Source organism: Xiphophorus maculatus, chromosome 3, assembly GCF_002775205.1.
Source record: "Xiphophorus maculatus strain JP 163 A chromosome 3, X_maculatus-5.0-male, whole genome shotgun sequence".
NCBI classification, from domain to species: domain Eukaryota; kingdom Metazoa; phylum Chordata; class Actinopteri; order Cyprinodontiformes; family Poeciliidae; genus Xiphophorus; species Xiphophorus maculatus.
Window position 1 is genome coordinate 25,384,406 of NC_036445.1, and position 121,896 is coordinate 25,506,301.

General features: G+C 41.3%; 1 protein-coding gene and 1 long non-coding RNA gene across 8 annotated transcripts in view; one reads left to right on the forward strand and one right to left on the reverse strand.

Moving 5' to 3' along the window:
* Positions 1-7,549, forward strand: part of LOC111608080 — a 16,203-nt gene extending 8,654 nt beyond the window's left edge. The window contains exon 3 of the long non-coding RNA XR_002752525.1: positions 7,422-7,549. This is a non-coding gene — a long non-coding RNA (uncharacterized LOC111608080). The remainder of the gene's footprint in view (positions 1-7,421) is intronic.
* Positions 7,550-42,803: 35,254 nt separating this feature from the next.
* On the reverse strand, positions 42,804-100,855 carry znf516 (zinc finger protein 516). Of its 7 annotated transcripts, XM_023330672.1 has the most exons (7): positions 98,065-98,370; positions 71,453-71,564; positions 62,820-64,908; positions 59,586-60,896; positions 53,771-53,875; positions 49,882-49,952; positions 46,568-46,720 (listed from the first exon to the last, which is right to left on the reverse strand). In XM_023330672.1, the coding sequence occupies exons 3-7, from the start codon at positions 64,564-64,566 to the stop codon at positions 46,661-46,663; spliced, it is 3,294 nt and encodes a 1,097-aa protein (XP_023186440.1). In that variant the 5' UTR covers positions 64,567-64,908; positions 71,453-71,564; positions 98,065-98,370; the 3' UTR covers positions 46,568-46,660. The 7 variants fall into 7 exon arrangements, with proteins under 7 accessions (XP_023186436.1, XP_023186434.1, XP_023186437.1 ...); XM_023330668.1 differs by lacking the exons at positions 49,882-49,952; positions 98,065-98,370 and adding an exon at positions 100,526-100,855 and having other exon boundaries at positions 42,804-46,720; XM_023330666.1 differs by lacking the exon at positions 49,882-49,952 and having other exon boundaries at positions 42,804-46,720.
* Positions 100,856-121,896: the final 21,041 nt, after the last annotated feature.

The following is a 121,896-nucleotide window of genomic DNA, read 5'->3' on the forward strand; positions in this document are numbered from 1 at the left end:
GAAGTAAGGGCATTTATGGCTTCGCTGTCACATCTCAAGTCCAGTCTGTTGTTCAGGTGCACACCAAGATATTTATCCTCCACTACATCCACTTCTTCTCCCATGATGTTAATATTGTTTGACCAAACCCTGTTTCTCTTGAAATGTACACCCATCTCCTTTGTCTTGTTCGCTTTCAAGGTACGATTGTCGCCTCAACACGCCACAAAGCGGTTCACCAGTTCTCTGTGCTCAGCCCCTTGACCACAGAGTCATCTTTGTATTTCTGGACATGACTGCAGACTGACCTGTGCTGGAAGCCTGAGATGTACAGAGTGAAAAGAAATGGTGAGAGCACAGTTCCCTGTGGTGCTCCTGTGCTGCTGACCATTTGGTTACATACACAACCCTTCAGTCTTACAAGCTGTAGTCTGGTTGTCAGGTAGTTATTGATCCAGGCGACACAGTAGGAGAATATGACAGACATAATGTTATGTCTATTAGAATAGCATAGACGTGTTCCAGAGCATTTTGATGAAATCGAGTTTTAGTCGGGATTAAGCTGAAAATATATTTGCCCAAGCTGTATGTAAAACGATTAAGGGTCAACCTACGGGCTTTAATTTCAATTCAGTCCAAATTAAAAATGACCTTATTTAAATTGAAAATTAAATGTTGTAATTCATATTAATTCAAAATTCTTAAGAGTTATTCCCTTGAATCTAATTTAGCTACAAAAAAATCCCTGTTAACTCCTCTTGAAAGTTTCTACCTTTGAAATTTCCCAGAATTCTGCTTTCCTCATATTGACCAAGACATCACAAGCTACTACCACCGGCTTTCTAACAGCCATTTCTAATGCTAATGCTACACACAAAATGCAGTCTTTGCAATAAGTGCCTGTTTAATCATTTCCAACAGGCAAAAATAAATATGCAAAATATATAATAGAACACAAAAGATTTACCGTACATTTCTGCTTTTCTAGCGTCCTGTTCCAAGCTAGCTGTGTTGCAGTGCTAATACTGGTGTGTTCAAAAAGTGCCTAGACTTACTATGAGGATAAACTGTATGATCTAGGGTGGTGTTTTTTTTTGGTTTTTTTTGCATTATTTATCTGGTTTTGAACCGCTCTCAGAACAATTAAGGCTAATTCCTTTTCAAAACTGTTCCTGTCTTTTATGGTCCGTCGGTGTTGCTAACCTGTACATGTTGGCCTTTAGGTTAGTGGTTGTATAAGGCTCATACCAGGGTGGGATGTCAGCATGACGTGCTAGAACAACATGACAGCCAAAGTGATGCAATCATGTCTTATGGGTCCTTTCGGATGCAGCGTGACAACGGCGCCTGCCACTTTAAAACCCACCGTATGACAGGTTGTCAATGTGCTGGAGAAAGTGCAGCTGATATCATTGAATGCTTTGACTCTCTAAATTACATGACATGTTCCTATTTCTCTTTTTGGGAGAGGTTTACCTAGAGATAAGCATGTCAAGAACAATTCAACAATCAGTGTTTTTTTGGTAAGACGTTTCCTTTACTTTGTTCTTCATGATGTAATTTGATAAAACTTTAAACATCCACACTGTTATTCATTTGTATTGCAGGACGTATAAAGTAAATATTAAAGTCCGGAGTTTATTTTCCAATAGTCCTCATGTTTTCAATCAGAGCCCAGATTTACTGCTATGTTAGTCAAATTAAGGCAAAAAACCCCCCTCTTGTTTTCACTTGCTTAACTCTCATATCCAAACCTTCTAATCATGTTACAATATACAACGTTGAGTTTTGTTGTTTTTTTTACCGCTGAGACTTCTGAGGTATTTGTACCAGAATTTCAACTTTCAGTCAATAGTGTGTAGATCTATCTTTAACTTCAGTTATTTCTTCGGTCTATGTTCATGTCCGATCCTAAATTGTGTTGGGTGGTTTAGATTTCGGTTGCTGACTTCTTGCTGTTGGTTTAGTGTCATCTTACTGGAAGGTGAACCTAATTCGTGGTTGCAGGTCTTTTGAAATGGGTGTCGTACTCAATCACAGAAGGACCCAAAACATGAAAATCAGAACAGATGCATTTAGGTCTGAACTTCAATGGAATGGTTTGATTTAAACCATTCCGATGACTTTCCGGCTGTAGATTTACACCGGAAGGGGAACCTGGACCACAGCCTCAAACCTTTTGCTGCCTCCAACAGGTTGTCTTTCAGAAATGGTTTGAATTTAGCTCAAGTCATCTTCCCATTGACTGTGACCAGCTTCTGTCGTTGTTGGGAAAAAGTATCTCCACCAAATGTTTCTGCCACTATCAAGTTTCCGTGTTGGAGCGGTTTGCTTACAGGGAAGTTTAGTTTTCATTTGCATGTAAGCTAAGAAGTTATATTTTGGTCTTCTTCCACACCTTTGCTGTGTCCTCCACATGGTTTGTGGCCAACTTCAAACTTTTTTCAACAACGGCATCCTTTTTTTCCAGATTTGTTGCGTGAATAACTTTGTTGTCCTGTCAGAAAACCTGCGTACGTGAGCTACAAATCTTGGCAGCTCCCTCAGAGTTACCAATTGTCTCTTGACTGCTTCCGTTGAATTAGTTTAGGTGAACTGGCATGGCTTTGTAATTTTGCAGCTGTGTTCTAAAACATTACATTATATTCACAATGAATTTCCCCAGGTAAAGTTCTCAGAGAATCTTAGAGAAAAACATCAACAACAGGTTCCTAAAGAGTACACACCAGACAGGCTATAAATAGCCAGGCACATCACACACACACAAATTGCAATGTACAGTATATTATTGTAATTGTATGTGGTATAGCAATACAATCCAGTGCATTATTGAAGAGCGAACCTTTTAGAGACTTAGTTTCAGCACAAAGAGCTACAATAAAATAAATTGGATCAAAGCATAATTATGTGTTAGAATGATCCATTTTCTAACATGCTCATCTCTTGTACGGTGGCAAAAGGGGCTGGTGCATTTCTCCAGCGTTCAGCGGGCGAGAGGTGGGATTACCCTGGACAGGTCGCCAGTCCATCGCAGACTTTTCAGATTTTAATTTGCAAAAAATATTGAAAACCAAATATTTCCTCTCCGCGTCCCAGTTATACCGCACTTTGTGTTGGCCTGTCTCATAAAATCTCAGCAAAACACATTGAAATTTGTGCTTGTAATGTGACAAAGTGTGCCAATGCAATTCTCTATCGGAGCACTGCAGGAGTGGAGTTTCTAAACAGTTTAAATGTTGTTTTCTTGGCGACACTGGTTCTCTTTAAAGGGAATGGCAGCCCATATAGATGGCCTTCTCTGCAATCTTTGCCTGTGTTTCAGAACTGGAAGTGGATCATAACATTGTTATTAATATTTACACAGTATTTGTGTAAAAGCTATCTTCCTCCAACCCACATGCCCTTCTTTACGCACTCTTGCTCCCTGGTGCTAAAATGTCAATAAAAATCTATCGTAGGTTAATCTCCCACCAATGGAAACATGGAAACACTTTATCCTAAGCTGCATATGTTCCACACTTGCAGTCGATTTACTGTATGTCAGGGGCGGTATTAGCATTCATATTAGCCGCCTCTCCCATGTATGATATCCGTCATTGCCAGGGCCTGTAGCGCACCGGCACAGTTCAGGGATCCTTATCTCATGAGCCATAAATTAGGGGACGAATTCCCTCCGAAACATCGCAGGCGAAAGATGGAGGATGGAGTCATTGTGCTTGCTTGGTGTTTTGACACTGTAATGACACATGTTTTACAATCACCTCCCCTTCCTCTCTCTCTCTGTTTTTTTTTTTTTTATTCAGAAGGAGTGGACCTGTCCACTCCTAGCCGGAGAGAAATGGGCCTCTCGGACATTACCACCTCTTCCCAGGGGAGACATAAATGAGATGGAAGCGATAGGGGGAGACTGCAAGAAGAAGAAAGCAGGCCAGGACAGTCTAAACACAGAGGGAGGGAGGAAAGGAGCCATTGAGTGGACCGTTGGGTAGTGGCAGTTTTTGATTTGGGCTATATTGGCTCAACGCCCAGGGCAACACATTTGAAGAGGAATGGATGCCCCCATGGTTCTGCCACTGTAGGTTCTGTAAAAAATATGGCAGGCCTCCTCGAGTACCTTTTGGCTCTGAAGCTTAAAGGTTTTGGTTTTTTTACAACTTTTTAGACAATATCTGATCATCTCCAATTCAAAATTGAAATGATTTTAACATCTCAGAGCTGAACTGTTATGTATATTGACATGAGATTACTTAAAGGGACAGTATTATGTAAAATGTAAATTTTTTGAGCTGTACAACATGTTATAATGGTATTCCCTCATAGAAAACCTACTTGGAGTGTTGCCTTGATTCTTTCAAGCGTCTTTGAGAAATCCTTTCAGTGGCAACCACTGAGCTATGCAAAATGTCTGGATGAAAGTAGCTCCACCTTCAAGACAAAGCTCCTACTTGAAGCTGCAGTTTCCAAGCCTCACAGAGCAGCTCTGCCCTGTGACTCACCCACTCAGCTCCTTCAAACTAGCCAGCAGCAATTAGCAAAAACTTGGTGGAACTCTGCGTCATTATGAGCTACTTCTCAGTGCAGCGCCGGTAAAAGCATTGTTAAAGGGTTAGTAGAAGATTTGTGTTGTGATGACTTGCTGAAGGCAGACTTTCAAAGAGCAGGAGATTTTAAAGACACAGAGGACCAATTTCAAGTCATTAAATTACTAAGTTATATTTGGTATATACAGTATTTTTACAGCTGAAGGAGAGTCACTTGGTTATGCTATAAAATGGCACTATGTGCCCAAAAAACACATTGTACTGAGCCTTCAAAGTACAGTTTGAAAAGTATGAATTTAAAATCAGAATCAGTTTTACTGGCCAGGTTTTTATTCACCAAGGATTTTGCCATTGGTTTCACACATTGTACAGACAAAACGTAACTACTGGTATGTTCACAAGAAAAAAAAAAAGCTCTACTTGGTTTTTAAAACAGCAGATTTTAATAGTGCAGTATTACTATTACTCTGGCTGTAACGTGTTCATTATATTCATCAGAGACAGCCTGGGGGGAGAAACCATCTCTGTGGTGAATGTTTTTTTTGTTTTTGCAAATGCAGCTCTGATGGTAGAAGTCTGAACAGTTTGTGTCCAGGATGTGTGGGCTCTGCAGATGTGCTAGCTGCCGACGCCAGGCCTGTAAAAGTTCTGGATGGATCCTCTGTGCAGACCTAGTTGTGTTCTGTTCTTGTCCCGTTTGGTGGTTGAGTCAAACCACATAGTGATGGACGAACACCAGACAGATAGTCTGGTAGTGCCTCTTGAGTTTCTGCTGGGCATTCTTCTTCCAATTAGTGTCTATGTGTGAGGAACATCTCCGGTCCTGAGGTGGTTTTTTAAGAACTGGAAATGACTCGTAGTCTGTGAGTCAACCACTCTGGGTCTGTTCTCCAGATGTTCACAGTCATCTCCATGGTTTTTAGAGCTCCAGGTTGTTTTTCCTTAAATTGGCCCTAGAAGATAGAAGCCATTGTCCCCTTGAACTTAATAACTGGTTGCTACCCCCATGGTTGCAGTAACTGCCTTCAAGAGTTTACAATAACTGGCAATGAGTCTTTTACATCGGAGGGGAGGAATTTTGACCCAGCCTTCTTTGCAGAACTGTGTTAGTTTAGATGTTTTCGGGCTTCTGCCTCTTGTTTTATGTCACGTCTGAGCATCTGAAATGCCTTCAAGTTTGGACTTTGACTAGACCATTACAAAACCTTGAGATCACAAACCGATGGTCAGACATTCTCCCACAGGACTTTCAGCTAGGAAGCTAAATTCATGATTACTTAAATTATTTAATGTTTTCCAAGAACTAAAGAAGCAAATCCGCCTCAGACCATCGCATTTACCACCACCATGATTTTTATTCTGAAATGCTGTGTTAGTTTTACACCAAATGCAACAGAAAACACACTTTCCAAAAGTGTCTTTTTTTTTTTGCTTTGGCACTTTACAGAGTATTCTCCTAAAAGCATATTCCAAAGTTTTCTTGATTTGTGATTAATGGCTCTCATTGTGGTTGTTCTAAGGCCTTTGAGATATCTAAACATTTTTCAGACTAATAGGTGTTACTAGCTACTTTTCCACTGACCATATATTTGCACAATTTGACATTTGGTAAATAAATTTGTTCAATGGAAACACAGCAATTTCGAAAAAAAAAAAAAAAAAAATATATATATAGTGAACCCTCGTTTTTCACGGGGATTAGGTTCCGAAAAGGACCCATGATAGGCGAAATCCGTGAAGTAGTTACCTTAATATTTTACAATTATTATACAGCATAATTAAATACTCTACATTGAAACCAAAGAACAAAAACTGTTGTCAGGCCCAAGCATTTTTAAACATATAGAACGCTTTCTTACAAATAACTACAGTAAAATAATCATTTTAATCATCAATACGAAGTACAGTAGGACAAATTGTGACTCGCGTATTTTTCTAATGAAGCCTGTGGTGCAGGTGTGTTTTTTCAAGAGAATAACATAGTTATTATCGGTAGTGGTTGTCGCTCTTTTTTTCTTCTGGGCAAAAACATTTACCAAAATTTGCTATATTACGTATATTTAAATACCGTAACGTTATTGGCACACAGGTAGAGAAGAAGCGCGGAGACTGTTTAGCCAATCAGGACGCAGAACACAATGCACTGTGGAAGAAAACTGCACAAAAAAAATCCACTATGCAGCGAGGCCGTGAAAGGTGAACCGTGTTATAGCGAGGGTTCACTGTATATATATTTTTAATAAAAAGTTTTGCAGCTAAGATGAGGCCTTTTTTTTTTTTTTTACCTTTTCAGAATTTAGTTATTTCTCAAAAACTGCAATGGAAACACTTTTTCCGCGTCACACGATGAACAACCAGACATTGCATTGCCATCGATGCAAACCACGAAGAAGACAATGACAGGAAGTGGAAGCAGGATGGTGGAGCGGTATGCTTCTTTAATGACTTTACGCGTAAACAAACTTATTCACGTATGATTTATTTATTTGTCTTATTTAACTGAAACACCGCAATTTGTGGAATTGTTTTTTTCCCCAGACATTAGCGGAAAATTGACATAGTTTTGTCACTCTTTTTTAGTGGAAACATAGCTACAAACTTTGTTTCATATCAACTCTTCAATTTTCTTCATCTGTGCACATAATGCTGCTTTTAAAGGTTTTTTCCGTCGACCCCGAAAGATCGTCAGAAGTAGAAAAGCAGCAGTAAAACTCCTTTGGAGTCGTTGGCGAATAAATTCAGCTTCTCAAAAAATGTGGTCGAAGTTAATTCCCAAATTAACAAAGTTATTTTTCCTTTGTCTCATATATTAACTTTTTTCTGATGAACCACAAGAACAGTATTGAACGGATTCCGGTTTTATTTTATTTTTTTTAGTAAGTTTCTGTTGTTGTTTTACAGGAATGGACTTTGTTGGGCGAACTGAAGGAAGTGTTTGCCCGGCTTACCATTGATGCCAGGACCGCCACTGCTGATTGGCTGACGATACAACGGGAAACGGAAGAGAAAGGGGTGTTTGTTTTTAATTGCGCCCAGGGATGCTGCACAAGCACAAAGGTGCATCATTACTTACCTGACAGAGCTCCACAATCACAGGCCCTTCCTAATAAATACTCGTTGCTTAAGACTGGAATATAAATAAAATGAAGGTCACATCTGAGAGAGAGAGGCGGGATCTAGGCTTTTTAACCATCAACCCAACCTACCTCTCTCTTTTTAGTTCTTTGGTTCTCTTTCTCTCTCACGCTCATTATAGGGGAAGCCATGCAGGGCTGGTTAGGAGAACGTGTGAGGAGTCTTGGGAGATATATCCACTGGGAGGGAGTGAGGTAGGGATAGACTGAAGGGGAATAGATAAAAAAAAATGCTGACTTGTCTTCAAAGGAGGCAAAAAATAATTGAAATGGGCTCCGCGCGCGTATGTGTGCGTCGGCACGCGCGCGCGGGCGCGGGCGCGAGCGAGCGGAGAGAGGGTGGGAGAGATTGAGAGGCTCCATGTTCGAGTTGGTCATTAATTGAGGAGGAACGCGAAACACTGTGTGGTCCTCCGCCGACACCGTCGCTGACACGCGAGGCGGAGATTGATAGAGGAAACGGTGTGATAAAGATATGAAAGGAGGGGGGGTAGCGGAAGCGAACGACGAAAAACATAATAAAGTGTAGAGAGATGGGGGGGCTTTGTCAGAGTTGGCTGAAAACGAGGAGGAGGCAGAGGAAGACGGAGAGAGATAGAGTTCAAAGTGTGCCCAGACTGAGTCCTGTCCTCGCCGTGTCCTTCCTCGAGCCCCGAGTCACGCATCGCTCATCTTGTCACATTGAACTCCAGATGCTCCTACCCCGGAGAGCGCTCCGGCCGCGGCCATTTTTCTTCATTCTCGCTAACAATTTGGTAATGAAATATTGATTTTTAGTTAGATTCATATTGATGCCATTAGCTTTGCATTGATAAATCACGTTTGGCCGCTTGTCTGGCGTGGCAGAGCGAGAGAGCCAGGGCCCAGAGATTACAATCAAAGCCACTGATGTGTTAATTTGATGGATATTTGCCCTCCACCACCCCCACCCCCACAAACAGCCCTGCCACCCCCACTACATACCCCTGCCTCTTCCCCTCTTTATGTTTCACTGCATTTCATAACATTGTGTTTCCTTTTCCTTTTTTTTTATTACAAAGCGCCCCGCGAGGATATTTATGTCCATGTCCATTTCTCCTGAAATAGCCTTTCAGCCGACCTGCCTGTGGCAACGCTGCGCAGTCTTAAAGTCATTTCATTTCTTATAGACAAGACAGGGATATGAGGGACTGTTTCACACCCGTTGAGTCAAATGAGCAAAACAGGAGAGGGCACGGCTATTTCTATACTTTGACACCCAACAAAGAAGCAGCAGTAGCAGAGGCTCGCAATTTCACGAGAGGCCCTCTTTTGCATGAAATCCCCATAATCTACCAGCGAAGGAGTAAAGGATATGAATTTTATCCAGTCTCCCCCCCAACCCCCAGTATTTATTGTCAGAAAAATTGGCAATATATGTGAAAACAGAAAAAAGCAGCACTCAGGGTGCATCTTTTATTTATTTATTTATTTTCAAAAGGAGCGATCCGCTTAAACGCCTGGAAATCGTACAGCCCTCTTAAAGCGTCTCGCGCGCCAAAAAGGTTGGGGAGGATATAACATTTGAGAAACATTAGGATCATTTTCCAGATTAGGGCGGTTTTTAAATGAGTCTCCTGCCGCAGCTTCGCCTTTCCAACTGCAATATGTGTCTGCACACAGTCATCTTAATGAAAGGAAATGATGGCGTTCACTTTAATGACGCGGAGTTCAAGGACTGCTTATTGTTCCAGAGAAAAGCCATCGTTTTTCACGGTAATATGAGTATTTCTTTTTCTTTTTTCCCTTCACGGTGCAATTTCATTTGAGAAACAGACACTGAAGGTTAAACGAGCTATATAGGTTGTCAAAATAAGACCAAGAAAAAAGAAGAAGAAAAAAAAAAAGAGTAAAAATCCAGGTTTTGAAGCAGATATATTGATAACGTCCTCCTGTGGCGTTATCACTGTTTTGGTAATGCTTCATCTGAATTCCTTTTTAATCTTTCTAGGCGATTATGCAAAACAGAATACGGCCCTAATTATGGCAGACAAAAGAGCCACTCTGTTTCACTCTAGTTAGAAAGCAATTTTACAGCGAGCCGACTTCTGCCTTCGACAACCAGCAGACGTTTCTCTGCTGCTTTTTAAAGAAATGTACCGATGGCAATCTCCTTTACGGTATGTTTACGGTGCGTGTCATAAAGCGGCTCCCCCGTTTACATTTGTTCCCTAATTTAGTGCTCGGCATGGCGGGAATCCAAATATTTTGGTGCAGATGTGATTTTGTTTGATAGAATGACAATAACCCCGTATTAAACGGAGGACAGATGATCCCCAGACGTCTGGGTGGGTCAAGGGGGTGCTTTGGCATTTACTCGAAACACAATTAAACACCAGAGTTATGGCTTCTTTAGGGTTTCAAGCCTTGCCTTTGATCCCATACTGCCTCCATCTCCTGTCATGGATTATGGAGCCAAACGGTTGTTTGGGGAAAGGCCAGCCAGGTCCGAACGACGGTGGGCGGTGGCTTCAGTGTGACTACAACAAAGCTGAGCAGCTGAACTGACTGAACCTCCAGTTTGGCTCCAACGTGGCTCCTGCTCATCAAATCGTTCTTTGAGTCAACTGTGATGACTTATTCATTAGTCAAACAATGGTTTAAACCCAGTCAAACTCATGCTACATACAGCAGCAGAGTTTTGCTGGACAGTGAAAAATTGGAAGTCATTAAGTTAATTGTAAGTAAGATCTGCCATTTTCACACTGCCAACATACCAACCAGTCACATTTACTTTTAGGGACTTCTTTAGAGTTGAATAAAAGTCTGATCAAGGATAGAGGCATAAACGAGGCTGATATTGTACATTCTTAATTTTTTTAAAATTTGATTATAAATGACCATCAAAGCAGCTCAGTTGTCTTACTTCTGATTGTCCCCTGAGCCATAAATGGAAATACTGCATTTGTTTACTGATCATTTAAAATAAACTTCATCAACTGTACATCTTACCAGGATCTCAAAAACAACTTTATCTTTTGTCCCAACTGGGTAGAACGGTTGCCCGGCAGACAGATTTACGATGGGTCCAGTCAAACCAGTAAAAGTTGCATTCCTCAAAAAAAGAGGGGGGAAAAAATGCTCCAAGTTGGAATCTTTGAAAAGTCGTTCACCATGCGCAGTGTTTATCAAAGCCAGTCATCTTGAATCTCGCTTCTGTGTGTTTACCCCGGTTGTTTATTACTCTTTTATTGTCTACTCTCTATTGTCACTCAAGATCCCGTGGCATCAGTGACCTTGATTTTCAATATGCAGTAATAACAACTTATTTTTTCTATGCACTTTTTAAAAGCTCAAAGTATTGCAGTTTTTTTTTTAATCAGACTTTTTTTATTTAAAACTTTTTCTTTTTTTTTTTTTTGCATTTCTAAAATTTCTTTTGGAATAAAGATAAACTTTCGAGGGCATTTTTTTCTACCTCCATCATTTCCACCGTTGGTCAATTGAGATTATAATCTTAGATGGTTATGGTAAAGTAGGCAGTGTGTTTTTGCCTTTATCCTAAACCAAGAGAAGCTCTTTGACAGGAGAATGCTAAACATTTCTTAACTAACTATATTTTCTGGTAACAATAAAATAACCAACATAAGTAACTGATATTTAAGTTTGCAAACATTGACTTTGAGTTGTTTTGATTTTGGACGATAGTTCGCCTCTCCTTTTTATGATGGTCGCTGTAACTCATCTCACAATGGATTCCCATCAGTCCAAACTTCCATCAAGTCCAAGATGCTCGGCGTGGTTTTCATTGATTAGACTCGAGTCCCCACATCAGGAGAAATACCTCCAGCTCAGGAGGATTTACTATTGATCCCCACCTTCCTATGTGGTAATATACCTCTATCCCCCCCTCACACACACACACACACACACACACACACACACACACACACATACACCCATACACAGCATGTCTCCATTTTACCGACAAGGTGTGCCGCGCAGATATACTCAAAACATTACGACAGAACTGATAGACTCGGGAGGGAGAAGTTTTTCCAGGGGAGACGGCGCTCCGGGAGAGATGACCTCTCGTTCAACTAAGAGTGAGACGCCTCTATTTGAATTCTGTGTATGCTCTGATTGATGAGGCTTTATGTTGCCCTGCCCTTTACTGTATTGTACTAGCAAGCCCTTTATTACTTTAATGCCTTTCCAGTGATGTCATCCTGAGGTCATGCTCAAGCAGGGGCCATCAGTGGGGCTTTGATTGGCAGAGGCACTGCCGAGGCCCGGCCAATGGCTGCGCGGTGAGGCAGGTGGTTGTCATGAGATGGGGCAGGCAGGGGAGGGGCTTCGTTAGCGGCCTCAGTCATGCAGCGTGAATCGATGTCTAACCCCCTCCAAACTCCTCCAAAGCATCGCAGCGTTCCCCCGGCCATCCGGCGGAGAAGGGCCCGCGCTTCTCGCTCTCTCTCTAAAGCTCCGATCCTGCAGCTCGCAGCGGCTAAATGGGCAGGAAGACGGGGGAGGTGGAGGGAAGACAGCAGTGGAGCGGGTTTCTGAAGAGAGAAGACAGAGCAGTCAAACATTTCAGGGCCCGCCATTCCAGAGTAATGAAGCATAGCAAGAGAATATACCTCTGCAACATTTGATAAAGATGGGCTGACACGCCAGTCCAAATAGGTTCCTCTGTACGCCGGCACGTGTCTATCCATCACTGCTAGGCATTACAGACAGGAAGAGGAGAGCGGGAGAGGGAGGAAGGGGGTGCAAATAGGAAGAAAAGTGTAAAAATTGAGTGACAGTGAGGGAACAGGTGGGGAGGTAAGGGTAGATAGAGAGAGAGGAAAGATAAAAGGGGGGGAGTGAGTGAATCCTTGGCAGCTGGTGGATCCTATCAAGGCCGATTGGGTGGTGAATGAGGCTCGGGAGGCCCGTGTCCTTGTACCCACCGGTTTGTTTTCCGCTCGCTCCGGTACTCCGGCTCCTGCAGCGGAAGACAATAAAGAAGCGAATGAGTAAACGTTGCACATTTTACGTCCTCATCATCCCCGCACTCTGTCTCTCCATCTGTTACCGCCTCACCCGCACCGTAAAAAGAAAAAAAAAAGAAGAAGGAGGTGAGGAGCGCAGCAAAGAAAGACAAACAAGGAAACAGTTGTATCTCCTGTGTATGGACTCAGACGTTTTGGTCAGGTTAAAGTACATGGTTTTCATTTGAAAACCATGCCGTGAAGCCATCACTTTCCTCTTAAGTTATGCACTGCCTTATGTCGGCCTTCTTTCCATATAGCATCCCTGCAAATTCATTTAAAGTTTATGGTTGTAATGTGATCAAATGTGGCAAACATCAAAGGGTACCACTAGATTTGCCAGGCAATGTAAAAGTTTTCCTTTTGAGACATCATGGCAAAGCACAACTCTATGTTTTATCTCACGTTTCCAAAAAGTTTACGCTGATGACTATGTTGTTTTAAACTATAATCGCTGTTCGCTAATCTTTGAACCCATGCAAAACTTTCATGCGTAATTGCGTTCCATCTAATCTCACTGGCTTTGCAGCAGTGCTGCTGTATGTGCCGCGCAGTTGTGTCTGCAGGCATCGGGGGCGCCACAGATTTCCGCACCTGGCCGAATAATCGTCGAGTCAGTTGATATTGATCAACAACTTTACCGTAAAAGGCGGCTGCTGACATGTCGTAGTTATTTTTCGCTCTCGGACAGTAATGGCTTAACTTTTTGCTTCTTTCAGCAAATCCGTCCTTTTGGGAGGAACAAGCGCTGCTTGGAACCACGCAAACACCAAGACAGGAAGAGAGAGGAGAAACCAATACAACAAATAAGCCCTGCCACAACACAACGCAACATGGCTGCTCGTCGTCCCCAGGAGGTAGCATGGGGGGGAGGGCCCCTCAGCCTGCCAGCACGGCCAGGTACACAGCTTTGCTCTCAAGTCTTGCGGTGATTAATGAAATCTTAACGGCAGGCGAGACACAAATATTCATCACCTGGTTGCCCCTATTGTAATGCATGTGGAGAAGCAGGAGTGTGACAGAGGAGAGTGGAGACAAGAGCCAGTCCAGAGACAAAACACAACATGGGGCACGGGGATTATTACCAGGCCCACAGAAACAACGCTTTTTGTTCTACCCAACAAAATGGAGGCCTGTGATTTATGGACAGCCGGCATCTGTTTGGAGCAAGGGGAGACACAGATTCATGTCTGCTATTATGGGCTGTCCATGTAAGCAGTGTGAGGAGCTGAAAAGGAGGGAAGAAGAGGGGGTCGCCGCCAGTCGCGCCGGTGGAGGGGTTTGTAGTCGTTAAGAGCGCAACCTTCTGGGGAAAGTGCAGAGTGTCAGCTCCACGTCGCACCGTGAATCTGTTACTTCAGAGTGTGGGTGAGGCGCTGCGTTGCATTGTATATCACAAGCAGATGTAGGCCCTCACAAGCCACACCAAGGGAAGCGGGCCTCGACGAGGTTTCTGCTGTGAAGAGGCGCGAGAGTGAAACGAAGTTTGATACACCGGATGATAACGGATGTTGCCAAGCTGAGCTAGAGAGAGGCCGAATCTTCCGTACCATTGCGCCGCGCAACGAATCCAACTTTGTGTGCAAGAGTGATACGATCATTTTTTTGATTGATGACACACTCGAGACCAGGCCACGAGGCTGTAGCGGCCTTGGCGTCTTATTTTTTTAGAGGGGGCCGGAGGAGAGACCAGCAGAAAATGCAGGGGGGCGACGGGGTTGAGGAAGCAGAGATGGAGTGCGACAGACAGCGAGGGGAGATTGCGCGCTGTCTGTGTGTGCAGCGTAGCATCGACTTGTGCTCCCCAGTGATAGATAGTATCAGGTTCGGGCTGTTCAATGGCAAGGGAAGAGCAAAAGCCCCCCCCCTCAAAATGTTTTAACACCCGTCGCTGATCCCTGTCAACATCCACACCAGCTTGCCTGACAACAGGTGGCCTGATACCTGCCGTTTACGTTCGCACCTGACGCATCCATGAGCAGCACTCATATAGACGTACCGTACTTCCTTTTTGGTGCATGACATCGCCCTTCTTAAAAAGCAGTTAATATATCCAAATCTCAACCTCAGAAAACAATTACACAGCCCTGTTTTGTTTTGTTTTTTGTGAGAATCTCTTTTTTTTTGTATATTCCTCCAGGCAGCAAGAGAGAGGGAAAAAAGGCCCTCATTGTTCTATTGTTCACATTGTGTCCTTCTTTGCCTTGGAACAGCGATTGTTTGCTGCACAGTTAGGGAACACAATGGTGTTCACATAAAAATGAGCCACTTAGCTCTCACACTAAATTAGCACTGCAGAGGGGAGTCGGGCTTTCCAAAATCGCTTATTCACATTTTCCGCTCCTTACCAGCCCTATAAAACCAGCCGCTTCTTGCTGAGGTGGACAGAAACGGTGACAGCCGGCGCGTACGCTCCATCCGTATCGCTGTGTTTTGATGGAGTAAGAGCAGAGGTATTCAATTATACGGGTAAGATTGTACCATCATCTGCCATAATCGTGTGAAATCAAAACCAATGGCCTGTTGAAATGAATGTAAGGAAAAAAAAAAGAGAGAGTGGGGATTGACAATTAAAGATGCAGTGGTGTATTTCTTTTATTTTTTTTTTCTACCACTAACAAACGCAGGCTGACAATAAAACACAGCTTGGTGATGGTGTAAGAGATCCAAAAAGTGTAAAAGTTTTAAAAGTGCACTGAAGGATAAGAGTATCTGAGGAGTCCTTGGCCAAAGACGTCACAAGAAGCGTTTCAGTTACATTTACACCAACTTGGACCCTTATTTTTTTCCGCAAGTGTTGCCATTTTTCCTTTTTATGTGCTTTATGCTATTGAGAATCGCTTGTTTAAATCAGGATGGCAGGAAATATTTATAAAAAAAAAAAGTTCAGTTTCCATCTGACTGTGGTTCTCGTTGTTGTTGGGACTTGACGATTACTGCTTACAGATTACCATTGAAGAAAATTACTCGGAGGGTTCCTCTGATCATAAATAGCATTAAATGGAGTCATAAAAAAAGACTTTGCAATAGCAAACTTTGAGCAGATTATAGAAATTAGGGAAGAAACATCCCCATATCTGGTACAAATTGATGCAAAGTTAGTATGAAACATCTGTGACATTTTGTATTCAAATAAGTTGGTTATAAAACTCCAATGAAAGGTGAACATGTGTACAAACTAGCACCAAATCGAGTTAAGAGGCCGTTTTTGACAGATTTTGGGTCTGAAGCATTTCGTTTGCCTTTTATTTGCAAATGATGACGTGTTGGAAACAGCGTTTGAGTCCCAAACTACTAAGGATGGTAAACCTTTAGGAAACCGTGTTGATGACAAAAATTGCCTTCAAAACTTTATCTCTAGAGTCCCGTTTTAACTTTTTCTCCGTTACTAAAATGAACTTCTGCTTGTATAATGTTAAATAGCTGCATGATTTCCCAAAAGACTAGTGTTGTGGTTGTGATGGTTTAGAGACCGTGGATCCAGATTTCTCTTAATATTTTTTGAAATCATATAGAAATAAGGAGTGTTTTTAGAAAAACAATTTTTTTCATGCAAAACATGCATAGAATTTTTTTTATTACCACAGATCGACATGAGTATCGTAAGAAATATATATCTTTTCAATCCTTTTTTGTGTTTTTATGAAAATTATTTTGTTGCTCTTCCATGGATATCTTGATTAAAAGCATACATTTACTTTTCCTTTATTAAAGTTTGATAGTTTTCGTTAATTTTACACTCAATCTAAACTTTATCTTATTAAACAAAACAGAATAAAGTGATTTAAAGTCGTTTAGGTTTCCAGACAAATTTTATTTAGTAGGCGCAGTGGCAAAAGGATGCCCTAAAGGTCACTGACCCCTAGAATGAGCTGCATGCACCCAGAACGAGCTGGGTGCATGCAGCACGTTGGGGAAAACCGCTGGAACCGTTAAAAGTTCGTCGTCTTGGAATCATTTTCTGCTGAAGCCGTGGGCGAAGCAGCTGTTCTGCTGGGACTTGAATGTCCCAGGCAACAGTTTTAATCTGGCTCAAATGATCCCTGAAGACTTTCGATGATCAAATATGGCCGTCCCATGTGTTTCAACGTTGCCAAATGTTCCTAAATTCTGTCCAGCGTATAGAGCTCAAACATGTTACTGCGTTCATACAGAAGACGAGTAAACACCTTTGAAGGAGGAATCGATTAAAAAGAAGCAAGTCGACGTAACTGCTTTGTGTCTTTTGCGACGTCATCAGAGGAATGGGAGCTTGTTTTTGAGAATTGAGGGCTACGTTCTTTACCACAAAGTAGCAAAAATAAAAAGTCACATGTTATAATGCGACGAGCTATATTCAAAGTGAGTTTGATTTCCCAGAAACATCCGGCTTCTAGATGTAACGTGGGAACGGTGAGTCGTTGAAAGGAAGAACGTTCATTTATGCACCTTTTGGGGAAGCTGGTGCTGCTCCTTTAAGACTCAAGCGCTCCCTTCCACTGTAAATCAACCAATCAGAGCAACCGGCCCGCATGTTGCGCCTCTGCAGGTCCAAATGTAAAACAAGAGAGAGAGAGAGGAAACTGTAATGTTTCCAAAGAATGTTAAAGAATTGTTTTGCGTGGGTTCCTTTGCTCTGCTGTTAGCACAACACGTCTCCCAGAATCCTCCGCGACCGAAGGAATGAAGTACTCTCTTGGGTCAGACAAAAATCAATTCCTCACTCGGGCGAATTTCTCCAGTACCTTCTCCCACCTCTCCATTTTTGCTTCGCTTTTTTTTTTTTTTTTTTTTTTTTAAAGCTGGCGTAGACGTATGACCCGGGGAAGGCATTTCTGCCAGCCGGCATACCGTCCTGCTCCTGACAAACACCCGCAGCCTCTGTCGAGCTTTCATCCATTTTCTGTGTGACGTCAGCCTCAACTTCCCGAGCCTTTCGTAGCGAGAAGAGGCCGAGTTGTGAATGCCGCCGTTTCTCAAACTCAGCGGACGCCGTTCTTTCTTTTTTTTTTTCTCCTCAAGAATGCACACGTGTCTGTATCTTCCCAGAGCTGTCGTTTATCACCGAGAACTGTTTAGTTGAATGATTCCCTCCCAACCCCTACCCTGGATGATTTACCTAAGCCGTTACACGCGCGGCATTTGCAACAGATAAAAGACTTTTTTTTTTTGCTTTTTTTTTCCCTGTGGGAAATCAGACTCGACGATTCACTACCAAACATCCCATTAAATCAAGTATAATCCCGCGTGTACCACCGAAACCTCCTCCCCGAGCGTGACACTCCTGCCATTAACCCGCGTTTCTCACTGTGCCGCGATCGGCGTCCTCCGGGAGGGTTTCTCCGCATTTCGGATTTTGAGGCCGCGTTTAAAAACTCGCGGATAATCTTTGTACTTTTTACGACTTTCTTACGTAATTTTAACAAGCCGTATGCAGAGCCATTATATCCTAACGACCTCGGCTGGCCAATCTTTAAGCTATAGATTTGAAATATGGAGTTGAGCCCTGGCACGGGAGGGAGGGCCACTGTACTCAGCGCTGATACCATAAAAATCCCCCCCGCCCCCGTGAGCAATCATCTCTGTGCATTTGGCCAGAGTTTGTTTCACACGCCTCTCCGGCTCCTCCTCTCCTCGTTCTGCGCCGGCCCGGGGTGATTTCCATGAGAATTAACTTGCCGATTAATCACAGTGTTCCTGCACTCCCAGATGTCATTCAGGGCCTTTTAAAGACATCAGCGCGCTGCTGTGTTTGTGAGAGAGGAGAGAGACGTGAACGTTTGGCGGTCCGGCCCGCAGACCCTCGTTCCGGCTCCCTCTGGGACTCTCACACAGTCAGTCAGCCACTACCGTCCTGGATCATCCCGGGTCCGAGTCTCGACTTTCAGGGGAAGAATCAATCAAGGAGCAACGGGGTCCTGATCGGAGTAGTTTGCGACGTGACTAATCCCCCCTCTGGACGGCTTCGTTCTGTTTTTCCAGGAAGTGATTAGCTCGTTGTAAACAGTCGGAAGGTTCAAAAATAGCTGCGTAAAAGAACTGAATCATTATTGCACTGGAGAGTTGGGTTTTTTTTTCATTCGATATCACTGTGCTGTATTTTGAAATTCATGAAAGAAGAGGATCTATTGCTGGTGCGCCTCCTTGTGGCTGTCTTTGTCAATTCGTCACGTTGGAACAAAAGATGTCAATGTATTTTATTCCAGTTTTAAGTTTAAAGTAGGGAACAATTGTGATACATAACTTTAAATAAGTTAGACAAAGACATAGAGAGAATTTCATTGGAAATGTATCCGGACCTCCCGGGTCGGTACTTTGTAGAACCGTCTTTTACTCCAACTCTTTGCGGTATGTACTTCCATCTTAAAAATAGAAACATTGCCTATTCGTTTTTGCAAAATAACTTTAGATCAGCCAGACTGAATGGAGAGCTTCTGTGGTTAGCAGTTTTCAAGCATGCCTCAGATTTGTAACAGAATTTAGGTCTGGACTTTGAATAAGACGATTCAGAACCTAAATATTTTGTAACTTTGGCTGCAAGTTTAGGATATTGGGGGTAAGCCTTCACCCTAGTTTCCCTGTCCTCTCTGAAGAACAGCAATCCCACAACACAATGCTGCCACCACCGTGTTTCATCATGCTGATGGCGCCTTGAACATGTCTCATCACCTGTTTTTACAGTGAAGATAACGTTTCAATAACAAACCTGCAGATTTATATTTGCCTCATTGTATTTGTTTGTAGGTGTTAGAATGGAGGACCTGAGTGTATACCTCATTAAATGTTAACCAATTATTTAATTATTTTGACACCATATCGTCTAAAGATCTCTGTACATTTGCAAGAGGCCGTATTCAAATAATACATACATTTTGAAATATCTGAGTCCATAGAAATGTACAGATTTATGATCTGGTGGGATGCGGGCAGGTTTTACTCAGAATTTGGAGATAAAAGACATGGCAGGAATGTGACCTTGTCTTCTCCACATCTGCTCAGGGTTTGGGATGGGAGGGAAAGCGTTTTGGGATGTTTTATGAACAGGTGCATTTCACATTTGGGCCACATTGGGTGGTTAAGAGCTCCGCCGTTTAATCTGCATTAGACCTGAGATAATCAATCAATCCAGCCATCACTGTTTTACTAGGGCAGCTCTGCTAATAAGAAATAAGAATGTAGAGCATGTAGGACAAAGAATATCTAACAGTCCAGTACATTAGACCTCAGCTGTTCACGTCTCTGCATTTTGTTGTCAGAAACCGTTTTGTTTTCCAATGAGAACAACATGGTAACGCTAAAATGTTTACCAGACACTTGGTATTCAAATAGTATCACATACTATAGTGCGCGCACTTTCATAGCAGTTTGCTTTTGCCCCTCATTGGTGCTGAAACTTGCCCTCTGTCAGGTTTCAGCATGTTTCCTTTAGCCTTGTAATGATGGAACATGAGCCTTCAAGGCTGAATCATCTGATTAAGAAAGCTTTGGTTTAAAGGAGTTCTGTGAGGAAAAGAAAGTACAACATTTCTTTGATGTTCAGTAAAGACAGGATGTTTTCAATATCAAAGAGTAATGCGATTAAAATGGGGATTTTTGTGTATGAATATAGCAATCTATTCAATGTCTATATGGGGTTTTTTTGTCCTTGGAGGGTTATGGCAAGAACATAACCCTTGCTAGGTCAATGGTCATTGACCTCATGCCCAATGGTCATTGTCCACTGATTTTAATTTTTAAATTAGGGTTACAAAACTTTAACCAAACTTTACACGTTTCTCCTTTTTTTTCCATTTGGTTTTGAAGGCCCCCAAAAAAGTAAGTCAACGCCTGTCGCTTGCTCATCTCGCCAGTTTCTGAAATCACAGCCATCAGGTCAGTTCCTCCACCACAAATAAAAGTTTTCCATAGGTTTTCCCTGGCTAGCAAGAATTAATTTTGCAACATATTTTTGGAGCAGAACATGTTTCTGTGTTCGCTCTATCTACTCAAACCACCAGTTGGTTAACAGGGAGTTTTCCTTTTCATCGTCGCCACATACATGCTTCGCATGAGGAATTGCTGCAAAGTTAGCAACTTCGTACAATCGACTGTCTGCTGTTGCAACATAGAGAAACAATATTTTTGTGCGTAAAGTGAATAAATTCAGGCAGACATTTGAGTTAAAAAATACAAATTTAAACTTCTTTTTTTTACTGAGATCACAGAGCTTTTCAATAAATTAGAATATCACTGAAAAGTCCATTTATTTCAGGAACTTTATCACTAAGTGACACCTTATATAGATTAACTACACACAGATGGGTATTTGAAAGCCTGTATCTTTGTTACTTATGATTTTTGGTGTACAGTTAATGAAAACATATTTAAATTTAGAGTATTACATCAGACCAATATTAATAAAGCAAATTAATACAGAAAGATAGTAGCTGGAGCAAGTAGCTTTTCTATAAAAAAAAAAACTATCACTATGTCATTACAGTATAATATGAGTCAGATAATCTGCTGTCATCTACTGCTCCATCAGAAACCACCGATCAGAGCTAGGAGGAGGGTCTTAGTGCTGTCAATCACCCTCGTTCACAACAACAGAGTCTGCCATGAATGCTCCGGCTAGTTAGCATGGCCACCAGTGACGGCGGATAAACAGTTTTCCTGTAATGGTAAGTTGTTTGTCTGCCATTAGGACATTTAGCAGCGTGTACACGAGGATGACTGACAGCACTAAGGATTTAAAGGAACTCAGTGTTTCATCTGTTTAGCAGTTTGCTAGAAGTTTGTTCCAGATTTGTGGTGCGTAGAAGCTGAATGCTGCTTCTCCACGTTTGGTTCTGGTTCTGAGGATGCAGAGCAGAACCAGAAGACATTGGGTATTAAAAGTATCTTTAATGTTGTCCAATTTCAAGAGGCACTCTTAATCTCACTCTTCAAAGAACCTCATCAGAACGCACATTCTAATTCATTTTTCGGTGCAAAAATGGAACATCTTAAAGAAGCGACATGAATTTAAAATTTAAGTTTTTACGGTCACAATCAGAATTCACTCTATAAATGCAGTTTCAGACAGATTAAGAAGAACAGGCAGAAAAAGTGATCAGGACGAAGTCGTGAATTCCCCTGCTCCAACAGGTCGCTGATGATGAAAACGAAAGTGGGGGACGGGTGGGAAGGCGGACTATGTGACGTCTCAGTGAGGGGGACCTCGCTTTAAAGAGTCTTGTGAAGTGAAAGACGTTAATAAACACTAGAAGGAAGAAGGGTGAGGGGGGATTTGGGTGAGCTCATCCAAAGGGGGTGGAGGGACGCTGGCTGGGCTTGGGGGTGGGGGGTCAGGATCATGGTAGTCAAATCGCTGTTTCCTCTCAGGGAGAAGAAAAGAGTTAATGACACCCTAGAGCTTCCCACCCCCTCCCGCCGCTCCACCCTCTCCTTTATGGAGGGTGATCGGCACACACACACACACACACACACACCAAGTCATTTCAGAGGTGAGGAGGCCGGGGAGACAGCAATCCCGTCCCTCCGCCCCGTTGGGAAGAGGCTTTCACAAAAAAGGAGAAGGAGGAGGAGGCGCGAAAGCTGTGATTATTATTACTAAATATAATATAAAACAGTCAGGGTGGGAGCCCGGGAAAAGGGATCCACCCATCCGCCCACACGCTCACTGTTTAAAACTCTGCCGAGGACACCCGGACAGGTTTAAAGACGGCGCCTTTTCAATGCCAGGGGAAGAGGGAGGGATTAATAAGGGGCTTGGTGAAGGAGCTTATGGCAGGGTGAGGGAAGCGGAGAAGAGGTGAGCGGGGTGGCAGGGAGGGAAGCCTGGCTGCCACGGTGTCAGCGGAGGAGACGGCGGAAGCCAAGACCTGGAGACAAAGCTGAGACGGGCCCCACTGTGAGCGCGTCTTCCTCACACACAAACGAGGGACAATCAGTAACAAATATGTCACGCCGCTTTTGAGCTGTAATTGTAGCTTCCTCTTTCGGAGCAGGAAGTGTGATTTTTTTATTTTATTTTTTATTTTTTTGAAAAGGTGAAGCTCATCATTTCGGATTCTGTCAAAAACGTGAAGGCAGAAGTGGAAAAAAAAATGAAAGAAATAAAATGATGGGAGAATCCAAAAGCTCCCCAAGTGTCATTTGAATAATTCCAGAGTGGAGACGATGTCGCATGTGTGATGTTTTCAACTGTTTACTCCTCTGCGACTTGATGCCAAATTCCCCCCCTGGAGTTTTGTGAAAGTGGAACGCTGGTGACAAACCAGTGAACAAAAAGATAAACTGACACAGAGGTCTTCTTTGAGTCACAGATGAAAGAAACTGTTCAACTGCTTATCTCGTCTGCTTTCAATAAAGCCAAAATGGCAGCCGTCTGACACGGACTGAGGACGTGTTGACCAGTAGGAAGTGAACTTCAGGCCATATTGTGTGTGTTGTAGATGTGTTGGGGCCCCAAACATTGTGGATAATAAATACTTTACTGCACTCAGATCATTTTGCAAAGACCCTGAATATTTTTATTTCTCTTTCAAATATTTCCTTAATGATATGTTGTCACAAGCGAATGCCTAATCTAGCATTTTTGGCATAAAACATGGCATGAAAAAAAAGTTTCCCACATGGTTAGAGAAGAAAAGGGGCGAGGCCATCAAACTAGCCCATCAAACGTGCTTGTATCCATTCCAAACGTACCTCGCTCTATATCGTCTTCAGGGTCTTCCCCAGCGTACTGCGTTCCCCTCATCCAGCTCAGTTTTTCAGTGCTTTCCGGTTGGATTTTTGACCCCACCAAGGCACTGAGACTGAATTCATGTCAGTTTTAAACTAAATACATCTTGACTCCCTAAAAGCCCACTTGATGCCAAATACATTTCAATTTTGCTTTACTGACCAAAACTACTTGGATTCCCTGGACAGTTTTAAATGTGCTTGAAGAACGATCATCTGTGAGGTTCCACAAGGCTCCTTTCTTGGGCCACTTCCATTCATTTTTTATCAGCTAACTCAGATTACAAGTATTACAGCATCTTTCTTCATGTGTATGCTGAAGACACAGAGGTGTATGTTTTTGAGTACGCACTTGACCGTCGTTCAGCACAGTCACTGAGTACATGTCAGTTAGTAGATGCGTCAGATTTAGTTTCATATTGATGCAAAAAAAATAAGTCATTGGGGTTTATTTTCTCCAAAAACTGAACGTTCAAGATCTGCACTCAATTAGACTCAGTCAGACCCCAGTTTTGCTTTCACATGTGGTGAGCATTCCTGAAGAACAGCAAACAAAAAAAGAAAAAAAAGACTAAAAAGAAACAAAACAGACACTACATATGTGATCCTCCAGTTTGTGATGTTATGGCTACAAATTATTTTCTATCTGCCTAGAAGTTATTACCAGCCACACTAAGTGGCCAGCTTAAACAGACGGAGTGAGGGGGGGAAAAAATATGAAAAGGGCAATAGTTGTGTGTACCGGTAGAATGTGGAATAGGTGGGTGGTGGGGGGTTAATGCCTATTTTCGGATAAAAGTCCAGGGATATGGGATAACTGGTTCTACTCCATTGCAGTGTGAAATTATAAAGCGTTACCTGCTTTAATTTTCCAAATACAAATTAAATCCTCAGTAAGCTGACTTTAAATCAATAGTTTCATTTAAGAGGCCACGCGATTTAACAAAAATGAAAACTAGCTGGTCCGGTCAATGGAACCCGGTCATAAATCAAAGGGCTTTGGGAGGCAAAAAGCCAATTTGACTTGTATATGGAGCAGCCGGTGGCCAGGGGGGAGCGCAGCAGGGAAATGAACTCACGCTTTATTAGGACTCATATTGACCTGCGTCTCCTCTACCAGCACCGCCGCCCCTCTCTGGCATTATAGCGTCATGCCGTATACACCCCCCTATTAAAAACCAAGAGGTGTTCAAGTGGAAAACAGTTTTTCATATGCAACCCAGAGTAAAATTTCTGTTTTCTATTAGCTTTCTTGCACAGGAAGAGGAAGGAAGGAAGGAGTGGGGAAATGGGGTGTGGGGGGATTGGGCAAAAAAAGCAGAGATAAAACAATACAAACTTTTACAGAGATGGGGAAAGGTAAAACTTGAATCGAATCTGGTAAAAAAAAAAAAAAACAACAACAAATGTATTGTCAAAATGCTGGAAAGAAAGAAGGTGTGGGGTGGGGGATAAAAAATAGTGTCTCACCGGTGAGGATTTTATTTGTACATCAGTTGAGCACGCCAACATCAAACATTTAATGTCAGCCGTTCTTCAGAGACGCAGACGAAAGGCAGCGAGATGCAAGGCTCACATTGTCATCAAACAATCAAACAGTCATCCGCTTCTCCAAACAGCTTGCAGCTCCGCTCAGCTGGCACCAGACACTCACATTACAATAAACATTTCTCCTAATGTGATGCTCACACCACGCCATGCTTTCACACACACACACACAAAAATAACACTCTGTTTAACAGGGTCGCCTGACAGCTGGAAAATGGAAGTCGGAGGAAGACTTTGCGGCAAATCCCAACGCGAGCAAACACGTAGCGATCAGGCGCTTGGATGGGGTCGCAACATTGCGCTTGATTGTGAACGAATGGTTCCGAGCGCCGCAGTAAATCCATTATCAAGTTGTTATGTCATACTTAAATTCTCCTCCAAAGTGTTCCCATATATCTTGTCAGCGGTTCATTAGCTGTTTGGACAGGTAGCACTTTCTGTTCGGCCCACAGCTGACCCCACATTCTGCCTCTGTGTTCCACTTAAAATAATGGACATCCCCTGTCTCGCATCCATCAATCACGCCTCGTGAATATCTCCCCCCCAACCCCCCCACACACACACCCCAACCCCACCCAGAAGATACTTCGGAGAGGTTAGGAATCCCACTTACAGCAGCATTCTGACTCGGGATAGATTAGCCAGGCATTAGCGGTGTTTCATTAACCTTGCGTTAAGTGACATCCTTGCATGATTAATGGACATTATTAACAAAAGGGAGATTGTATTTCCGAAAATGAACCTTTTGTGAGACGTCCGCCGCAGCGTTAATAGGTTTGTTTATTAATCATTCGTAGCAGAGGGCCTTCATTTTTGAGCTAGTGATACACGGAATGGCTACGAGGGAGACTGACAGCAGCCCTCACTGAGCGCCGCGGAGAATGCGAGCATTTATCCTCACGTGCACGCTGCAGTCCAAGTGTCTCACCGCTTCCTTCCGGCAAAGGCTCATTTGGACGTGCACGAGTGCGGTGACTTAAAGGGACAGTCCGTCATTTTCATTTTGTTTTTTTAGAAGGTGGTCAAAATCTTACAGTAGATAGCTCTCTTAGCTATTCCAGGAAACTGAAGTTAATATCTCGCCTTAGAGGGGCTAAAATTAAAGCATACTTCTACTGTCTTAAAACTTTAATATAACAATTTAAATGCTATTATTGACGTTTTAGCAATATTAATGTTTATATTTACTGGTTATTTACTATTTACTATTTACTAAAAAAATATTCCTTACCAAAACCACAACAATATTTTTGTTGCTTACATATCATCACTCAGATCTGATGCTATACATGTTCCATTCAGTATCTGTTTCACTCAGGAATATTACTGGAGGTGCACCACCTCCAAACTCAATTTCCTGTGTTAATAAGAACCTGATTTTTCATAAATAACCACCAAATACAAACATGACAACTGTGCGGTGTTTAATAAAATAGGATTTGCTTTAAATGTTCTGATTTTTTTTAAATCATAACATTTAAATAAAGTGGAGAAAAGTCCAATTTGGTCAAAAATAACTGTTAGCTTGAGACTCTACAATCAACTTAAATGGATTTATCCCAAACCGAGATCCCAACGCAACATTACAAAGTTATTCTCTTCTTATGACCTTTGAATAGAACAGAAACTCTTAAACAAGAAGTCATACTTGGGTATTTTCAATTTATACAAATAGTTTTCACTGTAAATATGCCCTCTTATTTTGATGTAAAGGACCTTTACTTGGTTTTACTTTGGGTTAGGTCTTTGTCCGACTGCGAAGACCGCGTCCAGCCACCCAATAGAGGAAACAAATGCAAAAATAACTGTTAACATAACAATTAACAATATTGAAGGGTAAACACTTTCTTTGTTATGGAACTAAGATTTTACTCTATTCAAACTACAGGATCAACATAATTAGAGTGTCATTAAAACTTTAATTCAAAGCTTAACTCAGTCAAGATCTGTGAATATGATAGTTTCTCTTACATGGGTTATTTCCAGCACATCCTTTTTTGATGTTATTGCTTTAAAGAAATAAAATATTTTCCTACTTTTACAGGGGAGCCAGAGGGATTTAAAGCAGCTATTGGCTCCCTCAAATTTACCACAAAGAAAGGAAGTAGCAACAGACTATATGTTGCTACTTCTACAGCCTTCACTATGTATGTACTGTATGTATATATATATATATAAAACTTTGCTATCTTTGCATGTCTCTCCATGGCGTCAGTCGGATGGGTTCACACCAGAGATGGCCTGTCCATCAGCTCTCATCCTGCCCAGACTCTTCTGAAGCCTGGGTGAGGCTGAAAGTGAGGAAAAAGGTGAGGCTCGAGCGGAATGGAGAGGTTGAGGCGCACGGCGCGAGACGAGGTGGGGCTCCAAGGTGCTGCTGTCCGCGCCCGCTGTCCTGCTGTCTTGAAACCCGGCGGCCACAGGGGAGCTCAAGATGCTGTCAGATGACCTGACAAACCGGGCTGCCGTCAACATCTTCTGTGGACATAGGAGGCATGAGGTGCAGCTCGGTTTGACTGTGCACCTGTGTTTCCCCCTCTTCCTGTGTGTGTGTGTGTGTGTGTGTGTGTGTGTGTGTCCTTAACTGTCATATATGATTGTTAGTAGGCAGCTTTTATCTGCCTTCCTTCTGGTTTGACATTCTGCTCTCTCCCTGCTTCTTAAAGCAGCAAGAAATAAGATAAAAATTCAAGTCTGAGCGACAGGTCTGACAAAATGCGGAGCTCAATCATCAAGGTGCCAGCTGTCGAACGTGCAGACCAGACAGGAAGACACACCTGAAGGGGTTTAGAAAGCCATTCGAAGGTCCCCTTAATGTCTTCAGATTTGCAGTATTTTTTTTTTTGAAAATAGAAATATGAAGCTTTTTCTTCTTTTCCTTAGTCTAAATCTTTCAAATATAACTTTTTCCTCATCCGATTTTTAAACTACGTTGTGTAATGTATTAATACTTTTAACAAAAAAAACACACTAATGTGTATTACACCTTTTTTGCTGTTCTGCCTTGCTGTAAAGCAACATTGTATCTAGCAAGCTAGCTAACTAGCGGGGTTATTTTCTCTGCTGGCCAGCTATAGCGGTCAGATAATTTATAGACACTCAGGTTTATGTTGCTGAATGGAGTTATGAAACTATATATTTAATCCAAAAAACACGCACTAAAGTTTGATTCAGAGAATATTACACGCGCTTGCTGTTCTACCCTGTTATAACGCAGCATTGGATCCAAGCTAGCAAACTAGCGGGGCTACCAGCTCTGATAGCTAGCTGATTTACAGACGTGCGGGTTGTATGTTGCTAGCTGTCATTGCTAGCTATTTTTGTAAAACAGTGCCATAGGTATGAGTGCTGGGTGGAGACCCTTTCGTTTCCCTGCCATAACTGTAATATTTCCAAACAGTTAAATTTGTTTCACGTAAGCAAAGATAAAGCAGCATTGTTTTCAGCCAGCTGGCCGTGTCACTGGTTTCTTGTTCGAAGGATTTTCAACCATAAAATGATATGATGGTAAATTGTAGCAGTTTTGAAATTAAGGGTGTGACAAGCTCTTGTACAAGATATTATAAAGTCACAATATTTCTTATTGAGGTGACTGCTATCTTGTGAGCGCTACAAATTTGCAGTCAGTATGGCTTCACCTGAATAAGCCTAAATCACTTGTCTGGCAGCATTTTCAGTTTCCTGTATGAACTATAAATGGCAGTAGTGACATACAAGACACAAATAATGTATGAAAGTTGTTCAGAGGCTGAAAGAGGTCGAAGTATCGCTATAACAAAAAAAAGGAATGGATGTCTATTGGTATGTTGAGCTACTTAACAATCACAACCCACTATAGCCACTGGGAAATGTACTGCAGACCACAATTCATGTAAACTCTATAAAAATGCAGAATTACGGCCTTTATGAAAAATAGATTTGATCTTCGAAGTTTTCTTAAGAACAATATAAAAATTTAGTGATCTACTTATCGTGTCTTGTCTTGTGAGTTTTAGGTATCGTTACGCCTTTAATGAACCTGACGGTGTGTTGTGAAAACCACTAGAGGTTCTGATTGAATGAAATCTGTATTCTTTTGTTTTGAAAGTACGAATGTGAAACTTTTCTTCTTTTTTCTTTTTTTTTTGCCTTTTCTCCACAAATGTTGAAGACATATCATCCAACACAGCACATCTTGTGGGTTTGCACAGATTCCTGTCACTCTTCCCTTGTAAGAGCAAGACTCTGGTGATCAAGGTCCGCCCGCCCGGCTCCCCTCGCTGCTCCTCTTACTCCTCCTCCTCCTCCACCTCATCGTCGTCCCACCACCCGCTGCCGGGCCTGGGAATGACTGACGCTGTCAGAACGCACTCAAACACGCCGGCTTCTGACGGGTGGCGGCAAACGCGATGTGACACAGCCAGCAGTATCTGGTTTCTCCTGCGCTGACTCCATTTCTTATAGCTCAGAGGGGCTTAGAGCGGCCATGGGGAGTTGGTGTGTGTGCGTGGGGGCGTGGGTGTGTGTGTGTGTGTGTGTGTGTGTGTGTGTGTGTGTGTGTGTGTTTGGCTGTGGGAGGTAATCGAGCAGATGTCAGGAGAGACTCCGAGAGGGGATGTGTACACTGAGGGACGACTGAAACCTGTCACATTGATTTTCAGTGCTCTCGTAGCATCCGGGGTGTGCTTGCGTGTGTTTGCCTTTGAGGAGTGTGTGTGATGTTCAGAGTGTGTGTGTGTGTGTGTGTGTCTGTGGCTGACATTCGCTTCCACAGTGCATGTAGACAGCATGAAAACAGAGAGCTGATAATACGTAGAAATAATAATAATAAAAAAACCCATTTTTTAAAATATTCATATCAGCTTGTGCTCATTACATGTGTGAATATAAACTGCAATATTGGCACATCACGAATCATAATCTATTCAAAGCGAGCCTATTTCACATTTTTACACTTGTTTTTTTTATGATGATGATGATAATGTAATAACTCCCAATTAACTCAACCCCGCCCCCTCCACCCCACCCCAAAAAAAGACATTCCAGTTCTTTTAGTGTGCTATAGAAAACGTGTTTTATACAGACATAAAACTGCTTCACAGGTGTAAAGGAAAAAAAAGAAGAAAGATTAAACAAAACCAGAAAAGAGACAATTCAGCTCGGATTAATGAGGATCACTCCTGGCAGTTTTTCCTTTAAAGATGATGTATGAAATGATCTTCTTCCTCTCCTCCTCCTCTTCCTCCTCCTCTTCTTCTCCATCTATTTTAACCACCGAAATATTAACACACACTATAAGGCGCGTCCCATCTGGTTAGTCGGTGCATTTGTTTCCTCCGCGAGACGCTGAACATCAGAAGAACCATTACTTCTAGCCGTGTGTTCACAGATTGCTCTGCAGCTCCACATGTTCTGCCAACACAATGAACCCGGGGCTGCGAGATAAAATGTCACAGCTATATATCCTCAGGCTTGTTTATGTGTAAAAAAAAGAAAGAAAAAAAAAGAAAGAAATCGAACAGAAGAAGAAGGTAGTCACACCAAAGGTTGTTGAGCAACATGAACAGAAGCGTGACATCCGTTCACCTACCTGACTGCTTTTTCTTCTTCTTCCTTTTCTTCTTCTTCTTCTCCATCCTTGACTCCTAGAAGTAGTAGAAGATTCCCAGCAGAGGAGACACAGAATGCTCTCCAGGTTCTAGGTTAAATACAGACAACCACAATGCTCGTCACAACCCTCCACGTTGCCATACAGAGTGTGCCATCTATTGGCTGTTTTTAGAACTGCCTCTTTCTTTCCTTTTTTTTCCCTTCTTCCCCGTCCCCTCTTTTTTTATTTATCTATCAATCTGTGCAAGGGAAAGATCATAAAATCAGTGAAATAAAGTGAAATGGCTGTCTGGGGGGGATGGATATGTCCCTTGCAACGTGAAGTGGAACTTGAGGAAATCGCCGGATCTCCTGCAGCTTTGCGAAGGACGATTGCTGTGGGGGCTACTTTCTTTTTCTTTTCTTGTCTTTTTTTTTTTTTTTTTTTTTTTTTTACCCCAAAACCGGTGCAATTTATGCAAGCTCTCCAGCCACAAAGAAAAAAAAAAAACGAGAAACCCGAAACACACACATTTCTGCCTTCTGATGAGAGAACTGGATGAATGAACGAGCCCAGAGCTCAAAACTAATTATGCCAGTTAGAAACAATTAGAGATAAATAATCACAAGTTTTCCTGTAAATGCACGAGGACATGTGTGTGCGCGCATTCATTGCCATGCAGCGGAAAAAAAATAAATAAATAAAAATAAAATAAGTAAAACAACTCAGAGAAATGGAGATATTCACCTTCGAAGGGTCACTCTCCTCTTCCTGGCTCATTAAAAACAGCCCCATTAGCGCTGCTCCTTCAGAGGCCGACAGTTATGTGAGCTCGCGCGCTCGTACGCGCGTGTGCGCGCGAGCGAGCGAGCGAGCTAGCGCGTGTGTGTACAAGCGCAGCGGTGAAGACGCGCCGCGTTTCGGATGTTTCGGAGGCCTCTGGGCTCCAGAAGAATACATTAAAAAGCAAAGAGCCCCTCTCCTCTTCCTGACTGACTCCTGCTGGGACTACTTAGCATTTCTGGGGTGAAAACTTCTCCAGCAAGGTTGTCAGACACTATCTACAAATTACGGCAGAGCTAAATTGCTCCTGTATGTAGTTATTTAACATTTGCGTGTGTGTGTGTGTGTGTGTTTTTTTTTGTTTTGTTTTTTGCGTGCATGTGTTTGCCTTGGCCTGACGAACGCCCTATTCCCTCGACACACGACGGGCAACGCTGTCGCTGCGAGGGAGGGAGAGAGAGAGAGAGATCACTGAAATGATTTAAAGAAGTAGAGGGAGAAAAAGAGAGAGATTGGAAGCTATAAATCCCTCAAGAATCCAAAACAGCTTCACACTCGTTAGCTCGTGAAAATTCTAGCGGTTTTAATGTGTTTTTTGGGGGGTCACAGATGGCAAGAGGAAGTAAAAACATCTCTCTCTTCTGCTCTTATTGTGTCGTCATCCATTGAGAAATAGGCAGAGAACCTTTGAAATTAGATTAAATGCTAACTGTAGTCAAGACCGCATGCGGGTGGGACCCCGAAAAGTTAACGAAAGGCCTCAGACCAGGGCGAAAATATCGCCAAGAAAACGTGTCTGTTTTTAATTTCGTTGCCTCTCCACTTGACCTGTTCCTTTGAAGCAGCTGAAATACGTTTTGGGATAGTTTTCTTGCGTGTTTTATAGATTAGAGCTTTTAAATAGTATAGAATGTAGTATAGTTTTAACCTAAACTCTGACTTTCAGACGTTACATTACAACAAATGTACTGTGGTGAGAATATGGACAGTTTTTAAGTAGGACAATATATTTTTAAAAAGTAGTTGTATGTGATAACAGTCATGACTGATGTAAAGTATACTCAGTTGTAGCTGGAGCAGCGTTTTATTTCACTACTACATAGTTTGACTTCTAGTTTAAAAAAAATCTGTGGACTTTTAAACTATTAAAACTGTTTAAATGTTTTGAAATTCTCTCGTTAATCCAGATATCAATTGAAATTCAAACAAACAAAAAAATTGGTATAATAATAATAAAAAAAAACATTTCTACACTATTTTCTAATCCCTATAATGACAGTTGTGATTTCCAAAATGAAATCACAGCTGTCCATAAATAAAATGAAGGCTACATGTAGAGTCATTTCACACCGATTGGTTGTGTTGATGAACAGATAACCTGCATTTATGATGTGTATCTATGAATTACTATATCTTGATTTTATCCAGTTTAAAGCTACAGTGTGTAAGTTTTACAAAAATGGGTTGTTTTTTTTTGTATTTGTTAAAACTGTCACCAAGTCGTGACAATGTGAGACAGATAATCGGTGAAAAGACCGATTTCCTCTGCTTCCTGTCAGTGGTATTATTGTTGTCGAAAAAAGTCACTGCTTCTTAACAAAACAACTAATCAAAAGCAGGAGGAGGGTCTTGCTGTCAGTGAATGCTGCTAATGGTGGAAAAATAACTTGGGAAAACCGTTTATACGTCGTCACCGGTTGCTATGCTAACTGAGCATGGCTTTAGCATTTGTGCCAGGCTCTGTTGTGTTGAACCAGCTGTAGCTTAGCAAAGAGCAAGCGAGCAAGGGTAAGCACAAGGGTAAGCACCCTCCTCTTGGCTCGGATGGGTTGTTTCTGCCTGAGTGGCAATTTTTTCACAGATTACTTTTTATAAAAAACTGTAACGACAAAGCAAATATGCAAAAAAACAAATTTCTTAATGAGTGACATACTTACAGCTTTAAATGTTAAAAAAGCAACAAAAAAAACATTTGGTAATTTATGGAAAAAACAAGGTTTTGTACAGTTAGAATTCAGATTTTGACATTTTCCATTAACATTATCAGTTATTTCCATGACTTGGCTTCTTAGCTTTTCCTGGGCTGAGCATCGGCGGATAGGCTCGTGAACGTGCGTGCGTGGACCTGACTGTCTCGTAGGAGTGATAACAAGTCGCCCGGCTGCTCACCGCCACCAGCCATCCATTTAAAGTGAATTAGGACTCAAATACTCGACCCATCAGAGGTGCCAATAACGAGGAGCGCCGTTGAAAATTACAGGGGGGAATTTAAGTCTGCTGGCTAATGGCATTGGCACCGACACTTTGCCAATACACATTTAGGCGCGTGTGGGTGCTCCTGGCCCAGGGTGCCAGCAGAGACTGACACATCTCTCTTGAGCCTGTCCAGACGGAAGATTGGCCTGTCTGTCAGCGGCCAGGCGACCACCATTACCCCCAGCTCTTCTTCCCTTCTTAACCCACACCACATCCACACCTCCACCACTGTCAAATACCCCACTGCTCTTTCTTTTGCGTGTGTATTTTCCTCTTATATGGCCAACTCTTCCTCGATCTCGCACTGCACCCATGTTTTAGCGGTAAACAACAACAACAAAAAAATAAAACTTAAGAAAAGTTCCTCAACTCTGCCCTCAAGTCGATGACCTTAATAAGACAAAACAACTGACTAAAAGATCAGCTAAACCTGCAGAAACGGCTTTAATTAACGGGGCTTTTGCGTGTGTGATCATGGGCTATTACTTTTAAAATTTAAATTGCCCTCAGATTACAACTAGCACCGCTGGTTTACATTTAATATTAAAACAAGCCTCAACAAAAGTGTTAGAACTTTTCTCCACGTACTGGAAAACATGAAGGTCCAAATTGAATCAATAGTAGATTAGCTGAAACTAATAGTTGTTGAGGAAACGAAAATAAATGCAACGTTGAGGTTGTGCATGATTGATTTTAACGTGTCAAACATAAAGTCTTTAGTTCCTGTCAGTTATTATAAAGGAACATATATCTGATTGTGTAAACAAATTACTCTTCCGTCTTCATTTTTATGCTTTTGGCAAGTTAGATTCATAACTTTTTAGGATCCATATGATTTCTAAGTTTACTTACCTACTTGACAACTTGAGCAATATGTTTCCTGCAACTTCAATGCCTTCTAAACAGCTTGTTGAGTAACAGTGACTTACAAATAACCTGAAATTTACAATGAGCAAGTTTCATCATTCTATCGGTTTGACTGTATTACTAAAATATCTTGATGTATGTGAGGCTTTTTAATGCATTAATACCTGTACATGCTCCGAAAGAATGAAGAAATGTGTTTACTTGACATAAACAAGAACAAAGTTTGTTCTGCTCAGGACAATGAGAAATTAAAGTGCCAGACTCTCGGTAAATCCATGGTGACAGAAAAGCAGGAACAATTGTTCCCAATGTAGAGATTTTGTGGTTAAATATCCCATTAGCAACTCTTAAAAAATAAATCCTAATGTTTTTCGGAATTTACATGAAATCAGTTTCCCTAAACACTCACAGGGCGCCCGGTCCATGTAGAAAAGTCAATTCCAGAGTCCCTCTCCTCACCTGTAGAGCGTTTGTGATGTATTAAACTTTGAAAATTATGTATTTTTATGTTATTAAAGCTAAAGTATAATCAGTAATACTTTTATAACAAATTTATGTCAGATCATGATTTCTTCGTTAATGTCAAGTTCTCATAACAACGACATTTTGAATAATGTCAACTTTGTATTAAAAGTGTCATGATTTACCGAATGACACTTTATGACAACAGTCATAAATATTCATGAAGACTCACTCATGTTCATGACAGGCGTTATGTCATGTTTATGACGGTGTCATGACAGTCTTGTTCACAACCCGTCAAATAAAGTGTTACCGACTATATTTACCTTTAAACTGAGACAATTACATTTAAGACTTTTCATGAAGTTGCGGAAAGTTTACAGAAAGTTAACAACTTCTTCAGTTTTAATTCACGTTTTTAAGTGTTTGAGGCTTCAAACCTGCAGAAACGGCTTTAATTAACGGGGCTTTTGCGTGCGCGTGATCATGGGCTATTGCTTTTCAAATTTAAACTGCTCTCAGATTGCCGCAGAAAAACAGGCACAATATCGCTGAGGATATATGAGCTGGTTACCGTGTGGCTGTGATGTAATTACAATCCATGCAGTAAAATAATTCAGCACTGCTACTTCAACGTCCTGCAACCCTCTCTTTGTTTACCTCCCTCTTCAACGACATGTCCTGCCGTTAAATTGAAGTCACGCGGTAAACACCTTGGGGTGCTCCTTTTGAATCCCTGTAGCTGCCAAAGGAATTCAGTGACCTCCCCTAAGAAACACAGGAGAAAATCCCACCGCCCTTGAGCAAGGTTGCAGGCCGTCACTAATTGCCGGAGAGAGGAGAGCCTCCCCGGCCGGCTGAGCTTGTTGTTTTGATAGAAACAAAATGTTAATCTTTCACACGATAATCTCCTCGTCTTCCTAACGCACGGATCAGAAGGAAGTATATAAATACCTCCCATTCTTTCCTTGGACAGTGCTTGTTTCGACAAGAGGGGCTCGGGTTGACGGAACGGGCGTCGAGCAACAAACGGCTTAATCTCCCGCAACGCGTCGTGTCAATTGGTGCAAAGGGTGTGACCGATAGAATCAACTTAAAACGCTTTATTACACCGCCCTCCCTCCCTTCCTCTACTTTGATTCTTTAATTCTTGTGTTCTTTGCAAAGAGGCTGTGAAAAGTGAAAATTCGGAGGAAAAAAAAAAAAACAGGGCGACTGAAAGATTTCTGGCAAAAAGTGTAACGTGATATTTAAGCTGCAGAAGGCGGAAGGCGCCCCGGCATTAGCTGCTTAACTAGCAGCAGAAGAGAAGGAGTAATGTATGTAGAAAGGGGGGAGACGTATGAAATGTCATTAACGTTAATTCTAATAACTTTTTGGCTATTAAGCACAAATTAGTGAAGGCGATGTTAAATGTCATGCTCTGTCCTGGGATTCACATGAGAGACGGTGGGGGCCACCGAATAGGTTCTCATTTACATCCTTAAGATCCAACTTAATTCTCAAAAGGGGGCGGTCGGAAATGAGGCCGAGCCGTGAACCGACGGCGATGACACGCGGGCATCCGGGAGTAAAAAAAAAAAACAAAACACACAAACGTTTTCTGGCGGTTGATTCCTTATAGTTCCCGCTCAAGGTTATTTTCTTGAGTCGAACGTCATTCCCTTGAATAATTCTGCTCAGGCTTTTTTTTCTTTTATTCCTCCTTTCTGTTCCCTCTGGCTTTTTAAGGTTTGTGCTATTTAAGAGCAATCATGTCAGTGTGGAGAAGAATTAATCCTGCTTAAAAATATGTTACACGACTAGAATGCATGTTAACAGCCTGCCACCCCCCTAGATACTGTGGCTGGATATAGACTTTTAGCCTGGTGGTGGCAGAGATAGTTGGAATAATGACTGTGTGGGTTAGATATCAAGACCTCACTGTTGAGTTTGGTTCTGAAAACACTGCTCTGGTTTTCATCTGTATAATAATAAAATTGTGCGATACAGGAGAGGTTTGCGATGATGTATATTTTAATATCGATACCAAGTAAATAATTAGTTAGTATTCCTGATACTGATACCGATACCAATACTTTTTATTTAAGTTTGACATATCAAACTTCTGACATGTAGGTCTTATCTTGGTTTTTTCTTTGAATGATTTTGTTCGAATCTAGGACAGAATTTGGAAAAAATTTCTAGGTGTCTACAAAATACCTTTATAACATTATTGTGACCAACAATAAGAATAAAAAATACGAACAAGGAAAAAGACTGCAGTGCAAATCGAAACAAAATGTCTTTTGAGGTATTCTTGAGAAACTACAATTCAAACATAAAACAAAACTTCAAGAGGGAACCTGAAACTAAAGCATCAGTCTTACCTCACTCATGTCGATTCCATACTGATACCGATATCGATATTTTTGATTGATCCACTCACGTAGGTCTATCACAATAAGCAATAAATCAATCACATGGTAAATTAAAATGAGATTGATCATTTAAAGTAGGACAGCAATTGTTAGAGATGCTTCACTTTAATATTTTTGAAAAGCCGGCATTTTGAAAAACACTGCAAATATTTGTGCGAAGTAGTTAGTTTGCACTAAGTTCCTAATTCCCACTTTTTCCTGTTTACCCTATCTAAGATTAATTAATATTTTTTAGATGCAATTTTAGTTACATTCTAGTTAATCCATTTTAATTATTGTTGTTTTGTCATTTTATTTGGGAGTTTTAAAATGTTTTCCAGTTCCAGTGTTAGACATTCTTTAGAAATTATTAATTTTTTATATCTTTGAGTGGGTATTCTTGCGTTTATACCACTACTATTATTCCTTTAGTTGAAAACGGTCTGAAAATGACATCATCATCGTTTCTCGCGATAATTTCTGGGACGTTTTATCGTCCAGCAAAACTCGGACATTGTGACAGGCCTTCGCCCACCTCTAGCGAACAATGCAGCAAGTCGATGTAAAGCCCCACAAAAACCCATGTCATGTAACCCACTGCGATGGATAGATTAACCTCAGTGTGCCACAGGGGCCTTTGCATTCCTGTCCACATTGTTCCAAAGGCAGCCGGTGGTCTTTGGGAATATCCTGGTTTTATTTTTATTCTTTTCTTCTTCTTTTTTTTGCTGCTCTCTTTCTGTCCTCTGTGGCTACAGTTGACTGTGCGAGAGTAAATAACATTTGATATGCATAAACAGCCCCTTCCTATTCATTACTGTCAGAGCGTTGGAGTGCAGGAGGCGGAGGTCAGCATGTGAAGGTCCTCCTCAGGCAGGAGGAACGCCTGTGGTAGCTGTCACTCCTCCTCCCTCCCACCTCCACCACCACGGCTCAGCCCCGCTCCCCCCCGAGCCCTCTCGCCTCCTCCCCTTCCCCTCTTCCTCCCTCCCTCCCCTATTAGCACAGGCTCCAGGTCATAACCTTTCCGTGGCATTTTGCGATTCCACAACCCTTTGATTAGTGAAATATTTACATATCTCACAGTGGAGAGGGCGTTCTTGTGTCGCAGACACTTGAAGTGTTGTAAATGTGTTTGGCCTTTTGCCTGAGAAATGCGGAGGAGTCAGACTCTCTGGTGGTAGCTGTAGTCGGGGCTGATATGTGCCCTAGTGTGTTTTAAGTATACTTACTCCAAACTGCCATCCTGCACGTACAAGTGCCATTTGGTCCTCTCAACGCGGATCTGGACCTTTCTTTAAAAAAAAAAAAAGAAAAACGAAAAAGAGAGAGCATTCAGGAAGCCATTCGAGAGGAATAGCGCTCCCTGGTGGCAGATTGAGATCAGGCCCTCTGACTTGGACAGTGCAGTGAACTACAGAGCTAAGAGAAGGGTTGTGAAGATTTAAACAGGACTTGATCTGACTAGAGAAAGTAGAGAAATACATAAGGAGCATAGCTCAAGATTTTTTAAACCAGGCTCTTTCAAAAGATTATGAGTAGTAAAATTCACCTTCACTAGAAATTTTTAGTTTGGTTTAGTTTTAGTATCAGCTGTTAAGTGCCAAGGTCAAAATAAAAAAATTAAAAATGTGATTTTTAATTTTAAAAAGTCAGGGCACCACCTGTTTATAAGAAATTCATAGCAGCTCTGTAAGATGCAGCATTATTTTATGAATGCCATCCTGGTCATGAGGTATTATGATGATATATGGATGATACTTCAACGTCCAGTTAAAATACATCATTCATCATCGTTGAATGCTAGTAACATTCTCCTGAACCTCCAAGAAAAACATGGAACAAATAAACTTAGAATAATTGTAAAGAGGGGCAAAGACAAACATGAGGAACTGATAAAGCAACACATTAGCATCAGTTTACCATGTGTCAGAACCAAAGTGTGCTATGAGGAGTTGGGAAGGAACAACTGTCGCCAAGTGTGCAAAAACCATTTTCCCAATACAAAGAAGGTAGCCTGGTGAAAACCAACCCCTCGCTCTATATGCTTTGCTTCGAAGATTGCGGTGAAAGGTGAGTATGGATATTCAAGATGGCGGAACAAAACTTGTACGGTAACCAGCTTCACAGTCAGCTGAACATAGTTAGTGTGTAAGAGATTTCTGGTCGGAATGCCTCTCGCATGAACAGCAAAAATACTTGTTATTTTGGGGTTCAATTTCCTGACTCGCATACTGAATCACTAAGGTCAAGAGTTAAAGGTTTATTTAGTAGAATATTCACAGGGAATGAGAAATGGAATTAAGTTGAGTTTCTTTCCAGGAGCCAGGAATGATCACGTCTGGAGAAGGAGAGGCATGTTTTTGGAGCTCTAGTGGGCAAGGTGAGTCTGATGATATTGTCAGAGATGGGTTGCTTACGAAGAGGGAAGGTAGTTAATAGCTCAGGTTGCTAATCGAACCTGAGCTAGTCAAAGGCTATCCTGTATAAACTGTCTAAACTGTTTTCCAAATAGCTTAGATAAAATGTTGGTGTCTGAAATATTTCATCATCACAAGAGTGGCAGCTACTACCCACTACAAATATAAATTGGAAAATAATTCCCCAAGTAGTACCAATTAGTACTAGTTAAAAAAACAGAAACTCTAAACCTGTTCTTAAAAAGTCTTCAAAATTCCCTCTGTTTCGGGAAAACCGATGCCCCCTGTGGTTATACCTGCAAAACAAGACTTCCTCTAAGAGCAGCAGCTTTCTTTTATGACACATAAAAAAGTCACACTATAGTGTTTTCTAATGTACCTATCCATCAGCTAAGAGTCAGCCTGGAGTTTGGCGTATTTTTCCGCCTCAGTCAGTCATCCAGTCAGTCAGCGTCTCTCTGCTGGGTGACAGAAAGAAGAGATGTCAGCGAACAGGTTTTTTCCAGGGAGCTCAGGGCCTTCACGTCTGCCTTCGCAGTGACTGATGAGGTCTGGGAAGAGTGACGGGCAGCTGCAGTCTGTTCTCAGCCCACGGGGCCCTGCCTGGCATTAACGCGGTGTGCCATGTTCTCAGAGGGAACCTGTCATTCAGGCGTCACTCAAACCGACAGGCACGCCGCGCGCACACAGAGGCAAGAACATGAAAGGGACTGGCAAAGTAGCAGCCGATCCCCAGGTGGTCGCTCAGAGCTGAAGGTTGTGAGTTTCTTATCATCGTTGCTGGGCAGCCCGACTTCGGCTGGAGGGTCACACACGGACATGAAGGTGGCGGCGAGGCCTGGACGGACATCAAAGTCGGGGTCCGTCGGTCGTGTCACCGCGGTATGAAAGGGAGCGGCTGCTTGCGGTGTGGTTCAGGTTTGATCTGTTTTCAACTCGCCGTGGATCAGCAACACTCGCACTGCGAGTAATTATCAAAGTTGCTCCGTGTTTTTAAAGACATCAAAACACATGCAGGAATGGGTCGGGGTAGAAGGGTTTGATGATCAACACATGCTTCACCAAAGTAGTCATGTACCTTGAACATTCTGCGATATGACAACCTCAAAGTTCAATGCAGTTTATTGACAATCTTGACTAGACCAAAAATTAAATTTATACAAATTTAAAAAATTAAAAACGTCTTCTTTTAATAAATACTTTTTCCTTGTAAGTCCATTTAGATTTGTCTATCTAGAGACGGAAATATCCGTCCATCCATTTGTCCGTTATCCGCTGTTTAATCCAGGATCATGTCTTGGGGCAGCAGCCTAGGTAGAGAGGCCGAGACTTCCCTCTTTCCAGACACTTGGGTCAGCTCCTCTGGGGGAATACCAGAGCGTCCCAAGGTCACCCATGAAATACAGTCACTCTTGCACGTGCTAAGTCTTACTCCGAATCTCCTCCCAATGGGATGTGTCTGGAGTGCCTCACCTGGATCATCCCAAGCATATGATCAAGTTGCCTGAACTGGCTCCTCTTGAAGTGGAGCATCAGGCATCCTGTGAAAGAAACTCGTATCGGCTGCTTGTATTCAAGATCTCTGTATTTTAGTCACAACCCAGAGCTGATAACAAGAGATAAGGGTAGAGACATACATCGACTGGTAAATGGAGTTGCTGCTTTACCTTTCTGCCCAGCTCTCTCTTCTCTACGACAGACCGGTACAGCTCTTGTGTCATTACACCAATCCACCTATCGAGCTCTCACTTCATTTTTCTCTCATTTGTGAACAAGATCCAGAGATACTTAAACTCCTCCACTTTGGGCAGGATCTCATCCCCAACCGAGAGGAGGCACTCTACCCTTTTCTGACTCAAGACCAAGGTCTTAGATTTGGAGGCGCTCATTTTCATCCTGCCTGCTTCACATTCAACTTGAACTGCTCCAGTGAAAGTTAGAGATCACAGTGTAATGAAGCCAACGGAACCACATCATCTGCAAAAATCAGACACCTGTTCCTCTGGCTCAAAACGACTCCCCTCAACACGTTTGCTGTCCACAAGGGTTACGAACAGAATCGTTGACAAAGGGCTGGAGATGTTTGCCTGTTATTCTTTGCAAAACAGCTGAAGCTCAATCAGGCTGAATGGATAAGCATCTACTGTATGTACATCAATTGTTAAGTCTTGCCATTACAACACACCAGTATTCTTTGATCTAAATGATGTCTTTGTTTCAGGTTGTCCTGTAGACTTTCCCAGTCTAAAGTTCTTTACAGTCTAACAGATTTTCTACGTACCGGACATGTACATAGTAAAAGTCATATTCCCATCAGCTCCAACTAGCTACCTATGCCTGCTGAACTAAACCAGAGCCACACTATGATGCTGCCACCACCATGTTTCACTGTGGAGATTATGTGTTCAGGGTGATAAGTGTTTTAGGTGTGGCAATTTTAGTCACTGGCCAAATATATATATATATATATATACTGCTCAAAAAAAATAAAGGGAACACTCAAATAACACATCCTAGATCTGAATGAAAGAAATATTCTCATTGAATACTTTGTTCTGTACAAAGTTCCATTTGCACAACAGCAGGTGAAATTGATTGTCAATCAGTGTTGCTTCCTAAGTGGACAGTTTGATTTCACAGAAGTTTGATTTACTTGGAGTTATATTGTGTTGTTTAAGTGTTCCCTTTATTTTTTTGAGCAGTGTATATTGGTCTCAAGTTCCCAATGGAAACATTCAATCCCAGGCATAGAAATGTATACTTTTGTGTTACTTATGTTATTTTTCTGCTTAGTTAAATTGTAAGGAGGCACAAATAAAACACACGATTTTTTTTTATCTCGTCTCGCTACTGTCCTCTCATACTAGTTTTGATAAATATATAAACTCATCACTGGTCCTTTAAATTATTTTATGAGAACATAAGTATTCACTCATCCTGATTTTGAATTGAAAATAAACAGATACAATTTGACGGGTTACTAAAATTAAATGCAGACTTGACATGGCCCAGCTGTTTGACGGAACCAAGAACAATAATCATGAAGGCTACTAAATATCAAACAGACAACGTGACTCGCTACAATTTGAGGAACTCCCTGAAATGACCGATTTAAAAAAAACAAAAAAACAAGGCAACCAGGCGCCATATTTGCGTATTGATCTTTATTGTGGACATGATGTTACATCTTTCTGAAACGATGTACAAAAGTGTAACAGAACTGAGAACGGCTCAGACGAGGTAGAGCTTTCACGACGGCTTGCTGGCTTCAAAAACAAAGCGAAAAAATCAAAACGAAACTACACAGTAGAAAAAAACCAACCTGGAAAAATCAAATGAAATCAAACGGCCCCCGTCTCGCTCCTGTCCTCTCATCGCTTTTGAAGTGATAATAAATACAGGTCTCAACCAAGTACATTTGGAATAATAATGTTTCCTAGGGTAAATTAATCATAGACCAAAACAAGTTATAAAAAAAAACAGCAATACAGACAAAAGAAACCACAATAAAATAGGCATGAAAATATATATATTTTTTTAAACAACCAAAAAGAAACACCTGCCAGTCCCTCTGGGGTGACTGCTTTGACTAGCTAATGAGTAAATTCTACAGTTTAGGGGAAATAAGCTCTAAAATGAAAAACGAAATGACAAAATTATTTTAAAAAAGCACAGTTGTAGCTAGCAATATCCATCTTTTCAAAGAGAACACACTAAAAAGCTGTGCTGTACAGCCTTCATGTGATAAATCTTTATTTCATTATTATTTTCTTCTAATCATTGGAATATCTGGAATCATTCTAATAAAAAAAAAAAAGCATCTATATCAAGAATGACAAGGAAGTTTGTTAGCCGGCACCAATTTTTAAAAAAAGAAGAAGAAAAAAAGAGGGAGACATTCTCAAAGAAATCTTAACTGTACGTGGAGACAAATGAAACTAGTTAAAGCGCTAACCTAGCCTAAGTGCACTAGTAATGCCATTTGGTTTCTACTGCTGCTTATAAAGGGTTTGGTAAAAGTGGGTTACAGATACACTTTGTTTTGTTTTTACACACACTCACTCCTGCTTTACAGTTTTCTAAGTCACACTTTGGAGTACAAACTCTGAGGAGTTAATCTTAAAGGGAATTCTGTACAACATTGGTATTAGTACTATACTACCCCCAAAGGCTAGAGGATCCATTTCAAGTATTTTAACTACCCACGCCTTCTGTACACGCACACAAACACACGCACGCATACACACACACACCCACGTGTGTATAAATTAGGCAAATTCAAGCACATGGCATTGTATGCATTACAAAAAAAGACAACCTACAAGCATGTAAAAAGTACTGCCGTCTTGAAACAAGAGTACAAAACGCCTTTTCGTTAGCTTTGCCGTTCAGATTTCTCAGTCCAGGAAGTCGGCTCTTAAAAAGTCTGGAGCTGCTTTCGCTTTTGTCGTTTCCTCGTTTCATCCAGGCATGCCTGATTTCAAGTGAGGGATTTTCTTTTGTTGTTGTTCTAAGGGTGAAAAGTGAGCAGAGCTAATGAGTTCAGCTTCATTGCGATAAACTTTTAACAGGCTTTCATTGCGAAGGAGGTAGGAGAGTGTAAAGAACATCGAGATGAAGATGCAGAAAATAGAAGGTTTGGAAAGGTGACAATCTAAACCCACACTAACCCCCGTTAAGGTTGTGACAGCTCTATGTCTCCGAGGGCTTCAAAATAAGCCTCCCCCCTCACCAACTCCGGATGTATATATCCCCAAAATCCCAAGAAATCTCATCTCCTGACCTCTGACCTCCTATCAGCAGAATACAGATCTAGACATCATCATTCACAGAACCGGACCCACAGCATTGGAGAGTGGCTCTGTTGTCTCTTCAAATCTTCCAACATGTTGTTACGGATTGGCCTGCTTATGTAAGTCCTCATTTCTCATGTTGACATATATATATATATATTTCCAATATTTTGCAAATGAGGCACGGTTGAAAGTAAAATTAAACAAAACACAGCTTATGTAGGGGTTGAATGGTACTGAGTTGTATCTACCGTAGAGATGCACTGAATGACCGGGACTGGCCTCCATCGTTCATCAGCAACAACAACACTCTTTGGTGTGGAAGTTGCTACCTAAGGAAGACGTTTCAAAGTAGGCTAGTTTCAGTATCAGTGAGGGCTTAAAGGTTTTGAAAGAGCATTCGGCCTTCGAACAGATGTGGGATACATATGGTGGAATCATTTGATCTTTGTTTTAGAATAAGAGTAACCTTGCACACAGTGTGACGTCCCCTCCGTTCCTTATTTGAGTAATCGATAACTAATCCCGCCAGGAAGGGTTAAAACATTTTTAATGCATGTACAAAATTGTGTAAATTGAAAATTTCACATGCATCTTTTCACCAATTGGTGCATCTCTAGTTTAACCGCTACAACAGAAATACCACGTTTCCTGAAATAACCAACGTTAAATGATTGAACTTTAATAGTTTTACCATAGAAAAACTATGGTGTTTCTTACAGCTTTCACTGATGGTTTGTTTTTAGATTGTTCTTCTCCCGTATTAGATATTTTCTGTCCAGTTTCTTTACTTTTGACATAAGCTTCACCTATTGTCACTACTTGTCACCTTCCCAGTATAACCAGGTTATGTCAGGTCTTATTCATAACCAGCAGATTAATCAACGCTACGTTTCTCCAAACTGACGGCGCAAATCACAAGATGAAAATGCGATTTGTTTTAAAACCCAGCATAACGTGATTATGACCATGATGTCATCACGTAGGTCGTTTTGCAGATCAATATGCAGAAAAGTCCAAGTGTATCTTGTAGGAGAGGTTATTTTTCAATAGTACCAATTTCTTCTTTCTTTTTTTTCCAAGTGCACATAAATAAATAAAATAAAATTTGGAGCCAACTCCTCCCTGCTATTCTTGACGTTGAAGCCTCGGCCTAATTTAGAGCCAGAAATTTTTTATGAACAGGTTATAAAGGAAAACTCAATGGACAATAAATGAATGGCCTTAAGAATGGGATGCTCATTTATATTGGTTATTAAAAACACATCTTTCCTTCTTTTTTTCTTAATGAGCACTTAAGCACACATCGCCTTTAGCGTTCTCGCTTTCTTCCTTTCTCATCCCGCCCCTCCCTGCAGCTTCTAAGTGGCGACTTGTGCTCCTCAGTTTCCCACAGTGAAGAAGTTGTGGTGAGCAGATTGTAATTTGTCCTCCTCTAAACTCGAATCCAGAGGGCTTCCTCTTCTGCTGTCCATTTGTCCATACTCATGTACAACGAAGCCAAAAAGCGAGCGCCTGAGGGACAATGGTGGCCATCAAGTACTTCCACTGTTTTTGATTAAACCAGCTCCATATGAGTTGACTTTTTGTGTCTTTATAGACACTTGACTTGTTTCTTTAAGGCTGCACCTCAAACACGAAAGCAAGAGATGGATCTTAATTCTGACAGCAACAACAACAACAAAAAAAGATTCAGGAATGTTTGAAATGACACAAGCATTCATGTCCAAAAGATGACCGAAACGTTGCAAAGGATTTCAAATTTGTTGAGTCCAGCTGAGAAGACACTTAAGATTTTTCAATCTTCATTTGCTCACAATAAGCTTGTACGTCTTTTCATGTCGTCGTCAGAATTTTTTTTTTCCGATTCATGTTTTTTTTTTTTTTTTAATGTAATTTTACATATCTTGGCAGGCCTTTTCGCAAAAGCAAAAAAAAACATTAAGAAATCCTAAAAGAACCTTCATTCCTCCAGAATTACGAGTCAATCGAGAGTGTAGGTTCGGATTTTGGGTTTCAGTTTCAGGAGTCGTCTGTGCCGAGGCTGCGGTCCAGTTAATCACAGTAAGGTCTGTCGTCGGCGTCATTGCAGATTTGGTACGTGTTTGGCCGCCGCTGGTTTCCGCTCCTCCTGGCTCAGGGACGAGCTCCTCGCGTCGGGGTACTGGCTGTTGTCGAAAGGCATGTGGTGGACGCTCTGCACGTGCGTCTTTAGGTTCCCTTTCTGAGATGCTCGGTATGGGCAGAGCTGGCAGCAGAATGGCCTTTCCCCTGGAGAACAAACACAGGCAGACAACAGGTCAGGTGCAAGCCACGTGCGACGGCGTACAGCAGGAGCGGGAAAAGCTATGATACAGAGAGCAGCGAACGAAGCACAGCGACATGTTTGACGAATGAGGCGGCGGAATGTGACAACAAGCGACAGCAAACACAAGCGAATGTGAACGGATCCACGAGACGGCTCTGAAGTTGGAAAAGCGGAATGAAGCTTTCAAACACTTTTTCTGTACGTGTTTTTTTTTTTTTTTATTTGTAAATAATTGGCAATTAAACGCCGGTCCTCGTCTGCAAGCGCGAGAAAAATGTAGCAGCATTCTTTCAGCCTTCTTACCCACTGTGGGTAGCAACAGGTAGGGGCAACTTCGCGATCAGCTGAATATATAAAGTCACTCCAGCATCGATATGAAAGAACTTTAAATCGTGGAAAGTCTGTGATGAAAAATGTTAGAGCTTTTGAAGCCAAGGCGTCACAAAAAGAACAAATTCATCGAGAACTTACAGCACACAAAAAAAAATCTGAAATGTAAACACAACGATGTGTGAGCAATGGATATAAAAGTTAGCATACATTTCTTCAATACCTGTTGCTAATTTTAAATACTTGCACTGAATCTTTCTATGGTGGCACTTTAATGTGAGCATAATTTGTTTGCTCAAATAAAAACTTCTTCTATTTCTCGTTAGATTGTGACAATTATTCTGTTCCTGTTTTCATTATTTATATTGTTTTTCATTCACGTTGATGAAATATATACATTTTTTTACTTCTGATGTCAAAAGTGAACAAAATAATCCAACTTTTAGATGATTTAATTTTTTTGGTTGTGGTTTCTAAAACCACTCTTCAGTGGGCAAGTTGTTACTGTGAGAAGAAGAATCAAAGTTAGCAGAAACAGTTTAAACACTTCTGCCTGAACAGTTGTTCTTTTGTCTTCTTTCTACTTCACTCAATCACTGGGGCCGATGCATGCACCTTCCTCCCACACACACACATACACACACACACCCACAACCCTGTGCACTTTCTTCTAATTAGACTGACCTACAATGGCAAGGAAGCAAAAAAAAAAAAAAAAAAAGAAAAGGCAACACATGTGAGCAAAACAAATGAGAGTGCCATTTAATTGCACCTAATTATCATTTTGATAAATGGAAGAATATCAAGGTGGGAAAACAAATGGCCTCCCGCCGCCCCTCCCGCACCTTTCTCCCTGAAGAAGAAACAAGAAAATATGGCTGTTATCATACATCATCAGAAACGCAGCAGAAAGAAAAGAAATAGGGGGAAGGTGGGTGAGAGGGATAAAAACCAAAAAAAAATGGTGTAATTAATCACAAAAAAAACCATGGAAGAAAATAAAAATCGTCGCGGCAGAAGAGACGTGAGGGGAAAAGCGAGAACCTAAACGACATCGTCCTGGGAGGAAACATGGCTGACGGGACCGGTGCACTACATTATGCTAAAGGTTATCGTCGTCGTAAAGCAGCGTCAACAGTACATCTAATTGGACCCCTCTGCTGCGCCTGCTCCCATCACTCAGAGTGCGAGGTAAATCCGAGTCTGCGTGCGAGCTGTGTGATAAATGATGAGTCTTAGAACCCGGCTCTGTTTGAACGAGAAAAACAGAACCGATGTAGATCTTTTACCAACATGACTAACTCCAATAACATTCAGAACACCTAAGCGTTCAAGGAAATGTTCTATTGGATTTCTCACACTTATTTTGACATTCTTAGGAGTTTGCAAAAACAATGTAACTTATCTTTCGATGAATTTCAGATGAAAAGGTTTTATTTTTCTTTAATCGTGTTGAGTTTTTTTTTATACAAAAAACCAAAACAGTGGGACTGTAGAAAGTTTCAAAGGTTTGATTTTTTTTAGTAGATTCATAAAATTCTTCATTCTTAGCTCACGTGAAACCAAACGGATGGACAGAAACTCAGCTTTTCTAGATGGCAGGTGAGGCTTTCATGCCATGCACTGATACACATGCACACTAACTTGAGTGATCACTTTTGTGTCGTACATGTTTTTAAATTACGTTGTTTTTTACGGGCTCGCTAAGTTAGCAAATATCGGAATCGCGGTTTCTGTAAGACAAAGAAACTGCTGGTTGTTCTGTGGTCTCACTGTGGCTTGGTCATAACCAGGAAGTGGAACTGGCTAACACCAGCTTTTTGGACTGGAAAAATAATGTACGTTTATTGCAGCTATGATATTTTCAAAGACTTTTTGTAGATTATTGTCGCAAATTCTCCTCAAACTCCTTGTGGTCTTACTGGAGCTGAGGTGCCTGCTAAAGCTGCAGTATGTAACTTTTACAAAAGTATGTTTTGTTTTTGTTTGTTTTTCACAAAAAAAAAAAACAGTCACCATGACTATTGTGGTCTGTAAAAATGCACCTCTCCTGGTCAAAAACAACCAATCAGAGGAAGGTTGTAGCACTGTCAATCACTCCCGTGTACGCACTGCTCAACATGCTAATGGCGGAGAAACAAGTTATCGTTCCACAGAAACATATTGGGACTCCATACTCCTAAAACCTACAGAGTCAAGGGTAACAAAAACTCCATAGCAACCGTTTTTGAGGCTTTTCCAAATATATGTGAAGAGACTGAAATTTTTCTTCTGGTACAAGATGAGGTTATATGGTTACTGTTGTTGCAGTATTGCGATTTTCATTAACTGAAATGACTAAAACTGAAGCTAGTTATAGAATAAATGTTGAGAAGTCTCGTCATCTCAACGTACAGCGGAGAGAATCAAGCGCAGTACGAGCTTTTTCTACCAAAGCGAATAAGAACATTCTACAAATAAAATAAAACCAAAATTGTTATAATAAGCTGTTAGGCTGTTTCCCTGTGTGCAGAACACACACACACACGCCAGGTGTGATCCTGCTGTGTGTAGGGTGAGGATGCCAGGTGTGAATGCCAGGCAGCGAGGTCGCCACATGTGATGGTCACACACAAGCAAAGACAAATAAAAACAAAAAACAAAAAGGGGGCCAAACATGCACAGGACGTGAAACACACACATAAGCGCACACACACATGCAGGCAGGCAGGCATGCATGAGGTGAGACAGCGATAATGAGAGACATGCAGAAGCCGGATGACGGAGCCCAGTGATTAGCCATTGTGCCACATACTTGTTTGGGAGCTTCAGAAGCGGTGGTGTGAGCGTCAGTACCTCGGTGGAGTCCGTTATAATCAAACCCAACTGTGAGGGGGAGAAGGACAGAGGAAGAGGAGAAGAAGGAAGAGGAGGAGTGGGGTAGGGGCAAAGGAAGGAGGAGGAGGAGGGCATTTGGTTAAACGCTCTACCACACATGTGCCAAACTCAAGGCCCGGAGGCCAAATCCGGGCCACCGTAGCCTTCTATGTGGTCCTCTAGACTCCACAGGGACACGTAAACAGAAATCTTCACAATAACAGTCGTGTGCCTAAATATTGTTTTATCAATCAAGTCAGAGCAGTTTTTACCTGAATCCTGCCAAATGACATCAGTCAGTCCCTCCGCTTTTTTGCGACTCCACGATGTATCGCGGAAATTCCCGCAAAATCAACAGGTGGTGTGCTCTTTTATGCTGAGGTATAATTGTGCAGGTGGCAGAACTTTTTGCTTCTGCTACATTCACTTGATGTCAACTTACACTTCTCGATCAATGCGGCAAGTAACAAAAAATTACCGTCATCCATAAGCTTAAATATAGCAAATTTTCTTGCAAATACTTCAAAATCAGCAAGATAAAATCACAAAACCCTGGAGGGACTGATCAATGTGAAAAGATGATTAATATGATGAAGTACTTATGGTAAGTAGATGCAGCCATATTTGAAAGTTTGTTCAGTATCAATACATCCTGGCACAGTTTTTTGATAACATTTGGATCAGTGTTGCCAGATTGGACAGATTTTCACCATTCCAGTAGAATCCTGTTCTGGTTTAAATATAAGAAATAACAACCAAAAACGTTCTGAATTGTCACAAGTCTAAAAATGTAGCAAACCAATAGGACATGTAAGATTATATTTATGACTTTCTGAGTTTCAGTAGAGGTTGCCGTTGAGGTGATTTTTCTGATTGTTTGTTTGTTTGTTTTTGAGTCTAGTGGGTTTTACTTTGTGTTTAGACTGGAAAACATCAGTCAGATCTGGCAACCCCGACCCAAAATGAAAACGAGTTCGACACCCCGAGTTTCACCAGGTCCATACAAGCATTTACTTGTTCTTCTTCCCTTCCTCTCTCTGTTTCTCTCTGTCCCGTGTAAACACCACGGCCTTTTCACCGCCAGCGGCCCTCGTTAGCAGAGGGGATCTGGCGGCGACGGGCGACGATGGCGCTCGAAGACGGTGACGGAACCTGGCGGAGGCGAGTCGGTGATTTAATGTGACGCATGTTAATCGAGGGCCTTGGGGTGGCTGGCCTTTTCCCGCGCGTGCACGTCTGCGCCGAAGACGACTCTGGGTGACAACATTAATTACTGCCGCGGCGGAGTGTTCACAGACCCCTCCGCGTGGTCCGTGTGTGAGCAAGAGTCGGCGTGTGCGTGTGTGTGTTTACAGCGGGGCTTGAGGGGAAGCTCGGCGCTGCATCACTTACCATTTGGCCTCTGTCACTTAGAATCACTGGCTGTGCCACATATCATTCACACTCTCTGTAAAGAAGCTACTTATCTCCGTGTCGACCGCGATCACGGCCGGCCCGGCTGACGGACATGACAGGACAGGAGAGCGAGAGAGAGGAGGAGGCAGGAGACAGGCAGCAGCCGAGTGGCAGAAAGGAGGACAAAGAGAGAGAACGTGAGGAAAAGAAGGGGAGAAGGAGATAAACTGCAGAGGAGATGAATAAGAAAAGGTAGAAGGAGGAATGCACAGCTATGAAAGCGTATTCATACACTTTGACCTGCTTCTTGTCTTCTGTTGCTGTGCAGATGGTGCGCTCAAGGTGGCACTTTGCCAAAGTTCAGTTTGTTTGGTCCGATTTTTCTGGAACATTTTCTTTCCCCATAATGAAAGAAAATGGGGAAAAGAAAAAAAAATAATTACTTGATTTGGGGCGTTGACTGCTTCCTGTTTGGGGAAGAGGCGTGGCCAAGATCAGTGGTCTTAGACAGAACAACAACAGGACCAACCTTGTGCTGGGCAGCAAGGGGTGTTTAAGGCTCAGCTGTTCATTGATAATGTTTTGCTTTTCCCCAAATCACTACAAAGTTAGACTCCTGCTTCTTTGGGCAGGCGGTTCACTAGCATTCTCCAACAAAATGCAGAGTCCTTCATAGAACAACTGGATTTACACTGGGATCAAATTACACACAGCTTAACTATTTATTTAATTAGGTGAACAAATGTTTACTCTGGATTTAATTAATAAGAGTTAAGGAACAGCAGATTTGTCAGATATACTTCTTTTTTTTGTTTCAAAACTATTTTCCTTCAATTTTATACACCTGCACGACTTTGTATTATCCTATCGCATTAAATCGAAATGCGATAGGGTAATTTGTGAACAAATTTCTGAATAATTTTGCAGAGCAAGAGAGAGAGAAAAAGAAACCAGAAGAGAAAAATAATAAATGAAAGGACGTAAGTAGGGAGAAGAGAAAAAAACGGTGTGTCCAGATCAAGCTGTTTGTGGTGAGTGGCACTCAGTCATGCAAATCCGTTTTCCCCAAAGTTGGCGCGGACGAATGCTGTTCCGCTTCATTAGAATGCACAATTTCATCTCTCTAATTGACAAGCGATTAATAATGTATACCATTTGTCACAGGTCAGGTGTCTGCGGCGAATCACGTCTCCGTTTAAAAAATATATAAAATAGAGACAGCTGCCCGGCTCAGGGCGGGAGGGATTCACTGCTCCGGCTGTCAAGGCCGGCATGAACAGGGGGAAGGGGGGGGGGAAGAAAAAAAAGAGGAAGACGACTCTTGATTTATTTCCGCTCAACACCGGCGACGGAACACGGCGTCCGACAATGAGGAATCGCTGGAATGTGAGTTCCCGTGCATTTATTCACCATCTCTCATGCCGCCCGGTGGCTGGATGGAGCTGTGGGGGTTGGCCATGTGAGTGACTGATGAAGAAGTGGCGAAAGAAGTTTGAAAAGCGCATTAATAACAGGAGAATGGTACTTTTTTTTTTTTAAAAGCAGGACGCCGGAGTTCTTGCATGTACGGATCATCATGCTGGTCATTATTAACGTTCCTCCTACTGTTACTGCGATTAGTTTTGGAACTTGATTAGCAACTAAAACTCTCATCAAGTTGCTGAATATGACTTCATAAACTCACACAGCAGAGCTTAAGAGCAGACATTTTTAATATCAGTGTTGTGTTTAGGCTCCTGGAGGTGCAACACTTTCTTAGGTTCAACATCTCAAGAGCCTAATAAAGATATAAGCTTCTAATAAATACCGAACGGGCGCGGATTCTCATAAGTTTAAAGAATGTTTATTGGAGCTTTGATCAAATCCATTAAGGAAACTTTAATGCATTTTAAAGGCCATCTACTCAGGAAGTGACACCTTAATTATATTGCAATAAGAAAAGTGAGTTTTCTTTTTTTTTTTTTAACTATGCAAGATATTAACAAATTACTGTAGATCTGCAAAGAACTCTCTTGCCAATAGTCGGGGAAAGGAATGTTTTGCTGATTTGTCAGATAAATGCAAGTATTTTTGTGTTCCTATTTGCACTGCAAAAACAAAATATTACCAAGTATTTTCTCTCTAACTTCTAGCGAAAGCATTTTAGTCCACATCCCTAATATTGACAATAAAGTACTAGTTCCACTGCCTGCTTATTTCACTTATAACAAGACGTTTTCCCCATGTTATAAATGATACAATCTAGTACATTATCATCAGTATTGAGAACCTGCTGGCATAAAACAAGCTCCTTAAATCTTGCTTAAAAGATACTTCGAAGTTAGTTTAGTCTTAATTCAAGATACTTCCACTAGAATCTAGATCAAAAAAACACACTTGGTAAGGTTTTGTGTTTCCGCAGAGCGGTGGGTCCACGTCGTGGCCGCGTTTACCTGTGTGGGACCTCATGTGCGTGCGCAGGTGGCTCGGCTGGCTGAAGCTTTTCCCGCACTCGCGGCAGAAGCACTGGCCCTGCCGCATGAGAGACCTCAGCATCCCTGGTCACGGACACAAACAGGAAGGAAAGGGGAAGAATGCACCATTAGTCACGACGCAGTTTACGCATATTTTTACAAGACCGATCAACACAAAGTAACTAATAAAGTCAGAGGAAAAGAGAATTTTGTATTCAGACCCCAAAAAAGAGAAATGTATCTGAAAAGTGTGGCGTGCTTTTGCGTGGGCGATAAGTCAGATCCCTAGATCTGATGTTGTTGTAGCTGCAGCAAAAAGTGTTGACTGAGCGGAGATGTCTTACAAAGCATGTCACATTTTTTAGATACTTTGTAAAAAGCAAAAAAATAAATAAAAAATTTAATCCATGTATCCATTTGATCTATCGCATCAAATCAAAATAAAATACACTGAAGCGTGTAGTTGTGAGACGTTACAGGTGTGTGTAGGCCAGTCACAATAACAAATTTTGCTGGACGATAAATTGTTCCAGCATTTTATGTGATAAATAATGTTATTTTGACACCATTTTCAAGTCATGTAATGGTAATGGCATAAGAATGCAACAACAGATCAATTGTTACATTCTTACAGATCAATAGACTGTAAATTCAAATGAATATTTAAAACTGAAACTGGAAGATATTTTAAATAACATGAATTATGAAGTCTCTGCGACTTCATAATTCAGTTGTAGTTCAATAAAAGGGCCAGTTGAGCCCAAAGTACCAGACTGAAGACTTTTGTTTTTGGTAAAAATAGAGTGAAGAGAAAAATAAATAAATCATGCAAATGTAAATGATTGAGCTTGTTTTAATTTATCATGCGATTAATTGATTTATTGCTTACTGCGACAGGCCTACGCATATGAATACTTCTGGAAGGCATTGTGAGAATATGAGGATCGTTTTTTGTGAATCAACGGATCTGACTTTAAGATACTTTTTTTTCCAACATGAAAAAACTATATATAGCGTTTTGCTCATTTCCGTTGTAAAATGCCACTTTTTGGAGCATGAACAGAAAAAACAAAATCAGGAGCTACCCTTAACTTACAACCGATCCGAACACTGCTACAAGTGGGAAGGCACTTTCCACCATCTTTGAAGGAACCAAATGAAGACATAAAGGTCAGTAATGGACTGAATGCGTGCACGGGTGTGTGTGTGTGTGTGTGTGCGTGTGTGTGTGTGTGTGTGTAAAAGCCTGGCTGATGCGGCGGAGCTAGGTAGCATCAGCAATGGACTCAGGGAGGCATCATTAGTATGTCTAATGTGTCATTATGAGCGGCTCGCTCGGGGGGCTGGACTGCAGCTGTCACACAGCATCATCTCAGAGGCTGACAGCAACACACACACATACACACACACGCTGCATAAATTACAGGCAATTAAAACGCCCCGGCTGTGATGTGCCCGCTCCGCTGCCCGCGTGTCACATGTCAGGTGTATGTGTGTGTGTGTGCGTGCGTGCGTGCGTGCGTGTGTGTCGGTATGCGTACGTGTTTCAAGAACTGAGTGTGCATGTTTGGCAGAGGGTGAGGCACATGGTAGGTTAGCACTTGCGCTCACACACACACACACACACCCACACACACACACACGGCCAGTAACACTGACATTGCGTAGACACGTTAATGGACTTAAGCAGCAAGGAAGAAGGAACTTGAGAGAGAAACCTTATGCAAAATGCAAAGTAAGAGAGGTTATGTAAAGTTTGTAAGGCTCAACATGTTTGCTTGAAACTTGAGTTAATCTAGATGAAGAGTCCAAACCAGAAGTTTAGCTTATAGTATCCAGTTAAGTCCAGTTGATTCTCCCACCTGAGTTGCGGGAAAGCTCAGGTTGGCGCTTTCGGTAGGTTTGCAGTTGCGTTTCTATTTTGGCATGTACAAAGCTCAGAAGTTTTTTTTAGAACATGCCATAAACTTCTCCACATGTTCTTCTGGCTGCTGTCTTCCTTGGTTTTCTTGATGCTGTTTGCTCTCCTACGCTCTTTAAAGATGTTTTCACACTTGATAGTCTGGTAGACTTGGCTGGATTGGGAACCAAAATTCCCAATCGAGCCAATCGTGAAAGCGAACATTGTGGTTCGCTTTCACACTGCACTGTCAAACACTTTCAGCAACCAGTTGCCCTCCTTGCCTGTGGTGGCGCTGCACCAAAAACCACTAAAGGAAACGACATAAAATCCTGTGAAGAAGACATAAGTGTGACTTTCTTCTTCTCGAAATGCAAGCAAAAATGGAGTGTTGTGACGTTTTAGCGGTCCTTGGCAAAAGACTCAAATTTTTCTCGCTAAGCATTTTGTTTGTTTTGGTTGTAAAATACCCACAGTACCCTGTGCTTTTAGTCAGCTTCCTGTTTTTGGAGCAGACTCCATGTCTGCTTGACATTCGCATATGAATTCAAACCGCAATAGTGTTCACCTTCACTGAACTGGGAGCTAGGTTTTTAGGTGGACCAGAGTTCGCTCTTTGGTTTGATTGCGCATACACACTTCCCCAAATGAACTGGACTTTCTAGACAAACAAACCAGAGTTCTATTAAAGCGCACTAAACAGGGCTGGTGTGAATGCGCCCTACAAAACCTCTGAGGCCTTCACAGAACTATTAAATTAAACAGAGGTGGATTTTATTTTCTCATTTCACAGCAGTTGAAGGTAAATGGGTGCAGCTGATTTTATTTAGAGCTATGGGAGTAAAGGGAGCTGAACACACATGCACTATAAGCTATCATTTTCCTTCTAGTTTGCAGCTATGCACCAATTTGTGCTGACCTGTGGCATTGACCTGGCAGGCTCCAGGAGTCAACATGAAGTAGGACTTTTTTTTTTTTTTTTGCATTTTATAAACCCATTTTGGTGCCTTTTGTGCAACCAGCTCCATTTCTGCAACCAACGCTAGATTCTTCTTTCCAGTTCGCTTTCAATATTGGAAGCAGAGGCAACATTTGCATGGGGCATTTTAAACTTCTCGCATCCATTTAATGACATTCTGGACGTAACAGACACACACAAGCACACACACGTACACCCCTATGACCTCTCTTGCTGACGGATAACAAGCCCGAGGCTTCGTGGCGTTTAATGCCTCCAAAGCCTCCAGCGGACAAGGATCGCCCCTGTGCGTATACCTGGACGAGTACCTAGTAGCTGTTTATGATGAATGTTTCTGTGTTGGTAGGGGGCGGCGAGTGAATGGGCAGGGGGCACAGCAGGAACAAGGAGGACAGAGAGGTGGAAGAGGTGAAAGAGAGTGTCTCTGGCAGCCCGACTGCTGGCCTCTGGATACTCCACTTCCACTCTGGGCCGCCAGCCCTTCTCACTGACGCACTAATGAAAGACAAGACAGAGCTGGACAGAAAACACAAGCGCACCAACACACACACACACACACACACGCGCGCACGTACACGTCGGCACATACTACAGAGGGAAACAGGAGAAAGACTCAGTTGCTCAAAAAAGGTCACTTTATAGCATGTGACTCAAAGGGCTAAGGCAGATGGTGACGATATGCGCCTGGACGGGTGACAGCGATGTCACACGTCTGCTCTGGGGCTGTTGTCTCTGACCCCTGGCTCCGTACAGCCCCGCTTGACCTCAGAGACACAACCCAAACTGGGCAAATATTACGGATGTTGGGTAATGACCATTTCCAAAGCAGCTGGTGGGGTAATTATTATGTCTCATCTCTCTCTTGTTTTTTTTTGCCTCCCTTTTCTGTTTGTTCGCTTTCCTCTGCGTGAGTCTCTTCGTCAGGCGGAGCGCCGTGACCCAAACAGTTTGTGACAGCTTTCTGGAACAGTGGAGCGGGGGTCCGTGAATGCCTCGCAGACCTGAGAGCAGAAAAGGTTTTCTCGCGTCTTTCACGGTTAGAAAAAAAGACAAATGTTATCTACGCACTACTCCTGCTTTTACATCTTAAACCCAAGAACATGCAAGTCCAACCAGGAACTTTAGCGCGCTTAATGGGGGTTTTATGTGACGGAACAACACAAAGGCACACATTTCTGTGGAGTGGAAAATGAAATGATGACTGCTTTGCAAAAGACAACCTGAGATTTTCATAGTAGATTTCAGTTACTACAGCTAGAAACCCTTTAGTCACATAAAGACAGTTACATAGTCAGCCTGCTGTCACCTGAACAACCTTTCTAGGGTTAAATGATCAAGATGTAGAGAAACTCGTCCATGTGTTTGTCTTTAGTTGCGTTGATTACTGCAACAGACAGCTGCAGCTGATCCAGAACCTCACTGCTCATGCGCTCACTAAAACTAGCAAGATAGAACACATTCCCCCAGTTCTAAAGTCCTTCCACTGGCATCCTGTAGCTCAAAGAATAAACTTTAAAATACTTTTATCAGTTTAAAACATCCTCCCGACCTCACTAGGGGACAAGGGTGTACAGAAAATGGATCGGTGGAGTTTAAAAAATCCGGCTTAACACCACAATACATTAAAGATCTGCTGTTGCTGTATCAACCTTCCAGACCTCTCGCGTCTTCTGGTTTTCATCTGCTCCGCCTCCCCAGAACCAGAGCCAAGCATGGAGAAGCAGCGTTCAGCTTCTATGCACCATAAATCTGGAACAAACGTCCAGGAAAACTGCAAAGACTGAACCACTGAGTTTCCCGTTGATTCCTAGTAACTGGAACATCCATCAATATATTTGATGTGTATTTGCTTGATGATTTTGATGATGGTGTTTGACAAAGTGTAATATTTATTGCTTGTTTCATAATTGGTGACTGAAGGTATTTTGCACTGCCTTGTCACTGAAATGTGCTTTATAAATAAACTTGACTTGATAGAACTGTGATGGAGATTCACAGCTCAGCTGGCAGAATCAAAGAAAGCCATTTTGGAAGGAAAGTCGTGGGAATTTCTGCTTAAAGTTTGCCACATACCATGTGGGGGGACAAGTGGGTCAAAGTGATGCGTTCAAAAAGTGATCTGGGCTTACATATGGATCGCTACGTCACCTCGTAATACCAACCCACCATGAGACACGCTGGTGGTGGTATTATCATGAGGTTATGTTTTACTGCATCTACCAGGCAGGTCAAGGGTTAGAGCACAGGTGTCAAACTCCAGTCCTCAAGGGTCGCTGTCCTGCAACTTTTAGATGTGCCTCTGCTGCACGACACCTGAACAGAATAATTAGGTCATTAGCAAGGCCCTGGAGAACTGATCTACACAAGGAGGAGGTAATTAAGCCATTTCATTCCAGTGCTTTGTACCTGTGGCACATCTAAAAACTGCAGGACAGCAGCCCTTGAGGACTGGAGTTTGACACCCCTGGGTTAGAGTTTAGCTCTTTCCTGGTTACACCCACCATTTCCATCAAGTTGACAGGAGTTTCAAGGCAGAAGTGCATACACCGGTATGTTCTGCAGGAGACGGTGTCGTTTCATCATTCGTGCGCATCTACATTTCTGTAAAAGTCTGAGCATGGTGTGAGTGGCTCCTCGCCAGAAGGGGAGAGCGGCAAGGTAGCGCACACTCTTTATAGATTTTTCTTCTGCCAGGTATTTTTGTTCAAAAGGGCTCAGAAGCAAGCCATCCAATTTCAGTAAACATTTCTTTATTCCTTCTGACACTTGACATTTTCTCTAAGATCAGCTGCTTGAAGCAACTTTTATGTGAGCTGATGATGGGGAATTTCATGTAAGAAAGCACTTTTCATTGTAGAAGCATAACAATTTGGTGTAAATGTATGAACAGAGTGTGGTTAATGAGTAATTTCTACCTGTGGGGTCCATCAGAGAGTTGGCCGCACCCCAGTGGTGGTAGAAAGGAGCCAGATTGTGCGGGCTGTATTTCTTAAGGTAGCCCAGGACATCGGTTGAGGTGTCTGGTGTCTCTCCAATCGGCTCTTGCTTCATATCCCTACGGCTCTCTGAGGGTATCAAAGACGATGAGGGGGAGGAAGAGGCCTGCGCCACGGCTCCCTGTGTCTGGGAGATGCCGTAGTTGTGTGTTGTGGGCAAACAGTGGTTGATGGCGTTGGGTCTTGAAGGGGTTGGCCGACTGTGGATTTGGGATTGATGAGGTTGATGAGGGGAGCCCCGAGCTCGGCTGTATTCTGAGAGGCTGTGTTGGTTGGACAGCATGAAGCCCAGGCCCTCCTGAGGCATCATGTAGCGGTCTGCCATCCTGGATGGTCCAGAGGAGCTAAGGCCTGATGCAGGCGGTCGAGAGCGGCTCCCGGTGTTCTTCTCCAAAGAGCCAGAAGGTGCCTGAGTGCTGACACGAGGATAGATTTCCGCCTTGGGTCTGAAGCGCTGACTTTGGTCGTCCATACGTTTACTGGTGCTGCTGCTGCTGCTGCTAACTGGCCGAACGGGGACTCTCCCAACCTGCTTGCCAGATGCGGATGAAGAGATTCTTGAGGATGGCGTACAAGGCGTAGAAGATGATGACGGGGTGACTGCGTGACTGACCGGCCTGCTCTTTTTAACAACCTCACTGGTGCAGGTAGGAGGCCGCGTCCGCTGGCTCCGCACCGTCGGAGGGAGCGGCTGACATTCCTTCCCTTCCAGTACAGGTGGAGGTCCGGTGCGTCTCTTTGAGGACGAAGAGCTGTTCCTGGAGGTCTTAGAGTTGTTCTTAATAGCCCATTTCGGAGCCAGATTGGAGCTGCTGCTATTGATGCGATGAGCCACGGTCTGATGCATCCAGAGCACCTCTGGGTAGCGGGTGGAGTGAGAGCAGAAGGAGCACTTATGGCTTGGGAGGTTCTTTTTATCTAAAGTTATGGAGGCTACGCCCCTGATCCCATTGGCTCTCACACATAAATCCATCGGGATCATGGCGGGATCAGATGAAGAAGGACGAGCAGAGAGATAAGCATTCGGAGAGGTTTTTAGCCCTGGAGTAAAAGCTTTCTTAAATTTGGGATATTTGCTGAGGGACCCTCTGTCTGAGCTGGAGCTGGGACTGGGGACAGGGCTGGGTCTGTCTTTGGAGGCAGCCTGGTGTTGTACACGAACATGGGTGAAGTAAGCCTGTGAGTCCGCGGTGACAAAGTCACAAAGGCTGCAGATGTACGGTTTTTCATCTGTGAGGGAAAAAAACATAGTTACTAAAATCAGGCACGACAAACTAAACAATGTTTAATGTACCAATCTAACGCCGGCAACAATCCTCCAGATTTATCTGTATTTTATCTGGATGCAGACAAAATACATTTATATTTACTATATGGTGGATATAGTAAATATCCACCAGGGTTCAGTGTAGCCCAATATAAAATCTGACTTAAAGGTCACCTTAAGATTAGTTTCCAGTTCAACACCACGCATAAATCAAATAATAAACACATTTGTTAGGTTTGTTGTAGCAAGATGATAAATATTGATGGATATGACTTTGGATTTTTATTATATTATTATCATTATGACCATAATGATAATGGTCATAATAATGACATTATAATAATAATTATATTATAAATATAATAATATAATTATAATGGATATTATCATAATAACCATTATAATAACAATAATAATGTCTTATTATCATCATCATTATATCATTATTATTATTATTATTATTATTATTATTAATATTATTATTATTATTATCATTATTATCATTATTATGTTTTTTAAGATCCTCTGCAGAAATTTCAATTGTGCATTTTTTAGTTTGTTGCTTACATCTGTTTCATTGAACTGATACATTTCTCTGATGTGCAGCTCCCTCAATTGTCCACAAGGTGGCGTTCACAGCCTTGTAATTGAAAAAATGGTTTTCCACATTAATCAAAGTTTTGTCTAGTCAGGAAACAAGTTCTTGTCGGAACTACAAAATACCAAGAGTAAGTAATTTAAAAAATGTCACTCATCAATACAAAACCAAATAGGAATATCAGGACATTGTGCATGTCTGTAGACATACAGAGATAAACCAAGAAAAAAAATTATCTACACTTCAACCTACTACTAGAAAGGAGATGCCTCTGCCTGGGAACGCCCAAGAGCAACAATCCCTTTTATTTGTTCCCCCCCTCATGTTGATAACTCTCTCTCACAGCAATTTGTTTTAACATTAACATAAAAGGATGCTTAAGTAGCTGAAAGATATAACAGTAAGTGAAAAGCATATTCACACACAGATCTAAAGGGGGAGAGAAGGGGGGTTAGTTTCCTGAGACAGGAAGACCTGAAATAGCACACAGCTCAATTGGGCCTGAAGAAATGTTGCAGCTATTTTAGAATGTCAGCACCAGCTGGGAAGAGCGGAGACGATCGCCTTGTTTCTTTGCTAATATAAACAAATGCATCAGGTTATGCAGAAATATTAGAAAAAACACATATTACAATCCATCATTGAGCATTTTTCTGTAATGGTTATGTTTGCTTTTGTCTTTCCTTCTTCATTTTTCCATTTACGCTGTAGTGTCACTGGGCTACAAAGGCGGTAAAAATGATTGGCATTCCAAAAATGCCTTTTGTACTGCTGAAGTGCCATCAGGAAGAAGAGCTTCAGTTAAACTGTGACGTTTACAGCTGGTTCATATTACATAATAATGTCAACAAACTCTCCAGCAGAACTGGAAGCTGTGCGATCTGTTTGATAGTATTTTTAAACAGCACATTTTTTTAAAAGTGCAACTCACACTGATGGAGTTTGGGTATTTCACCACATGGTGGCTCCAGTGCCCACTCCAAAGAGACTGATAAGCCGAGCATTCTTCATCATTAGTTGTTTACATCAGAGTGACAGAGGTATCGAGTGGGAGACTTAATGAGGTCTACAGTCTTTTCTGCAATTAAAACTGCTGACAGAGTTTGTTCCAGTTTCAGCGGCTAATGCAGAGCACGAGAAGCCATAAGGTAAGGCTTACTAGCAAATCCTTTTTATTTATCTGTAATGACAGTGTTATTTTTCTCGTTACTGTTTTCTACCTCTGTTATGTAAAGGATTTTTGTTGTGTATAAAAGAGAACCTAAAAAGTCAAAAGTTACTGACTAACCTTCAATTTCTCCAGAGTTCGAGGTTCCCATCTCGGAAGCCTGATCTCCAAGCGTCGACGCAGGTGGGGAATCTCCATACCCTGGGGTGCTGGGTCTGCTGGGGGAACCGGACTCCGGGTCACTGGTGGGTCCCCACTGATCATCCCTTCCAGTTCTTTCCTTATCTCCCGCTGGCGCCCGGCCGCCATCCTTCCTATGAACCCGCTGGTGGACGATCATCTGATGGCGGCTGCGGAACATCTTGCCACACTCGAAGCACTCCTTGCACTTGGAAGAAGACGCTTGTGACTGGGATGATCGCCGTTTGTCCTGTCGACTTGAAGGGCGGTACTCTGAGTCGCTGAGGCTCTCCGGTGTCCTGTCGCCTGAAGATGTGTGGCTTCCCAACCCTGAGCTGCTGCGTCTCCCTGAGCTGCGTTTTTCTTGGCCTTGCAAGACATAACGACTGTTCTCCTTCTCATAAACCACTGCGGCATCGGTAAGGGCTTCGTCCTCCATGCCATATGAAGCTTTGTAACTTGGCTCCACTGGCTCCACAACTCTTCCTTTAGTGGCTAATTGCCAAGCCTGGTAGCTGCAAACTGGATCTAGTTCTGGAATTCTTTGACCAAGAGTCCTTTTCTCGCTGTCCTCCTCTTCACCCGGCGTCTTTCCCTCAACGCATTGTAGGTTAAAGTATTCCAGGAGACGTCTCTTCGCAGCTGGTGAATCCACATCATCAGTAGACCTGCAGTGAACTGGGGATTTTCTGCCAACATTAGGACTGTGAACTTTATCGTGGGCTCTCAGGCTTTCTTTGCTGTGGAAAAGGTTCCCACATTTCGAGCACATCTGATAGACGGATGTAACAGAAGTTGTCGTTATGTCGGGATCCTGTGCTACGTCATTTATAGTGGTGGGAGGCTCTGCCGAATCTGCTTTGGAGCGAGACCTGGACCTGGTATTGTGGGTTTTCATATGAGACTTGAGAAACCAAGCTTCGCGGAACCTTCTTCCACATATTCGGCAGCAGTGGTCAAGGATTCCGGCGTGTTTCTTCATGTGTGACTTCAGAAACCAGGCCTGGCTGAACACCTGGCCACAGGTCTCGCAGGGGAATGTCCCATCGCATTGCGGCTGGACGGTATCAGGCTCGGTAATGACCTCTTCCTTAACTGTAACTGTGTCCTCTTCTGCATCTGCTGTTATGTGAACTTTCTCAATATGGCTCAGGAGCTGGTCTTCCCGCAGGGCCTCGTACCCACACAGGCGGCAACAATACGGCCGCTGGTTGCTGACAGACTTTTCTCTTTTCATGCTCCGCGCAGGCATTTTCCTTCGACTCTCCTCTCCGACATCCCCGTTGATCATCTTGTTGCAGGCAGAGCTGCTCTTAGTTGGACTGGTGCCTCCATCCAGACCCTCGGAAACCTTCATCTCCTCTTCCTCTGCTCCGCCCTCTTCGTCCTCATTAGAGTGGTGGCTGGACAGCGTGCCCAGTTTGTGGCTGCGGATATGGACTTTGAGGTTGCCCTTCTGAGATGCCCTGTGGTCGCAGTAGGGACATTTATAAGGGCGTGCGCCCGTGTGGCGTCTCATGTGCTGCGAGAACGAGCTGAGGAAAGGGAAGCTCCGTCCACAGATGTTGCAGTTGTATGCCTCTGGGATTTTGTCATCCTCGCCTTGAAACTCCTTTTCAGTGTTGGCTTTTTTGCCAGTCAGCTTCTCTTGGGTCTCCATGAGCTCTACGCTGTCTCTAGGATTCATGGTATGGATGAAACCCCACTTTGTACCTGGTTGTTCACAGGTTCAGAAACATTGGAAATCACTGCTATCTGGAGAAGTACATCTAGGGATGTATTTCTGTATCAGTCCTGTCAGTTAAAACGCCACACTCAGATCTCAGGATACTAATAAAGTAAATGAACTCAAGTAAAAACTCAACATATCAGTTTCTTTTTCAGGTCCTAATAGTCATTGTCGATTAAGGGTATTTTTCTCAGTTTCTGCTGATCCACAATACTTTTTGTACTCCTTGATCTGGCTTTGTTAGCCTTAGTTTTAGTGTATTTCCACACATGTGTCACAGTGAAATTTTCATCACAGGACCTGCAGAGTTGAAAGGAGACAAAAGGGGAAAGAAACAGAGAAATTGTTATTTAATCTGTGTCACTTTAGCTTCAAAATCAATAAAGCTAATCCGATATTTTGATATGTAGACAGGTTGACCAAAAATGTATTGTTGGCAGAATCTGCGAGCTGTTTGCTTAATCCTAGGTAGATTAAAGATCAAAAGTTGACCATCACTCTAGGTCAAAACACACATTTGCAGTGGTAGCGTAAAAGACGGCCAATAAACACCAAGCAAACATACAAAGCCAATAAAATGGAGCTAGTGTTGTGCACCGCTGCTATTCAGGCCTACATGATGGCTCTGTGATTGTGCCTTAGTGGTGCACGGCCTGGGGGGGGTTGGAGGGTCTTGATGCCACAGCGGCTGAGTCAACACTTTACACAATTAGGGTGATGGCTGAGGTGAGGGGGAATGGTAGTTGTGTGCACATCAGCAAGATCAGCAGCAGTGCCACCCTGTTCCCTCCGCGCTCCCCTCCCCTCCTCCCACGCCTCCATCAACTGACGCTATCACATGACAGGGATCTTAAGTACACAACAGGAAGTGGCTCTTCAGACAGTTTGCTTTGCTCCGTTTCTCAAACGGGAGTCTGAATGAGGTCGGGGCGCGAGTCAAACAGAAAGAGAAATACAGATAGGCATTGAGACTTCAACAGCGTTGACTAATATCACGCCACCAGAGCACTTTTCCCTCAGTACACGGTCGGACTTTTCAACACCGTGTTGTGATTCGTGCACATTTTTTTGTTTTTTTAGTCTGGAAGTTGCCAGATTAAATGTAAATCTCATCATTTTTGCTTCATCTAAAAGGTCATTATGACCATTTAATCGATCAAAGCGGCACGTTTTACTCGTGTAGCCATCTATTTTTATCACTAAACAATGGAAATGTTAAAAGAAATTTCCACGAGAAGCCTGCCTGTGCGCGTGGACTATATGAAATGTGACTGACAACATTATTACAGGCTATTACACAGAGTGTCAGAGCCCATAAGCTCAGTTACTGCCAGGCTCTAATTACAAGTGGATAATTGATCATAATCACAAGAGGATAAGGTGGGGGAGGAGAACAATCATATGTCTTAAATTCTTGCAATGAAAATGACTACCCTTGCACCAGAGCCTCTTATCTATCTGGTCTGGTACAGGCTGCTGGAAAGCGCCTCAATGGCATACTGGGATTGTTCCCGGGAAGCTTACTTCCAACAGGCGAGAAGCGCCACCGCCAGTGCAGATGTGGCTGACATTCTTTAGAAGCAAAGTATGTTATCAAAACCAGACCTCTTAAGGTACTGAAAAAGAGCTCTAAAGAGAAAAGAGGACCATTTAAATCTCCCTTTAAACTGTCAGTGAGTCCTAAAAGAGTGCATGAATCAAAGTGGCTCTCAGATTTTCACCTTCGTCCAAAAGGATTTCTCAACTACTGTCAGGTTGGTTTGCTTTTCACTCTTTCTACCCAAGTTATTTTCCCCAAAATGATAAACTGTCCCTCAGGTGTCCCACAAAAATAAAGTGATACAAAGAGACAGCTCGTTAGTTTTCAAGTGTGGTTCTGTTTAAAGGGTTTACGCAGGTGATGCATGCAGTGGATAATTTTCTTTTGTCTTCATTGAGGTTAAATCTATTAAATCTATTAAATCTAGCTAGTCCCAGAGTCCAAAGCCAACACCTACTATCAAGAGGAACCAAGACGAATGCACACTTCTTGCTTCCTAAAGCGATTCAGATTTAACAATGTTATAACAGTCTATGTGGTCAGGGAACATTTTAAAGGTGCGGCCATGTTTGCATTGGGTGGGTCTTTACAAAGAAGCCATCAATTCTTTAAATGGGAAATCGAGGTAGGAGGCAGTGCACCCCAAATGATCTTCCTATCTGAAACACATAAACAGGACCAAACAAGCGAAGCGTTTTCAGTTACATATAGCAATAAAAACAATGTAAACCGCAAAATAAAAAAAAATATGACAGTGGTTTAAGTTATTGCTGCTTTTATCTTTTGTATCAGGGAGCTAGTGTGATCAGAAACAGTCTATCTGTTCTGTTCATGTTCCACACAGGAAAATCATAGATGATGCATCACCTCCAGCCTCAGTTTTCCATGTGAATAACTGCTGGATTCGGTGTAAGTAAACACGCATGAAGAACCATTAGCTGGCAGAATATTTACACTAATGGGAGACGCCAGGGAAAAGTCAGGAAAGGTGTTTTTCTTCTGCATTGCATTAAGATCCATATTTGTTATCTGACCTGTTAACAATTTCCAACATAAGTGAAATGAAGTTATTAAAATGGCCTTTTTAAAGAATAAGTGGATGTGTCCATCTGTTTCATACGCCGAATTACTAATTCTGAGAAAGTAAATGGTTGGTGGCATTTTTACTTCTGCATATAAGAGAACTAAATCTATTTTTTACATATTTTTATGTATAACCCTTATTAGGAACACATAATACGCTGCCATACGTAATAATATGCACTTTATGGCATATTCTTACACTGTAAATTTAAGAAAAAAATTTACTTTCACTGGTAAAAAAAATACTTAATAAATTCAGAAATAAAATACCTTTTGCCAACATGGCTACATTTTGTCAAATATAAAATCTCACAGATTAGGCGTTAGCTCTGGAAACTTTTCATAGAATGTTGATTATTTTATGACTGCGCTCATTTGGCAATTTTGAATTCTTATACTTTTAAAATGGAAAGTCCATCAGAACTACATTGAGCATGTGCTGATCAAAGAGGCCGAAGTTTCAAGTAAGAAGAACCACTGACTAGTCCACAGCATCACATATGTTCCCCAGCATACGTAATAGTGGGTATTAGGTGCTTTTCTGCATCGTCATCCCAGATCCACTTTGAGTTTTTGTTCCTGAAAAATTCAACCTTCTCCTCAACTGTCCAAACCACAACCTTACAGTGAAATTCCTGGCAGCGTTTGGTTAACTTCACAAGTTTACATTCATGATGGCGGGGCAGAGGGGTTGTTTAAAGTTTTCCAAAACACACAACTGTTTTCTAAAAGTGAACTTGAGGGATTTATTTTACTTCCCTTTCGGTCCAGCTCTCTGTGGGTGGCGATAAGATAAAAATGGATCCTTATCCGTCCTTGTGTTTCAATTTGCTTTCAACTTTTTAATCTTTTCAATGAGTAGCTTTTTTCTCTTATAATCATTTCCTGAACTTTGAAGATCAATCACACGCCTCGCTTTTGAATGCCATGTTTTCTTGTGCTTCCCATTTTCAAGAGTGCCTAAGACAAACAGGGTTCAAACAGTCATTTATTAGTGACTTTAAAACGTTATGCCTAAATTTCCATATTAAAAATAATGTGAATCTCCATATTTGTTTTATTAGAAGTGTTTCAATAACTGCGTGTAAAGAATTTTATTTAAAAAAATAAATAAATAATAATAATCCTTGGGATTTTCTCTCCAACTAAATGTTCCTAAATTTCTGATTTGTCTTATAATTTCAGTGAGATTATGCCACTGCAATAAATAACATACAACAGTATAATAATAATTAAAAAAAACAATCCAAACACTCCCCATTCCATCTGCTCTCTGTCTCCACATCCTAATGTTACTCGTTTCTTCTGCTTCTGGTGCTAAAAAAGATCAGGGGATAATGATCTTATTTCCCATTAAATAGCCTCACTGACCAGTGTTCAGACGATGCAGCAGTAAGTCTGTCCTCCACCAGACAGTCACGTGCAAATTGAAATGTAATCAGATTATCCACCAGAGGGGAAACAATGTGGGCCCCTGAAAACTGTGGCTAAAGAGAAAAAAAAATAATAAATGGCTTACAGAGGGAGGGGAAACTGTCCAGGAGAGATGAACAAGATTACTAATCGCTGGAGTCATCAAAAATGAGAAGATGTTTCAAAAGATTAACCAAAAACAAAAACTGCTGGGAAACCTGTTTTTCTTTCATAAAAAAAAAATGCTTCTTCACAAGTCTTCCGTGCAGAGACAGCCTAAACAAAAAGGTAAAAAAAAAAAAAAAAAATCGAGAAAAACTGGCCGTGTTTAACCCCAACTGGTACGGCAATTGGTCTTTTATTTTGGAGTGCAAATGTTCCACCCGTCCCAACATTTAACACCTGTTTCTCTTGAGCCTGCAGGAAGATAATCACCCTTAAACACCGTGACCTGTCCAACCTCAGTTGAGCACCTTGCCACTAATGAACACTTGAGCAGGCCTATCACGAGTCACCGGGACTGAATGGAGCCCTTCGCTCAGTTGATGATGACTGCTGTGTCAAACAAAAACAAACCACAACCCCCGACCCCCGCCACCACCTCCATCCGAGCGAGCTCAGGCTCTCCTCTGCCCCGCTAGCCGAGCGCCGGGGCGCAGTGGGCGGAGGGACGGGCGAGAGCAGGAAATCTGCTCGGGATTTTTCCCATCCACAAGTGGGCCGACACGAAGCAGGCCCGGCCACTTCTGTTTGGGGCGGACTTGTGAGGTCCACATCTGGAGAGAATCTTGAAACGAGCACCGTTAAATTGTCCGTGAAGCCCAGAAGAGGAGCCGTTTACAGCGTTAGGTTTGTGTTTGTTTTTACCTACTCTTAACGCTCCAGGCCAGTTTGCCCCTTTACCAGTTCATACAGCTACCCGCCATCTCATTCCCTCCTACGTCCATAAACAAAACTTTTTATACCCATGTAATTAAGGCATTGCTTCTGTCTGCTTCAATAAACCAATAAAAAAAAAAAAACACATTATATTACACACTATTAGGCCGGTAAAGTTTGTTAATCTTGATAACAAACTTTGCCGAACGAAAAATCGTCCCAGAAATTGTTGCAATAGACAACAATATTATTGTCCTGAGATCCTTTTCAAGTAATATAAAGGCATAATAATGCAAGTACACCCTCTGAAAGAGCAACTAAGACATTTTAAATACCAAAAAGATTAACAAAACAACCGAAACAATAAATACAATACATAGTTAAGTCTCCCTAAACAAACTTCTTCTGAGACTTCTGGGATTCAGTCTTTGGTAGAAAGACAGAAACACGAGAAAAACATGCAATCATGCAAATGGAAATGATTGAGCTCGTTTTAATTTATCATGAGATTAATTGGTTTATTGCTTATTGTAACAGGCTTACACACTACTCCCATTTATCTTGGTTCTGATCTCTTGTAGGGACCAGGTGACTCTCAGAAAACATCACAAAATCAGTCTAGAGGCTGAACAGTCAGACGTTTTGTCAACCAGAAATTAGTCAGAGCCCATTGCCACCTCCTGCTGACTCTTGTCTGTCACTTCATGAGTCACATTTTCCAGAAACACAGAAATTGAACTGCTGAACACATTCGCCTGGATCTGATTCTTTTTCACACTGTGGAGAAAACCGCGCTCCGACTAATTGCTCGACTTAATCCACACTACATACCCCCATCAAGGACATTAACACTTGTAGGAAGGGTTTTCTTGTCGACGCTTACTTTTTATGTTTTTTCCATACATAAGTGCTTAGCTGAAGCAGAACTTCTCAATAAGGATTTTTTTTTCTTCTTTTTTTGTTTACAGATTTCTACGAGAAAAATATGACCACACTGTTACTGATTTCCTTTACGCAATCTTTAACCAGTCGCCCTAAAACGGCTCGTTTTCATTTCGGTGCCACGTCGAGATCATTAATGTCCTGAAAAGGCAGTTTGAGGCAGAATGCGTTGAGGTACTAAAAACTAAAATAGAACTTTCTCCGCATTCAATGTGTACTTCTAATATTAGACATTTAACATTGAAGTAATATGGCACAGATTTAATTTGACTCATAAAATAATATTCAAGCACATTCATCCTGAAGTTCTACCAGGGCCAGCCTGCCATAGACTTCAAAGGACCACAGTTATGACGGGCCAGTTTTGGCCCGCTGGCCTTGAGTTTGACACGCACCTTTGAAAAATCTCTGTAGTACCAAAAATGCATATCATGGATTAGTATTGGTATTAGAATCAAATTATTAGCTTTGTGACAGTCTCACTTGTCAGAACACAAAAAAACGAGTTTTCAACATTTCTCTATTATTATTATTATTATTATTATTATTATTATTATTATTATTATAACCACAATGGTTTGAGAAAAGCATGAAAACAACTTGTTACCAATAAGACGTAATGTCACAACCAACTGCTTGACAGTGCATTTCCCTGGAGGCATGAACTCGGGATGAGTACGAAAAGAACCTCTGCTGACTCAACAGCTCCCTCTAGAGGGTTCAGATTTTGCTTCCATATGTTGCAGGAAGTTGGTAAGAGGACATTCCAGTACAGACATCTTTTTAATTAAGTTTTACACAAAATGTTTCTGAAAGTGAAATTCTTCTTTCGTTTTGCTTGTTGTTTGTTTTTTTTTTTGGATAAAAATTCTGTCCTGTAGCCAGGGTACATCCTTCATCCTGGCAATCATCTCAAAAGGAAGCTCTGGCACAAATCTCCTGCACCCCCAGGGTGTGGGGATTGGCTCTCATAACACACTGACTCACTCTGTCAACTTATCAGTGGTAACGACTCCAGGTTGTTCTCGTGGGGGTCATCCTTTAGCCACGACGGGATCATTCTTCCTCCCACACACGTCAGCGCGGAGGATGAGGAACGCTATAAAGAAAATACACAGTTGTGGGGTTGGGGGGGTAACAGAGACTGAGAGCTCTGTTGGAACAGCAACACAAATGCATGCATACATCTAGGGGAGCTGAAAAATCAAAAAACAGAGGGGGCTTTTAATTTTGTGCGCGCACGTCTTTTCAAAGTCCACGTACACACACTGTGGGCTTTTGACAGTGTTTCATACAGGCAGCATTGAAAGCTTGGTCAGCTGTACAGAGGTTCACACACAAACGTACACGCCTACATACATAGAGCACTTCACACACACACACACACACACACACACAAAATCCTCGCTCTACTCTTTACAGTTGCTCATAAAGTGGAGACATTCACAAAGACAGAGGGGATCTATGGAGTATGGAGCACACATACGCATACACATGAAGCAACTCAGTGCATAGGCAGTGTATTCTCAGACCAATCAATAATCCATTATGAACAAACTGCTCTTCACCTCCCGCCCCGTTCAAAACCAGCAGACAAAGAGCTCTGCTGTACGCTCTGCGATGAAGAGAAAAAAGTAAAGCACAGCTGGAAAGATCTGCCAAAAGCACACACAAATACACGCCTACAGGCTGTTGGCAAAACACACACACGCACTGAAAACTTTATTAAGGCCAACAAATGTGTCATGCCATGGAAAAAAGCGCAATACAAGGAAGGTAATCTGCAAATGTGGCTTCCAGAGAACCTCCTGCATCTTTGGTGTTGATTCCCAAACATCTGACATATTCAGAACTGTTTCTGTTTTGCAGTAGAGATGCATAAAGTCAAGCTGCAGGAAAGCGAGAGAAAGCAAGACTTTATTGCAGGAATAGAGATCCTTCCAGCCCACAGCACTACCATCCACAATGATTCTCTGAAGAAAGAGTCATTGTGGATGGCATGAGTTACAACAATGTCATTTGGGGTAAAAAAAAATATATTTTGACATTCCGCACGTAACAAGAAGGCTTGATGTTGTACATCAACATTTCATGGTTTAATCTTTTAGAGCGTTCAGCTTCTATCTCGTGTGGCAGATGTTAGATTTAGAAATGACCGAAACCTTTGAAATCTCAGAGTAAAGGTATCCAGAGGGCAGCATGTGGCGAGCCATTGATGGAGACTATTAGTCCTCAACAAAGTTAACAGAATTGTGCAAAGGGAAGATGACATTGTACATTTCATTTCCGTCATAAAATGCTGCTGCATGTTAGTTTTCTGTTTTTTGGTAAAAGAAGCGATAAAACCCGACAAAATCAGGGTTTTTTTGTGTTTTCCAGAACAGGAGACCAAGGGCAACACACCAAGGAGTAAATTAGCCTTGATCAGATCTGATGGCGAAGGTCGTATACTTCTACTTTTACCACAGAAAAAGCTTCCTGTTAAGACTCAAACTTGACTCCAACACAGGTTCCAGTCTTGAACTCGGTCGTTGACCACTTTGGGTTCACTTTCAGCCGAGTTATACGATAGTTTTCCTCCTTTACGCCCCGCTGTGTCAGAGCAGGTCATTCTCAGAAGCAGGAAAAGCAGTGGGGGGGCTCTGTGGCATTGTTGGGGTCTCCATTTCCCATCCCTATTCCGGGTCTCGTCTCTGCCTACCCCCATCCCTTAAACCGAGCCAGAACAATGGAGTGAGTCCATGCTGTCTGTTCCCCCCACCAACCCACACCCTTCACCCCCCCGCCCCGATAAATAGGCTGAGAGGGGATCCTGCTTGCCTGTTCTGTTAGCGTGAGAAGGGAGAGAGTCCATCAAGTCTCTGTTTATATGTGTGTGTGTGGGGGTGTGTGTGTAGAAGATGGCAGGTGTTTTAGTCAACCCTGTCCTGTTACATGCTGGTGGGTTTACTGGATGGGTTAAAAGTATTTGACTCAATACCATAAAAAGTGATTAAATAAAGGAGTTTAGACCAAAAAAAAAAAGTCTGAAAAATGTTAAACTGTAAAAAACACAAACATTTCAAGCTTTTTTTTTTTCTTAAAGTATTGTTTCTATACCTTCAACGTTTTAGTAAGCGAGCCCGAGCGATACCTGCCGGGACGACCGCTGCCTTTTCTAAGGGGGCAAACCATCTTCAGCTTCCTCTGGGATTCACAGTGTGTTTGCATATGGGTGTGTGGGGGTGTGTGTGTGCGTGTATTTCCCTCCCCCCTCCTTCTCAAACTCTGTCTGTTTTTCTCACACTGCTCGTTAACCCCTGGTTGCTCCTAACTGAAAAGACTCTGCGCCACAACAGCCACCCCACTCCTGAACCGCAGCACTTTGTCTTTTCTCAACTGCATCAAATTCAAAAGTCGTTTTTAATAGTTTGGAGTCCAAATGGCAACAAAACGCCACACCCTTAAATCTCACCAAGCAAAAAAAAAAAACAAAAAAACAAAAAACAAACCCAAAGTCCAAGAAATCTTAATCCTGAACTGCTGGGCTGGATGTTCTTATCCAACTGTGTCTTTTCGTTACTTTCTTAACAAAACAAAAAGACATTTCTGGGATATTCATACTCAAAGGGATGAGAAAAAGTATTTATCCCACCACAGATTTCTTCATTTTGCTTTTAGTCACACTTTAATGTGTCAGAGTGTTTGACAAATGTTAATATGTAACAGAGATGGTTTTAGTATGTGACTTTTTAAAGATGGCGTCATTTCTTAAAATCACTTATTTTTAGAAAACGACATTGTTCTAAATGTTTAAGCTCTCACTATGTCCTAACAGTATGAGAAAGATAGTTTGTGAAAAAAATAAAATAAAATAAACTTGAGTTCCCCCTGCCGCCTTCCTGCGGTCCTCCTCCCATCTGTAGGTGAGATATTCTTTTTCTCAAATCCCATTTTAGTTTTATGGCAGATGTAATGGGACTTCAAAGGATTTCCACTTGTGCCAAGTCCACAGAATCCCTTCCCAGAAGTCTAAGGAGTCATTAAGATGCTTTTTCTGGTAAATGTCAGAAAGACCTACGTGTTCGTTTTGGTTAGCAGTGGTTGAAATTGTTTAATTGAAGCCATTTCTGTCCATTCTTCTGAACCCTGATCACTGAGTAATTTCAGAAGTGGTTCCCAAACCCTGGAGTACAAAAGCCTCACTAATGTCATTATAACCCTTTCCAGACTGATGTTAATAAATTTGTTTCTCATCTAATCTTGAATTTCTTTGCACTGGGGCATGAAGCGTGACTTTATGAGATCTTTCAGTCCACTTCGAGTCGTTAGCGATCGATCAAGGGATTTCTTGATTTTACGAATGAGGTGCTAACCATGCCTGGTTGTGGTTTGGGGAAGTGAAACTAAACTATGTGGCCAATCACAGCAAACCCATGATACAACAAAGTGATTATTACTTATTTACCTAGGACTGACTTTGTGTGGATATATTTTTCCCATTCATAATTGCTCAAAAACAAGGTTTTTTGTGTTTTCACAGCACCGTAATGGCTCTGTGTAAAGAAATTGTTCTCATTTTTAACGTCTTTTTCTTACTATTCTTCTACATTAAAAGTGAAGGCAGTACAGACTGGAAGAAGAAGACGGAGCACGAACAAGAGTGCAGTTGAGGCCGGTTAGTAGACAGGCCCATCCTCGTAATAGCTCCTGATTTAAGTCTAAATTGAAACACCTCCTCCTGTTTTCACATCGCTCCCCGCTGTCCACTTTGGTTTCGGCTGAACTTCCTCCTCCTCTTCCTCAGTGCGCCTCCTCGTCTGTCTGCTGCTCCGAATGGCCCCTGCAGCTAATCCTAAATCAGTCTTCCTGAAGTGTAATTAGACCAAAGACCTCAACTCTGGCCACTGGTCTGTCAAACTGTCGCACTTTCTGATGAAAGTGCTTCATTTTGTTGCTTTCTGAGGCCGGATTGTGAAGCTGTGAAGAGATGTTACGCCTGCTGCAAATTCCATGGATACTTTGTTATGGAAATGTAACTTTGTTGGCTCATTAGGTTGTCATTTTGTTACACCTGATTCTCATTTTAAAAAAAGAGACCAAGCTAAATTATGTTGCATTAATGAGAATGAAACAAAATGAGCATGAGAATCCCCATTTTTTGTTTTCAAATATATCAAATGAATAATTTTACATGAATTCCATAGATCTTTAGAAAGTATCTTTATACTTTCTAACAAATTTAGGTTTGAATCCCTCAAATTATGTTCTATTTGTGCTTGTCTCATCATTAGGCGGTCCTCAAGCCAGAGAAGCTTCGAAAATAACAACAAAACCTCAATTTAAAAATCATAAGCAGCATTTTAAAGAGTCACTGTTCATTCTATGATTTCCAGTTTATATTTAAACAGTGAAAAGCATCTATTTCAGACTTTAGATCACATATTTCAGCGGACTGACATGAAGCGCGAAAGCATTCGCATTAGCGGCTAACATCTAGCTTGTCGTGGAATTCTGCTTCTTTCTTGTCTGTCACCATTTCTTTTCTCACACAAACAACTGAAAGCTAGTTTTGTCCGAACGCACAAGACAACTTGGTTAGCTAACTCTGTCAACACACTTGGGCTACGTTAGAGCCACTTCCATTTATACTTCGAAATAAGACGGTGTGTCCAAATTCGGGGACTGAATCCTTTGAAGAACCCCGCCAGGCCAGTCGACCGCGAAGGCCAGAAGTGAACGACTGTAAAAATTGGACGGTCTGGCCCTCAGATTTATCCCGTCACCTAGCAACTACGACAGTGCTAAACACAAGCTGGTAAAAACTGAGCTTTCGTTACTTATTGAATCCTTTTTAATTAATTTACTTCGTTATTTAATTGAATTATATCAAAACATGCATATTTGTGCACACCTGTAGATCTCAATCATAGATGCAGCAAACTGCTAAGCTTAAAAAACTCACCTTCATATTCTGTACTTTTTCTACCAGACAAAGTCACATGTTGACGCCAACTGGATTCAGCTATTAGCAAGACACACTTCACCGTGCTCAAAGTGTTGGTACCACTTTAACGTTTAGCGCTAGCACTCCTAGTAAGATACCATCCTATCAATTAGGTTGCAAATGAAGGTTTCTGGTTGTGCTGCCTGCAAAAAAAAACTAATTTGGGTTGCATTTTCAATTACACAAACAAGACAAGACTCAAGCAATATCTCAAATACTTCCTTCCAAAGAACGTTGACGTGAAGACGCTCGAGTTCTCGAGAAAAGCCAAAATCGTGTCTGCTAAGTCGAACATGCGTACATCAGCGCCTGCATCGACAAGCAGGCTGAAGAGCCGCATTGATTCACATCCAGGGTTTTTATCGCTGCACGGACTATAAAAATGATGAGTGAAAACAGTCTTCGCCTGCCCCATTCACCGGGAAGCCGTGGCCTGCGTCTCGCTTTCAAACCTGCCTCCACCTGAGGAACGCACATTGCCGGAGCTGTCGAGATCAGATAAGAGAACACAGATCTGCTGTACTTCAGAGTCTTTCTTGCCGCCTGCAAGCGAAAAACACAGCCAGGCAGGATAGCAGGGTTTCCAGTGAAATCTCCTCGTGACTCTGCTACAGAAAGAGTATGTGGGCATTTGTTGAGAGATGTTCACACACCGCTTTTTTTGTACGTACACACTTCGAAATTTTTAAAAGTTTTTTTTTTTTTTAAAGGGCAATAAGAAAAATGCATACGGACAAAACACCCTGGCACACAGATCAAGTTATTTTCCCTTTTTAACAAAACAACATGATCCATGTGTAAATTTAAGGCAAGAATTAAAACCCAACTAAACTGTCCTCCAGTTTGAACTACACAAGCTCTCGCATACTTTATATGGAAAAAATGCATTATTTTATCATGCGAAAAACTGAAGCATTTATGTTTTCATATGAAAGTAGAGCATACCCCTGTTTCACTTGATCAGAGATTACATGCAAACGCTTAGAGGCGTCTTTCCGCTACAGGAAGCATTTCTAGAACTGGTCTAGTTTTTGGGGTTCATTATCACACTCTTACATTCGCAATACATTTAACAAGGTAAAAAATAGAAACAGAGGTAATGTTGTTGTTTTTTTTATTTACCAGGAACTTGTGGATAAAGAGTTGTGTAAGAAGAGTCCTAAGCAAGTCCAATTGGTAGATTTTCTTTTTATTTTCAACATTTAAATTCAGTATCAAATTAAACTAAACAACAGCTCATGTATTCTGTCAACTTTGATGTTTTAAAATCTAATATAGTTAATGTCTGCTTATATTCACGTCATAGAAAACAAATCTGTTTTCTCTGATGTGTTTTCACAGTAGCCGTGTTTCCATCATAAATGTGAGCAAAACTTTGTCAATATTTTTGCTAACGTTGAAAAAACACTATTTTGCAATTGCGTTGTTTCCATTAAGTAAAAAAAACAAAATTCACACGTGAATAACTTTGTTCACGTGATAAGTCATTAAAAAACACGCCGCGTCATCATCCTCAAACTACTTCCTGTTGTCTTCTTCTTTATGGTTTACGCCAGCAGCAAGATCCGGTCACTGAATATGTGACTTTTGCGAAAAAAAGTGTTTCTTGGCAGTTTTGCGAAATAAACCAATTTTGAAACGGCCATAAAAAACCAAAGCAAATTCAAAATATCAAATTGCACAATTATGTGGTCAGTGAAAACGCGGCTATTGTTGCTGGGAGACTGAGGCCAGTCAAAAAGCACATCACTGAAGTCTCTTTAAGAAAATTGTTCCAGCTACACCTTATCCATGGAGTTTGTGATGACTCTATAACTTCTGAATTTGGAGTTAATGAGACGGAGTCATCAGTTACAGTTCTGTTTGGTAGAAAATCATGGTTTTCAAGTCCATGATGTAAGCGCCTCTGTCACTCTCAGTGTCTGAGTAAGACCTTGGCTGACACAGCTGCAGAAGGGGGAGAGGGGAAGTTACCGCTCAGCTTCTGCTGCCGCAATGGCCCTATTCCACAGTGGCAGTAATAATAAAAAAAAAGGCCAGAGCAACTTAAAGTTCTGGGGGGAAACGAAAGGAGTCGTACAATGCAGTTTAGAACTTTAAAACGTCTTTCTAGTAAAAACACAAAAGAAACAAAATAATATAACATTTTATAGTGACAGCATTTGAATGCCAACTGCCCTTTCCTTTAATAGCCTTGTTTAAAAAGTTTTTTTTTAAAAAGTTTAAAAAGTAGTGTGTTTCTAAAATAATGTGCACTGAATAATCACTTTTTTTTTCTGTCTCCACTGCTGCTGTAAAACCTCCTCTGTTACAACCAACCATCCACATCTTTGAACATCTGCATTGCCAGACCATTCTTGCATTGCTTTGGGTGTGGAGTGCTGCAGACATAGCTATCTTCATCTACTCACTTTATGCCGTGAGGATGAGCACATGCCCAAACAAATACCACTTTTCCAACCATTTCTACCACAATAACACACAAATACAAGTAAGGTGGAAATAAACATTGCTTAATAATAATAACAGTCCTGTTTTACTTATCTGACCTATACCGATGTGTTAAAAACGGGCTTACGTAGGCATATACTGATGTTAACGAAGCGATATCATCTGTCCCTATAAAGAGCAATAAAGGACGACAAACTGCTGGCAACATAAGATGGCAAAAATGTATTTACACTTAACATTTTCATGTACTTCAAAGAAGAATTTTGACTAACTCTAATTAGCTTACTTTAGACGCTGGGTGAGTAAATCTAAAAGAGAATAGATAAGTTGACAGAGCTCCAAGTCTACCTCCCAAAACAATCTTTATGAATCGTAGCTAAAGGTCAATTCACTCCTTCACCACTTAGCAATATGTTCCATTTCTTTCTATTTTAATTAAATTCCCATAAACAAGCTGCCATCTCATGGGGTACTTCAACCATTATCCCATGTGAGTTTATTTTCCTTTTCAGTTAAGCTGTTGTTTTTGTCAATAATGGAGATAACTGTCATACAAATGTTAAAATCTAACTTTTACTTTAAATCAAATTCTCAGTGTATTTCTAAAAACTTTGTATTACACTCGATTTTGGTTAGCGCTGGTTGTTATCCTAAGTTAGGGATAGTTATTTCTTATGAAATATACAAGATTAGGATCCCTTCATCCCCAATCAGTTGTGTATATTTAGATTTCCTCACAGGAAACTACGGCCAGATAATAGAAAATGTCTTTAAATCATTAGCTATCAAGGCAATAATGAAACGTCTCTCTTACAGCACAAAGCAGATGACTCAACTTCTAACCAAAAAGTGTCGAGTAAGTAACAACCAAAGCCACATTTGTCCAAAATTGAAAGGTCAAAAGGACAAAAATGACACAAACTCAAAAAGAGAAGGAGACTTTTAAAGAGTGTTTCGTTTGAGAAGTCTGTGAAGAATAGTTAGGATTTTCTCTGTGGCAACAAATTTTGTCTTCCTAAAATGCTTCAATTTGATCTCTTTTAACATCTTATATTTATGATTTTAAGTCCAAAGACTTCTCAAAACCTCTTCAAGCACAGCAGACTAGTTTCTCTAGCATAATTCTAGTTAGTTCAATACTGTACTCTGGATGTTTATTGCAAAAAAAAAAAAAAGGGAGTCAAATGTGATTTAAAAACCTCATATTTCATTTGTATCTGTTGATTACATGTTTTCTTGTGTGTAAAATTTACTGAATATGTCTTGACAAGAAAGAGCAACATTCCCAAAAATGCAAAAATGTAACATCTGACGTACTCATGAGCCTGGAAAGTCGTTTTTACGTCATGAAAACATAGTTTCAGTCCCTGCAGAAGAATTATTGAGGGAATTTGAGAGAGGAAGTGCAAAACACCAAAGTTTACAAAGAGCAAAACTAATTCATAGCTGACCATTAGCAGACCCTAAAGAAATACTCAAGAAGTTGCGTGTAAGCTCCACATCTACCCAGGAGTTTAGAGCCAATAAGTAGAAGAAGAAGAAAAACAGAAACTGCATGAAAAACTAGGGCTGCTAGAAAAAAGGATAACAAGCATTGTTAGAACTCAAGAGTTTTTCAGGCAGTCACAGAACTCATTTTCTTCAACCCTGAGTGGGAGCTTATGTGTCTTGTTATGACGGACAGCTGTGTAAAGAGACGGAGATCCCATCTGGGTCACGTCTTATCAGGCCAACTTATTCACACTGATGAAATCATAGTGGCTTGTCAAACCCACCCAGTTAAAAAGAAAAAGAAAAAAAAGACAACCATAAACCAATAAACGGAGCAAAACAAGGCAGCGTCAGAACCAGACGGGAACAGATGCATGTCAAGGACTGCAGAGAAGGCAGCGCGGATAATGAGAGGGAGGGCAGCAAGGCGAAGATAAGTGGTAAATAGAGATGTAGAGTCGGCAGGAGATGGATGGGGATAATAGGAGCGGACTGAGAGGGAGAAAGAAACGGAGATGCTGCAGATGGAGGGAAGGAATGGAGGAAAATGTAGGTCGTGATCCACGCGCCACAGAGCTTAACTCACGTAGCAAGACCCTGACTTCTGAGGTGTTTGGAAAATTGTTCAGTAGCATCTAATAAGAAGTCACCTGTGCAAAAATGTTTGTTTTTCCTGGTTATCAGCTGTGACTTACTGTTTTCATTATTCTTGTAAAAAAGATTAAAAAAGACTTAAAGTACAGATGCACTGGCGCGTATTTTGCTGATTTCGAATTGTTGAGAAGTTGGCTAAACCAACTTTAAAAGTCGCAGACTTTTTGTGTGATGAGCACATTCAGCACAACTAAATTCATAGTGTTTGTGTTGGAAAAATTGGGAAGAAAAAGAATAAGAGCAAGAACTGTGCTCACTTAAGCCTTTTTGCTTTTTGCCTAAAGTCTTGCTCTCTCTCACTCTCTCACAGCCAGCATGAAGAGGAGAAATCAGACAATCTCTTTATGCATATTTAATCAAAGCAGACCAACGGAGACCATCTTTTGTTACAGGTTTGCGTTCAATTGTTTTGTTGGGGGGCTTTTTAAGTCCAACTGAACAAATGAGCATGTTTAACAGGTGTGTTTGTAAAACGGTGGGTGTCTGGGTGTAGCAAATGACAGGTTGCCTCTTTCTCCTTCTTAAATGAATGTTTTAGTTAGGGAAGCTGAGAAACGTCCCACTGAACTATTAGCTGTTACCAAACTGAAACAGGGATTTCTTATGACGGAGTGAAGAGATACAAAGTCAGAAAGGCCAAGAAGAACGACACACTGAATAGCTTGTGTTTACATTAGTTAAATGCGCTTCAAGAACTATTTTGAGACTCATGAGAATAAATTCTGCAGGTCTGGTCTGGTTTGTTCTCTCACCTCCTGAAAGTCGGTTTTTAAAAAAACAACAAAAAAACAGATTACACCATCCTGTTGGTAAATAAGGAGCATTCCTCAACCTGCCTGTTTGCAATAAAGCTTATCGGCATGACCTGATGTGCAGCTGTGATCTTACAGGAGAGCAGTGACTGGATCCGCATATGGCAGTACCTTCACTGATGGCCTGGTTAGAGGTAGTAGGCTGGAGCTAATCACCAAAATAAATGGGAACATGCCATGTTACAGTTAAGATTTTCCCATTGATTATCTTACAGAGGTATGAAAAAAAATTTTGCTTAAAATGTATGAAATGGATCAATGCAACATCTGTCACTTGCCAATAATAAATAATAAGCCTTGTGGCTGAATGAAAATCCCTTTAAAGTCAAAACTGACAGGAGTACGAATAATTTCAGGCTAAATTGTGGAAAATGTTGAAGCAAGAAACTGTAAAAAAAAAAAAATTTTACTTGGACTTATATTTAGCCAGTTATGCAAAGTAGGCAACGTTCAGTTTTTGTATTTTTTTTTGTAGTTGTTTTTTTTTTACTGAACTTGGAATACTAGAATGTATTCACCTTTAGTTCAAACCTTAAAATGTTTTCTATACTGAACATAGATTTTTTTGAGGCACAAAGAGTTTGTGATTTATGAAACTGTTCTCCATTTGTGAAAAATAAAAACGTCTCTAAAAACACTTGCCTTGTTCCCACATCTCATACTATTGATGTGTTACAGCCTCGATGCCAAATTAAACCGTTGTTCCACTGCTTAGACTACATCTGCTAAAGCTTCTAAAACCTGCAGCCGTATTATTTAGACGAAAAGAAGACTTTGATTTAACACCGATGCTTTACTCAGTCCCTGGCTTATTCTTGCTTCCTTTCTTTTCTTAGCTGTTCATATGAAAGTTTAATTCAGTCAAAATGTAATACTTCCGTCACACTATGCATGTCAGCTTTTTGTTTCAACGCCGTTGAAAGAAAATACTTCCAAATCCTGCAAGTATGAAATTGCAGCGTAAACAGCATAAGGCGGACTGGCACAGTTTTTGACATTTTGACCTTAACATAAAAACACTTTTCAGAACAGGAGCACATCCACTACAATGGAATATCGGGATCATACTAAGAAAAAAAATAAAAACCATACAATTATGAGAGTAGTCGTAAAATCAAGAGAATACATTTGTAAAAAATATTTTTTAATAAAGTAATAATACTACAAGAATCAAGTCAAAATAATGCGAGAATAAGGTCGTAATAATATGAGAAGGTATTATAACTTTATCACAATACAAGCATATTATTTTGAATTTATTATGACTTTATTCACGTTTATTCTTCTAATATTATGAATTTATTCTCAGAATTTTACAACCTCACTCTCATAATTGTATTTATTTTTTTATTTTCTAAGCGTTGCCCTAATACGCCGTCATCCGTCCACAGTGACACGTATGCTTCAAAAACAATAAAATAAAATCGACTTCATTAACTCACGTTTAACCCTATTTGTTTCTAAGAGCGTCAGTGGCAGCGGCTTGACCTCTGAAAGTTGATGATTTGCTTTCCAAAAATTAAATCCATTTCCCCCACCCCCTACAACTTCATTACACTTTCAGTGCTGCGAGGTGAAGGGATTTCATACAAGCTTCCAGGGTGGCCTACAACATGAATGAATCTATCACAGGGTCAACACAGACATATGAAAGATAAACAACGCTCACTTTTAGAATCTCCTATAACGATTACCTTTTATTTTTCGTAAAACACAGCGTTTACGAGGCAGGTATGCCTCCGGTCACCGCATGACCAGTTCAGTTGTAGGTTGAGAGATCTATGTCCTGAGTCATTGCTTCCATCCATTGCATTTCTATGTCCACTTAAGTCATCTCAGGGTCACGAGTAAAAACCTGGGTACACCCTTGAAAGATCACCAGCCCATCAGAGGGACATCATACAGACAGGAGAGACGAGCAGTTTAAGTACACAACCGAAATCTAAGGGTAATTTGGACTCTACGGTTGATCCAATATCTGACATAGCTGCTCTTGTGTGTTGAAACCGGCTCATGCCAAGAAAATGCACCCTGTATTTGAATCTAAGCAACATCTTAGTTACAAAAATATCGACAAAACAAATAAAACCGGCTTTTTAAACAAAAAAAAAGATGAAGGAAGTACCACCATCTGTTTAGCAGTAATCTATTCATTTCTTTTACCATCGGAGTGTCTTGCGTTACGAAAACAAGCCACTATGGCAAAGATCAAGCAGCCGCAACAGCTCGACTCTGCACTCCGCCTAATGTCGAGCTGTAAATTCAGAGCAGAAGGTGGAGGGCAACAGGGAAGGCAAATGTTGCATCAAGCAGCCATGCCTGCCCTGCTTTCCCTGGAGGGGTCAGGCAGCTCCAGCGGGAGTTGCCTTCATCAGCTACTGCTGGAAACCAAACAGGCCTGCCAGGCCAGAAAACAGCAGCAGAAGAAGACCGGGAATTGCTGGCAGCCGTTCCCTCGGCGCTCCCGACTTTGCGCGGTTTTTAAACAATGCAGGGTGCCGAGCGAAGGCTGGATGTCGGGATAATAAAAGCGGCGGTGAGTCGGCTCAAAAAGACAAGAATATACACATGAAGTCAAAGACAATGCTGGTTCACTTGCATGAATTTGTATGACTCCTAAGATAAGCAAATCACACAGCTGTGAGTTTGCACTGCAGTAACCATGGCTTTAGTGTGTATGGAAAGACAGAGAGACGGCTGTAATAACAAATATGACTACATGTAAAAACACCTTTGTTTAAAAAAAACAATCTGATGTAGTGCTGAAGTGGAACTTATTATGAGATGCAGTGTTTGCAAACTGTACTACATGAGCAAGAGATTGATTTGCTCCAACGAGTCGAACATGGAACGCTACAGCAGACTGGGAAGTCAACACGCTGTCCTGAAAGTGATATTGTTCAAATGCTGCTTGTTGATAGTTCTGCATATTTTGAGTTGAACCTCTGTTTAAAATAACAGCATCAGAAGCCTTTTGTTGCTCTGGTTGGTACTCCATGAACGATAAAAGAAAAATGAGGGTGTTTTTTTCTTCTTTCTTTTAAAGACAAGAAAATTGGCACAGGCTGATCTGCTGCTCGCTGCTGGCAGAAACAGTTTTCACAAATCCTAATAGGTACGAGGATATCACACAGATCTATTTGGGACAACGGTGCCTGCCGAGCCTGCTGCCCAGGCACTTAAATCCAAGCTTCCCCAGTGAATCTCAGATTCAAAGTTGGCTGGCAAAAAACCCCCCCAAAAAACAATGTGTTTTTACAGAGAGTCCCATCTGTATTATGTACAATGGACAAACAACGTACTGTAAAATTCCTTATTCTGGTCTCAGCTACCTCTCTGTTTGGGCTTAAGCACTAAGAGCCAGAACTGGGTCAAATTTCGCAGTGTGACTTTTCTTCATTCTCCTCTTTCTCGATAAGATGGCCTTTTGGTGTCTTCCTTAAGACCACTAATTGGGCGATTCTGTTGAGTTGGTCAGGTATAATCTGATAGGATTAGCGGCTGCGCTCTTTAAATAGAGTTGCACAGCCAGGGATTAGATAATCACAGGCGGTCGCACTTAAGAGTAACAGCTTTTCATCTATATGATGTGAGAAGTAGACACAGAAGGTGTCGCTACAATGGGAGACGTACATATGCTACCGTGCTTGTTATTTGGTGAAGATAAAAGTGGGATCATCACAGAATTGCTCAGGATGTAGCACCAATTTGATGTCATGCATTTATTTATGGATGTGAACGGGTGTACTTCCTGTTAACGCAACATTTAAAACCACTTCTACTTTATAGAAGTGTCGTTTTCTCAAAGGCAATGTCTTATGACGGCAGCAAGCATGAGCTACACTCTCGGCTAATGACGCCTCAGCCTTTTCCACAAAACGGTTCCATCATAAACGCATAAAGACAATCAAACCTCTCCCGATTGCTTTTAGTCATTTAGAAATCAATAATCCAGCTGAAGATATTGGGCAATACGAGCGAGTCATCATAAATCAAGCCTGTTACGTGGAACCAAAAGGAAGGTGGTTGATATAAAATCAAAAAACCAACTGTTTAAAACAAATGTTTGTTATATTTTTAATCAGGTTTCACCTGAAGGAAGAACCTATGGCGGAGATCTAGTGATCCGTTCTGTTTCAATGAACCGTAGAGCAATACGTCTAAGATGTATAAAGCCAAGAAATAACCACACAAGTCCTGGCCAGCTCGTCGCATGGACCATATCTAATCACTACTTTACACGCAAAAATGCTGGTTTATTCTTGCACTGCCTCACTTATAGAGTCATGTGGGTTAACTTTCACCCATCTCGTCACCTCAGGCAAAAAGATAGCCAAGTCAAACCTTATAGGGTTTTATGAAAGGCATTTGGCATTAATATGTTTATTTTTTAGTCAAATAAAGACATATTTTACTGACAGAACATCTTTAAACTAAAAGCCAAATCTACCGAGGCGAGAATACATGGCTGAATTTGACATTTTTTGAAAACGTAGTGAAGCTGATGTCAAAAGTCAAAAGGGGAAAGATGCACGAGCTGAACCCCATTTTAAAGGACAAACAAGAAGAAGAAAATGCTGTGCTGAATGGACGTTAGTTACACCTGTTTCCTTCCATGTCCATCTTGAAGCAAGTCTTTTGAGCTGGAAAACTTGAAACCTGCTGAGGAGGAGAACAATGCATATGTTAACCTCAACCCAGAAAAGGCTCAACTAAGCCAGACGTCTCTTATATCTAAAGAGACTTGGGTGGCAGTGGGAATCACATTAGATGAAAAAGAAATGCCACATTAGACAAATACGCTGACGCAGGCTGATCTCTACAAACGCTATCTTTAGAAGTAGCATGTTTATTTTATGATCTTCTTGCAATGGTAAGAAAATAATATATTTTTGCTGTAGTTCACTTTGTTCCATGATGCAGATCCATCTGCAATCTTACAAATTAAAGTGAAAAATCTTAAGAATGCCATACAATGCCATAAAATCAAGCATACCCAACAATTCAAGCTTGTCTTGGCTGATGGTAAAACACTATACAGTCTACTCCCAAATATTCATTTAGAAGGGCATAATAGCATTAAAAATGAGTACTGCCTGACCTTAAATGAATCTATAGATTCGACTTCAGCATTTCCCTAAATACCGGAAGCTAAATTCATTAGTTTAGTTAGCGTTGTCTTCTTAGGACTGGAGGTGTGAGAGGTATACACGAGTGGGACTCGCCCTTCTCCCCTCAACTATCTGGATGCAATGTAACAAGAAGGCACTGAGGACATGAGAATAGCTGAAGGGAGGGTTAGTTGAAGGAGTTAGAGGGGGGGTGGCAGGGCTTCCTCATAAAACATCAAGAGTGTTGCTGCTGAGAGCGGAGGTGGATGTTGGGGTAGTTAGGTTGAGTTTATTGTGATGGAGGGAAGATGATGGGGGGTGGGGGGGTCTTCAGATCCTCCAGTCTTTGGTCTCCTTCCTCCCTAGTTGACTACAAGGCCCCCGAGCAACAGACGGACAGAGAGGGGCAGGTGGGAACTGAGGTGAGCAGCAGACTGCAGCCCAGGAAACAATCAGGAGGCATTGTCCCAGATGAAGTACAACAAATCAAGTGTTTCTACTGTACACCAGGCTAACCCAACTGGGTTCAGCTAAGCAATACTCAACTAGAAATAGACAATGGTTTATCTCACTCCAAACACACCACCTGCATCTTGTTTTCCTGCCTTCATTCCCCACCGTGGCACAACCTACCACAGAATTGTCCTTGACTCTGTGGTCTAAAAGTGAAACAGTCTATAAAGTTCTTAAGATTTCTTGTGTTTCTTACTTCAAACTGATGCAATTGGCTAAAGATGCAAAGTTCAAGCATGGTTTTACACACCCTATGCACAGAATCACTTTATGCTAAGAATTATGCAATATGAGGACATTCAAGTTTGAGAGCGAAAACAATTACATGAATCTGTTGTTACCACAACGACCACAGGTACAAGTCTTGACAGCAGTTTTTCTTTTTTGTATGTGAATTACAATCAGCGATCAGACAGGCATACTGTAAGAAAGGGATCCCTGAACACAAAGAAGAAACTCCTTTCTTGTACTTTCACAGGACGTATCCCCAGGAACGCTGCACATGATGGACACCGACTGCAACCTGCGCTTGCATTCCCGGATTCCTCCCGCTTGCTGTTGACCTGTGTCTCTGATACACGTGTTTATTTTGGGTGAGTGCTGTAGCCCCTGGGCGAACATCCTCCTCCTCCTCCTCCTCCTCCTCCTTCTCCTCCTCACCTCTGTACTCGGTGACCCCGCAGCCTGCTTGACCCCACAAGAGTGCCTCCAGTTGCTACTTCCCCCAAGACCTGGTTCTCTGCACCTCGACTGGAGGTGCAGAGAAATGTCAGATAAAAACCAAAGAATTATTGAAGGTTTTTCGTCTGCCGGTGGTAAAAACAAATGGTCACTTGGTTCTTTTAAAGAAGGATCACTTTTGGGCAAAGAAAGGAAAATCCCAAAATACCCAGAGTTTCCCTAGAAATTAATCTACCCTTCTAGATTGATGGGGATTTTTTCCCCAAGTCAAAAAAAAATATATATACAGTACAGACCAAAAGTTTGGACACACAGTTGTGTCCAAACTTTTGGTCTGTATATATATATATATATATATATATATATATATATATATATACAGTATATACACACATCAGGCGTGCTCTTATAGCACAATCATGTAGTTTGCCACAAAACTATTCAGTAACACTTTATTTGACGGGTTGTGAATAAGACTGTCATGACACCGTCAAACATGACATAACACCTGTCATGAACATGAGTAAGTCTTCATGAATATTTATGACTGTTGTCATAAAGTGTCATTCGGTAAATCATGACACTTTTAATACAAAGTTATTCAAAATGTCTGGTTTGATTTTAATCAGCAGCTGAAAGCTTTACAAAAAAAACAAAACAGAGAATGGAAATTGGTTCGCAATCTTGTAGCGATGTACGCCAAATTATTGTACTAAATAATGTAGTTTCATGCTATATTCCTAAATGAAGATTAAAAGAAACACAGATATTTATCTTTTATATTGATGTGCCATAATGTTTTTATAGGATATGTGGATATGCTCCAAATTTCTATCTATATGTATCTCCATCTTCCCCATCATGCACACACAACTCACTAAAACACACAGTGGCAAGGTTAGGCTGACATCAGCGGCTAACGATCAGTTCCTGAATGATTAGCTGCAGTAGCCTGGAGACATTTCCAGCATGTTTCCCTAAGTTAGTCAGACATGCAACATCACTGGCCTTCAGTCAGAACTAACACACAAACCCTCAATTCTCTTTGATTCAGCACAATTAAGAGAGTAAGCAGTGATGAATGAGAAGCTTAATTATATATACCAAATTTGGGGCAGGTGGGCTAAATTAGGTGAAATAGGGAAGGAGAGAACTTTGTTGTTTTTCAAGTTGTTTTTTATAGTAAAATGGAGTCAGATCAATAGGTCTTTGCGGGAGATCGGGCTGCACTGTTTGTGTCTTTGTGGTTCAACGTGTCCGTTTGAGGGGGGAGGTTATATGGCAGGAAGGTATTTGCATCAAAGTGAAACCAAAGTTGGAATGACAGATTCCTTTCAATGTGTAATCCTGGACTTCCTCTTTTTTTTTTGATTTCGCCCTTTCACCTCCCACCCTCCCCCCATTTTTCATTTTAAGTTATTAATATCAACTTCAGTCACACTTCTGTTTCGTCAGGTCTCTAGAATCGCTTATCAAAACTGCAATTTCACAAGATGTCCTGCAGTTTTCTTCTAAAAAATATTCTTTTTTTTTTTTCCTTTTCTGAGAATCTGGAAAACAAAAATGTGTGGGCCTTCAGAGGGTGTTAATAAACTGGAACAGAATGCTAAAAAGGAGCCTCTCTGCTTAGGAAACAGATCACCCAACCCCCACCCACCCTTAATGCCCTCTGGGCTGCTGTGAGTTTGGATTAAGTTTGGGTGCCATGTTCCCCTCCCTGCCGAGCCTTGCGAGGGCGCACACAGACACCTACATGCTGAAGTTTGTGCGTGATCTTGGCCTGTCGCACCTGAACAAGGCCGTCAACAAAGCCATCTTGTCTCGACAGAAGAGGAAGAAAGAGCCCAGAGATTAGAAAAGTAGTGGGGGGTTTTTCACACGATTAGGCAATAAAAGGATGTGATGTTTGGTTTGTATACAGCAAAGTATCGTGTCCATATGAGTGTGACGAACTTTATCACGCTATGATAAAGGATTATTAAAAGGTGTTAATAATCCAAAGCTAATAATGTTTTATCTACAATTTCTATTTTACTGCCAACTATTTAAGGAATGAGTGTGTGCGTGTGCGGTCGGTGCCGGCTGTACGTGTGCAAAGCAGTGGATCAATAATGGTAGTCCAACACGGTGACATCTGGGCTGGACAAAGACCGCAGTTCCTTCCCCTTCTCTCTCTCTCCTCTCCTTCCCTCAATACCCGATCGCAGCCACGTGTTTCTCCAGGGCTATTTCTCCCAGCTAATCTTATTTCTCCCCTTTAATCCCGCGGCAATCACAGCAACAACGCCGAGCGAGGGTTCACAGAAACAGGCCCAAATCTATTAACCGTGATCATGTCATACTCTAAACCTGACAAGCGCCCCGCTAATGAATCCGGTCCTTTCAGCTTTCGGTTTCATTGGCTCATCAATAAAACGGAAAATCAACACGAGGGACAAAGATGGAAACTGCAGCAAACACGGCTAACCCGAAGTGAAACTCTGTTCAATAGATTGAATTTCAGAGCGCACAAAATTTTTTTTAAAAATATAATAATCATTTTTTAACTCATTTGCTGGGTTAAAGCTGCGGAGACAAAAAGTCGAATATTTTTAGGAGTGGGAAGTGATATTTTAGTTTCCAACTGTCTGTTTTTGTTGTAATGGTAATTTTTTTCCACAGACAAATTACTTATTAGTCTGTACTGTGAAAGTCTGGGGAAAAAAAACAAAAACTTATTTCAGCCAGCTGACTCACAGTACACAGCACCAGGTAGGAGCAGGGCCAGGGTGGCTCTATGTTTTCCTCCATACAGCTCTGGACACTGACGTTTGTGGTGGTGTCTGACGTACACAGAAGGAATTTGTGAAAGCTTTCTGTACTGTGATGTTGTTAGCTGGTTCATATCTGTGCAACATTTTTAAAAGTATTAGGTTTGGCTCCATCTTCTAAAAGATTTAAAACAACCTGCTGCATAACTTACTCTTCTGTCAACCTTCTTGAAGTAAATATGTTGTGATAAACAATACGGGCGCGTATTTATCATATCGCTTATCATTTATCGTGATAAATTCCTTATCATGACAGGAGTTTTGATTTATTGCCATCATGTCATTTAAAGAAAAAACTAAACTGTCAGAATAGTGATTGTCGCTATTTTCCCCTGCCATTTCACCAATAGGAGCATTCATAAGTACCAATAAATTTGAAGATATGATTAAATTCAGTCACTGTGACAAAGTCACAGTTTGTCTAGTGACACAAATCTCACTACAAGTGATTGTGATTGCTGTGCCATTCAGTCAAAGCAATAAAGTTTCCTAAAAAAAAAGTAATAAATAGTTATTTTTGTCACTTGTATCATTATCGCAATAGTACCACAAAATATCACGAGAAAACTTCAAGTCCATATCGCCCATCCCTAATACACAGAATTGAACTTAAAAAGATTATTTTAAAATAATAATAATGGTTGTGTTACAGATCGAACACAACCAATATTTGACCCATGACCGGGTAAGAAAGTAACTCCAGTTAGTTTGTTTTGAACCAGCCAAGTTATAAAATGATGGAGCTCTAAAGTAAAGCAGACATTTTAACTACCGTCCGTTACAGGTTAACATCTTATTTAGTAGTACAACAAATAGAAATATGTGCAAAATTTGCGTGCATAGTTATTTTATGGTAATGACGTTAGTTTACTAAAATTTCTCAAGTTCATAAAGTCTACGCCTACTCAAGATACAGGGAATTTGTAGGCAGTCTCAAAATGACTCATGTGAAACTTTGTTGTCAGTTAATTCATTGGTGTAACTGAAGCTTCATGTGTTTCAAATGATTTCAAATCATTAAGGTTGGTAGTTTTACAGTTTTGAAGGGCAAATTTTCACTTACTACCAATAAGATTGTGGATTGTTTTCAAAGACACACTGTTCTCTCCAATCACTGTGACTAAAGTCAGGGCCTGTCCTCTGCGTTATCAGTAACCCTGAAACAAAACAGGAAATTTGAATAGGATCAACAGTAGGCATATAAATAATATGCACATTGTGTCACTGTTATTTCTGTGGGTAATTTCTTGAATTTCAGAAGGGGTTTTCCACCACAACAGCAATGTACTTAAGTAAAAAAAAAAAAAATCTGCCTTTGTCATAACAACATTGGCGATAAGAATATTTCCTGATATCAATTTTGTTTCAAAAAAAGAACAGCAACAGCTCTATGCGAGAGCACAAAAAAGGCTAAAATGGCCTTTTACCTAAATCCCTGCGACTGCAGATGCCCCGCGCCCACCAACTCTACCCCCATTGGCCCCTGTCCTTTCTTAATCCTCTGATTGCCACATCATATTCTTGGCTCTAACTTAGACAACTATCGGACTTCGCGTCCCAGGGCCTGGACAGTCTCGGCTTGGCTCGTATCAATCCACGTGGATGCAGTGGGTGCAGGTGTGACCCAAATACAGAGATTAAATACCCCAGCAGTTTCCAAAACTTTTTAGCAACAAAATGCATGGTAGTCTAAAAAAAAATCTACAGCAGTGCTGTCCCCCTCGAATCCAAATTCCCTCTCATTATCCAAGGTTGGTAAGCAATACGCTTCCCACGGAGGGCTCATTTATAATTTAATCCAGGAGCGTGGTGTTTCAAGGCTAACCCAGAGAGATTGCCCTTTCAGAGTGAAAACCCCCACCATGCAGCAGGGGGAATCAATGCCATCAACCAATGCCAGAACAGGCATGAGACTCTGGATAGAAATAACAGAAATGTCTGGACCATCAGCGAAGATAGTCGCTTTTTTTTGTGTGTTTATTTTCATGGTTTGTTTCATCGGAACAAAAAGGAAACAGCTGCTAAAATAGGTTCTCGCACTTGCCATTTCCTGCTTCTGTTCCTAATCCAACCTCAATATGCCACACAAAGTTATTTAAGCCTTTGAACGCAGATACACTTTTCGCGTTCAGGCAGAAAGGACTGATACAACCTCAAGCATAACAAGGCAGAGACAAGAGGGAGAATGCTAGAGCAACATCGCCTGTACCTCGTAGGGAATAACGTGACTCGACGTCTACCCTTTTTCTCACATCCATCAAGTCACACCTTCTTGCAATCAAATGTTTACAATGAAACTAGCTAGCTCTGGAATCTCTTAGGAAATTCCTCTTGCTCATTTTGTGCTTTCCAAGTTTTGTTTGTTTTATACCCAACATGATTTGGGTACAGCAAGGATTCCCTTCGTACTGACCACGACTCAATCCGTGGGGACGTTTCCCACCTGCTTTGACAGATGATGATTTATAAATAATTTGCTTTATATTGTCATAGTTTAGTTTGAGTTTACTCTCAAGTATCCTAATGAGAGTCTGATGCATTTCGTATACCAACAGAAAGTTGTTAATATAGTTATTTTGGTTTGATCAGGGGTCAAAATCTCTTATGGCCTAGAGAAGAAGCAGAACCACAATTTTCAGGAAAAGGACAAATGAAAACATTGCGCCACAAAATGTATTTTTATCATTTAATGAGCATGTAATTTGCAGAATTCAATTAAACAGTTAAATAACAAAAGAAATTGACTATTATGCAATGATTATGTACTGTACATAAGTAGGAAATGATCTGTTAAAGGGCACAATCGAAAGTATTGGAAACTGGCGAGGGAGGGACTTGATTTAGAGCCAGTCGTTCATATTCCAAAGAAAATGAACAGGTCTCCAAGGATTTCCACTAAAGCCACTAATATTGATCAAGAGTAAAAACAAAAAACAAAAATAAAAACAGGGAAAGAAACATCAAACTATACCCTTACTCAGTTGTGTTCAGATCCACCCCATGCTAGGTTTGTGGCTTTTTTCATCTTTCCAAAGAGACTGAAGCATAATAATGGCTCTGCTCATGGTCACAACACCCAGAATAGAGAAAGCTTTGGTTTTGGATTCATGTGGTACAATAAAGGGTTTATTTTTAGAGTTTTATTTTTAATGGTTCCAGTTTTGCATGGAGGATAGGGGATAGCTTGTTGTGAAGTAGGGGCTATATGGCCAGAGTAGGGGCTACAGAGTTAGCTAAGGATGACTTACGAGTTAGCCTCTAGGTAAGTCCATTAGCATGTTAGACTTTGTAATATGAGTTGCAACAAACCCACCTAGTTCTGACTAGAGTTGGGCATTTATCGTGTTGTTTATCATTTTTCGTGATACATTTCTTATCGTAAGAATCGTCATGATAAATTCTGATTAAATCATCCAAAACTGTCTGTATTTTTAGGATTGTTACTGCTTGTTCAATGGGAGAATAAATACTATAATAAATAATAATACATTTGAAAATAGGATTAAAAGCAGATTGCGTCTGCAGTTTAGTGATACATAGCACACTTCTTTATGTGACTGGTGTCCTACAGAAGCATATTTCATGTGGGTGTGTTACTGTGCCATGCAGTGACAGTCATACAGATATCTAAAAGAGAACCAATAAATATTTCTTATTGTCATTTTTATTGTTATCACAATTGTACCACAAAATATCACGATGAAACTTCAAGTTTATATCTCCCACCCCTATGCCTGACAGTAGAAAACACTCTCGCCACCAATCAGGCATTACAGCTGGTTACCATGGAGATTGAGCGCAAACTGATGGATGAACATTATTGCTGACCAAGGAGTTGCACTGACTTTTAGGCAATAAAAATGTAAGCTCTCCCCCCACCACCAAAAAAAACAACAGACACACAGCACAGAAGAAATATAAATGTTAGCGTAGGACATATTAGGTGATCACAAGTAATAACAAGCTTTTTACATTACACACTGTAATTTGAGCCTTTTGTTGATGATAACTCGAATAAGGGCTTATGAGTAACACAAAATGCTGCTGAAATAACAGCTCACGCATAATAAAGGCGCAAGTCAAAGGAGAAGAAAAAACCAGCACACCACTAAATCCCAGTATGAGTAGGTAAAGGTAAATGACTAAGTCCATGGTGAAAAGGCACAGGGCAGTAATGAGTAATGAAAACAGCCGTGTTAGTGCTGCCATTCAGTCGAGGGCCTGGTGCTGTGGAATGTGAGGCACCATTCATTCACATGGGTTAAAAATGCATTTCTGCCACCACAAAGCCCTGCCTTGTCCTCATTGTTTCTCGCCACACCAAGAAAACACTTCCACATTCTGGAAGGACGAGAGAAAAGAAGAAAAAAAAAATGAATTTGCTAATTTTACACCCACATATATGGGAACACAAAAAAAGAAGAAGAAGGAAAAAAAAGAGGCAAACAAGTGAAGCAAATCTTTGGAGGAGATAAAGAGTCGTGTCAGAGTAGAAAGTTTGATCACGATAAGCACATGGATGAAGAAACAAGCACACAAGCAGCACACAGAAGACAAACACTCCTATTGACAAAAGCCCAAATGTATGCAGCGGTTCTCCAGTGTATGAAAAGACAGACAATGGCAGAAGGCAACCAGATAGACAGAAAAGAAGCAGAAAAAAAAGTACAATGCACTCTAAGCATGTACGTTTTTCTCTTTCTTTTTTTCCATTTACATCTTATTGATCTTATGCTGTGCAAAAGCAGGAACATGAATCACATCTGGACTAGGAAACCTGAAAAACAAGACACTATTACGCATAGGTCAGGTTCCTCTTTTGCTGCCCTTTACAATTCCCAGCGAGTGGCTCAAAGGGTTTCCATTTACCCAAAAAAACACACAAAAAAAACCATTTATCACTTGTGGTGTTAATGGAGAGTAATAGTAGGTGGTGGCTGTAACATAAGCAGGTATCACAACTTTGAAGCAAATCAACAGGTTTAGCAAAGGACTTCCGCAGTCCACGAGGATTACATTATTATAATCAGATATCGACATTTTTACATAGAAGCGCGTTCTATCTCATGTCCTATTTGCATAAAGGCAGCCTCAAAATCATCAACATAAAAGGGAAACATGTCTGAGTGTAACAAATTGTCCACATGCACCTTTTTCAGACAAAAAAAAGCTTCACTCAAAACCAACTTTTTTTCAATATTACCCAAAACATTTGCAACTAAACAACTTCATCTTTACATCCAATCAGCCCTTCTTTCCAGCTGGACAATTATTTTTGAACAAGCTTGTTATGTTTCCCTTAGAAGATGCTGTACAAAACCACAGAGTGAGCACTTTGTCAGGCTGAAGAAGAAACATTTAACATAATGTCTGCAAACTGACAAGGGGGGAGACAATGTAATCCTGTCTGCAAAACAACGTGCCGCCTCTTCTCCCTCCTTCGCTCCCTCCCTCCCTCCCTCCCTCCGCTATCTGTTTCTTTCTCTTTCTAACTACGACTTAGTGTGACATCACAGCAAAGGGGGGGAAGAAAAGAAATATGCTGGGTTGGGTGCATCCATGACGGTATTGTTTAGAAAGTAAATCTCAAAAGGAGGAAGAAAAAAAAAAAGAGAAACACACCATCAAGTAGCGAAGAGTTGCAGCTGATGATCTCACACACGGCATCAGTTTGAGACGGATAATAACTGGAATACAAACGGCAAACACACGGCCCTATTATCACACTGCTCCACAGCTGTGTATGCTGGCGTGTGAGTGTGTGTAAAGTCAGCTACTATAGGCTACTGTTGGAAGTTAAAAGTCCACTAGCGACTGATAAGGCGTTTCCTTGTTTTTATTTTCGTGAAAGGGCAAAAAAGAAGTTGCGGGCACACACACATACAAATTGTGTGCGTTCTTTCTCCGCTGGCTGTCTCTTGTGGTAAATACACTGCAGTCAGTTCCTAATGGGGGAACACTACAAAGGCAATGCCCACAATGTTCCAACAAGTACATTTTGTTTGCTCTACTTGGTTTCTCGTGACTTTTGTCGTAAATTCACCCTCTTTGTTTCTTCGTGGCCTGTTTATTGGTATGACAAGTTTTTTACAAAGTTTTTTTTAAACCTACTAAGATTATTTAACCATGCCTTTCCGTTTAGCGAGATGCCAGAAAAAGTGGCGGAGCGACCAGATTTCTCTGGATGTATGGACCCCATAGCATCGCAGTCCTTCGCCTCCCCTCCCCTTCTCTCTGCAATGATTAATTAATCATTTATTTTAGAGCTTTTTACACAGCTTCCCCAAGCCGACCTAAGACTGACACGGACTGATTCGTGGACATGCCGAGGTTTAACAAGAAGGAAAAAGAATAAAAACCACAACAAAAAGCAGAACGTGTCAGAATGACTCGAGTTTAAAGTATGGATTAAGACTACACTGCCCCTCCCCCACCTGTTGCTAGGCACTGCCGGTCAGCTGGCTGAGACTTCGACATGGTTTTTTTTGTTTGTTTGTTTGTTTTAAATGGCACCACCTATCACTCTTAAAGAGACGGTGTCAATTTAGCACTGGAATTCCCAGCACTTTTCCAATTAGTTAATCAAAAAGATTTTATTTTCTTAATTAAAGAGTTGTTTTGTGTTTTATTGACTATTTTTGCCCCCAACTCCTCATTTAGCATCATGACACTGTGTTATTTTTATCATGGCAACCTCATATCAGCCCCTGTCCACATTCCAATGATTATCAGTTAAGGACTCCAGATGTTTACAGCTGTGTTCTTTTGCTTTATAACATTACAAACCCTTACTTTGACATCCCTCTAAGTAAGACTATTTATGATTACTGACTTTTTCCCACTAAAACAAGGAGAAAAGAATCTTATCAGTGGAAAAACTCCCCCCGAAAAACCTTTATCTCTAGTAAAGCGCCTAACATCTTTGTTACTTCTTTATTTCATTTTTCTTGCTTTTTTTTTTACTATTCGTGTTTGCTTAACTTTATGAAAATGTTCAACTTCGTGAAAAGAATCCATACTGCACGAAAGGTTGCACAACATCACCCTGAAAACAGCCAGCAATAATAAACACACACAGCCACTTCCTTACCAGTTAAAGCAGCACTCGGCTCAAAAAACCTCGCAGGAAAAAACAAACCGGTGCAGTTCTCCAAAACCAAAACTGTACTCAGCCTCAGAAGTGAAGATCCAGTAGAGATACACGAACGCAGAGACACAGAGATAGGGAGTCCACTCTATTTGCACACTGACAGCAACAAAAAGAGGAGAGAAAACCCGAACTAAGTTTGTCAAAAAAAGAGGAGAAAAAAAAATCGGGATAAGAAATTGTGATCTCTGGTGAATTCCTATCTCCCGGTGCTGGAGAAGAGCACAGGTTCTTCTCTGTCACTCTCCTCTTTCTGTTTCTCTCTCTCTCTCTGCGTGTTTCTCGTCTCCTATCGTTTCCCTCATGCCGCTTTCAGGGGTAGTCGGAAATGTCGCAGCTCAGAAACAAACCGACGAACAAAATAAAAGCCTACAATGGGTTTGTTAAACACCTGTTGGACATTATGCGAATTAATATTTTTTTTAAAAGTCTTTACTTAAATTAGAATCCCTAATTGTTATTAAAAAACATAAAACAACAACTTTTCCCTTTGAAAAATAAGACCACGCTACGTATGTTTTTCTAGTTCAGGCAGACACAACAAAAAGTTTATCAGTATACTTCTCAAACAAATCTAGCAGTTGTATATTTATCTCCAACTAAGGATGGAAAGGAACTAAAACCTGAAATTGCTCTGTTTCTGATGAAGTGATGGAATGGCGAAGTTTCCGGGAGTACCTGAAGCCACCGCGAATGGAAATATGCCCAGTGTGTGTATGTGTGAAACGCTGAGAACAAGACGGAGGGCGAGGGGGGGAAAAACGAGAGAGAAGAAGACAAAGTTTGTCCTCCTGGTGTTAGACATTGTCACCACACCCCACGCAGTCCCCCAGCTCGGGGCAACGCGAGTTCCTCGCTATCTGTCCTCTTCCTCTATCTCTCTTTGTTGTTTCACTCATGTCTCCTGCGCTTCCTCCTCGAGAGGAGGATCAGCTGGCGCGTGCGGGGGGTGCGTGCGCGTCTGCGTAATTATAAAGTGTAAAGAGAAGAAGAGGTTTGACGCTGGACATTTGTCTCCCGTGCAGCTCGCGCTCGCTCCATCCCCCGTTCCCTGCGTGCTTAAAACAATCCACGCCACACCGCGTGAAATGGAATTTTGGGTAAATAGGTACGGGGACAACATCTGTGACCGGGACTTGTGCATATAAAAAGAAACATGCACGCACCTGTAGGCGTGTGTGTGTGTGTGTGTGTGCGTGTGTGTGTGTGTGTGTGTGTGCGTGTGTGTGTGTGTGTGTGTGTGTGTGTTGAAACGCTTAGCAAACATTCGCACGCGCACAGATCGCCACACCACAACCTGCGCGTGGGCGCTATCATCATCATCATCATTTATCAATAAAGGGGAAAAGTTAGAACATCAAGCTCACGTGCACGCGCACACGATCATCCCTCACTTCCACATGTTTCTGCAATTCCCCCCCATACCCCAAGCCTCCTCCCTCCACCACCTTCAACACCACCACCATCACATCTCGACGTGCACGCGCACGACTCCGCACGCACTCACCCGCGTGCAAGCGCAGAGATTGAAAGAAGAAGAAATGCGACACCAAAGAGCTTCCAGCGGTTTCAGATCCTCATATTGGCAAGTCAAAGAAAAGCGACTGCTGGCACCTGTGCCCCGTTCAGTGGCAGTTGTGCCACGTCCATTATGTAGGACACGACTTCCTAATATGGTTATACCCCCCCACCCCTTCCCTTACCCCTCCCTAACGTCCACCTCTCTCCCCCTGTATGCCCTGCTGCTGAGTGAATAAAATAATCGCTTTAAAAAAAAAGAAGACCAGTTCTCCCCTCCTCTTGGGTGATTCCTATCTCTTTTTTTTGTACACCATTTATAGCTCTGTAGGTATATCTGCCATCTGTGTGTTTGAGGGGATTACACCGTGTTTTCCAAGAAGAAAAGAAAAAAAGAAAGGGGAAAAAAAAATCACTAAGATGAGCTGGTGGAAAGTTTGCTTTACCACAAGGTTATCAAAGAAGCTTCAATTCCAACTTGATCCTGACTTTAAAAAAGCCTGATTTCATTTATTAAGCATTAAAATTGAAGTTAAAAACAAACTCAATAAAGTATGCATAAAACTTGAAAAAAAAAATCTACACATAGAGACCCTACTTCTGATATGATCATCTTTTTACGTCACGCTTAATATAACCTATATTAGATTTTTAATTATTTTTATTTTTAAATCTAGCTGAAACCTATTTCTATATCAAGATCAAACTGTCGCCTTCCACACACACACACACACACACACACACACACACACACACACACACACACACACACACACACACACACGTACGCACGCAGTCTATTGAGGAGGGGTGGGGGGGAAGGGGGGTCACTTCACTAAACTCCGTGCGTGGATCAAAGACGAGGCAAAAGTAAGGTCGGTCTTACCTGCGTTATCCACGAGAGAATTCCAGGGTGACTTCAAGAAGCAGAGACAATCCTAAAGGTGAAAGCGTGCTCTTTGCAGTGTATGCTGAAGTGCATGATTGAGTAGGTCGAGTCCATTCCGTCCCCGTGGGGGGTGAGAGGGCGAATAAGAGAAGGGAAGCTTCTCCGCATGACATTTTCACGCCGGCCGCCGTGCTACGCTCGCGCGGTAAACAAACAAGCAGAAGCGCCGCGCGTCAGAAGACGTCACGCGCCACTGCAGATTCGGCCGGTTTTGGAGCTCGCGGGAGAAAGCTGACGATTTCCGGACGCCCCCCTCGCATGAGCTCGATGGCTGCTCCCGCATTAAATGGAACTGTCTGCTATTGTCTCATCAGCGAAAAGTTGTTGATACCGCTGGTGGAGGGAGAGGAGGGGGGAAGACTCTGAAAAGTGGCCCAAAACGCCGCGACACTGCCGAAATACGGATACATTGACGGGGTTGTCGGATTTATGAAACGTGCTGCGCAATTACAGGTGGAAAATGCACTGGGAGTTATTTAATACACCGTTTTGTCAATCGAGAGGCATTATTTTGACAGCGCGTGAGCACCCGAACTGGGTCAAAACAATAACGAACTTTTTTCAGCAAAATTCAAAGTAATTCTATCTTTTATCAAATGTCTTTACACCTAGGCAAATAAAAAAAGTAACGAGGTCGGGATGCCTTAGTTACAAGCGAACTTTGGGACTGCCTAGCAGTTCAAAATCCTCCGAAGCCATGTTGACATGTGCACTTAGTCGTAAACACATACAACTAAATTGAAATCCCAAGGAAAATAAAAAAAAAAAAACATTTTGTTTCGGTAATTAAATTCAAAAAGTGAAACTTGTGTATTAATTACACACGGAGCGATAACATTACAAGCTGTTATTTTTAAGACTATTGTACACTGCTAGTAAAGACACAAAAATCGGAAATAAATTTCTGATTAATTTAGAATAAATCGAATATCAATTTCTGGTGAAATTGAATACCAGAATTATGATTTGTAACATAGGAAAAATCACGTGGCGTTGTGTCTGAGCATAATAGCAATAAGTTGAGTGGAAGGAAAAAGTGTGGCAAAAAAAAAATAAAGATGCACAGGCAACCAGAGTTACCAGTTTGTTTGTTTTTTAAATAGGTTATAAGAGTTCATATTTTTCTTGAAATCAATAAATGATTGACTTCTTTTTTAATTAAGTCCTTAAAATACATTAATTTTTTGATGATATTTAAATGTTTTGAGATACACCTGCGTGTGTGTATAACGTCTGTATTTATCAACATTGCCTTTCAAGTCTGCTGGGCGCTACAAGAAGTTGCAGAGTTTGGAAATGCCTTAGACCATCCCTGTTCAAAACAAAAACGTCTTTTAGGAAGGCAGTGGTTTTCCATGTTGCTTGTCCACTTTGTCTCCCACATTTTTTCCTCTCACTCAACTTTTCCATGAATAAGCCTAAATAAAGCCCTCTGTGAAGAGCCGGCTTCTCTAGTAATGACCTTTTGTGGCTTTCCCTCCTTGTAACCGTGTCAGAGAAAATTCTGCTGGACAAACGTCACAATGTTGCTTTTGATTTTCTTTTGTTTGTCTTTATGACTTAAAGCAACTAAATACGACAAAGTGGACAAGTGTGTCCTGTTGTATACCGGTTTAAAATGTCTGCTATTACACAAATGTTTGAGCAGTGCTGCTAGCTCACTAAAACATTTGAAACTCACGAGTCATTTTATGCGGAAATACACGTGCTGTAAATTTTCACTTGTTAAGTACAAAAAAAACAATTTTTATCCCTTCTTGCCAAAGCATTTGCCAAAACCTTGTTGTTATACAAGGAAATCACAGCTGTCTATCTTATTAAGAATCGAAAATAAGCCAGGTTCAATCCTTTTGGCCTTGGTTGACAACAACTTTTTTGTTTTTGTCCAGCAGGTTCTGAATCCTGTTCCACGTACGCAATATGGAATGTCAAGCAGCAAAAAAATGGCAAAAAAAAAAGTCTTCAGATAATGACCGTGACTATCACGACATAAAGATTAACACCTGCTATAGTTTCAACTGTGAAATCATCAAGCATGCCAGCTTGCTCACTGCAAAACTTAGTCTCACTAATCAGGTCATTTCTGACACACCCGGAAAAAAGTCACCAGACCTTTGTTTATAAAAGCTTCCAATGCAAGACCTGAAAATCAAGAAAAGCTTGAAAAATTTACCTTTTGATTAGATTGTAAACATGGGAGCAAGGGTTCCTGCTTGGTTCTAATAATACTGATCACACATATATTGAGATCGCAGCAGTTTTATCATATGGTCATCTGCTCAGATCACATCACCACCCAGTCGTTTGCATATTTTAAGGATTAAACATCCTGATGGTATTCAGATCTACGAGTTGATGAAACGAGCTCCAGCTCTCTGTGCACAAACTTATGTGTAGTCACTGTCACTCGGCTTTGTTGTTTTGGGTGCTATGTGGAGGTCAGGGTTGTTTGCTCAGCCCGAGAGCTGTGACAAGGAGCTGTGCAGCTGACTGCACATGTACCGGTGACTCAAGACACATGGACGTCTTGTCAGCGACGGGCCCTCAAATTATAGCGGCAGGGACGCTTCTGTGAGTCCACGGCGCCCAGAGCTTCAGAGGGGCTTCCTATGCTTTTTCACCCAACACTTACCGTAACCAATGTGAGGAAACACAACTTTGCTTCCTTTTCTAGCTGCACTAGTAGTCAAATATTCAAATCAGTTCAAAAATACTTTATTAATCCTCGAGGGGAAAGTTAGTAGCGGTGATGTGGGCACCTGCCCAGGGTGGCATCTCATATAGGGCAGCAATAGCTCCCAGAACCGCATTGGTCGTACACATAATTTCATAAATATCTGACTATTGATTCTATTTAGAAATACCTTATATTCATTGTATTTATATTGAATTGTATTAATCTCTTCTATTTGTATTGTTTATTTTTAACTTCATGGTATGCGATATGTTCATGTCTTGCTATGGATGTTTATAGTATTATTCTAAAAATGAGTGTGTCAGATTTAAAAGATGTGTCACGGTAGGGGTGTGATGGGGTAAGGAGCATTCATTGGGTGATTCGCCCGGGGCACCAAACATGCTAGGATCGCCCCTGGTGAAACTAAACATTGTTGTAAGTCATATTATGCCAGTTTTTTCAAAGAGCTGTAGATGCTGTGTTTAGGAAGGATCTCCTGCAGCGTTTTAACATTTTATATTACTCTGACTGAACACACTGTGTTCTTGTATGTTCATGGTTGTCTGTAGATTTCTTGATTTTAATGAAGATTCCTTCTTTGAACCATCATCTCCAGAGGTTCCACTGTCATCTCTAGACGAGAACCAGCTTTCTTTATCAAGTTGATAATCCTTTTTAAGTCTCTAGCTGCTTCCCCCAACACTCTGTGCAACAGACGTGTATTAGACATCTTGCTGCAAACCTTGAAAACAATCATCTCCTTTGTTTTGTTCACATTCAAGATGAGATGGTTGTTCCCTCACCATGAGACAAAGCGGGCCACCAGATGTCTGTACTCAGCTTCTTGACCATCTCTGATACGTGCAACGGCCACAGAGTCACCAGACTATTTCTGGAGATGACAGGAGTCTTTTTTTGTACTGGAAGTCAAAGGTGTACAGAGTGAAAAGAAACGGTGAGAGCACAGACCCCTGTGGTGCTCCTCTGCTGCTGAATACCTGGTGAGACAAAACCCTTCAGCCTTTTACCTACTAACCAGTAATAAAGTCGATGTAGACAGGCTAAGTAGTAATTCTTGTTTCTACTTTAAGTTTTCTTAAATATCATTTGCTTTTTATTGTTTTTATTTATTCGTTTATTTGAGTAGAATTTTGTCTGTCCAAATTCAACTGTTAGTCATTAAAGGTCTTATTAGACATTATGAGGTTTCCAATTCCCTTTTAATTTTGAACACAGAATTTAACTGAAAAGAAATGATGTTAATTGCGTGGCAATGCAGGTTATGGGCGCACATTTCCTCCTGCTTTTTTGTAACCATATGGTAGACGGAATCTATAACCTAACCCTCTTCCGTGAATTAACTCGCGGAAGAAAGGATTGATATTTGAGCCAGGACTATGTTAGCAACACGTCCCAAATCGTAGCTTTTATAGGAGGTCTAAAAACACGTAAACCTTTAATTTCTAAATGTAAAAGACCCACACAAAGAAAGGGGGAAAAAAAACTGTCTTCACTGGTATCACTGTAACATGCATGGAGAGAGATCCACCCCCAAACATTGGTAAGATAAAGACTCACATAGGTGATGTATATAGTAGCAGCCTAAACAGTCTTCCAGTCTGTCCCTATAATGTGTGCGTGAGTCACTGCTCAGATACTTCCTGTTAAAAGAGAGCCATCTTTCAGTCTCCCTTCCTCTCTATTCTTGCTTCGCCTGGTCTGAGGGAATGTCAAGCCAAACACACGCCAAGGTGTCCTTTCCCCCTGCACCCACCTCCCCCCCTGTCTCCTCTGTCTCTGTCTCTTTTTCACTCTGAACCAGAGCCTCTCTGTCGTTTGCTGAGCGCCCTTCAGCCTGCACCCACTCAGCAATTTAAAACACCTCAGCAAACCCTCGCCTCAAAAAAAAAAACTGAAAAAAAAGGGGAAGGTAGGGTGGCAAGAGAGCGGCGGAGGGGTAGAGCGGGAGGAGGGGTCTCAAAATCTTTACCCATAGTGCTTGTGGCGCATGCAGATAGACAATAGGACGTGCATTTTTATTTATTATTTTTGTTCCATGCATGTTGCTTTTGCATGCACGGCGCACAAGTGCACGTACCTCAGGACAGCTCTTATAATAGCTACCCCTGGTATCAACACACACACACAAAATGTGCAGTTTTCCAGCCGGTGCTTATATCTGCCGTCTGTACGCATGTGTGGTAGCTTACTTTGGCTTACAGTGCCTTGCAGAGCAATCCATACTTCTTGGAATTTCTCACATTTTGACATTTTAAAACCCCCAAACATCATTGTGTTTTATTTCGAGAACCCCCCACCTCCCCAAAAAACAAACAAGGTTTGCTTTTTGTTTTCAGCCCTTTAAGACAGTATTTTGTGGAACTGTTTGCAAGTGTTTTCGGAGATGTGTGTATGTGCTATGTCTAAATAAAGACCTGTTTGCAAATTAGCTTAAGCTTTGTCAGGTTCAATGGAAAGTTTAGTTTAATTTAGTTTAGTTTATTTTGGTGTAGTTTAGTTTAGCGTGGTTTAGTTTACTTTAGTTCAGAGGCCCATTAGTCTTGCAAAAAAGAGACGCCACAAAAGACTTAATTCACCTGGACTTTTGACTGGGCAGTTCTAACACATGAACACAGTCAATATTCAGTCCATTTGAATATGCAGTCACATGTCAGATTAAAAGTACTTTTTGAAAATAGCAATCTTTGAGCAGGTATTAAACCTATCTTTCATTAAGTCCACATTTTTATTTTTTAAAAATATTTTCTTTATTTGTCTTATGTAATAGTCTAATTGTAAATGTCATGTTTTCATTACCTGTAAGAGGAAAATCATCATAATTAACAGAAATGAAGTGGTTCAAACATCCATCTGTGTGTAATTAATCTACAAAATGTGTTTCGCTTGGTGAAAACGTTCCTGAAATAAATGAACTTTTTAGTAATATTCCAATTTATTGAATGGGTCTTTATCCTTTGATCTAAACCCTTCCACTATAGCACTTATTGTACATTTTAGTGCTGTTGTCCTCCTTTAGGTTAACATGCACCTCAACATCAAGTCTGTTGCCCTATATTGACCTCCACACAGCTTCGCCTCAACTCTGATAAATCTCCCTTTTTGAGAAAAAGTACCCCTGCAGGGTGGTGCATGGAGTAACCTTGCAACCTGAAAATACGGGGATGGTATTTTCAGGTTGCTGAGCGTTAATATTTTTCCACCATTCACAGCGTTACAAGGAAATCTGTTGAAGTTTGTCGTCGTATTGTGTCAAAAAGTTGAAACGGTGTCAATGCGTATCGGTGGGCTGTTGACTGTAGCATACATGACAAAATGCTAACTACACTCAGGTTCCAGCAAAAGAAGCATCAAAATGACCACGGCATTCACAGCGTTAGCACCCGGCTCATGTCTGCGTTACCCTGGAGATATTTTCACTCCGTTTTGTGAGCCACTTTCTTCTCCGAAGTTGATCCCTCACAGTCTTAAGATGGCACTCCTGCTCCGCGCTAGGATAAGCCGTTATCACCAACCTTCTCCACTGACTGACACCTTCAGCCCCCTTGTGCTCAATTAGCTAGCAGAACATTAGCGACCGCATCCTAATTGTCAGCTGGCAAAAGGAGCACTAGGGGGAACCCTCAAGGAGATACCTCAGGGAGGTGGGGTGGGGGCAGCGGTGGTGTTGTTGATAGTGTTTGTGGTGAGGTTTGGAGTGTGTGTGTGTGTGTGTGTGTGAGAGAGAGAGAGAGAGAGAAAGAGCGGGGAAGGGGGGGGTTCCTTTGTTGCCTCACCAGCCTATGAGCGCACATCTCTGAGCGGCATTGCCATACAACGTGAAATATTCATGGGGACGCATCACATTCCCTAGTTTGCATTAGACAAATACAGTAACAATAACAGGTTTCTTATTTTGGGCTCCGAAGGCACGTCTTGTTCAATTCCTACGGACGATCACGGTTCACATCAAACATCCTCCGTTGACGTGCGTGAATGAATTTAGCGCAGTGTCAGAAAATCATGCCACACTCCTTTAGCTTTTTACAACACATCTCTTCTCCCCCTTCCGTCCCCCCCAGCAGGACGGAAAACGTTTCCTGAAAGGCCGCGCTTTGAATTTAGGAAGACTCTGTTCTCTTACTTCTTCATTACTGTACTGTAGGAGGAAGTGCTGCTCCCTTCTCTTTTTCTCTCTCTCTCTCTCTTTTCTATCTTGTTGACTTGATCTCAAACAGCTTTTTGGATCTCATCTATTTCCTGGTTGCTCTCCCTTCCTCTCCCTCTTAGAACATTTCACATCTTTCTCATTTCAAGCCCTTCCTCCCCCCCGAATCCTCTCCCCTCCTCCCATCCGTCTCTCTTTCTCCCTTTTCTCTTATAGTCGACCACCTTTCCCTTCCCAACTTATCAAATTCCATAGGGTGGGGAGGGGAAGTGAGGGTGGATCCACCCACGGGTGATCATTCATTGCTATTTTAGCAGAGTTGTTCTCTGCCGGGGCCACAACATCCACCTGCGTAAAAAAAAGAAAAAAGTAGGAAAAAAAATACTCTTGATAAGACACTGATCTGTTTATATCACTGGATAAATATCAGGGTTTACAAAATGGCAATTCATCGCAGCACACAAACACTGTCAAACCGTATTTACAATGGCTAATCTGCCAGCAGCAGTGGCAGGGAGGATAAAGATAAAGGCTGACTACTGTTGTTGTTAGTCCTGGGTGTGTGCATGTGTGTTTGTGTCAGGCAGGGAGTGGCTACTGAAAAGGCCTCTTATTATTGTTATTATGATCACTGTTCTTAATATTAAGGGAAGGTGACTGATTGAGAAGTCCCAGGTTGTGTTCTGCTGCAAACAAAGTTACGTGCTGGAATAAGAGCAATAATAGCATCATAATCCCATCTGGAATAAGAAACTGTGGATGGCGTTCTACTGTGATTGAGGCCATTTCCTGTGTGTGTGTGTAGGCGTGTGTGTGTCAGTGTGACAGTGCATTTTAAGCAGCGGCGACTGCAGGAGGCTGCCTGATGGATACAGGATCATACTGCAGAGTTGACATTGTCTTCAGCTCTCCTCCTCCTCTTCCTCCTTCTTCTCCCTCACCCCTCCCCTTCTGTCTGCCTACCTCTCAGCAGAATTATCACTCTAAAACGCACACACACACACACACACACATACACACATCAGTCATGAACGCAAGCAAGCAGCTGCGAGATGCAAGAGCAAGTGCAGCCGTGGAAATAAACACGGCACAGCTGATTACAAGGGAGCCGGTGACCTGAAGTGCAGACTTTACATGCACTCTAAAGGTAGCTACATGTCCCCTTCAGCAAAACCACTGCCTACCCCTCCCCGCCTGCGCAACACACACACACGAGCACCCCCCCCCCCACACACACACACACACACACTCTCCTGGCTTCATTCAAAGGCAGCCAAGCATGTTGAGAGACGAGGTGCCCCCCCGTCGCACCCCCAACCACAAAAGAGCAAACAATACGGCAAAAGCAGCCATCAGGGTATACACAGAGTGGTTTTCATCATTAAGTCTTATGTCACCCTGCGAGTGCATTGCAGAGTCCACAGGAGGATCCCAGGTCTGACTTTTACACAACAAGGCAAAAAGCAGGAAGTCAGACCGGGGTGTTGAGGGGTGAGGGGTTGGGGGAGTCACCGAAGCTACTGCCATCAACATGCGCGAGGGAGTTTGTTTCACGGATGACAGTGACGCCGTCACGTACAGACTCGACAGGGAAGAGTCCGCTCCTGTCGCGCGCACGGAGAGGGAAGAGGGTTGGAGGGGGGACTTTAATCTGAACACAGAGACGGGTCTGTCTGTCGACGGCAAGTTCAAAAGGAGCAGGGAGGAAAGGGAGCGTGTTGGTAGTGTCTGCGTGTGATGAGGCGGGAGCGGGAAAAGGTGGATAAAACTTGTATGCGTTGGTAGAGCGCCCAAAAATTGTGTATCGAGTAAGAGTAGCACTACTTAAAAAATATTTTTAGTCAAGTGAAAGTAAAAAGTACATTACTCAAGAATAAGAAAGGGTTTGGTGGAAAGGCTGCTCAGGTGCTGAGTAACTGATCAAAACGTCAGTCGGTTTAATATTTCAAAATTACACCGTCAGATGGAGCAAAAATATAGTTATGTGAAAAGTTTTGGTGTTTTATTATTTACGACCAATTTCATGTAAATAGCATCGTTACAAAATAACAAAATTAGGCAAGAAATTTTTTTTTTCCAAATAAATTTCTTTCAGTGTAAAACTGCAAGTAACAATATTTGTTCTTTCAATATAAAAGTTGTGAATTTTTAGCAAAAACTGCAGGTGTGTGTGTCTGTGTCCGGGTAAAACAAGCTTGTTCTTCCTTCAGTGAAGTGACTCACAGTGGACAGCGAATCCAGAAATTTTACTCCAGTAAGAGTACCGATATGTCGTAAAAAAATTTACTCAAGTAAAAGTAAAAAGTAGCCAGTCAGGATAATTACTCAAGTAAGAGTTAAAAAGTATTTGATTAAAAGGCTATTCACTGAGAAAATTTTTTAATATTTTAAAAAATTACATCATCAGATGGACCAAAGTATAAGGACATTTTGGTATTTTAAAGACCAAAATTGAAATAATTCAAGTAACTAACAGCTACAAAACTACAAAATCAGGAAAACAAAAGAATGTCTTCTGATGAAGTTGTTTCAATATAAAACTTGTACAATTTGAGCATAAACTGCAGGTGTGTGTCTGTGTCTGGTGAATTTTTGGTAAAACAAGCTTGTTCTTCCTTCAGTGAAGTGACTCACAGTGGGTAGAGCATCCAGGAATTTTACTCAAGTAAGAGTAACTATAAAAGTAAAAAAATCAGCTCTGGTGTTCACCTAGCTTGAGCAGTTAAGTGAAGAAAAACTGGAGACATTTTCTCTCTAAGCAGTAATAAATATTATCAATATTCTAAAAAGAACTCACACCCCTCATACTTTAACTTTTTCACAATTGATCACAGTATCAATTTCACAATGTATCCATCCATCTATCCATCCATCATCTATACCGCTTGTCCTTGCAGGGTCACGGACTGGTGCCAGCCTCCTGCGGTCTCTGGGCAAGAGGCGAGGTACACCCTGGACAGGTTGGCTGCACATCACAGGACAACACTGAGACACACAGGACAAACAACCGTGCACACACACACTCGAGCCCAAGGAAGGTTTTTAAAGTGACCAACTAACTTACCAGACAGGTTTTTGGACTGTGGGAGAAAGCCTGAAGAGAATCCAGGCTCTCACAGGGAGAACTCCCTAACTCCATGCAGCTAAGCAGAAGTGCAGCCACCACACTACACCCACAATCTTCTGATTTTATGTGCATAATTATGAAGTGGGAAAAAAAGGACATATTAATTTTTTTTTTTCTCGAGCTAAACCATACCGTTGTACGTCTGGTTGCATATTTAGGGTCATTGTCCTCTGGGTAGATTATCCTCTACACGGTCTCAAAGTCTACTTTCTGGCCTCTGAAAACAGTTTTCTTCCAGGATTGCCCTGCGTTTAATGGTGCTCTTCTCTTTTCCTGTCAAAAACACAATAAGCATTCCCACCGAAGTCAGAATTCCAATAGCTGAGTAACTCTGAGCTCATCGAAAGCCCCCCCCGTCCCACCTCATCCCCGGCCTCACCCTCTAACATCAGTATCGAATGCGGCTGCAAGAACATAGAGTTAATGTCGCTGTTAAAGTTCATAATGATTAACACACTTCTCAGTGTTAAACCGGTGGCATACGCAGTGCTGTAAAATATGTTTTCAACTTTCTGCTACTCATAGGGTTTTGCATGTAAGCCAAAAAGTAAAGTTTTTGTTTTATTTGGCCAGACCACATGTTTCCACATGTTTCCTGCCTGCTCTGCATGACTTTCTTTCTATAGTTACTTACTTTGGTCTAATCACTCTTTCATGAATGCCAGACTTAATCTTTTAGTAATAGCTGTCCTGCCCTTTGGAGCTCCTCCAGAAGCACTGAGGTTTTTTTTTTTGTTGTTGTAATAGTTGTTGGTTACAATATAAACATACTCACAACCCCAGAGATGGGTAGAGAACCTAATATTGTATTCACGTAAGAGTTGCACGATTTTAGCTCAAGTAAAAGTAAAAGGTAGCTGTGTGAGAAATTACTCAAAAGTGCTAAAACGTCTACTCAAGTACAGAGCAACTGATCATAACACCCAATTTAATAGTTTATTTAATCAGACAGAGTTAAAAAAAAAAATAAAATGAAACCAATACTTACAGTAGATAATGTGTGTATTTATGTTAGAACAAGGTGAAGTACTTTGTGTTAACGTTCACTGTAGAAGGAATATTCAATTGCCCTATCAGCAGGTAGGGAAAAATGAGTAAAACAACAAAGTTTGTGTACAAACAAGAACATAAACTGTAGCTGTGTTTCTGCGCCTCATATTTTTTTGGTAAAAACATGTTTGTTCTTCGTTCAGCGGAGCTACTCGTTTCGGGTGGAGTATCCAGAAATGTTACTCATGTAAGAGTGAGAAAGTGAGGTCCAGTGAAACAACTTCTAAAAGTTTTTTTTTTTTTAAATAGTTACTCTAGTAAATGTAACCGAGTAGATGTATGTAGTTAGGACCCTATTCAGGACACCTCTGAATTTATTTTGATTTCATTTAGGGTTATCATACAGGATTTGTGAGGGGAGTAAAAACAAAAGCACACCACAACATTCTGAATTTCTATTTGTAAAACAAAACAAACAAACAAACAAAAAAACTGAATCTGTTCTGATGTTCAACGTAAAATAACAATAAAATACTTCCAATTTTGCGGCTGTAACGTGACAGATTCTGAAAAAGGAGGTATGGCAGCAATGTTTTTTTTACAAGACACTGCATTTTTCTATAAATCAATTAGGTCTTGAATCCCTTTATTTTGGCGGTGAGCTGAAGACGGTCAGGTGCCTCCCTGTTTATCTGCATGGTTATGTTGCAATTAACACATCGGCCCCAGACGTGCTGACTGTTTGACATTGTGTCTGACATTGAATGTAGTGGTAGACAACCGCTCTGAGGCATGTGATGGGTATGCCGGGGAGAGGCTGGAGTCTAGACTCCGGGCGACACACCATATGATATTGATTATCTTTTGTTTGCCTATCTCTGTAGCTCCTTGCCCTGAAGGACTTAGCTGGCGTTATTGTCTGACATGAGGCTCTGTTATTTCAATTCGGCGAGGCTTCAAGTATGAAATCCCGCAAAAGGAGAAAATCGCCCATATTCCCTCCTGTTGTTTTTTTTTTGTAAAGATTTACAAAATGAACTTTTTAAAGCAACTATTGCCTGCACTGTTTACGCATCCATAATTATGAAAAAAAAAAACACAAAACCATGTCAAGTGAAGTTTTTTCTCACCGTTGACTCTGCCTGTGCTTTCACATATAGCTCTAGGCGGATTATTTTTAGTTTTAAAGGCATCGATATGTGGTTCCTTGTCTGCAAGGCCCAAATATTTTTATCAGACACCCTTCATCATGTGTCACACAGCATGTGTGAATGTGGCTGGTGTGTTTTTTTGTTTTTTTTAAGAGTCTGTTATGATGAATGTGAGACGGAAGCCGTTGTTTTTAGGTGACCCATTTTCTGTGAAATGCACTTCGCCTGGGACTGATAACTAGACGACATCTATTAGGAAGAACGTTTCAAGAATGTTTCAAAAACCAAGTAGTAGCAACTGTCGGGTTGTAGTAAAGTGGGCGACAGGGATTGTTTCTTCTACATAAATAAGTTCAAAAGGAAGGGATGTAAAGTGTTGGTGAGGCAGCATCTGTACATATGAATTTTCAAGTATTTTCTAACAAATTCTCAAATTGGTTTCGATCTGGAGCTTTGACTGGGCCATTCTTAGATTTGCATTTCCTAGATTTCATTTTAGTTCATTAGAACTAAAATGAAATCTTTAGTCTAAGATTTAGTCTTATGAACCCCAGTTCATTAGACTGGGGTGGAAGTTGAACTTCCACCCCAGTCTCAAGTCTTTTGCAGCCTAAAGCAGATTTTCTCCCGGGATGACCCTGTATTTAGTTCCCTCCATATTCCCGCTAACTTTGTCCCTGCTGAGCAAAACATCCCCATGAAATACATAAAATACCACCTAAATATTGCATTTCATGGATTAAATGTTGGCTAGTTTTAAACCAAACATACAAAGCCGGGATTAGTAGAGCAAAAGAACTTCAAATAAAAGGGGTTCTTTATTCTCAAAAGGAATGATTTTCTCTGAGTTGCAAAAATGAAACATGAAGTTCAAGATATGGAGCAGAAATAGTCTGTTGTTAAGTGAATGGTCCATATAATACTAATAATACTATAATACTTAGCTATAAAGCTAACTAGCAGCGGCTCCAGTACAATGGCGCGTTAACAGCACTATTAGCACTCAACAGAGACGTAGCTTCCTAGAAAAACAAACATAACAAACGGCAGATGACAAAAATATGAACATGACGTCAGCAACGTCACTTCAGCTTCGCACACAAAAAATAATATAGTTCAGACATTAATTACCGAAATCTGGATTCTTCACTCGTGTGGCCACTAAGTCGTCTTCTCCGACAGGTCAAAAAATCTCTCTTCTCTTCCCGTTTACCCAGAGTACGTAAAACAGGAGGGTTTTTCAACTTCCTGTAATTTTAGACCTCTCTGTTGCAAACAGCACCACCGGCTGACAAAAACAAGAATTACAACCAGCACATGAAATAAAAGCAAAATTATATATTTACAGGTACCCATTTTTCACCAGGTTACACTTTCTCTGATGTTCAGTTCAGCTCTGGACGATACATTGCAGTCGTGTCTTGTACTAATTCGGATCCAGTTCAATTCAATTTATTTATATAGCACCATTTAACAACAAATGTCTTAAAACCCTTTTCAAAAAAAATAAGGGCGGGGGGGGCATCGATTCAGTCATACACACTGAATGGATCCAAGTTACCAAAAAGTACATTTTGCTTAATTATTCAAGTTTAAAAGGACATTGAGTCGTTGACTCCAGTTACTAATCAGGTGAATTCTGAAGGCAACTATTTGAACTGCCTTTTATTTAGGAGAGCCAGGGTACATAAGGTGAATAAATAAATAACTAAATGCAAACCACATTATAAAGATTTTTATTATTAAACAATTTTAGGAACCATTTTCTTTCCACTCCAAAATGACTGAATATGCTTAAAAGAAACTGCTGAAGCTTGTGGTTGTAGCAAAGAGAATGACATCTTTGGCAAGATGCTGTATGTAAGTAAAATACGGCAAAACAGCCCCACAGGGTTAAACTCTTAAGTTTAGAACTATTGAAATCCGTCGTTATTTTTATAGACAGCACAGTTATTGAAAATCGAAAGTTACGTGTCCAAAAGCTCCCACTGTTTGTTTGTTGTTGTTTTTAAAACATCCAGCAACTCATTTGTGTGAGAACAAATTGGATTGAGGCTAATTAATAAGAGCTTTCCCCAACTCCCCGTTTACCTAAGGACTAATCTCCGCTTCAGTGCTTTATTACTACTCCCAAACAACACCAGGAACACTCTATCATTAACTCAGAAATTGGGCTGACACATGCAAAACATCTTGAAGCACAAAAGAGAGCTCAACAAACCCCTCAAATTTATGGATTTTTTTTTTCTGGACTTATCGGTTTGTGATTCATGATCAAGAGCTGGTGATGGACAGTCTGGCCCAGAAATGCAGCCAAAACGAGCTTCACCCAAACTTAATCCCACAACAGGATTAGAAAACGAGGGAGCGAGTGAATTAATGACGTACTTGTTTTGTGGTTGAAGTGGTGTGTTGGGACGCGAAATCCCCAACAGGCCACACAACGATCAACTGGATGAGGAGCAGCTGATTGTTGTGTGGTTAGCTAGCATGGTTAGCATCCAGAAATTGGAAGAGAACTGGAGGATAAATACTTTACAAACCTGAAAAAAAAAACAACCAACAAACAATCTGATTTAGGTATTTTGTAAACCCCGTCAAGTAGAAGCCTCTGCTGCCCTGCGTTGATGTAACACAGAGTTGGGTAATTGATTTGATCCAGTTAAGTTAGCTTTATTGATATTTGAGAAATCCTACAGCACTTTGAGGGATTTTGGGTTGTTTTCTGAGATTGTGACTGTGATGTCTAATGACTGGCCAAACAGGACTGGGACCCAAGAAAACTGAGGTCATCAGCAGGGCATCCTGCTTACAGAAGATCCTTTGTTTGTTCATCTGTTTGTGCTGTCTAAACCTTACTGGTTTTTCTTCTTCCAGGGTTTTGCAGCAACTTTTGGAAAATTTCTGTATCAAACATTACCTTTTCTGCAGACTCTTTCAAAAGCTGAAGGACTGTAGCTGAAGTTTCATCGAAAATAATTTTTTTTTTTTAAATCTGCTAACACACACTCATCAAAACCCTCTCCTCATATATGCTCGTACACTCACCAGAGTTCCCACTTCCACAGACATTCCCACCATTGTTCTTGTTAAAACATTAAAATATATATTTTGTGCCTATTGATATTCTGCACAGCATTTGTATTAGTTCAATGTACAATTACTTGTAAATGCAATCGTGCCACACTGTTTCTCACATTTCAGCGATCTTTAATGTATTTTGTTGGGATTTTCTATGAGACGAACTAAAGTCCAGACTCTGCACCAGGTCCAGACCGACTGACAAGTTAATCTGACACCAAGTCAAGGTTGGGAAAATGTGTTAGCATTAATCTGATCTAACAAATCAGGGCTTTTCCAACCATCTAAGTATCAGTACGAGTTGAGATCTATCTTGATTACTGCTAATGTTTGTCTCACCTATTCAGCTAAGAGTTAGCTCTCCTTATGACAGGGAGGGATTTTAGTGCAGAGGGCTTGTCGCAATAGAGTGAAGAGTGTAATGTCTGAAATAGGAAAAAAGACTTTTTATGAAAGTTTTGCCCACATACAGGTAGTTGGAACCACAAAGTGCTGATGCTATGAGCCGAATCATCAACAAGTCATATCAAAACAGAAATGACAGGATCTATCGTTAGCCTGCCACTTCTGATGAGTCATTCCTCAGCAAAGATCCTTAACAAATCGAGATGTGGGTTAACTGAAGACTTGTTGTACCTTTCTGAGTCAGATAGGTCTTTAGACATAAAGGTCAGAGAGCTTTCAGATGTAGCTCTTTTGGGGGTTGAAACTTGGAAGAGTGTTCAGAACTTATGTGGAAATAAAATCATTAAATAAATATCCTGCCACATCCCCCAACAAACATCCTTAGCATCATTTTTAATTAGAAGGTTCTCAAACTGTCGTAACCCCATAGTTAGCCATCAAATGCAGCGTAATTTTTAAACTTTTATCCAAGTTAACTAAGCTAAATATGGGATAGTGTTAATGCTAGTGGTCTGTGTTGTCAAGTATATCAGATTCCAGTTGGTCCCAACAGGGAAAACTTTTGTTGAACACCCGAAATTGTGAGGATGAACTTAGGGCTTGGCAGGTGATTGGGTCTATCAGCCGTTTGCACTTTGGGCTGATACATTTATTTTCTCGTTAACAAACGAGAATGTACGGATAATGTCTCATCCGTACATCATGGTGGCTGTCCATGTCCACTGCTAAGCCGAGGACACTGACCAGAATATCAAAAGATAAAGTGTGGCGCAGAAGAGTGACACACGTATCTGCTGCAACTTTGAAAGAAGAAAAGAGTCGACGACATCAAAAGTAGTAACATTTGCAAAACAGCGAGAGAGGCAGTGGCAGTGTGACAAAACATTTTAGTCAGCATTAATATTAAGCTAAGTTTCTAACTTTGCTGTCATTGTCGGTGAAGAGGTGCAAAATTTAAGCTACAACATTAAATGTAGCGCAGCAGGGAAGTCATTGTCAAAAGCAAGCTGAGAAGACAGGCCAAACACAAAGTTGTAAAAACCAGCTAAATTTATATTGTTAGTATTTCTTAAAAACAATTTTACGCCATTTAATTTAATGCTTAATAAATGTAAGTCAGTATCTCTCTCAGTGAATATTGTAGTTGCTAAGCTTGCAGCATCTCACATTGTTTCTAGGGCTGAAATGATTCCCTCAGCAGTATTAGATACACCAAACAAGGTCAAAACTCCTATTTTACTGCATGTCACATACAGTCATAATCAATAACTCTGAATATTTTTGACAAGTTTATGTATTTCGGTAGCTTAATTCACTTAATTCATTAAGTCAAACACGTTACATAGATTGATTGGGCGTACCTTTATTTCTCTAAACTGATTGTTTAGATAATTAGAACATTACATAAGACCTATAGAAGAACAAGTTTTAATGTGGAAATGTTGCTGAGTGTTTTTTATTTAATCTGACAAACGAGGCTTATTGGAACCCATAATCTAATTTATTGAATATCTCTGTCTCCTAACTAAAGACACTTTAAAAAAAAAACATTTTAAGAAAAGGCAAAACATAAGAGCCACGCAGGCTTCTGTTCAAATTAGGTTCAAGTTGAGAATCTGCATAATGAACCTAATTTACTTTCTGTTTTCAGTTCAGCAACGTTACTTTAAGTTTGTCCGTTTTTCTTCACCTGCTTTTACATGGCTCCTTTTTCTCCCCAGATGTATTTTTCTTAGCTTACTTTGACTGACAAATTTTAGTCTATCCAAAATAAATGTGCTTTAAAGTAATAACTTCATCCTCGCTGCGCGTAGTTTGTACTTTTGTGTCACTGCACAAGTCAATTTGCCTGCTTTGTTCTCATTGTCCATGTTTGCGTGTAACACTGCGCATTAATCCGACAACACCAAACTTTACAAAGGCTTATTTTGACAAGAACGCTTTTGTGTCGCCCTACACTTATCATGATCTTGCTAATTATATCCTGTGTGTGTGTGTGTGTGTGTGTGTGTGTGTGTGTGTGTGTGTGTGTGTGGGTGTGTGTGTGTGTGTGTGTAGATATGTGTCTGTTTGACTTTCCTACGTGTGCCGCAGACAGCTGTAGTTTGTGCTGCCTCCGAGCGCTGTGGCTGACTTTGTAATTGGTCCTTTCTAGTTTTACTTTACTGAAGCGAAGAGTAGAGAAGGAGCTCCTACACAGGAAAAAGGAAAAACAACACAACCCAGCAACATCCAGCTTCACATCACCTCTCACCCCTCCCACCCAATCTTCTCTGCTAAAAAACAGACCCTGGATCAGCTCTGGTGGCCGGCGACAGTAGCTCACGTTCAACACATCCGACGCTCACACACGTCAGCCGCCAGGGGAGAGGGAATTAAACGTGGAGCGCATTTGAGACTGATCTCACCAAAACGTCGTCTACATGGCACGTTTCTACATACATAACGTTTCTACATGGCACACAAACCTGTTTTTGCTGAGAAACCTGTTGCCAGCTGCGGGGAACTTGTCAACAACTTCACTAAAAGCACAGTGACATTAAAACCAATGCCGTGTTCTTTGCATTAGCTCAAAGGTTTACACGAGGAGAGTGGAAGTTGAGAAAACAGGACCATGTAGGAAAGTGAGAGAGGAAATAATGGCAAAGCATACTCTTTTTTTCTTTTTTTTTTTAAACACAGAGGGGGGATGGGTAGTTTTTACATTGTCCCTCCTCCCTCTTCCTCTATCTTTTTTTTTCTTTCTTCCCTCTCATCTTTGTTCAAGGGCTGCCTGGCTCGAACAAGCCGCCCCTGAACGCTGAACTGTAAGAAATGAGTCAGAGTGGTGAGAAAAAAATAAAATAAAGTCAGCGCACCAGAGATACAGTATTATTGCATGGTTGTGGTATGACTGTCAATGTGTGTGTGTGTGTGTCTGTGTGTGTACATGGGAAAGAGTGGGTGCGGTTTCAGGAAAATTAAGGTAACATGAATGTAATAAATACACACAAAAAAAGCTTGTTTCCTTTAAATTTCACAGATCTGTCACATTCATACTTACATTATTTAAATCAATATCAAAAGAGTCAATGAAAAGTACGGTTTCAAAACTACATTTGTTATAAATTGTCACACTGTTTCTATCGTTTCAAGTCAATGAGATGCAAGAGAAAGTTGACCGAAGTCGTCCCTGGTGTTATGGATTGTAAAGCAATGTAGCACTGTCCCCTTCCCCACTTGTTGCTGAAGGTGGAGGTCGGTCAGCTGAGTAAAAATCAGCTAATTTACACTTTTCTACCACACAGTGTAAAAATACATTTTTTCTTTGGAAATATTATTGTATTAAAACAACATTTTGCAAGGTTTGACAGCTTGTTTGTTAGGCAGCTGACTGCAGGTTGGCTATTCAAGTTTGACTGATTAATCCACTATTTATTTATTAACCTATTAATAATTATACGCTGTATGGGACAGGATAGCCAAAAAAGTCTAGTTATCTGCACAGCACACACATAAAAAACTACTACATAGTCCTGACTAACTATAATTAGCAGCACGTATTACCGACACAGTACAGCATATTTTCTACATTTTACGCATGTCAACACAAGAAGAACACACTCACAAATATACTGCTTATATTTCACACTGTGTGCACCTCTGGTTCAATCAGACAGAAATGTCAATAAATAGTTTACACCTGGAGCTTCCACCGCATTCTGAAATGAAACTCACGGCTGCTCGACCAGCTCCGACTTTCCCTGTCAGACTTCAAGGGATATTGTTGTTGTCTTCTGACTGGTCAACTTGGAAAATGCGACTTCTGGGTGAAAAGAACATGCACCAGACACCTCATGTGGCCATTTGCATGCATAGAAGAAATTTGTGGGGGTAGGGCACCAAACCTGGCTCATGCCCGGGGGCCCAGATCCTCATAAATCCAGCCCTGCTGACATCTATGTATGAAAATCAACTTATGGTTAGCTAATTACGCTACAGATAAATGCAATGATCAACATTGCTACTTTAACGGCAGCAGAAATCATTGTTGCTCGTCTGTTTTAAATAAAAGCTCTTGTATTTATCTTTAAAAAATGAACAGATCTCGGTTGCTTTCCTCTGTTATTCTACAATTATTACTATTATTTTATTCACCAGCTCCCCACTCCCCAACCTGATCCGGTGAATAATAAGGGAAACTCTCAAGAAAACATTTGTCATCTCCCTCATCATCTCCCTTTTCCTCTCCTCCTTCATCACCTCCACGGCTCTGCTCTGTGTCTCTCGGTTTAATGACCGCTGATGACACGCAAACACAATTTCCAACTCCATCTATATGCTGTGAGTAGGCAGGGTGACACACAAAGCTCCTCTCTGAGAAAAAAAAAAAAAAAGAAACCCTCTCCCTCACAAAGCCCTAATGCCTCTCATTTGTAAATCACTTAAAAGCATGACAAATGTGCATTGGAAGTTTCAGAGCGTCCCTGCCGAAAGCATTCGCGGGTCTCATTCACACCCACGGCTCTGACACGCAACAGCATTGTGCTGTCCAGACATATAGCTCGGTGCCATTGTGGCCTAAAACTGTTAGGGGCTTGGAAATGCGGCGGAATTATTTACTGTAGTAACAAAAAAGCACAAAAATGCTTGCATGAACCTTATCTTTGTTAGCGGAGAGTAATGAGATATGCGGAGGGAAATAATGGAGGCAGGTCAGCGGCGTTTGCCTGATTGCATTTGCTGTGGCTAGTTCCTGAACAGAAAGCAGTTTTTGTAGTTGCGAAATGATTGGTGTGCGGCGAGAACGAAAAACGCCGGAATCCCCAACAAATCCCACAAAAAAAAAAACAAAGGAGTCTTGTCCCACAACGCTGATCCCACAGGAACATTTCAAGCATAGACTGAGAATTACTGTGTGTTTCAATCATGTGATGGGCCATCAAGCACGGGGTTTACAGCTTTTTTCGTATGTGTGTGTGTTTGCGTGGCTGTTTCTGAACACGATCCAAGCTGATGTTCTGTAAGTGGTTCCGATTGCCACAACGGTCATTTTCACAACTTAAGCTCTGACTAAATCGTAGTGCGTGGACAACAGATCAGCTCTTTCATGCAAGTCGTGAGGAAGGAGGAACATAACCTGGATCAGAAGGCTGGAAATGGGTCAGTGAGAGGACAGTTGTGAAATAGAAATCAACTACATTTAAACAGATTGCTGGATTACTTACAGTATCTCTGCAAAGCAAACAAATGAATCCAATATAAAAGTCATATTTTTATATTGGAATGTTTGTACAGAATAGATTTATACGCATTATTATATTTATTTGTACTTTATGTACAAAACAAACCCCATCTAAAAGATCGTGAAAAAGATACTTTTGATGATAAATGTTGGCAAAAGTCAGGTAATTTTTATGTTTTTGATAGCTAACTTGCTTCCAAATTTTAAAAAATATATCAATACCCAATATAAAGTCAGACAAAGGTGAGTACATCGACAAAATGAACATTTACCGTTGTTTCACTGTTCTCCTTGGAAAGATGCACCACAATAAATGTACCTCTATGATTATATGTATATTGGCTACTGTCCAATGATACGAAAAGTCATCCGAATTGCAGTAGTCAACTAATTATTCAAGGAAAAAAATTTAAATGTGATCAAATCAAAGGCGCATGTAGCACTGTGCTAACTGTAAACATGTTGACTGGGCGTGTTGCTCATAGTGT

Bases quoted from the DNA above. Each gene is read 5' to 3' on its own strand.
- znf516 (XM_023330669.1), bottom strand. From the start codon at position 64,566: ATGAATCCTAGAGACAGCGTAGAGCTCATGGAGACCCAAGAGAAGCTG. The intron at 60,897-62,819 runs GTTAGTCAGTAA...TTTCCCTCACAG, and splicing joins GAACTCTGGAGAAATTGAAG to ATGAAAAACCGTACATCTGC. The intron at 46,721-53,770 runs GTAAACGCGGCC...TTTGTTCTCCAG, and splicing joins GCACATGAGGTCCCACACAG to GGGAAAGGCCATTCTGCTGC.